This window comes from Callithrix jacchus, chromosome 3 (assembly GCF_049354715.1).
Source record: "Callithrix jacchus isolate 240 chromosome 3, calJac240_pri, whole genome shotgun sequence".
NCBI lineage: Eukaryota > Metazoa > Chordata > Mammalia > Primates > Cebidae > Callithrix > Callithrix jacchus.
Genome location: NC_133504.1, coordinates 186,804,506 through 186,945,265, shown reverse-complemented (window position 1 = coordinate 186,945,265; position 140,760 = coordinate 186,804,506). Strand labels below are relative to the sequence as shown.

Here is a 140,760-nt window from a genome sequence, read left to right as displayed (position 1 = left end):
GAGTGTTCTGAACCATTTTTGAGCCTTGCCTCTTAGGCAGAGCATTGTAGTGATGGGCTAATTGTCTTAACCCATGCTGTGAACCTAGAGACTTTTGTCTGTATTTCCTGTTTAACTTACACATTTCCCCTTAATTGAATGATGTATCAGTGGAATTGTAGCAACTTCGAAGTCATCTAGAAAATTTGGATTGGTGGCTGGGTGCGGTGGCTCACGCCTATAATCCCAGCACTTTGGGAGGCCGAAGTGGGTGGATCACGAGGTCAAGAGATCGAGACCATCCTGGTCAACGAGGTGAAACCCCGTCTCTACTAAAAATACAAAAATTAGCTGGGCATGGTGGCACGTGCCTGTAGTCCCAGCTACTCGGGGGGCTGAGGCAGGAGAATTGCTTGAACCCAGAAGGCAGAGGTTGCGGTGAGCTAAGATCGTGCCTGCACTCCAGTCTGGGTAACAAGAGTGAAACTCTGTCTCAAAAAAAAAAAAAAAAAATTGGATTGGTTTCTGTTAGTAGCTTTGAAAGTCATTGGTCTGTCATGTGTGCGCCAGTCGTGCCCAAACTCCCCTTGCTCTAAAATCTGAAATTCTATACCTTCTTGCAAAAGACTGGGCAAATTCTTTAAGCTTTACTTGCATCAGCTGGCTGGTGATGGCTGAGTTTTCAATAATGTTTTGTTTGATTACTTCATCCCAGAGTTTTGTTTTTTTCTGAAAATATTTTGAATGTCCAATATCCATATGGCTCACTATGCCACTTTTCTGGTTTCTGCTCAGACATTACAATACCAGAGAGGTCTTCCCATGCCACTCTTCAAAATAGCACTGCCATCCCCGATTACTCTGTCTTCTTTTTCTTTTCACTACCTGTTGTGTGATTATTTTCTGTGTATTTATTTATTTTTTATTTTTTCTCAGCAGAGGACTTTATTGGTGGCCACCTGTGGCACAGGTTGGAGGAGCCAGAGTGCTATTTGTGGTGGGGGGGACCACGAGCCCCAGCCCTGCCCTCTTGTTTACACAGGCTTCCTGCCTAGAAGTGCAGCCAGAACATGCCGCTACGGATCCGGCTGTAGCCTGTGAGCGGCTCGATGGGGCCATATCCAGCCACTGCTGGGCACTGGTCATAGAAGTACTTGGAGCAGATCTCACGCACCACACTGGCATCTACCTCCGCAATCCGGCTTTCCCATTCAGCCAGGGGAATGCGGCGGCCGTAGGTCAGGAGGCTGCGTCTGCTGTCCTCACACACAGCAGTAGTGCCGTCTAGCTGAGATACCAGGGCATTTCTGAGGATGTTTTTGCCCCGAGCCACTGCGCTGTCCATGGTACTGGTACGCAGGTGCGTCCACTGGCCTCGCAGCACATCGATCATGTCACCGATTTTCATTCAGTCACAGATAAAGTGTGCACCCAGCAAGCCTGTCTCTGCATAGCGGAGGTTGAAGGTCTGGAAACTGGCACAGCTTGTTGGCCGCGACGATTGAAGCCAGTGGCTGGACAGGTGCGCGCCACCACCATAAGTGCAGTCATAGTGGCTGATACTGGCATTGGCCACTTGCAAGGCCACACTGTCTGGGCTGGCTCAGCTAGGACCCTCTACTGCAGTGGCCATGTGGGCTAAAGGTAGAGCATCATCATGCTGGCGGATCTCACTGTCAGTGAAGCGGCATGGAGTAAAAGCAGGTACAGCATCCTCCGGCTGCTGCCAAGAGATGTCACCCAGGTGCTTCTGGGCAAGGTCTAACAGCTGCTGGTGCTCCACTCCTCCCGCCGCTGCCAGTACCATTTGAGGGGCCCTGTAATACCTGCTGGGGTACTCAGTCAAGTCTGCACGAGACAGCCTCCTGACACTCTCACTGGTCCCCTCCACAGCCTGGGCTGGAGACGTGCCCTGGAATGCTGTGGCATGTAGGTAGTCAAAGACCACGTCTCGCATGGAGGCATCATTCTCCTGCATCTCCTGCAGGATCACATCACGTTCCTTCTCGATCTCTGAGTCTGCCAGACTACAGGTCTGCACAGTGTCACCCAGGATCTCCCAGCTTTTGGCAGATCCTTGGACAGCGCCTGGATGTAGCAAGCTGTGTGCTCTGGGTGCTGCAGGCATTAAGATGCGCCCCTGTGCTCTCCACCTCCTTCTCCAGGGCACTGCCAGGCCGATTCTTTGTTCCCTTGAAAGCCAGATGCTCCACAAAGTAGCCTGCCCCATTGTTCTTCTCAGTCTCAAAACGGCTGCCAACATCAATCCACACTCCCACTGTGCAAGTGGGCTGGGAGGACTGCTCCGAGGCCACACGCAGGCCATTGTCCAGTTTGCTAACCTGCGTCTCCTGCACAAACTGGAGCGCCTGAGCGAAGGTTGCCGTACTCCGCAAGGCTGGGGTCCGCAGCAGCACTTGTGCCCCGGTGCTAGCGGCCCGGCAGACTACGGACGCCGCCATTTTCCAGCTCTAGTCGGCCCCAAACTCTGTGTATTTGTTTTTCTTTCCACTACTTGATGTATGTGTTTCTCTGACTTCTCTCTGTAGAATGTCTGTGCCCTTGAGGGCATAGACTTTATTCACTGCTGAAATCCTAGCACTTAGACCGGTGCCTGGCTGACACCTGGTTGGCACCTAATACTCATTGAACGAATAAGTGCCAATGAAGTATGTGAATTAACTTAATTGTGTCTGCTACCAATGCAGATAACTCAGGTGAATTTTCTGAGCCAGAACCTTCAGTGTCATTCTTGACACGCCCTCCTCAGCAATCCCCTCGTCATCCCTTCTAGCACTAGCATATTGGTTCTGCCCGGAATCACCTACCTTCCTTCCTGCTTCCTGCTGTCAGCCGTGTGACAGCCGTGTCCAGTAGTGTGACAGCCTACTAGCTGGCCTCCCAGCTTTCAGGGTTTTTTTTTTTGAGACAGTGTCTCACTCTCGCCCAGGCTGAAGTGCAGTGGTACGATCTTGGCTCACTGCAACCTCCGCCTCCTGGGTTCAAGTGATTCTGCTGCCTCAGCTTCCCGAGTAGCTGAGACTACAGGTGCGTGCCACTACACCCGACTAGTTTTTTATTTTTAGTAGAGATGGGGTTTGAATGTGTTGGCCAGGCTGGTCTTGAGCTCTAGACCTCAGGTGATCCGACTGCCTCAGCCTCCCAAAGTGCTGGGATTACAGGTGTGAGCCACCATGCCCAGCCCCAGCTTTCACTTTTATTCCAATCATCGGCCTTCACAAATCAGCTAGAGTGAATTAGGTTATGTCAATTCCCTGCTTGAAACTCGTAAAAAAATTTGTTTTTCTACAGATGTTTTAATTTTTTCATTAATATTAACTCAGCTCCTACTATATACCAGGCACTGTTCCAGGTGCTGAGAGGTACAGCACTGAGCAGACCGTCCAAAAGTTCTGCCCTCTGAGGTTCATCCTACCGGTGGAGAAACACAATGAGCAAGCTAAATCAAGTAAGTGCTAAGAATATTCCTGAATTCAGCATAGGTAGTACAATATATTCAAGAATTTCTGCCATCTCCAGAGCTGTCTCATCCTAGTTTTCCTCAGTCACCCTAAATTTAAATGCCCTCCCTGGTCCTCTCCCACATTTTCATCTTCAGAATGTTCCAGCTTTCCTGCCCACTGACTTGTCCTCCACCTCTTTGCAAACTTCCTCTAATACTTTCCTCCACCAAGGTCTGGCTGTCTCTGAACCCCAGTCTCCACAGCCTCCATGGGCAACTCCCTCAAACACTATCCACTTTCTGGGTGAAGCCACAAAGGATGTGGATACTGAGGTACACTCAGGGCTGCAGTTTGCTAGGCAGTTGCAATTTCTTTAAACTGGGCCCGTGTCATGCTTGTATTCAGTCAGTTCTCATGATACGCAGTAGTTATATAAAGTCGCCATAAACACCGAATTAGCAAATACTACTATACTTCACTACCCGTAAGGGAAACAGAGGATTAGGTTCCCACCAGCCCCTGGCTGCATTTTTCATCAGCTGATCAATACGTAACCTTAACCTTGTGTTTCTGTTTAAAGACACCTGAATTAACATATATTATTGATTCGCTAATTTTGAATTCAAAGCCAGCAGCACTGTAACTCACGCCTCAGTAAAGCTTGTCTAACATGTGTTTTCTCTGAGGCACATCACAGCCACCTTATGCTTAGGCACATTAGACAGTGCTTCAGCATGAGACTTGAGAGTCATTTTAAACAGCAAAATAACCAACAAAAAGTACCAAAATTAGAAAAATGTGGCACTGAGTAGACCGTAAAAAGGACACTTGTTTACAGCATGAGATCTGAAACAAGAAGGCAGAGTCACCTTGTTTCCCCTGACCTGGGAGTGTGGATGTCAGATGACTCAAATTTTGTGCTGCCCTGCACATGTCTACAAATGACTAGGAAAGTGCCAAGAGTATTGATTTTGGGGTTACAGAAGAATTTTAGGAAGTGGATGAATTTGCAAATACAAAGTTACAAATAATGAAGATTGACAGTATACATACACACAGAATGATGTAGGTGTCCTGGTTGGGGAGTGGGAAGCCATGGTGCCCAGATCAGGGCTTGGAGCTCAGGAAGGGTAGAGAAGGCATCCCCATGGTGGGAAGGAGGGGCTCAGAGCCTGGTGCGGGGGTCAGAGTCCTCTGAGCAGGGTGAAGAGGGTATCCACATGTGTATGGTTTTTCTTTTTTTGGCAGTGGATGGTCTCCAGTGTGGACAGACCAAATTTTAGCAGTGTGAGCAGGACATCCATGTGGGGGTGGGTTTAGGGGAAGGGAAATCTAGCCTGGGAAATCAGAGCCCAGGTAGGGTGAGGAGGGAGTTCCCGAGGGGGTATTCTGGGGTGCAAGAGCTCAGGTGGGATGGAGAGAGTGTGCACACATGTGGAGAGCTGGTGCAGCTTGAGCAAGGGGAGATGGGCATCTTTAGAGGCCAGTCCTTCATGTGACTCAGCCTGAGAGGCAAGGAGGGTGTCTGTGTCGGGGGTTCAGAACCTGAGCAGGGAAAAGATTTCTGCAGGAGACCAGGTACCAGTAGAGGGGGAGAAATGTAAAAAGAAAACTAGAATGGGCCCTGTGGTATTGTGTTGAAAATGGAAGTCTCTGTGTGAACTTGCGGTTGCACACACACACACACACACACACACACACATATTTTTTTTTTTTTTGAGACAGAGTCTTGCTCTTGTCACCCAAGGTGGAGTGTAGTGCCATGATCTTGGCTCACTGCAACCTCTGCCTCCCAGGTTCAAGGGATTCTCCTGTCTCAGCCTCCTGAGTAGCTGGGACTACAGGCATGCACCACTGCGCCCAGCTTATTTTTGTATTTTTGGTAGAGACAGGGTTTCACCATTTGGCCAGGATGGTCTTGCTTTCTTGACCTTGTGATTCACCTACCTCAGCCTCCCAAAGTGCTGGGATTACAGGCGTGAGCGTCCGTGCCCAGCTACACTCTTTAGATATCTATAAGATATAGAACTGTATGTGTAGCTATCTAAAGTTACGTATATACTTACAAATATTCCCTACTTTCCATTAAGAGAGGCTGGGAGCAGTGACACTTCAATAACATTGAGCACACCTAGCTTCTAGATCTTGGCTTCTAAATAGCATTTTCCACTAAAAGAAACTAGGGCTGCTTGGAGAAATGGCCAGTTCCAGAGCTAGGGCCAGCAAAGCGCAAGATGCGTCCAGAACATCTTGCAATGACAGAAGGCAAGGATGTGTTCAGAGAATGCTGGGAACATGTCAGAGGGTGATAGAAGCCAGCTGAAATGGGCTCCCATTGGTCAGATCAGTGACAATTTGAGCATTAGAACAAATAATGCTAGTAATAGGTACAACCCACTGAATAATATGGGAAACCAGGAGTTCACAAATATGAATATATGAATAAATCAAATGCTTGATGAGGAACAGAATATATACATAGTTCCAAAATTCTTCTCTAAAAATATTTATTAGAAAGTGGCCAGGCATGGTGGCTCAGCCTGTAGCACTTTGGGAGGCCGAGGCAGATAGATCACTTAAGGTCAGGAGTTTGAGACCAGCCTGGCCAACATAGTGAAACCCCGTCTCTACTAAGAATACAAAAATTAGCCGGGTGTGGTGGCGAGTGCCTGTAATCTCAGCTACTCAGGAGGCTGAGGCAGGAGAATTGCTTGAACCTGGGAAGTGGAGGTTGCAGTGAGCCAAGATTACACCATTGCACTCCAGCCTGAGCGACAGAGTGAGACTCCATCTCAAAAAAAAAAGAAGTATTATTAAAACGTGAACAAAATAACTCTGCAGTGGAGAAGGCTTTGATTTGACCGGTGGGAGCCCATTCAAGCTGACTGCTGTGTCTTTGACATGTTCCAGTTATTCTCTGAACACACCCTGGCTTTGTGTCACAGCCAGATGGATGTTCTGGATACATCTTGTACTTTCCTTGTCCCAGTTCTGGTATTGGCTATTTCTTCAAGCACCATCTTAAGTGATCAAAGCAAACATGACCAGCAATGGAACAAATGACAATTTCGCGACACCTGATGCGACACAGAGAGTAGAACACGGCGTCACTTCCAAGAGAGTTCTTGCCAAAGATACGTGAGCTGGGCCGAATCATGGGAAAACACCAGACAAATGTAAACTGAAGGAAATTCTACACAGTGGAAGCCTGTGATCTTCAGAAGTGCTAAGGTCATAAACGCCTGGGAAAGACTGAGGAATTGTACCTGATTAAAGAAGACCAAGGAGATTTGTCAACTAAATGCAAAAAATGATGCTTTTTTTTTTGTTTGCGATAAAAGTCTTCTTTTTGTTTAATAAAAGACATTATTAGAACAACTGGCGTGGCGGTGCTGTAATCCCAGCTACTTGGCAGTCTGAGGCAGGAGAATCGCTTGAACCAGGGAGGCGAGGTTGCAGTGAGCCAAGATCGTGCCACTGCTCTCTAGCCTGGGTGACAGATCGAGACTCGGTCTCAAAACACTAATAATAAAAAAACAAATAAATAAAAATTCTGGCGGCAACCCAACTGTCCGTCAACAGATGAATTAGCAATTAGCAAGTTTGGTGTATACACATACTGGACTGCCACTCAGCCTTACGAAGGAAGGGATTCTGACACATGCCACAGCACTGATCAACGTCAATGTCATGATGCTGACTGAAATAAGCCTGTCACAAAAGGACTAATCCTGTGGGATTGCAGTCATATGACGTTCCTAGAATCAAATTCATAGAAAGTAGAATAGTCGGGGCCAGTGGCCAGAGGAGGAGATGGAGAGAGGGAGTGTTTAATGGGGATAGAGTTTTGGTTCTGCAAGATGGCAAGGGTTCAGGAGAACGGCTGCACAGCAGTGTAAGTGTACTTAACACTGCTCAACTGTGCACTTGGAAATGGTTAGGATGGTAAATTTTATGTTGATGCCGCAATAAAAATTATCCTTTGATCCAGTAATCTGGGGTAAAAAGTGAAATTTGATTTTGAGAAATTATCTGAGCTTAAGACAAAGCTTTGGCCGGGCATAGTGGCTTACACCTGTAATCCCAACACTTTTGAGGCTAAGGCAAGAGTGTTACTTGAAGCCAGGAGTTTGAGACCAACCTGGGAAACACAGTAAGACCCCACCTTACAACAAAATCCCAAAAGACAAAGCTTTATACATGAAAATGTTGCAGCATACTTTCTAAAAACAAAAATAGGAACACACATTCTACAAAAATATGAAGAACAATATCTTTTTTTTTTTTTGAGATGAAGTCTCACTCTGTCGCCCAGGCTAGAGTGCAATAGCATGCTCTCAGCTCACCGCAACCTCTACCTCCTGGGTTCAAGCGATTCTCCTGCCTCAGCCTTCCAAGTATCTGGGATTACAGGTGTGTGCCACCACACCTGGCTAATTTTTGTATTTTTAAGTAGAGACGGGGTTTTACCATGTTGGTCAGGCTGGTCTCGAACCTCTGACCTCATGATCCGCCTCCCAAAGTGGTAGGATTACAGGCATAGCCACTGCACCTGGCTGAAGAACGGTATCTTTAACAATGAGCAAATGATGGTGGCCTCATTCCAATAAATTGCTTGCAACCATTAAAAAGTACTGTTCAGGGGCTGGGTGCATTGATTGACACCTGTAATCCCAGCACTTTGGGAAGCTCGAGGTGAGAGGATCGGTTGAGCTCAGGAACACCAGATCGGCCTGGGCTACAGAGTGAAATCCCTGTCTTTGCAAAAAAAATTTTTTTTAAATTAGCTGGGTGTGGTGACGCACCCCTGTAGTCCCAGCTACTCAGGAGACTGAGGTGGGAGGATCACTTGAGCCTGGGAGATCAAGACAACAGTGAGACCCTGTCTCAAAAACAAAACAAACAAACAAAACTACTGTTTGGACCTGGCTTTTGCTTCATGTGAAGCTGTATAAACTCCAGAGAAGTGACTGTGGACTTTATCTCTAGGAACAAGAATCTGCATCCTGCTCAGAAGACCCTGACCAGAACTAGAAGATGGAGCACTGTGGTAGGCTGGTCCCTCGGAGCAGGGAATTGGATTCCAAACCAGACGTAATCTCTCATTTGGAGGAGGGCAAGAAGCTAGGACGAGATGAAAGAAAGATTGAGGAGGGATGGGCCCTGTTGTCTTCATAAGGAGAGGTCAGGAAGTACCAAGACCCGTTAGAGATAACCTGGGAAGGACACCTGGAGGAAGTGGCACACTGTTTTTCTGCTCCAGTAGTCTGGGTTCTTAGTCACAAAGCACAGAAATCCAGGCTCGGTGACTGATTTACCAAAGACTTCTCTCCTTTAAGAATCCTGGAGGATGCGGTTCGTAGCTGTTTAGCCAGAAACCTCTCATGGCGCTGCTGCAAAACCCCTAAGAGGGTTACAGGTCCATGTCTGTTTGTGTCAATTGTCTGATTCCAAGCTGGGATGAGAATAGAGTCTGGGAGAGAGAGCCCTGGTCAGGTGCCTGCACCCCAGCTATGGGAGAGGTTGGGAAGCGAGGGCTCTGCCTCCCCGCAACACTGACAAGTTGGGTGATTTGTCATTTACGGGACGGTAGCTAATTTGGAAAAACAGTCTGGGTCAGTGGCTCATGCCTGTCATATCTACAGGCATAGATTTGGGAGGCTGAGGCGGGAGGATCGTTTGAGCCCTGGAGTTCGAGACCAGCCTCGGCAACATAGCAAAACTCTGTCTCTACAAAAAATTAGCCAGCCTTGCTGGTGTGTACTTGTGGTTCCAGCTGCTTGGGAGGCTGAGACAGGAAGATCGCTTAGCCCAGGAGTTCAAGATTGCAATGAGCATGATGGCACCACTGCATTCCAGTCTGGGTGACAGGGCAAGACCCCGTCTCAAAGGAAAAAGAGAAAAAGATTTCCCTTCTGGCAGTCCACCCTCATTTCCCCCATTATTAACTTGACTTCTTCCCCATTATTAGCTTTTATTTTATTTAAATGTGTGTATCTGCTCCCATCTAACCTAACGCAACTCTCTCTAGCCAAAACATTTGCAGTCTGCAATCCCCTCCCCAAAGAGGGTTGCACCAAAACCTCATATTATCGTGCCCACCTCCAAGTTCAGGATCTTTCGGTGATAGATATTCTCCAGTGAAAATGTCTTCAAACATAGGAAGAGGCTTTTTTTTTTTGGATGGAGTTTTGCTCTTGTTGCCCAGGCTGGAGTACAATGGCGGTGATCTTGGCTCACCGCCTCCTGGGTTCAAGTGATTCTCCTGCCTCAGCCTCCTGAGTAGCTGGGATTACAGGCATGGGCCACCACGCCCAGCTACTGTTTCATGTTTTTAGTAGAGATGGGGTTTCACCATGTTGGCCAGGCTGGTCTTGAACTCCTGACCTCAGGTGATCTGCCCACCTCAGCCTCCCAAAGTGCTGGGATTACACGTGTGAGCCACTGCACCCGGCTAGGAAGAGGCTTTAAATACTGGATATTCAAAAAATAATAGGAGCCCTAAAACCAGATGCAGTTTCCTACCTATCACCCAAGACCTCACTAGAGTCACTTTGGGTGCTCCCAACATTAGGTCGTAAAACAACACGGGTGACGTGAGCAGTGGTTAACTGATGATTCTAATGCTCTCTTGGAATTCATTTTTTCTCTGTTACAGTGTTTCCTGGTCTTTGTGGCAAAAATAGTATCGTATCATTAAAAGTATGTGATTGGCTGGGTTTGGTGGCTCACACCTGTAATCCCAGCACTTTGGGAGGCCGAGGTGGGCAGATCACCTGAGATCCGGAGTTTGAGACCAGCCTGGCCAACATGATAAAACCTTGCCTCTACTGAAAATACAAAAATTAGCTGGGCGTGGTGGCACGTGCCTGTCATCCCAGGTACTCGGGAAGCTGAGGCAGAACAATCACTTGAACCCAGGAGATGGAGTTTGCAATGAGCTGAGATTGCACCATTGCACTCCAGCCTGAGTGACAAGAGTGAGGCTCTGGCTCAAAAATAAACAAACAAACAAATAAACAAATAAATAAAGTATGTTACTTGAAAAAAGCATGCTGTTTGGAGAGACAGAGGGGCCCTTCAGTGAGGGGCTGCTGACTGACTGAATCACTAAGTAGATGAATACACGGATGTGCACACCTGAGCCTCCCTCAGGTACAGGACATGGTGGCATTCACACGACCGGGGTGGGACTGTGTCTCAGTGGGCACTCAGAAGACGGCCAGCAAATGGATTCTTATCGACCGCCCTGTCTTCGTCATCTGTCTCACCACTCTAGGCAGGCATTGAGTAATGAAATGACAAATTTAATTAGTGAATTCTGTTTTGTGGGGAGAGGACACTGAGGTTTTAAGGAAGTTGCCAGTTTCTCTGAGACCAGGATCATTTCGTGAGCATTTATTAATCAGAGGGACATAAGCAGGCTCCGCTGAGTGGAGTAATTGCCAACAAACCCTTTTGGGAAGCCTCTGCCAGGAATCTGCATCTCCAGGGCATCATTTGAGTCCTGCCTTTTCAAAGTACTTGTGACAGGCAGACGTGATTGCAGCCACGAACACGATGAACTCGCTGAAGTCCACCTGGGCATCTCCGTTGGCATCCAGGTCCCTGAGCAGTTTATCCACAGCATCCTTGTCCCTTCCGCTCTAGAGGAGAGAGAGGCCCAAGGTCAGCGGTGACGGCGTCTGTGCAGGGCCTCAGCCTCCACCAAGCACCGCTGCTGGGCAGGAGGAGGGCACCAGCATCTGTGCCACCTTTGCCGTCATGCAGGCTCAGGGCCAGGGCCAGCTGTGCATACCAGACACATGGCATTCCTGCTCTTGAGCTATCTGGCATGACAGGAACTATCCTGTAATGCTTTTAGACCAAATTTGAATTGTGTTGTGCTGTGCGGGAGGGAGTTTTATTTTGAATATTTGCAGGGTTTTGTCTTTGGATTTATAACGTGCTTTACAATGATGGTTGTTCTCAGGAAATGTGTCCACTCTCTGCTCTATTTTTTGTGCACTGCTAACTCCATGGGCATCCCATCTCGTGCAGGCACTGAACTAGCTGCTTACACAAACATGAACTCCTCACAACCTCCAGGCAAGGCAGAGACATTACCCTGTTATAGATGAAGATGGTAAGGCCCAGAGGGCCCAAGGGACCTGCCCCGAGGTCACACAGGGAGACAGGGAAAGCCGGGGTTGAGCCCCACATGTGGAGCGAGCACAGAGGCCCTTTATTCCTCTCTGCTTGGGCGCCCTGGCTTGGGGTCCCAGGCTCTCAGGTCTTCTTTGAGAAGGCCAGGCCGGCAGGTCTCTCTGAGAGCCCACCCATTTGATGGCAAAGCGTCCTCACTGTGGGAACAAGTGGGACCAGGATGCGGATCTGAACAGCAGCAGCAGGGGGTGCTGACAACCCAGCTCTGGGCCAGAGAGCTGTGTGTCCAGGTGGAAAAACACAATTAAAATCGGCAGAAACAGATCGTCTGAGCAAGACACAGCTGTGTACGTGGAGACCTTCACAACAGCATGGTTTGTAATAGCAAAAGCAAGGCAGGAAGTACAGATTCAGTAGCAAACAAATAGTGGTCTGGCCACGTCGCAATACCCCGCGGCCATTTCAAGTGATGTTTGCCAAGGCTGTAGCCAGAGAGTCACCTCGTCCGACTGTGCCGGGCGCTGGGCAGGGCCTGGAGCAGATAGAGCCACAAGGCCGGCCCAGCCCTACCCGCAGGCAGACATTGTTCTCTGACTCCAGCTTTGCTGGGCTTCAGCAAAGGGCTGAGATGAGCACCAGGGCCTCCCCCAGGTAATTGTAATGTAACACACGTTTGAGGATCCCAGCTTAGACATTGCTTCTCCAAATGTGTTCCCAGGACACCTGCACCTGCCCCTCCCCACACCCCAGTGTCTTGAATCAAAGTCCTGGGTTCAGTTCTAAAACTTCGATCATTTTCAGAGCACCCTGAGCCCCGAGCCGGAGTCCCCAGCCTGGGGCTGGGGTGTTCAATGACCATCAGAGTTTGAGAAGGGATGTTGTAAGTTAAGTTCAAAAAGAAATTAAATTGCATCTAAATCCCACTCACATGGGGAAAGGCTGAAAGGGAGGGAAGCGTCTGTGATCCAGGAGGGATTTCTTCCCTCCGTACTTACCTATTTTTACATTTTCTACCACAAACAGAACTTTATTTTTAAAAGATATCTTTACAGCATTTACATTTAGAAAATGCTAGGCCAGGCATCGGGGCTCATGCCTATAATCACAGCACTTTGAGATGCAAAGGCGGACGGATTGCTTGAGCCCAGGAGTTTGAGACCAGCCTGGGCAACATGATGAGATCTTGTCTCTAGAAAAAAATACAAAAATTAACCAGGCATGGTGACATGCACCTGTAGTCCCAGCTGCTCGGGAGGCTGAGGTGGGAGGATCACCTGAGGCCAGGAGGGTCAAGTCTGCAGCACGCCGTGATCCTGCCAGTGCACTGCAGCCTGGGTGACAGAGTGATACCTCATCTCAAAAAAACATCCAGTGCTCTGAAGCGCTTTGTGTCTTTGAAGCTCTCCTTTTTGATGATCAGCATGCATGTGGGTCGGCCTCTGAGAGGGCAGATAGGCAGAGCCTGCTGGGGCCCGAAGGAGAGGGAAAGGAAGGAAGACAGTGGGGGAGTGAGAAAGAAGTAGAGGATGGAGGTCAAAGAGAAGAGGGAGAGACGGAGAGGGGAGGGCCTCTGTTTGGCCTGGTTGGAGGCTGCCCCAGGCGTCGAAGGAAGCTGGTCCCAGCCTCCCTGAGGGGCCTTCTGTGAGGCTCAGGCCAGTGGCTCCTCCCTGGCAGGGAGCCCAAGGGAGGCCCCCAGCTCTGTGCAGACAGGTGCCAGGATGGAGCCTCCTCCTGTCCTTCGTGCCGCTCCCACTAATACCAGGCAACAAGGGGCCTGGGAATGGGAACAGGGAAGGCGGGCAAGTGGGAGGTGGGGCTGGGGCGTTTATGGCCAGCAGCCTCGGAGGACTCGGCCTCGGGGACAGTCCTGGATTGCATTCCTTCCCCACCCCCACCACAGGTTTGAGTCCTACTCTCCCACCAGGGCTGTCACTAATCCACTAAGGTCAACTCCATCTTTCAAGGATGAAGCTGACCACACCCTCTCCTTGCTCAGATGCTCCAGTGTCCCCCGCCTTGATGCCAAGGTGGGTTGGTTCCTTGGCTGGGCATCAAGGGTCCTTCAGGATCTGCCCCCCTTGCCGTTGACCCCACTGCAGCTGTCTGCCCTCTGCCTGCAATGCCTTCCCCTTCCCCCCAGCCCCTCCTGAGTCCCCAGCTGCCCGCCTGGGCTTACCTGCAGGAAGCCCGGGAGCTCCTTCTCCATCAGCGCCTTGAGCTCCACCTTGGTCAGGGTCTGCGTGCTGCCCTCGCTGCTCGAATAGCGGGAAAATACGTCTATGATCATGCCCATGGCTGTCTCCAGTTCCGTCATGGTGCCGGGTTCAGACCCACCTTCCTCCCGGGGGCTGGCAGGGCTGAGAAATGTCCCCCTGGCGGCCTCTTGGTGCTTTATAAGGCGGCCTCATATTGACACAGAGGGTGGGACAGCGGGGCTGGAACATTCAGGCAGTCCTGCCCCTCTGCATGCGTGTGCTCGGTTCTGATGAAATGCATCGCTGTGTTGCCCTTTCTGGAACCTTTCCCCCAGCCATGGCCCAGGGTGTGGGCCGCCTCTGGCATTTTACAGTGCTCCCGTGTCTTGGGGCCATCAGTGAGTCACAGTGGCCCTCCCTGGGTAAGTGGGCACAGGGTGAATGTGTGTGGAGTGAGTGGTGACCCTGTGTCCCTGTGTGTTGGTATCAGAGGCTGCTGGCACTCAGCCTGCAGACGGGAGGAGATGTCTGAGTGAATTCCTGCTGGGCATGTGTGTGAACACATTTCTGCTCCCGCCGCCCTTTCTCGGAACACCCTGTGTCCTTCAGCGGTGCAGCTTCCCCCTCAGTCTCACTCGCTCCTCCCCTGTGGAGCCGAACAGAAAGCTCCCCTTCATCCTCTGGGAGCTGGCTGAAAATCAGTGGGCAGAAGGCAGATTCAGAGAAAAGCACCAGAGACGTATCTGATCGTAGCTGATGTGGCACGGCAGCCTTCAGGATGAAGACCCAGGGATCTGGGGGAAACTGTCCATGGTTACGAACATAAACACAGCATGGAAATATGATCGCACAGGAAAGTCAGGTGGACACGCACAGACCAGGAGGAGAGCCCGGCCCGGCCTGTCGGGACAGATTCCTCTGCGCCTCTGAGCAGCTTTCTTTCCTTCTAGGTGTGGCCAGGACCCTCTCTGGAATTGAGGTCTTGTGACCTGCAGTCAGATAAAGCAGCCCAGAGTGTTTCTTTGTGGTTCGTTTCTGTGCAGAAAGGGAAGGGGGTGGAGAACTGGAGTTGTAGTTCTGGGTTTTATGGCTGGGTTTGGGGACAAGGGGTTCTGATTGTGACCCATCTTGGGGAAGCCTCTCAGGGGAGGAGGGGCTGGAGAAAGTTTTGCTTCTGAGGCATCCACGTTGGGGTGCTGTTTTTGAGCCTCAGCACTTACCAAACCAGAGCAGCCACAGGGCTTAGACGCACAAAGGCTCCCGTGACCTCTCTCAGGTCTCAGGCTCGTTGGAATCCCTCCTTATCTCTATAGCAAAGGCACTCAGAGGGTCTGTGCCTCTGGGAAGCTGAGAGAGCCCTGGAGAGCATGGAGGTGGGGGCCTGTGTTCACATCCTGCCCCAGTCAAAGCAGACCCACGCTCACAGGCTCTCTCTCGGTAGTGATCTTCCAGAACGTCAGCCTCCAGCAAGTGCCTAACCTCTCCCGACACAGCCTCCACCAGCTCATGGGCTGCACTGGGAGAGCCCCCGCCGGCTGTGGCTCAACACAGATGGGAGCCACCGGTCTTACAAGAGCTGGCTTTCTCAGGACACATTGCCTCTGTCCAGGTGTCCTGAAGTGGAGGCTCAGCCTGGCCACACTGGTAACCCTTTGGGAGCAGGGACAGATCTGTTCTGCTCACGCCTGAGCTGGGCAGTTCCCTCTTGGGATAAGGTTGCACAGGACAGACCATCGTTCTACCCACTCCGCCAGAGGAGTGGGGAAGAGAAGGAGGCTCCCTGCCTCAGAGGTAGTGCTCCTCAGGTGGGGCATACACTGTGTTTTATAAATATATATATATATATTTGAAATGAAGTCTTGCTCTGTTGCCCAGGCTGGAGTGCAGTGGCATGACCTTGGCTCATTGCAACTTCTGCCTCCCAGGTTCAAGCAATTCTCCGGCCTCAGCCTTACAAGACCTCAATTCCAGAGAGGGTCCTGGCCACACCTAGGTACAGGCGTGTGCCACCGTACCAGGCTACTTTTTTTTTTTTTTTTTTAGTAGAAATGGGGTTTCACCATGTTGGCCAGGCTGGTCTCAAACTCTTGAGCTCAAGTGATCTGCCCACCTCAGCCTCCCAAAGTGCTGGGATCACAGGCATGAGCCACTGCGCCCAACCTCATGTATTTATTTTTAGAGACAGCGTCTTGCTTTGTCACCCAGGCTGGAGTGCAGTGGCTTAATCACCGCTCACTGCAGCCTCCAACTCCTGGGCTCAAGTGATCCTCCCACCTCAGCCTCTCCAGTAGCTGGGACTACAGGGACGCTCCACCACGCCCGGCCATTCACTTTAATCTGTCACCACTGTGGGAGGAAGGATCAGGACATCAGGTGGAAACTGCTTGCGCCCCCTGCCCCCCCACCAGTTCAGGTCGCTGGAGTGGCATCAAACCACCCAGGCTGCCCCTGCTGGAGTAACTCACTGGGTAACTCTGAGGACAAGCCCCCTGGAGACACTTCTCAAGCACGGGGCCGCATTTTCCAAAGAAGAGTTCTACTCAGACCTCTGAGTCAGAGGACTGGTTAAAGAAAATTATTCTGACTTTATTCAGGAATGTTGCCGTAGGGGTCGTGACTATCACCTTGGGGGAGTCGCTCTTGAGGCGGCTGGAGGGCTCTGTGTGCCCTGGGAGGAAGGCAGCAGGGCTGGCGCACACAGGTGCTCTCACACCCACGTTTCCCACCTCTGCTAAAAAAGAACGCTTTCAGAACATTTAGTTATGAACACATGCTTTTTCAGAGTGATGATTTTAAATGTGGTACAGAAGTCAAAGTGGGCTCACACTCAGAGGCCTCTGTCTCCACAAAGATCTTAGCAGAGATTACAATCCAAGCAGTTGGCTCACATTGCTAGAGGCACACACAAGAGCACCTGGGCCAGGACCTCTGGGAGCCTGACATTTGTCAGCTGCGGGTGCCGTGTCGGGGAGGGACTACTCCCCAGTCATCACTCTATTCAAAATTTAATGAAATGGCATTTATCTAGAATGCTGGTTTCTTCCCAAAAGGAAACTGTGACTTGTATCATGCAAAAAAACCTTTCTGTCCCTGACCAGTTTGGGGTCTTTTTTCTTCCCACCTCTCAGACGTGGGCGCCCTGGGGTCTTCTTTACAGCAGGGGGTCCTGGGGTGACACGAAGCATTGGCAAGCCAGGAGGGCTGGGAGCTCAGCCTCTGGGCAGATTCTGTCATTCTGTGGTGCCTGCAGCAGCGTGGGAGCTGGGAGGGTGGCTCCTGCTGCCCCCAGGATGGCCTTTAGAACAGGGCGGATTTAGGAAAGGAAAGTTATTGTGCCCTCAGCCAAAACGCCCTCAGCTTAAGCTCCCCTGCAAACATCTAACAACTAGTGTTCCCACACAGAGCGGGAGCGGAGAAAGCAGGGGTTGGCCTCCCCTGGGCTGTGTGCCTGAGGAGGGTCCTGCCTTCCCCCACGAGCTCCCAGTTGATCGCCTGGCACTGTCAGTCAGGCTGGCCCAGGCATCCGGGCACTGGACTCCTCCCATGCTTAGCGTTAAGAGGCCAGATAAGGCTGGGCACAGTGGCTCACACCTGTAATCCCAGTACTTTTGGAGGCCGAGGCAGGCAGGTCACTTGAGGTCAGGAGTTCGAGACCACTCTGGCCAACAGGCAAACCCCTGTCTCTACTAAAAGTGCAAAATTTAGCCAGGAATGGTGGCACATGACTGTAATCCCAGCTACTGGGGAGACTGAGGCAGGAGGATCGCTTGAGCCTGGGAGGTGGAGGTTGCAGTGAGCCGAGATCATATCACTGCACTCCAGCCTGGGGGACAGTGAGACTCTGTCTCAAAGAAAGAAAGAAATAAAAAGAGGCCAAATGAAGAGCGAGCTCAAACCACAAGCTTCTACATGTTAACCAGGGTACAGAGCAACTGCTGACAGGAAGGGGCCCAGCTGTCAATCCCCGGGAGGGGCAGGATGTGGCCCTGTTTTGACAAGGCCTTGCTCTCACCAGGGGGATGGGCAGGCAGGTTTCAGGTGGGGGTCAGGAGGTTTCAGGAAAACACAAGTTACACGGTGGGGCAGGTAAGGCTCAGCCTGCCCAGCCTGTCCTGAGTGTCGTGGAAACAGCTCGGGAATTGACTCGTCTGTCCTCTGGAATCTGGACCAGATGAGGCCTTCTCCAGACGTCTGTGTTCAGCGGATGCCACAAAAGGCCCCTCGAGTTTGGCCCCAGGTCTAGCACTGGCCCAAGCAGGTGGGACTGAGCCTCCCAGTCCCTTCGCTGGGCTGGGGCATGCATGATGAGTGAGGCTGGGACCCTGGTGTCGGAGTCACCAGTCACAGAGGGCGCCTTGTGTTTGGAGGAGGGTGGGGAGGGAGAGGAGACTGGGGAAGGGAGAAGCAGAGAGGCCAGGACGGGAGCGGGGCCTGTGCTGGGGGGTCGGAGGGACCCAGGCCTAGGAAGGGCACTTGGAGAGTGCAGTGGGGTGGGGTGGGAGGTGGGCTTGGAGGAGCTGGAGCCTTGGGAGGTGGGACAGTGAAGAACATGGCACAAAGAACCGCCCTCCAGGGAATGAAGAAGTTAGAACGGGCAGTGGGGGTCCAGGGTGGAGATGGGCTGGAGCGGGGAGGGCACCACCAGAGAAGGTCCCCAGGCCGGCCTCATGGGGGCTTGATCCTGTAGTTCTGGGCCTCGCAGTGCCAGCCACACATTTGAGCTCTGGGGTGATTTTAAGAACTAGTTTTTGCTGGGCAGCACCCGGGCAGAGCTGCCCCTTTCAGTGCCTCCCAGGTGATCCTGTTGTGCCAGGTCAATGGTCTGGAGGGTTCTCAGCTGCAAGATACACTGTCAGGTTTGCCCTTTTGAGGCCCACATGTCCGCTGGCGTGAGAGGTGGATGTGCACGGTGAGGCAGTGAGGGGGCTGCAGAGTGAGGAGCCCCAGCCATGTGCGATTCAGGGTCCCTGCCGCAGCCGCCTGGGGACACTGGGAGCTGGTGGAGGCCTCAGCAGGAGCAGGAAACTGAAGGAGGACGAGGAGCCTCACTCAGCACCTGACGCGACCTCCACCCTTTGCAGAAGGGAAACTGAGGCTCAGAGCGAGGAGCTTGGTCGGCAAGCCCAGGCCCCTTCACCCTGCCCGCGTTTCCTGCATTGCACAAACACTTCCCGGACCAAACCGGTTTGATCCTTGATAATGTCACAGACAAATATTTAATGAGGGAGGAGGCTGAGGGAGGTGAGGAAGTCAGTTTCTCAGGGACAGGCTGGACACAGGGGTCACGCACTGGGTAGCTGTGAGGGCAGGGTGACGTCCCACCAGAGGGACACAGCTCCCGGGGAAGGCGGCAGAGACCCTGAGACATCTTGCAGGCCTCTTTCTCCAGGCTAGAACCCAATGACTCATCTCTCAGGCTCTCTGGCAGCTGGGGGGCCCACACAACCCAGTTCTGGTCAAATGTTTCACTGAAGGCTATGGAGCCTGCCTCCTTCCTGCATGAGTCCTGGGCGTGCTCTCCCTCAGCTGCGCAGCCACGTGGAGATGGCCACTGGGTTCTTGTTTGTGACTGAGTACTCCCAACTGGTCACATTTGTGTTTTAGGGGCTGTGGAACAAATCACCACAAACTAAAGGGCCAAAGACAGCAGCACTGTGCTCCCTCCTGGTTCTGGAGCTGAGAAGGAGGAAATCCAGGCTTCGTCAGGGCTAATTCCTTCTGGGGCCGCAGAGGGGGACTCTGCTCCCTGCCGTCCCCAGCTCTGGTGGCTGCCGGCATTACTCGGCCTGTGGCCCTGCTCTCCAATCTCTGCCTCTGTTGTCACGTGGCCCCCGTGTGTCTCTGTGTCTCAGGACACAGACATGACCCTGTCTTAGTACATTCGCAATAATCTGATTTGCAAAGAAGGCTGGATTCTGAGATCCCAGGAAGGACATGAGGTTTGGGGGGCTGCTGTTCCCCTCAGTGCACCCGTGCAGAGCTTGGTGACACCGCTTAGCTGCTTCACAGTGAACAGCCTGGCACTGTAGAAAGGCATAGGTTGACTTCAGCTTGGTCCCTGGCTTTGCCCTTTATTTGTTCTGTGACACCTTGGACAAGTTCTGTGACCAGAGTGTCAGTTTCCTAGGAATTAGTGACAATGATCATTACCCTCAGAGATAGTGGGGGAGTCAAGGGTAAGTAGAGCACAGGATGAACCGCAGGGGAGGGTGAGAGGCTCCTGGCAGGTGCTGGCTACCCAGCGGCGCTCGAAGAACCTGCTGCTCTCTCCTTCCTCGCTCCTGGCTGCCTTCTCTGCTGGGTGTTCTTTGGAGAGGAGCTGTGACTGGTTCATCCTGTCCCTTGAGGAGCTGCCAGTCCAGTCAAGGACACTGAGAAGCAGCAGGCAGTGACAGTGCAGTGTGACAGTGGTGTGCTGTGGCAGCCCTATGGAGCAGCTACCCAGGCAGGGAGGTCAGGGAGGCTTCCTGGAGGAGGTGGTGCTTCAGATGAGACTTGAAGGAGCAGAAGGTGTTGGCTAGACAAAGGGGCTTGCTTGGACAAGCGGTCTTCAGACCGTGGCCCCAGAATGTCAGTGTCAGCATCCCCTGAGCTAGAACACCCTGAGGCAGGGCACCGCTATAGGGGAGGCTGGGAGAGGGGCCAGACAAGCCTGTCAGGGGATTCCAATGCACGCCCCAGGAGCCTCAGGACGTTCCCAGCAAGGGCAACAGCCTGTGCCAAGGACTGGAGCTGGGACAGAGTGTGGCATATCTGCAGATACTGCAGCAGGGGCAGAAGCTGTGGGATGGGGAAGCGGCTCTAAGTGGTGGGAGTCAGGGGGATGTGGTTGGTGCGGGACAGAGAGCCGGGTGAGGAATGTTTCCTGAAGCTGGAAGTCAGTGATTCTGCGCCCCTGTGAGCTGCTGTAGAGTGACTTTGGTGATGGACATGAAATGTTAAACGCTGGCAAAGCGCCTCAACAGAAAGAAAAAGCCCACCTTCTCAAAGGAGACGCAGCAGGTTGCGTGGTGTCTTCCAACTGCCTTTTTTGGGCCAGGGTTTCATGTTTCATAGCCCCCCAGTTCTGGGGGTCCCCAATATTCCTAAGCTCTCCTCACTCAAGGCCCTCCTCAAGGCCACACCATCATCTCTGTTGAGTTGATTTCTTTTGTGAGTCAAGACTTACAGGTGACAGAGTACCAGAAAACCCATGACAATTTGGGGAGACTGAGTCCAAGTTCAGGACTGTCCATGGCGGAGAACACTGCGTTGAAGCACAGGGGACTCGGAGCACCTTCCCGAATGTGCTGACCCAGGCCATGCCCATCTAACGTGCTGACATTCTTCAGGTCAGTGCAGCGGCTCATGCCTGTAATCCCAACACTTTGGGATGCCGAGGCGGGAGGATGGCTTGAGCCTGGGAGATCAAGACCAGCCTGGGCAACATAGCAAGACCCCATCTCTACAAAAAATGCTTCAAATGTTTTTCCTCATCAGATCCCTCTGGGACAGACACAAATTCCTCCCTGTGACCTTCACTTTCAGTAGAAGCACAGGGATGTCTCAAGTGTCCAGTGGTGGCAGGAAAGGGGGCCCTGCCTGTGGGCACAGGACTGACTGGTAGAGGGTACCAGCCTCAGGTGAACAGCCTGCCCAGCCCTTGGGTCACTGACTTGCTGGGTGACACTGGGGCCAGTTCCTTCCTCAAGGGCCACTTTCTTCATCTGTAAACTGAGGGATTCAGATGAGGTCACCTCCAGGACTCTGAACCCATGGAGCCCACATTCTCACACCAAGGTGCCCAGATTCCTAGGTGTGCACAGTGCATGGGGGGTATATTAGAACACCAGGGGTTTTAAAACATTTCTTTTTAGACTAAGAAACTCACAAGGGGAGAAAACAGGAGCCCTGTGAAAACATGGGGTCTCCAGCTCCCAGATCCATCCAGCCGGTTCCTGGAGAGACAGTCTTCCCCACCCCCGAGCGGCCATGTGCACTGGAGGTCCTCACCCCAGTGAGTGAGTCTCCACAGTCAGCTCCCTTGGCTGGGTCTTGGGTACCCACAGAGGGAAGGCTTGTTGGAGAACCTGGAGGAGGAAGAGGGAGAGAGGCTGGGCCCTGCGGCCTGAGGGCGTCCTGTGAAGTCTGCAGTCAGTGCGTCCTACATTCGATGCCTCTGCCCTCTCTGCGAGTCTCCCAGTGCTGCCAAGGCCAACACGCTGTGGCGGGGGTGCAGGGCCGGGGCCTGGAGTAGAGGATGGATCCGAGTCTGGCTCTGCCATGTGCTGGCTGGGGACCTCTGAGCCCAGTTTTCTCATCTGTAAAATGGATGGGGTGCCCATGCTTCTGCCCCAAGGGTGGTTGTGAGGCTGGGCAGTGCCCATCCAGTGGTTGCCCACTGGCAGCTGCAACAGTGAATGTTATCATCCATCCACTCTGCTAGGCTATCGACCCTGTTGTTTGTTCAAACTCTCATCTAGATGCTGCTGTGAAGATATCTGTGGGTGTCATTACTATTTAATTAGCGAACTCTGAATAAAGCAGATGACCCTCCATAGTGTGGGTGGGCCTCATCTGACCCATTGAAACTGAGGTTTCCAGACGGAATTCTGCATCCAGACCACAATACAGAAAGCCTGACTCAGTTTCCAGCCTGCACCATTTGAACTCAAGTCTGTGACATCGGCTGTTCCCTGAGTCTCAGGCCCGCCAGCCTGTCCTAAGAGTTTGGACTTGTCAGTCCCCACAGTCACATGGGCCAACTGTTTAAAATCAATGAATCAATCATAGTGTTAAAATAAGTTACCAACGTTCAAAAATAAGGTTTCAGAGACACGCAAAAGAGGATTCCTAACATGGAAATCAGATGATCCGACCACACTGGGCATCCATTCCTGCCAGAGTGGGGCAGCCAGGCCCCCTGCTCCCCTTGCCTGAGGTTGGGCTGCCCTGGACGTGTGAGTTTTTCCAGGCTCCCATCTGGCTCTGTGTTCAGTTTAGCAAACGCTTAGTCAGAAACACTTCCGCTAGGTGCTGGGGATACTGGGGAGAGTCAGATCTGGCCCCTGCCCTGGAGGAGGTGCTGTGGCATCCTGTTGTGGGACCAACCCCCTGGCACACGGTGCAGGGAGAGAGGTGGGGCAGGGAGGAGGAGGGCGAAGGCTGGGATGTGCAAACTCCTTGCTGCCTCCTGCCCTTGGGAAGACCCCAGAGCCACAGCCTAGCTATCCTCTTCGTGGGAAAGCTGGGTTGGAGAAGCTGACTTGGGTCTGGGGCCAGAAGGAGGCTCATGTGTCCTACTCCCTGGAATTGTTCTGGGAGGTGCAGCCACCCCCCCACAGGGGCAGCCCTGTCAGCTAGGAAAGAGGGGCCGTTTCCCCAAATCACAGCCTGCTGTCTTCTGAAATGGCGGAGCGTGGGAGGGTCTCTTGTTCTCGTGAGTGGGGCAGTGGTTTGTTCTGGAACTGGGGGCCTGTAGGGGAGTCCGCGCAGAGCGACTCTGGCATCTGCCTCATGGGGAGCTATGAAGACCCTGAAAGAAGTGCACAAGGCGTTTTCCCTCAGCCACCACGGCGCCTATCCTGGAGGTGTGCGGACCGGGACTGCTGCTGAGCACCCCAGCCCAGCCCCTCTAACTTTAGCCTGGGAGCCCCGGGACTCCCGGAAATGAGACTAAAGTTGAAGCACCTGAATGCTTACATGTTTTGCCTTTAACCTTTATTTTTAAAAATTTGTATATTACTTTTTTTTAAAGAGACAGAGTCTCGCTCTGCTGCCCAGGCTGGAGTGCAGTGGCGCGATCATAGCTCACTGCAGCCTCGAACTCCTGGGCTCAAGCCATCCTCCTGCTTCAGCCTCCTGAGTAGTGGGGACTAATGTTTTAAAAATTCTTTTTGTATAGATGGGTCCTTGCTATGTTACCCAGGCTGGCCTTGAACTCCAGGGCTCAAGCAAGCCTCCCAAAACACTGGGATTACAGGTGAACCACCATGACCAGCCTAATGTTGCTTTCATTAGTTTTTTAAACACGGTGAAGTATAAATCACTCAACAAAAAAATGGAGCCTAAACTTGCTACTCAGATAAAATTTGTTGATATTAACAACTAAATAAATCGGCTCCCAAGCAAGCTTAGAAAATTCAAGCGAGATTCGAAGGGCACCTCATGAAATGGAAAACCCTCACCCTACTCAGCCCCAGCCCTCAGTCTGGGGCAACTAGTAACAGCTGCTGTGGTTTCTTCCAGAAGAACGTGCCCACACACCCCAGCTTCTAGGAGTCAGCGCTCCTAGAAGTCTGCGGCAGTGAGAAGGAGTACGTCTTCCTTCACAGGCTCACAGGCACCAGGGCCACGTCCTACTCTTGCCTTTCCACCCAAGCCCTCTCAGCACGCTTTCCACTCCGGTCCAGCAAGGCAGTCTTGTCCTCCTTGTCCTGGCCCCTTTGTCGAGGGCCTCCCTTGCTGCCAGCACTGGACCTGCCAGTGGCCTGGGAGCTCTGCAAAGGCCAAAGGTGGGTCCAACCCACTTCTGAGTGCCTAGAACCCAGCCCAGGGAAGGAGCACCTTTCCTGGAGCTGTGAGTGGTATGGGGGCAGGGCTCGGGGAGGAGAGACAGAGGGTGGAGGACTAGAGGGGTCCGGGTCAAGGTGAGAGCTGGTGTCCTGCCAAACTCTGCTGCCCACGACAGACCTGGGGTGCTCTCTGCAATGAGGTGAGGAGAGCTGGCTGGTGTGGCCGAAATTAAATGTTTCCCAGGGGCATGGGTGGTAAAGGTTTACTTAAAACCAACCAAATCTCTGCCCCGCTAACTCCCCGCCCCCAGCCCTCCTGCCCCAGCTGCAAGCACCCTGGCTGCCCTCACGTTAGACAGCATGGCTTCATTGTCCTCTGGCTTAAGGAGAATCTTCCATGCAGGTTTTAAGTGGACACGTTTATCCACCTAGTTCTAGTGTGTGAGAAGTTTTGAAATGAATGTTCACATACTGAATTGTGTGAAATGCCTTTTCTGTGCCTAACGAGACCTTCATATATTTTTCTTTCTCCACTAATCTGCCAGTGGGGTGAGTTATCTTACTGGACTTATTAAGGCTCAGCAGCACAGAAACATTATGGCATTTACATTTTTTTTTTGAGATGGAGCCTCCCTCTGTTGCCCCGGCTGGGTGCAGTGGTGCCATCTCAGCTCACCGCAACCTCCACCTCTTGGGTTCAAGCTATTCTCCTGCCTCAGCCTCCTGAGCAGCTAGCATTACAGGTGCCTGCCACCATGCCCAGCTAATTTTTGTATTTTTTACTAGAGATGAGGTTCACCATGTTGGCCATGGCTGGTCTTGAACTCCTGACCTCAGGTGATCCACCCGCTCTGGCCTCCCGAAGTGCTGGGATTACAGGCGTGAGCCACCATGCCCGGCCTTCTTAGGGCATTTACTATCTGGCTCCTTAGGGAAAAATTTAATCCCTAGTCTAGCACAAAGTTTTCTCCAGTCCTCCCAGAAGTTCTGGCAGGAATACAGGCAGGGAGTATCATGCTCATTTTATGGGCGGGGAGAGAGATCCAGAAAGGTCTGGTACCTTCCCCAGGGACGTACAGCTCACAGATGCAGAAGGCATGATGGGAACAATCTTCTGCTCACCTCCTCCCACCTGCACCAGGGCCAGAGCAAAGAAATGCCAAGAACACTGCCCAGCTCCCCCACCTCCCCTGGAGACTTGGTGAGGTGAGCTCTGGATGGCAGTGGGAAAAATCTTCTTTTCACAAGGGCTCCCCTCTTCCCGCCACAGTCATTGGACCTCTCAGGAGGGCTGGGCTGGAAGCATCCTGATAATGATGAGAAACTGAGAAACAATGCTCCTCAGATTCACCATTGACGAGACTGGTGCCTTCCTGGTGAAGTGGACATGCAGGATGAGTTCTCCAACAGGACCTTCGTGGAGCACAGCAAACATCCTCCCCAAAGGCTGTCCACCAGGTGCCCCCCAGACTGCACAGGGATAAGGGTTCTGAAGTCCCCTCTCTCATCATCTGCGCTTAGGCAGAGCCTTGAGAGGACCACTACCTGCATTCCAAGTGGGGTGCAAATGGATCCACAGTGAGGCTGGGCTTTTGTGAGCTTGACTAAGAAACAGCACAGGCCGGGCATGGTGGCACGCACCTGTAATTCCAGCACTTTGGGAGGCTGAAGTGGGCAGAACACCACGTCAGGAGATTGAGACCATCCTGGCCAACATGGTGAAACAGCGTCTCTACTAAAAATACAAAAATTAGCTGGGCGTGGTGGCGCATGCCTGTAATCCCAGCTACTCAGGACTCTGAAGCAGGAGAATCGCTTGAACCAGGGAGCCGGAGGTTGCAGTGAGCTGAGATTGTGTCACTGCACTCCAGCCTGGTGACAGAGCATGACCGTCTCCAAAAAAAGAAAGAAAGAAAAAGAAACAGCACAACTATTCTTTGGTCATGAACTGCACCACGCCTCAGGATACACACCTGCTGAATGCACTGGAGGCAGCCTTCTGAATGGCGGCGAGGCCTCTCAACCGTCAGTAGAGGGCTGCGCAGAGGCTGGGGGCAGCCAGCAGGACACTGACGCCACTAGACGAGGCATCCTCCTGCTTTTTGAGGAAGCTTTTTAGGCCACCTCCCCCTGGAGACCCTGAGAGAAAGGGCTCATAAACCATAATCATCCAACACAGAACTTTAGAACAAATTTGACTCCCCCAGGAGGGAGAGGCCACAAAAGGCTTGGTGGACTGAAGTATGGGACAAGCTGTGTGAGGGGAGCCTAAGCTGGCTGGGGTGCCCTCTGGGGGAAAGCAGGGGGAGGGCTGGGGGCTTGAGAGTGGCATTTGGGCCATGGTTGTAATGTTCCCAAAGGAAATGTTCTAGAAATGAAGTGTCAGTGAGGGTGCACCTCTTGTTGCTGGCTTCAGGGAATTAAGTTGGGGGCAGGGTTATGCAAACTGGCTGACCACCAGAGGAGGGACTCTGCAAGGAGCAGAGGGAGGCAGGGACCTGCAGGGGGAGCTGCAGGGACTACCTGCTGCCTGCAGCTGTGCCACCTGGATCCTGTCTATCAGTCAGTACCTCTGTCCACACCACACATGGTCACACACAAAAAAGACACCCTTCCTTCAGCTATCCCTGCGGTTACCCCATTTCTCTGCCATATCACAGCAGAACTTCTCCAAAGAATGCTTCATGTTTTCTCTGTCCACTTTTACCATGTTTCAGCTGGAGTAGTATCCCAGCCAGGGTATTCAACATAGGCAAAGGCCATGGGGCCACACCATGTTTGCCATGAACAGGAAACAGCAGAGCAGCCAGTGTGGCCAGAAGGAGTGAAGGAGCACTGAAGAAATGGACTGGGAGACCGCAAAAGCCTGCATGCTCTGCACTCTGTGGCCTGTGGCCCAGACTTCAATCCCATTCTAAAAGCCAAACACTGGAGTGACCGCTGAATTATCAATGACAGAAGCCAAAGTCAGTGAGATAATGTTAATGACACCAAGAGAAAATATTTGCCAACCTAAAATTATATACCCAGCAAAACTATCTTTCAAGAGAGGAAACAAAACTGAGGAAGATAATAGGACTGGTTTGTCAGACAGCAATGACTCAAGGGACCACATTAAGGAACTCTTCATTGTGCTGGGTCCCAGAGTATATGCGCAATCATGATTGTGGGAATTAAGAACCACAGAGAAATGTGTCTGACTTATAGTACACTGAACAAATAATAAGACTGATGGGTACACCCTGTCCCAAGTTTAGGATGCCTTTGAACAGCCAAGAATTATGTTGTATTATGACATAATCAAGGGAGGAGAAAGATCAAAGGTCAATTTCATTTGTTCATCAACCTTCTTCCAGTTGGAGAGGTCTCAGGGCACCTCTGGAATCTTCTGCTGGCTAATGAAACTCTTAGTCCAAATACAGGACCTACTTGGAAGTGCTAGTGTGGCTAGACCATACAATGAAATTCTAAAAATCTCTGAGAGGGCCTCAGACACACGTCTTCAAGGTGCTAAAAGGACAAGGCTAAAATTGTCAAAGAGGTGGCTGGTTACTTTATATGAACCTGAGTCAAATGGAATGTCAAGGCTCCAAGTTAACTCAGAGAAAAACACAGTGCAAATCTATCATTTTATGTTGGTCCCCAAAGAGATGGTCACGGGGTGAGTGATCGGCAGAGCCAGGAATGGAACTGCCCTCCAGACCCCAGCCCGTGCCTTGTGTGCTGTCTGCTGTCTGGTGTGCCTTCAGAAGGGTTAGGGCTCTTTCTCCCTCACTGGGTTCCTTTCCTCTAGGCTCAGACACAGGATATTGCCCTTGGCTCCTAAGATGGAAAGTTCACAGATGTAGTTGTTACCATAATGGCACCCAAGATCCTAACCGCTTTTATCAAACGAGTGAGGCAGGATAAACCAATGTGCACGTGTAGAGGGCTGGGCCTTGGCTGTTCTCTGCTGAGAGAATGGGGTCAGTCTGACTAGAACCTTCTACACACCCTCCCTTCCCCTGCCCACATTCCCACACAGTTTCAATCATGTAACATATGATCAGCAACCCCTCAGGGAAGGAGCCTTGTCTACTCCCTCGCTGGGCAGATACCACCCACTCTGGGCTTTGCTCATGCTCAGCACTTCTCACCCACAGGCAGGGGCTGCTAAATGGCTATCTCACCCACTAGGGTGCAAACCCTCTGAAGGCAGCAACTGTGTACAGAGTATGGCTGTCATGTCTACTCCAGGCCTGGCATGTGTTAAGTCTTCAGTACCTATTCAAAAAACATTTGAACAAATGAATCAATGACTCCATTGCCACTGGTGTCCCAAGGGCCTAGTACATTGCCAGCAAAACGTACTGAATGAATACATCAACAGGTAAGTGAATCCATCCTATGACATCCACTGGTTGGTGTCCAAAAGACATCTGGACACGGGACATGAGCGGAGGGTGGGATGCCTGCATTCAGGCCTCCAAATCTCACTCAGCCTGAGGGTTGCCTCGCACCTCTTGTCAGAGAGGGTTTGTCTTGGAACATTCTATGAGGCTGGAAACTCAGTCCTGTGCTTGCTGCTGCAGCCCTTTCTAGAATGGTCAGCATTCTGAACCATTGTTTCAAAAACCATCACGACTTGATTGCTGGGCGTGAGGAAGTAGAAGGTATATGAGAAGCTACTGATGCTTTGAAACGGCTTTGGCATCAATTGAATTCTTCCAGGCAAGGTTCTGAGGGTTGTTTTCTGCTGAAGTTTTCTCACCTGAGTAATGGGGATAATAAAATGATCTCTGATATTTGTGAAAATTAGATAAGTATGTTAAATGCCTAAAGCCAAGTGGATTCTTGTAATAGAGCTTTTTGTTTTCTCACCCTCACATCCTCAGTGTCCTGACACTGGCGGGAGCTTTGGGAATTGGACTGGGAGATAACACAGGAAACAGGCCAGTGCAAGCTGTTTTCCTCTTTGCCCCTTTGTGTGGTCTTAGGATCCAACCTACTCCATCCATCCCACCGACATCCTATAGAATGAGGTTCCTCTTTATGAGTTTGCTAAAGCAAATTTAACAATCCCAGAGATCTTTTTTTTTTTAAAAAAGAAGACGTATTTCTTTTAACTGTAAGTGTGCTTGCCTTACCTGAGATACAAGACTCAAAGACAGGTCTCCTGAAGGACTTCCCCCCACCCCCCGCCATACCCCTGATTCCTCCCTGCCCCATTTCTACCCGCTGGTGGCCTCTGCAGGCCATTCTGGGCCCCTGACCTGTTCTGCGTTCCCTGTGCTTGGGATGCTGTTTGTGTGGCTGTGCCCAAGCTTCCGGCTAAGAGCAAGTCAGTGGGTCTGAAGGGACTCCTCCCTAAGTCCTCCCCCCAAACACAGTGTAAGCACCTCTTTGCCTGTGAAAGTCCTTGTTTACATCTGTAGTCCCAGAGGTATTTCTATTAATAGAAACTTTCACTTTCGAAAGTGGCCCAGTTTGACAAATGGTATGAAATAGGTGCTCAGGTCCCAAGCCTCAGAACCACTGCTGAATCCTCTCATGTCCGCATGCAGGCCCTTGGCACCTTTCCAACGCAGTCCTCACCCATCACCACCCACACAGCACGTGGTTCACTCTCCATGCTCCCACTCTTGTCCTTGTCCCCCACTGTCAGGCCTCAACACAGCAGCCGCCTCTTCACAGATGGTCAGCTCCTGTCATCCTCTGCTGGCAACCCCACCAGCTTCACATCCAGCCACTGCTCCCTCTGACCTCAATGCCTGCTACTTCCTCCCTTCCCACTGGGGTTTCATGCTGTTCCTCACCTTTTTACCCTGGTTGATCCCCCTGCCTAGAAGACTCTTTCCCTAGACACCCATGTATATTCCACACATAGGCCTTCAGGCAGATGTCACATCAGACACATCACCTGACCATACAAATAAACTAGAAACTCCACACCCTATCCCCCAAGGCTGTTTGGTTTTTCTCCACAGAACTTGCCACTATTTAATATGGGTACATATCACTTTTTTCCTGCTTCCCTCATTTAGGGGTTATCTATCTAACAAATACTTATACAGCACTTACGATGGCCAGACACAGTTCTAAGCATCTTATAAATACCAGATCCAACTTTTTTCTCTTTCTTTTAGAGACAGGGTCTCACCATGTTGCTCAGGCTGATCTCAAACTCCTGGCCTTCAGATCCAATTTTACAAGCACTTTGTTCATTCAGGTAGCAGCATCATCATCAAAGACCAGCACTGCAGGCACTGACCTGTAATTATGTTTTCAGACCTGTCTCAACCCACTAGATCGTCTAAGAAATTCCTAGTGCCTAGCCTATAGTGGAGCTCTGTGGTCACAGTGAATACTGGCTGCCTGAATGAACTTCAGCTCTCCTAAGGCTGGGACCAGACCACATGGCTTCACGAGGCACCTCCCCCCTCCTCTAAGGTCTGTTTCCTTCCCCTTCTGCAGCTCAAACCCCACCCTGGGTCACAGGCTTTGCACAACTCCTGAATCAGAAGCAATTCATCTCCATGTGACAGTGACGACTCTCAAGGAGAAACTCATTTTGAGAAATGTTTATTCATCTTACTTTTTCCTGGCCAACTGCTCTGGTCATCTGCACAAAGATTCTAAAAATTGGCTTTCAGCATGTGTTTTTCCAAGCAAATGAACTTCTTCATCCCAAGGCAGAGCTCTGATTTTAGTCCCTGTGGAGTCTGGGCTCTGATGACACAGGCTAGTCATGATCTAAGCCTGGAATGACTGTTTGGGACCCTCATGGCCAGCTTGAAGCTTTCCTTCCTCAGCCACTCTGGGCTCTTGAAAAGGTCACATGCATTTGTGGCAGAGACTATCATAATGAAGTTTACCCCAAAGTCAGCAAACACATGTACCTAGAACTCATCCCAATTGTAGAATGCTCACCAGACAGGTTACACGATGTGCATCAGTTAACATGCCATAGGAAAATTACATTCCAGGAAAAAACAAAATGCTATAAAAACAAAGAAACAAAACAGCACAACAGCTCTCCTCTTTTGATCTGATGGTCTGCAGAGGTCCTCAAATCCACACACCGCCACTCTTCCAGACCAACCGTCCACTGGGGCCTTCTCAGTCTCACCCAAAGTCGCATTCACAATGTTGACTGGGGCTTGGATTCTTGATTGTGGCAGCTGCAACCACATAGTGTCTTCTCACTTGCAGAACTCTTAACTTCCAGTCTCTCAAGAGTCCAAATTCCAAGAAGCATAAAAAAATAGCAAAGAACAAGGGTATACTTCCAAACTTTGAAAACAGAATAAAATCACAGGAACAAATGTGACCACACAGCAGCGTACATACTGTACAGGCCCTTTTCCTTTACGTGGGACATGAATGAAAAGCTGTCTCTTCCAAACTGAATGCACTTATTAACCAAAAAATACACATGACCATCTAATGCTGAAGTCATCCACCAGGATGGTACTGGAAATTTAGTGGCTAATGTGGAGAAAACGCAGGCAGAAAAACAGGGGAGACGAAACGAAAGGCTCTCCTGGTATCAGCCTGTCCGAGCAGCGACGACTCCTTACCAGGTGAACACAGTTCATCAGTTGGCAACCTAAGGTACAAGTAGGGGAAATTCATCATCATCACAACATAAATGTTGAGCTTGAGATTCTCATATCTGGAGTCACACAAACCCAACCACCTGTGCACGATACTACCACCTGCAGGAAGGTCATCGCGCAAACGCTCCAATCTCATTCACATGTTCCAAACATTCACGTTTCCAGCAAGTACCTTCACTTCACACTTTTCTCTCCACCCAATGACCGAGCAGGTCTACGTCTTGCAAATACTTTAAGTGGTCATGACTCTTTACAACAACATATCAAATTAGTTCCTCTAATTACCTAGAAAAAAAGAGTGAAACCAACTTGGCGGAGAGCGTGGCACGGGACTGCGCTCCCCTCCCTGGCTGCCCAGCGCCTTCCACGCGGGACACTCCCCGCCGCGCTCCGCTCCAGCCCCGCGCGGCCCCGCCGGCTCAGCAGCACTCGCAGCCGGCAATCCGCTGGTGCAGCTCCACGATCCTCCTGCCCATCCGCGCCGCCTCCGCGGCCTTCCTCTCCGCCTCGGCGCACAGCCTGGCCACCCGCTCCTCCGCCTCCGTGCGCGGGCTGGGTACAGGGGCCCGGGCGCCCCGCTCCTCCGCCTCCACCTCGCTCTTGATGGCGTCTAGCAAGCTCTGGATCTCCAGCAGCTTCCTGCGGGCCCGCCAGTGCGCCCGGGCGCGCTCGCGCTCCAGGGAGGCCAGGTCCTCACGGCCGGCGTGGGACGCGGGGCTCAGCGGGCTGCCCGGGTCTTCCCGGGGCTCCCGCGCCTCGTCCGCGTCCATGGGCCGCATCCCGCCGCCGGCCCTTCCCGCCCGCGGGCCACTCCGAGGCCGCCCACCAGCAGCGCGCGCGGAAGCCTCGCTGTCACCAGCGACCGGACTAGCAACAGGTGGCACCGGTATTCGCAGCGAGGACGGCGTCCAAAATGGGTTACCAGCCGTCGGCCAGGGCGCTACCACTGCGGCCCTTTTACGACACCCGGACTCCTTTACCGCCACGCAGCGAGCTAACACCGCATTCGGGGCTCCCGCTTCGGCGACCCTGCGCGCGCATGCGCACTAGGGAACCCGCGCACGCATGCGCACCCCAAGTCCCCGCCAGCTCTGGCGCCGCGACTCCCAGGGGATTCTAGGGCGTAGCCCCTCACACTGCTTGAAGGTTAAGGTCGACTTCAGCTAGTTTAAAGGAACAAGCCGACGCTGATAACCGTGTCCCAAGCACTGCTCTACGTTCCCAACATTCCAAATTATAAACACCCAGGCCGGGCGTGGAAGGCTGAGGTGGGAGGATCGCTTGAGCTCAGGAGCTCCCACAGCAGCCCGGGCAGCAAAGGGAAGAACCCCACCAAAAATAAAAAATAAAATACAAGAAATGAGCCGAGCGTGGTGGCGCGCGCCAGCTACTTGGTCGTCCCAGCTATTTGCGAGGCTGAGGTGGGAGGATTGCTTGAGCCAGGAGGTCGAGACTGCAGTGAGCTCTGAACGCCTGATCGCGCCACTGCACCCAGCCCAATGACAGTGTGAGACGCTGTTTCAGAATAAATAGTAACCTAATTTCGTGGTCCCGTTAGAATAGTCCAGGCTCCGAGAAGCCAGGTGCTCACAGCTGGGATTTTCCCCCAGCCAGGGCCTCTGCTCCCTCCTGCCTCAGACAGATGCTCCTGAACCCAGAGCTGCGGGCTCCGTGCGATGCTGACGGCTGTGACCCAGCCTTCCCCTACTTTTTCCGTAAGAGTATAAGCTTCGGCCGGGCGCGGTGGCTCACGCCTGTAATCCCAGCACTTTGGGAGGCCGAGGCGGGTGGATCACGAGGTCAAGAGATCGAGACCATCCTGGTCAACATGGTGAAACCCCGTCTCTACTAAAAAAAAAAAAAATATATATATATATATATATACAAAAAATTAGCTGGGCATGGTGGCGCGTGCCTGTAATCCCAGGTACTCGGGAGGCTGAGGCAGAAGAATTGCCTGAGCCCAGGAGGCGGAGGTCGCGGTGAGCCGAGATCGCGCCATTGCACTCCAGCCTGGGTAATAAGAGCGAAACTCCGTCTCAAAAAAAAAAAAAAAAAAAAGAGTATAAGCTTCACTCCGCCTGGGGCTTTGACCATAAGTCAGAGTCTGGCTTTACCCACCCTGAGCACCCCAAGGCCAAGGTGGGTCTGATTCTGCAATGTTTCCTCAGCCCTGCCAGGCTCTGAAAATGTCCTTAGGAATAATTCTGAAAGAATTATTCTTAGGAATAATTCTGAAAGACTATATAAGTGCCTCTGTGAGAAAACAGACCTTGGTCAATTTAGTAATCTGTTTCCTCACAGCTTGAGATGGGCTTGGCATACAGCAGGAGCTCAATAAATGCTGATTTAACACTCATTTCTCAAGATATCTTTATTAAGCACCCAGTGCATGTCATTGTGTCTAGGCTCATTTACTGTGTACCTCTAGCAGAAAATTAAAGCGAGCCTCCACGCTTGATGGCCAGGGGTCACTCTCAGCTCCTACAGGTCACCCTCTGGTCCTTACGCCTGGCCCTCTCCATCTTCAAACCCAGTAAGAGTGTGTCAGATCCGTCCTATCCTTCCAGGCTCTCTGACATCCCCTTCTGCTCTGAGGTGGAGAAAACTCTGCATTTAAGGGGCTCACTGTGGTTCAAATATGAGTCTCCCCAAAATTCATATGTTGCAAAGTAATCCTCAGTGTAATCATATTAGGAGGTGGGGTCTTGGGGAGGTGATTAGCACCCTCATAAAGAAAACCCCAGAGGGCCACCTTACCCCTTCTGCCAAGTGAGGTTACAGCAAAAAGATGGACTTCTATGAATGAGAAGTGGGCCCTCACCAGACACCAAACCTGCTGGCACCATGAGCTTTTACTGCTCAGCCTTCAGAGTTCAGAGAAATACATTTCTGGTATCCAGAAGACACTCAGTGTGGGAAATACAAGTTGGAAGTAGATGTCACAAAGAAAAGTTAGTACTGGGGTGACATGTTTAGATGCCATCGGAGCTCCTCGTGGAGTACCAGAAAAGTTTAAAGCCAGGAATCAAAGAACTGCAGGGTTTGAGTCAACGTCGTTTTGATGTGTAACAACTAATAAAAATGCAGATTGGATAAACTACATTTATTACAACCAGCAGCGATTTGTTAACTATTCCAAAGGTGCGTTTAAGGGAATAACTGAAGAGTTAAGATCCACTAGTCAAATGGCCTGGGAGAATAGAATAGCTTTAGATATGATATGAGCAGAAAAAGGTGGTGTTTGTGTTAGGATCGAAACTCAGTGTTGCAGCTTTCTCCCAAACAACAGTGCTCCCCATGGAAGCATAACAAAAGCCCTCCAAGGGCTTACTGCCTATCAAGTGAGTTAGCAAAAAATTCCAGCATTAACAACCCTATTTCAAATGGGCTCGAGAGATGGTTCGGTCAATGGAAAGAGAGCATAGCCTCAATTCTTACTTCTCTCGCAACCGTAATAAGTATCCTCCTTCTTCTTGGGTGCTGCATCCGAAGGCTAGTACAAAGACTAGTAAACACAGCACTTACTAAAATCTCCTGGAACCCACCCCCACCTGATTCAGAAAAGCTACTTCTCGTAGAAAGTCAAGCAGAGCAGTCAAGACATGTTAAACAAGTTTGAAGCGGAACCATAAAGTGAGAGGAGGAAAACTGTGGAAAGCAGAACAGTTCCTCTTCAAAGTTTCCTTTCGTAAGAAAAATTCGTGTTAGAAATAATAGTTTGTTTTAAACACTTTCTTTAAAAGCTGTCTTTCCTTTTTGCTAGAAGTCATATACGATGTAGCTGTTAGACACGCCGTGCTCACAGGCACGGAGCACATTCTGTGTCCTTGTACTGTAACCAAGATATCTGTGCGTGTCCCAGCTCGCAGCCTGTGCCCCTTCCTTATTTGGACTTCCCTCTTTTGCTCTCCATTCCTTTTACCTGTGTAGAAAAGTTTCAAGTTATTAGCCAATCGGGTTTTAGTTTAGATTGTGAGGTCCGGCTCCAGCCGAAGGAGATCAGATGCATCAGTAAGGACAACCCCAAATGGGTCAGAAGTATTTACATATTTATGTCTGCTTTCCTCTGTCCCTTGTACCACCGTGGCAAGATTGCTAGTGGGAGTACCCTTTCTGCAGGAAGTAAAAAGAATTGCTTTGCTGAGAAATCCTTTGTCCCAGTGCTAATTTTTCTTTTTGGCATTGAGCATCTGTTTCCAACTTCTATTTCCAACACTCAGTTTCTGGTATTTTGTTAGTGCAGCCTGAACAGACTAAGATAGGGCTCATGTGATTGTGTAACAGCATGGATTCCATAGTAAAGAAAAATTTTACTTGCTCAATTATAATTACTGCTTTGCTTAAGTTTGTAGACTATGCTAAAAACAGCCTTGGGAAGAGGAGCTTCAGCACTGACCAACAATCCTGGGTGTGGGCTGACCGACAGTTTCCACCCAGAGAGTGAAGATCATGGAGGAGCCATCTTAAATTCTGCCCACCACAGGCTCCCAGGAATCCTAATATCACGATCTCACTGCAGCCAGTGTGACTAACGCAGCAGTAATGAAGTCTGGAGAGCTAAACGCATCTCAGAAAGAATTGTCTCTTGGTATGAGTGGCATGGGGTAAAATACATGGAAATCTACAAAAGTTTTGAGGTGAACACATTAGCAAAAATGCTCCTGACTGGATGGAAAGAGACTGCGACTGTTAGAACATCAAAGGACTTCTGGACTCCCAATCTTTCCACCGGCAGAAAGCAGGCTCAGTAGCCCACACTGGCGCATTCAAAAATGTCGTTTTCAGAAGTGTGAGGGAGAAAGAAGGACGTGTCCGCACAGGCCAGAGTGTGGGGAACAGTGGCAAACTACAGCCCCTGAGCTAAGAGAGACTCTCATCTTTTAAAAAGAAAAGGAGGGATAGGAATATGTGCCAGACACTATGTGGCCCACAAAGCCTAACATATTTACTGTTTAGATCTTTACAGAAAATGTTTGCCGACAACCTGCGCTACTGAGCCACTTCTAGGTTCCTGAACCAAAGCCTTACATTCCCTAGCTTTAAAGTAGAGGACCTGGCAATGTTTGCCCCATGGAGTTTCAAAATGGCTATGTGACTGTCGTGTCACCCATTCATTCTTCCCTTAACAATGGGCCTTATCCCGTCCTTTTCTCATCACTGTATGCTGGGTCTAAACGGACAATTACTTGTCTTTTCAAAAAGTTCATAAGCTTCTAGACTAAGGAAAGCCATATTATGACCTGATGTGCCTCACAAGGCGCTAGACTTCTTGCCTGAGGCATGATTGGAAGAAATTAGGAGCAGGGTCTTTAGATGGGGGTGAGCAAACTTTACATGAAGAATTGGGGCAGTGGGCACAGATCATGGTGGAGAGTATAAATGACCCCAATTCCCCACCCCTTCTTACATCCATGTTCTTTGCCTTGTGTCTTGCTTTTGCCAATGAGAAGTTCACAGGACACAAGCACAGGTTTGAAACAGGCTTTTACATTGGGCTCACTTTCCTCCGTGTCTGCCTTTGCTATGAGAGAAGCAGGCTGGGTCACCTCACTGGTCTGGGGAGGATGGTGAGAGAAACACAGAACCAAGCTGTTCTGGACAGGCCTAGCCCTGACCAGGCAGCCCACAGACTGGAGCCCACTACTGAGCCCAGCCTGGATCACCCAGCTCCCAGCCAAACTGCAGACCATGAGGAATGTTTATTGTTGTCACTGAGGTTTAGAGTGGCTCATGTAGCAAAAGCCGATTGATGCCCACAGGTGGGATTATAATCCCAGATCCATTAAAATGCCGATGTCTTCCTTCTCCCAGATCTTCATTTGCTCAGTCTCAGGTGAAGGGGTCTTGCTCAGATGCCCAGAAGTTCAGGATTTTCTCTTTAGAAACTGTGGCTGGTAGTATCCTTGTCAGGAAACAGTATTTCCTCCTTTTGTATCTTCAAAACTCTTCCCACCGCTTTTGCAATCCAAACCCAAGTTTCTTCTGTGTCCTATTTTTCTTTTTCTGAGACAGTCTCGCTCTGTTGCCCAGGCTGGAATGCAGTTGTGCAATCACGGCTCACTGCAGCCTCAACCTACCTGGCTTAGGTGATCCTCCCAACTCAGCCTCCTGAGTAGCTGGGACTACAGGTACACACCACCATACCTGGCTAATTTTTTGTATTTTTTTTAGAGGTGTGTTTCCCAGGCTGGTCTTGAACTCCTGAGCTGAAGCAATCCACCTGCCTCGGCCTCCCAAAGTGCTGGGATCACAGGCATGAGCCACCTTGCCTGGCCTACTGTGTGTCCAATTTGCTTGATGTCACAGCACTAGATTCACAAATTTTAGAAAATATAAACCAACTATCACTAGAGTCACCTTTAATATAATCACTCCATGCAAAAATGATGTTCCCCAGTAGCTTGTACATTTTCTTTTTTTTTTTTTTGAGATGAAATCTCACTCTGTCACCTAGGAGTACAGTGGCGGGATCTCAGCTCACTGCAACCTCCATCTCCTGGGTGCAAGCTATTCTCCTGCCTCAGCCTCTCGAGTAGCCGGGACTACAGGTGTGTGCCACCAGGCCCAGCTAAGTTTTCGTATTTTCAGTGGAGACGGTGTTTCACTGTGTTAGCTAAGATGGTCTCGATTTCCTGACCTCGTGATCCACCTGCCTTGGCCTCCCAAAGTGCTGGGATTACAGGTGTGAGCCACTGAGTCTGGACAGCTTGTGTATTTTACAATCAAGATTACAAGGCTATTGCCAGCTGTAGCTACATCAGGCTCTGAGAAGAGGGGATCTTGGCAGAGGTAACCAGGGCAAAAGGAAAACACAAATCTTAATTTCAGCTTTTCCAATGCCGTTTAGTTCATGCGGATCATCTGTAATTCCCATCTGTGAACTTCCAGCCCATTCAGGAGAAGTCTTCCCTCCAGTGCTTACTTCATGGCATAGGAGGGTCTCTTTTTTTTTTTTTTTCTTCGCCTAACTCCTCTGTCTTCTCCTGGAAGTCGAAAGTACTCTCCCCCACTTCTCTTAAAGTCACCCATATCCCCAAAGTGGAAGAATAACCCTATATAATCCTAACACACCTTTCACTTACGCATCTTTTCCCTAACACCACTATTTAATGTAGTCGCCCCTACTGCTTAAACCACACCTCAGAAAGTCTCTGTCTCTATTATTTTACATGCCTGCTCTTGTTTACATCGCTAGTATACACTTTTCCTCCAAGCTATTACAGCTGACATTTCATGGTTTTTAAGAAGAAAAGTGTATATATATATATACTTTTATATTTAAGTATAATATATATACATAAATGTTTTATATTTAACTAGAATATATGTATATATTCTATATTCTAGTTAAATGAAGAAGTAGGTGTAGAGACAAGACAATATAAATCTCTGTAACTGGTCGTGATGAATTAGTTGTAAACACCACTGAACTCAGATCAGCCAAATTTTTCTTCCTTTTTTTTTTCCATCAAGACAGGATCTTGCTTTGTTGCCCAGGCTGGTCCAGAACTCCAGGTGTCTTTTTTTTTTCTTCAAGGTTTTTTATTTATTATTTTTTTTTTAAGAAGGAAAGAAAAAAGGAGTGAAGGAGAGGAAGAAAGAGGAAGAAAAAGAGGGAGAGAGAATGGAAATGTCGCTTTATTCTAAAAATGGATATTAATAACGGCTGATCAATATTTCATTTAAACCTATGAGTAGGCGTGATGTGGTATTGACAAGAATGTGTATTTTGTATATTTAAAGTGGAGAGCTCTATTAATATTTATTAAGTTTACTTGTTCCGGATCTGAGTTCGAGTCCTGGATATCCTTGTTAATTTCTGTCTGGTTGAGTCTAAATCTCTTTATGAGTCTTATGTATCTGGGTGTTAGGATCATTAGCTCTTATTGTTGCATTGATCCTTTTACCACTATGTGTTTGTTGCTTTAAAATCTATTTTATCAGATGCGAGAATTGCAACTCCTGCTTTTTATTTATTTATTTATTTTTTCTCTCCATTTAGTTGGTAAATCTTTCTCCATCCCTTTGTTTTGAGTGTTTGTGTATCCTTGCATGTGAAATGGGTCTGGATGTAGCATACCGTTGGGTTTTGGCTGTATCTTTTGATTGGGGGATTTAGTTGATTTAAATTTAGGGTTACTGCCATTTGATGTTAACTGGCTGTTTTGTCCATTTGTTGATGTAAATTCTTCTTTATGTTGATGCTCTTTACTTTTTGGTATATTTTTAGAAAGGCTAATACTGGTTGTTTCTTTCTATGTGTAATGCTTCTTTCAGAAGCTCTTGTAAAGCAGGCCTGGTGGTAATAAAATCTCTGAGTACTTGCTTGTTCATAAAAGATTTTATTTTTCCTTCAGTTGTGAAGCTTAGTTTGGCTGGATATGAAATTCTCGGCTGAAAGTTCTGTTCTTTAAGGATGTTGGATATTGGCCCCCACTCTCTTCTGGCTTGTAGGGTTTCTGCTGAGAGATCTGCTGTAAGTCTGATGGGCTTCCCTTTGTGGGTAGCCTGACCTTTCTCTCTGGCTACCCTTAGCATTTTCTCCTTCGCTTCAACCCTGGTGAATCTAACGATTATGTGCCTTGGGGTTGCTCTTCTTGAGGAATATCTTTGTGGTGTTCTCTGTATTACCTGGGGTTGAATATTGTCCTGCTTTGCTGGGTTGGGAAAGTTCTCCTGAATAATGTCCTGAAAAGTATTTTCCAGCTTGGATTCATTCTTTCCGTCGCATTCAGGTACACCTATCAAACGTAAATTAGGTCTTTTCACATAGACTCATATTTCTTGGAGACTTTGCTCATTCCTTTTTATCATTTTTTCTCGATTCTTGTCTTCTCATTTTATTTCATTAAGTTGGTCTTCGACCTCTGATATCCTTTCTTCTGCTTGATCAATTCGAGTGTTTAAACCTGTGCATACTTCTCGGAGTTCCCATATTGTATTCTTCAGTTCCATTAATTCGCTTATATTCCTCTCTAAATTGTCTATTCTCGTTAGGATTTCATCAAATCTTTTTTTCAAAGTTCTTAGTTTCTTTACATTGGGCTACAACATGTTCTTTTAACTCACAGAAGTTTCTTATTATCCACCTTCTGAAGCCTGATTCTGTTAATGGGATGCACTCGTTCTCCATCAAGCCTTGTTCCCTTGTTGATGAGGAACTGTGATCCTCTTTAGGGGGAAGAGGCATTCTGATTTTGAGTATTCTCAGCCTTTTTACGCTGGTTTCTTCCCATCATTGTAAATTTATCCACCTGTCATCTTTGTAATTACCAACTTTCAAATTAGGTCTCTGAGTGGACGTCCAAGTTGTTAATTCCCCGGGCCGAAATATGAGCAACCCACTGCACCAGCCAAAACAGCAGCGTTAAGACTGATGGTGCTTTTCTGTCCAGAGTCTCCAGTCTGGCTTCCTTCTTGAGTCCGTAATAGGCGACTCTGCCTTCCCGGAGCTCCAAACGTGGGTCAGAAGGGGAACCAGTCCCGTTTACTCTGCACCAAGAGCTGCCACGCCGAGGTGCCAGCAAAACTGCTGCGCCGGCCACAAGAGTCGCGCTGGCGACCCATGGGGCTCCTCCACTGGGAATCTTCTGGTCCGTGAGCGACAAAAATTTGTCTGACAGTGTGGCATCCTCTCGTTCTCTGCGCTTTCACTGGGAGCTGCAATCCCGAGATGTTAGCGATCGGCCATCTTAGATCGTTCTCCAGGAGGGTCTCTTTTACGAAACAGTGCAAAGACATATAAAGCAGACTCTTTCTTTCTATCAGAGTTAATGGAGAAAATCTGGGTAAGCTCCACACTCCATTTAACACTCATTACACATAATAACTGGTTAGACCACACTGTGTATTACTTAAGCCAGAGTACCTGAATGGTCTCGGAATAATAAAAGAATTTACCATTTATTTATCTGAAAAAATGTTGATTCTGTGCTTGGTAAGATTCTGGGCTGGAGAGAATTCTGAGCTATGCTAAATTCTTCCACCAAAGGCAGCAACCGTAATGGAGTATCCAGTACTGAAAGAGCAAGGCATTGGAGTGCAGGACGCATTACAGCCACGACGACAAAGCTGCCTCCATGTCCCCTACTAGCTGGGTGGGGCAGTAAAACGTGCTGTCTGGCAGGCTGTATTTTCAAGAAACGACCACAATGCAGTTACTGACAGTTGCACCTGTTCTTCCAGAAGCTTGCCACTCTCCATCAAGAGCTGGAGTCTGCATCTCCTCCCCTTGAGCCTGGCGGGACTTTGTGAAGGTGATAAGGCAGAGAGATGCTATGGGACTTCTGACGCTTACTCTCTTGGGTTTTGTACATGTGGACGCCAAAGCCACCATATACAAAGTCTGGCTCCCCTGAAATTGCCATGGTGCCAAGACGATGTAAAGAGATCCCTGGCTGGGGGCGGTGGCTCACACCTGAAATCCCAGCACTTTGGGAGGCTGAGGTGGGCGGATCACCTGAGGTCAGGAGTTCAAGACCAGCCTAGCCAATGTCTTGAACCACCATCTCTACTAAAAATACAAAAATTAGCCTGGCGTGGTGGCAGGTGCCTGTTATTCTAGTTACTTGGGAGGCTGAGGAGGGAGAAGTGCTTGAACTCGGGAGGCGGAAGTTGCAGTGAGCTGCACTGCACTCCAGCCTGGACTCCGGGAGCAAAACTCTGTCTCAAAAAATAAATAAATAAATAAAAAGAGAGAGAGAGAGAGATCCATTGGAGCACAGAGATACATAACTGAGAGTCCCAGCCGTTTCCACCCCTAGCTTCTCAAGTCTTCCTAGCAGGGGGCCAGGTATGCGAGTGGAAAATCCTTCCAGATGAGTCCAGGCACCGTCTGACTGCAGCTCCATAGCAGATTTGAGCCTGCAATGCTCTGCTAAGCCACTCCCAAATTTCTTACCCACAGAACAAGGGAGAAATAAATGCTGGTGGTTTTAAGCCACTGTTTTAAACATATTTTATGATTTTCTGCATAAAGATAACCAGCTGGGCCTGGTGGCTCAGACCTGTAATCCCAGCACTTTTGGAAGCTGAGGGAGGTGGATCACCTGAGGTTGAGAGTTCAAGACCAGCCTGACCCCATCTCTACCAAAAATACAAAATTAGCCTGGCGTGGTGGCACATGCCTGTAATCCCTGCTACTCGGGAGGCTGAGGCAGGAGAATCGCTTGAACCCAGGAGGCAGAGGTTGCAGTGAGCTGAGATCACACCATTGCACTCCAGCCTGGGCAACAAGAGCAAAACTCCATCTCAAAAAATAAAAAAATAACCGAAAAAGGTATCTGTATCTGGATATGGAGTGCTGCGGACAGGAAGCCTGTTGGCCTTGAGAAGGCTCAGTGGAGACCCAAAGAACATCGAGGCATCTGGAGGTGCTGCCGCCCACCAGGCTGCTGCGACAGAATGGCACAGCATGGGTGGGGCTTGAAACAAAGGTTGCTCATAGTGCTGGAGGCTGGCGGGTTCAGTGTTTGGGGAGGCAGGGCCCTTTCGCTGCATTTTCACATGGCAGTGGGGCGAGGAAGCTCTCTGGGGTCCCTTTGATAAGGGCACTAATCCCATGCATGAGGGCTCCACCCTCATGACCTTACCACCCCCAAGAGCCCCCTCCTAACTCCATCACATTGGGGATAGGATTGCAACATGGATTTTGAGGGGACACGGTCAATAACAGGAGGAAGGGGTCTCTCAATGCGGAGGAGAGAGCACGTACCTCTGAACTGGATTCCAGGCACTGCTGAAGGGTTGCCTGACCTCTGGTTGCTTAGAGTAAAATGCAAGCGGAGCTCTGAACTCTGAAGGATCTGGGGCTTCCGGGTTTGTAATCACCACTGTTCCACCCTCCCAGCCTCTCAGGATGGCAAAGAATGCTAACGTTAGGAAATGGTTTCTGGACAGAGGTAATAAGCCTAGGGTGCTGTCAGGAAAACATGGTTTAAAAATGCGACCACAGGCATGACCACAGATCCCTGTCTTCACCCCGGCTGGCTGCTTCTCCTTCACTTCAGTGCATTTAAAAGTGCACGCTGAGAGATAAGATTTTCTCATCCCCTCATCCAATCCGTTTTCCCCTTTGGTGGAAGAGGGCGAGTTTGTTAAGACATTGTGGGGGAACTGAGGCTTCCAAAGGTTGGGGCCTGAGGTGACGAGTGGGGCCGGGACCTGAAGGAAGAGTGAGGTGCAGAAGAGTCAAGGAGCCAACATAGGGACAGACCGGGGTGGGCAACGGAGAGAGGGACTCACAATGCCCTCTGGGGTGGACTCACAGAAGAGCAGATTTGCAGCATCCCTGACCTCACGAAGGTTGCAGAGCGAGGCTGCGCTCTGGGGGTTGGCTACTCCTACTCACCCACGCTGAACTCTCAGTGCACACCCTAGGGGCGGGCTGCACCTACCCACCCACGCTGAACTCTCAGTGCACACCCTGGGGGCGGGCTGCACCTACCCACCCACGCTGAACTCTCAGTGCACACCCTAGGGGCGGGCTGCACCTACCCACCCACGCTGAACTCTCAGTGCACACCCTGGGGGCGGGCTGCACCTACCCACCCACGCTGAACTCTCAGTGCACACCCTAGGGGCGGGCTGCACCTACCCACCCACGCTGAACTCTCAGTGCACACCCTAGGGGCGGGCTGCACCTACCCACCCACGCTGAACTCTCAGTGCACACCCTAGGGGCGGGCTGCACCTACCCACCCACGCTGAACTCTCAGTGCACACCCTAGGGGCGGGCTGCACCTACCCACCCACGCTGAACTCTCAGTGCACACCCTAGGGGCGGGCTGCACCTACCCACCCACGCTGAACCCTCTGGGGCACCGGCAGCTGCGCAGGCAGGGGTCACAGCCTGGGATTGTGGGGTTGAGTTGCAATTAAGTGGCTGGGATTTCTGAACTGTGATAAAAGCACTGTGCAGAGTGGGAAGGAGGCCGGGGAGGAGTCTGCGCTCTCAGCCAGTGAGTGTGAATGTGCGTGTGAGCATGAGTGGTGTGTATGTGTATGCATACGTGTGTATGAATGAGCATGAGTGCACGTGTGTGAGCACGTGTGAGTGGTGTGGGTGGGTATGTGAGAACATGAGTAAGTGTAAGCGTGTATGAGTTAGCGTGTGAGCATGTGTGAGCAAGTGCGAATATATGTATATGTGGAAGTGAGCATGTATATGAGTATTATGAGCCTGTAGGAGTGTGAGCGTGAGTGCACATGTGTGTAAACGTGTGCACATGTGTGAGCGTATGTATATGGGTGTGAATGTGAGCAGCTGTGAACATGTGTGAACGTGCATGCGTAAGCATGGGAGTGTGCATAAGTGCATATGTGTGTAAGATGTGTATGTGAGCGTGTGAGCATTTATTTATGTGAGCATGAGTGTGACCATGCACGTGCACATGAGTGCATACGTTCATGAGCATGTGAACGGGGGTATGAATGTGAGCGTGAGTCCATGAACATGCACATGTGAGGATGAGTAGGTGTGAGCATCAGTGTGAGCATATGTAGGTGTGTGAGCACGTGAGCATGTGTGTAGGTGTGAGTGCACGTATGAGCATGAGTATGAGCGTGAGCATATGAGCGTGAGCATGAGTGACGATATGTGTGTGGTGTGAGTGCGTGTGCATGTGTATAGGTGAGTGCATGTGAGCATGAGTAAGCGTGAGCATGTGTGTAGGTGTGTGCGTGTGAGCATGTGTGTAGGTGTGAGTGCGTGTGAGCATGTGTGTAGGTGTGTGCGTGTGAGCATGTGTGTAGGTGTGAGTGCGTGTGAGAATGTGTGTGTAGGCGAGTGCGTGTGAGAATGTGTGTGTAGGTGTGAGTGCGTGTGAGCATGAGTGTGTGTGGTGGGCATGATGACCGTGCGCGGCCTGCCGGAGCCGCTGGGGGTACGGAGCCTGAGGCTGGGAGGCGCTACAGGCCGAGGCGCTCTCCTCGGGAGCGGTTCCGTGTCCCAGGCGGCGCGGGAAGCTCTCGGTGCGCCGCGGCTCCTAAAGCCGCACCACCCATAAAGAATTTTAAAGAAAGGTAGCATCCGCCCGGGAGAAGCACAGGGGGAGGCCCGCAGAGACCTGGGAGCCAGGAGGCGGCAGAGCTCCCCGAGCCCTGGCTTTACCAGGTCAGGGCCCCCTGTCACCAGGCGCGCGCCCTCAGGAGGCGACAGGGCGCGATCCCCCCTATGGCTTCAGGGCCCCACCCGGCTCTGGGCGAGCGCGGCGCGCAAGACCCGGAACCCAGGGTCCCGGGCGCACCCGCCTCGCGGCCCGGTGCCCGCCTCCCCTCCCGCAGGTGCGCACCCTCTTGCTCCAGGCCCAGGGTCCGCCAGGAGGGAGCCCGGGCCGGCTCAGGAAGGCGCGGGGCTGGGGACAGACAGCACCGTGAGGCCCGGTGCCTAGCGACCGTCTCACGCTCGGCTGCTTTCCGAGATCCCCGCCCCGCCTGGGCGCCCACACCCACCCCTCCGAGTCTGAGCAGCCGCAGCCCGGTTCCCAGCCAGCCCGGGGATGGAAAGAGGCAAGCGTTAAAGAGCCGAGATCCGGGGTTCTCTCTCCATGAAGAGGCTGCACTTTAGAATAAAACAGGACCTCAGAGTTCAGGGCCTGTTTTCCAAGATTCTGCTCATTTCCACTGTGGGCAGTTCAGCAGACCATTAATTCAACTGATATTCTGTTCCCTGGAGATAAAAAAGACTCTCCCCTTGAAAACTACGCTAGTAATGATTACAATTTTAAGGTAAAGATCTGTTTAGATGCACTGCTGAGCTGGAAGAAAAAATTATGGAATCTTGAGATGCCAAACATGAAAAAGAATAAGCAGGCAACCCTCGCATAGCAGCGTTCAAGCCCGCCTTGGCCCTAAAGTCATCTCCAAACCGTGGTGAACGTGAGCAGGGGACAGTCTAGAGTCTCAGAACGTTGCAGCTGCAGTGGACGCATGACCCAGATTGCCCTTCAGGAATGAGGGTCTTATTCCAGCTGCTGAGATGGCTCCAAGCCAGCAGCGGTCTTCAGAGATTGTCACCGCGTCCTTCCCCGGGCAGCCGCATTTGGTGATTGATCCCCGCAGAGACAGAAAGCCCAGTGCTCTCACTCCAACGTGGGGAGAGTTCTGAAGGGCCATCACACTGTCCTAGTTATCCATTGCTGCATAACAAATTTTCGCAAGACTTAAAAGCTTAAAACAAACATTTATTACTCACAGTTTCCATGGGTCAGGGAGCTGTGCAGGGCTTGGCCGAGTGCCTCTGACTCAAGGTCTCTCAAGGTTGCAATCAAGATGTTGGCTGGGCTACCGTAGTCTGAAAAGCTCAACTGGGGTGGCACCTGGCTCCCAGGTCTCCTCGCCAAGCCTCGCAGCTGAGGTCTGTGAAGGGGAGATCTGCTTCCAAGATCAAGCCTGTGACTGTTGTCAGGCCTTGGTCCCAAATGGCAGAACCTTTACACCGGGTTCCTTCACAACATGGTGTCTGCTCACAATGGTGAGAGGGCGAAAGGGTGTGCACAGTAGAAGCCACGACATCCCATCGCTTCTGCAGAATTCTGTCCACTAGAAGCAAGTCCGTAACTCTGGCCCATGCTCCAAACGGAGATTCTACAAAGGCCTCAATGCCAGGTGGCAGGGATTGCTGAGGGCCATCTTAGAGGGTGCCTGTCACGCTGTCTTCAGAACCTCCTAGAGGGTTGGGTAAGGCTTCTGCTGAGCCTTCACCACAGCTCAACTTCTCCCTCGCCCCATCCTGCTTCTTTTCCTTCCCTCTGGCAGGGTGGATCCCAAGAGCAGTCACTAATAACCCTCCTGCTAACTGTATGACATTTCAGAGAATGCTTTGTTTCAGCAGAGGCCACCCAGGGATCAGCCAACTGCGGCCCACCCCTTGGGCCAAATTCAGCTCATTTGACATAGTATCAACTCATTTATTTTCACGATATCCCTATGAGGTAGTACTCTTAAGTATACCCATTTTACAGAGGGGGTAAAGTGAGGTGAAGAGACTTGTGAAACATTACAAAGTCAGTCAGTCGGCAGTGGACCACTGCATCCTCACTCCACCATCATTCTCCATCTTACGTCTACCAGCAGCACAGCGCATTTTGTTACCCACCAAACACATCACCACAGGAGATACTGATATGTTTTCTGAACGTTCCCTGCTCCAAAATGTAAGCTTCGTCAGCGCAGTTAACACTGTTCTATTTCAGAACAATACCTGGTATGTGAGATGCCCCTGAGTAGAGTTACTGCCTGCACATGTGGACCTGGCACACCATCTCTGAATTCTTTTGTCTTCACTACCAGGTCTCATGTCTATATTCCTCCTCCAGGGTCTGGGGTGCATTGCATAGCCAATGCTTTTGAACACAGGTACCTAGGGCTGGAAGTGTGCCTGCTTCTCTCTCACTCCTCCTCACTTCCATGCCTGGGGATTTCCTGTCCTTCCAATTGCAGCTTCACACGATGTGTTACAACCTGCAGTTTACTGCATTTGATGACGATGAGGCAGACACTGCCATCTTCAGAAACGGGTTTCATTCTCTTTTTCCTGGTGACATTTAAGGCTTTTAGTTCATTTGGATAAATATATATAATATATAGGTTTTGGAGGAGAAGAGGGAACATGGCGCTGTAGGACCAACTCAGGATTGCAGCTCCCAGTGAATCCACAGAGAAGGAGTGCACGCCGCATTTTCATACGGATCTTTGTTGTCCACAGATGAGGAGATTCCCAGGTGCAAGAGCCCCACGGGCTGCCAGCGCGGCAGTTTGGGCCGGCACGGCTGTTTGGGCCAAGGCCGCAGTGCAGCGACACTCTATACAAAATACACTGGTTTGGTTGCCGTGTTAAACCGGCAATTGGAGATTTCGGAAGGCAGAGTAGCACATTCATCTGATTAAACAGAAAGCCAGGCCAGGAGATTCCCGGGCAGCAACATGGTTTGAGCCAGCACAGTGGGTCGCAGCACGGGAAATCACACAGATCCCAGCACCCTTTCAGCAGGCGACTGGAACACCTAGGAGAGAGTCAACCGTTCAACTTAAAAAAAAAAAAAGGGCTCTGAGGCAGGGAGCCAGGTGATCAGGCTTGGCGGGTCCCACCCCCACAAAAACAAACAAAACAGCAATTGGAAACGCTCGGGGTTGAGAGTTTTACAGCAAGCACAGCTGAACCCAGGACAGTGCAGCTCAGTGGGGGAGGGGTGTCCGCCACTACCGAGGCATGTGACCCCTATGGAGGTACTCAGCCATTGCTGATGCAGCCTGCTGTTGCCGAGGCAAACCACCATAACAGAGAGAGTCCGCCACTACAGAGGCAGGCCACCATCGCCACTGCAGTTCTAACCACACCCATATAAACAGGGCTACAGGGAATTACACATGGCAGCAGGGCAGAGCCCACGACAGCAGGGCGGAGCCAACGGCAGCTCATCATAGCCACTACAGGCAGGCAGTGACTAGACTGCCTCCTCACTAGGCAGGAAAGTGCAATGGATACTCATAAATAAAGCCCTAACTCCTTGGGACAGAGCACCTGAGGGGAAAAAAAGGGGCTTTATGAGTTCTCCTGCAGCAGACTTAAACATACCTGCCTAGCAGCCCTGAATGAACAACGGAGCTCACAGCTCAGCACTAGAGCTCCTATAAAGTACAGACTGTCTCCTCAAGCAGCTCCTTGACCCCCGTATATCCAAAGAGTCACCTTGCAAAGGACTGATTGGACTGACATTTGGTGGGCATCATTCAGGGACAAAGATAGCAGAAGAAGAGTCTAGTAGCAACCCTCATTGTTCCCCAGCTGCTATAGGAGTTCCCCAGGCAAGCAGGGCCTGGAGTGGACCTCAGCAGTCCTACAGCAGTGGGGCCAGACTGTTAGAAGGAAAACTAAGAAACAGAAATACTTCATCATCAACAATCTGGACGTCCACTCAGAGACCCAGTCGGAAAATCAGCAACCACTCAGAAGACAGGTGGATAAATCCACAAAGATGGGAAGAAACCAGTGCAAAAAGGAGGAAAACACCCGAAACCAGAACACCTCGCCTCCTACAAAGGACCAAAACTCCTCACCAGCAAGGGAACAAAGCTGGACAGAGAATGAGTGTGATGAAATGACAGAATCAGACTTCAAAAGGTGGGTAATGAGAAACTTCCGTGGGCTAAAAGAACATGTTCTAAATCAATGCAAAGAAACTAAGAACCTTGAAAGAAGATTTGAGGAAATGATAACAAGAATGGACAACTTAGAGAGAAATATGAGTGAATTGAAGGAGCTGAAAAACACAACACGAGAACTTCGTGAAGCATGCACAAGTTTCAACAGCCAAATTGACCAAGCAGAAGAAAGGATATCAGAAGTCAAAGATCAATTCAATGAAATAAAACGAGAAGCCAAGATTAGAGAAAAAAGCACAAAAAGGAATAAACAAAGTCTCCAAGAAATGTGGGACTATGTGAAGAGACCTAATCTATATTTGATAGGTGTACCTGAATGTGATGAAGAGAATGAATCCAAGCTGGAAAATACTCTTCAGGATATTATCCAGGAAAATTTCCCCAACCTAGCAAGGCAGGCCAATATTCAAGTCCAGGAAATACAGAGAACAACACAAAGATATTCCGAAAGAAGAGCAACCCCAAGGCACATAATCACCAGATTCACCAGGGTTGAAATGAAGGAGAAAATGCTAAGGGCAGCCAGAGAGAAAGGTCGGGTCACCCATAAAGGGAAGCCCATCAGACTCACAGCAGATCTCTCGGTAGAAACCCTACAAGCCAGAAGAGAGTGGGGGCCAATATTCAACATCCTTAAAGAAAAGAACTTTCAATCCAGAATTTCATATCCAGTCAAATTGAGCTTCATAAGTGAAGGAAAAATAAAATCCTTTGCGAACAAGCAAGTACTCAGAGATTTTGTCACCACCAGGCCTGCTTTACAAGAGCTCCTGAAAGAGGCACTACACATAGAAAGGAACAACCAGTACCAGCCGTTCCAAAAACATACCAAATGCTAAAGAGCATCAACAAAATGAAGAATCTGCATCAACTAACGGGCAAAACAGCCAGCTAGCATCAAAATGGCAGTATCAAATTCACACATAACAATATTAACCCTAAATGTTAATGGGCTAAACGCATCAATCAAAAGACACAGACTGGCAAATTGGATAAAAAGCCAAAACCCAATGGTGTGCTGTATCCAGGAAACCCATCTCACATGCAAGGATACACAAAGGCTCAAAATAAAGGGATGGAGGAAGATACACCAAGCAAATGGAGAGCAAAAAACAGCAGGAGTTGCAATTCTCGTCTCTGATAAAATAGACTTTAAAGCAACAAAGATCAAAGGAGACAAAGAAGGACATTACATAATGGTAAAAGGATCGATACAACAAGAAGAGCTAATGATCCTAAATATATATGGACCCAATACAGGAGCACCCAGATATATAAGGCAAGTTCTTAACAACTTACAAAGAGACTTAGACTCCCACACAATAATAGTGGGAGACTTTAACACTCCACTGTCAATATTAGACAGATCAACCAGACAGAAAATTAACAAGGATATCCAGGGCTTGAACTCGGACCTGGAACAAGCAAACCGGATAGACATTTACAGAACTCTCCACCCAAGTCCACAAAATATACATTCTTCTCAGCACCACATCACACCTACTCTAAAATTGACCACATAATTGGAAGTAAAGAACTCCTCAGCAAATGCAAAACAACTGAAATCATAACAAACAGTCTCTCAGACCATAGTGCAATCAAGTTAGAACTCAGAATCCAGAAACCAACTCAGAACCACACAGCTTCATGGAAACTGAACAACTGGCTCTTGAATGTTGATTGGATAAACAATGAAATGAAGGCAGAAATCAAGAAGTTCTTTGAAACCAACGAGAATGAAGACACAACATACCAGAATCTCTGGGACACTTTTAAAACAGTCTCTAGAGGAAAATATATAGCAATAAGTGCCCACATGAGAAGAGTGGAGAGATCCAAAATTGATACCCTATCATCAAAATGGAAAGAGCTAGAGGAGCAAGATCAAAAAAACTCAAAACCTAGCAGAAGACAAGAAATAACTAAGATCAGAGCAGAACTAAAGGAGATAGAGACACAAAAAACCCTTCAAAAATCAATAAATCCGAGAGCTGGTTTTTTTTAAAAGATCAACAAAATAGACCACTAGCCAGACTGATAAAAAAGAAAAGAGAGAATAACGAAATAGATACAATAAAAAAAGATAAAGGGGAAATCACCACAGATTCCACAGAAATTCAAACTATCATCAGAGAATATTACAAACAACTCTATGCACATAAACTAGTAAACCTGGAAGAAATGGATAAATTCCTGGACTCCTGTGTCCTCCCAAGCGTAAACCAGGAGGAAGCTGAAACTATGAATAGACCAATAACAAGGTCTGAAGTCGAGGCAGCAATTAAGAGCCTACCACACAAAAAAAGCCCAGGTCCAGATGGGTTCACAGCCGAATTCTACCAGACACACAAAGAGGAACTGTTACCATTCCTTCTGAAACTATTCCAAATAATCCAAAAAGAGGGAATCCTTCCCAAATTATTTTATGAGACCAACATCACCCTGATACCAAAACCTGGCAGAGACTCAACAACAAAAGAAAACTTCAGGCCAATATCCATGGTGAACATAGACACAAAAATCTTCAATAAAATACTGGCAAGCCGATTGCAACAGCACATCAAAAAGCTTATTCACCATGATCAAGTAGGATTCATCCTGGGGATGCAAGGCTGGTTCAACATATGCAAGTCTATAAACGTAATTCATCACATAAACAGAACCAAAAACAAAATCCACATGATTATCTCAGTTGATGCAGAGAAGGCCTTTGAAAAAATTCAACAGCCCTTTATGCTAAAAATCCTCAATAAACTCGGTATTGATGGAACATATCTCAAAATAATAAAAGCTATTTACGACAAACTAACAGCCAATATCATACTGAATGGGCAAAACCTGGAAGCATTCCCTTTGATATCTGGCACTAGACAAGGATGCCCTCTCTCACCACTCCTATTCAATATAGTACTGGAAGTTCTAGCCAGAGCAATCAGGCAAGAAAAAGAAATAAAAGGTATTCAAATAGGAAAGGAGGAGGCCAAATTGTCTCTATTTGCAGACGACATGATAGTATATCTAGAAGACCCCATCATCTCAGCCCAAAAACTCCTGAAACTGATAAGCAACTTCAGCGAAGTCTCAGGATATAAAATCAATGTGCAAAAATCACAAGCATTCCTATACATCAATAACAGACTTAAAGAGAGCCAAATCAAGAACGAACTGCTATTCACAATTGCTACAAAGAGAATAAAATACCTAGGAATACAACTAACATGGAATGTAAGGGACCACTTCAAGGAGAACTACAAACCACTCCTCAATGAAATAAGAGAGGACACAAACAGATGGAGAAACATTCCATGTTCATGGTTAGGAAGAATCAATATCGTGAAAATGGCCATACTGCCCAAAGTAATTTACAGACTCAACGCTATCCCCATCAAGCTACCATTGACTTTCTTTACAGAACTGGAAAAAACTATCTTGAACTTCATATGGAACCAAAAGAGAGCCTGCATAGCCAAGTCAACTCTAAGCACAAAGAACACAGCAGGAGGCATCACACTACCGGACTTCTAACTATACTACAAGGCTACAGTAATCAAAACAGCATGGTACTGGTACCAAAACAGCGATATAGACCAATGGAACAGAATAGAGGCATCAGAGGCAACATAACATATCTACAACCATACAATCTTTGATAAACCTGACAAAAACAAGCAATGGGGAAAGGATTCCCTGTTTAATAAATGGTGTTGGGAAAACTGGCTAGCCATGTGCAGAAAGCAGAAACTGGACCCTTTCCCGACACCTTACACTAAAATTAACTCCAGATGGATTAAAGACTTAAATATAAGACCTGGCACCATAAAAACCCTAGAAGAAAATCTAGGCAAAACCATTCAGGACATATGAGAAGGCAAGGACTTCATGACCAAAACACCAAAAGCATTGGCAACAAAAGCCAAAATAGACAAATGGGACCTAATTAAACTCCACAGCTTCTGCACGGCAAAAGAAACAGTCACTAGAGTGAATCGGCAACCAACAGTATGGGAAAAAATTTTTGCAGTTTACCCATCTGACAAAGGGCTGATATCCAGAATTTGCAAAGAACTCAAACAGATTTACAGGAAAAAAACAAACAAGCCCATTCAAAAGTGGGCAAAGGATATGAACAGACACTTTACAAAAGAAGACATACATGAGGCCAACAAACATATGAAAAAATGCTCATCATCTCTGGTCATTAGAGAGATGCAAATCAAAACCACATTGAGATACCATCTCACGCCAGTTAGAATGGCGATCATTAAAAAATCTGGAACAACAGATGCTGGAGAGGATGTGGAGAAATAGGAACACTTTTACACTGCTGGTGGGAGTGTAAATTAGTTCAACCATTGTGGAAGACAGTGTGGCGATTCCTCAAGGACCTAGAAATAGAAATTCCATTTGACTCAGCAATCCCATTACTGGGTATATATCCAAAGGACTATAATCATTCTAGTATAAGGACATATGCACACGAATGTTCATTGCAGCACTGTTTACAATAGCAAAGACCTGGAACCAACCCAAATGCCCATCGATGATAGACTGGACTGGGAAAATGTGGCACATATACACCGTGGAATATTATGCAGCAATCAAAAATGATGAGTTCGTGTCCTTTGTAGGGACATGGATGAATCTGGAGAACATAATCCTCAGCAAACTGACATAAGAACAGAAAATGAAATACCGCATATTCTCACTCATAGGTGGGTGATGAACAATGAGAACACATGGACACAGGGGAGGGAGCATTACACACTGGGGTCTAGTGGGGGGAATAGGGGAGGGACAGCGGGGGGGGGGAGCTGGGGAGGGATAGCCTGGGGAGAAATGCCAAATGTGGGGGAAGGGGAGGAAGGCAGCAAAACACACTGCCACATGTGTACCTATGCAACTATCTTGCATGTTCTGCACATGTACCCCAAAACCTAAAATGCAATAAAAAAATGAAATAAAATGAAATAAAAATAACATATAGGTTTTTAGGTTTTATATTTTGACAAGCAACAACCATTATTACATGTGGGTGTGGTGTTCTTGTTTTTGTTTTCTGAGACAAGGTCTTGCTCTGTCACCCAGGATGGAGTGCAGTGACATGATCTCAGCTCATTGCAGCCTCAACCTCCCGTGCTCAAGTGATCCTCCTGCCTCAGCCTCCTGAGTAGCTGGGATGATAGGTGCCACCATGCCTGGCTAATTTTTTATTTTTATTTTTATTTTATTTTATTTTATTTGTAGGGGAAAGGTTTCCCAGGCTGGTCTTAAACTTCTGGCCTCAAGCAATCCTCCGACTTTGGCCTCCTAAAGTACTGGGATTACAGGCATGAGCCACCACACCCAGCCACATACAGTATTTTAACCTCAAATCCCTGTCAGGTCCATTCAAATGGGCTGAAGCAGGTAAGTTACAACCCTATGAAGGAAAGCAAAGCACCAGCACCACGATTCCTTCTGAGACCTTCAAGCCCTTTTCAGGCTTCTCTTCTTTTATGCCCCAAAGGGCCTGAAATGCATGAGGGAGGTTTGTCAATGAAGCTGACCCCTAAATCAAACCACAAACAAAATACAAGAAGAAGTCAATCATATTTCGGTTTCAAGTCAAATTAGACCTAGTTAGGTTGTCCAAACTCACCTGAGAAATCACACAATGTCCATCAAATGACATAATTAAATGATTCAACTTCAGAGGAAAAATCTCATTTGCTCTCACAGAGAAAGTTCTAACCTGCATACAAAGCTGTATTCCACCTCATTTCCCACAGGCCTCTTTCAATGGAACAGGTAGAGCTCCTTCGACAACTCTAGTTTGAGAACTGATACAAGTTTCCTGCTTGTCCCAAAGTTTCCAGCAGTGATTGGGTCCCATGTGACACAGCAAAATGCACAGAAGCAGGAAAAATTAAAACTAGTTAGAAATTCCAAAAACGAAAAATATGATCAATGGTCTCATCAATGGACAATCGTGATTAAAATTTCTTCTCCTTTCTTCCTTCGTTCTTCCTTTCCTCCCCCTCCCCCTCCCCCCCTCCCCCTTCTCCTCTTCTTTATTTTTTTTGAGACAGAGTCTCACTCAGTCACTGGGCTGGAGTACAGTGGTGTGATCACAGTTCACTGCAGCCTCAACCTCCTGGGATCAAGCGATCCTCCAGCCTCAGCCTCCTGAATAGCTGGGACTACAGACATGAGCCACCATGTTACTGGTGGAGAGTCTTGACTATGAGTTGACTAGGTTCTTGGAGTTTTGAACAAAGAATTGGACAAAATGCACAAACAAAGCAGCAAAAGAAGGAAGCAACAAAAGCACAGTATTGAAACTAAAATCCATTCCACAAAGTGGAAGCAGGTTGGAGCAAGGGCTCAACAGCCCTGGTTACAGCATTTTCTGGGGTTTAAACCTCTATCTAGAGGTTTCCCATTGGTTACTTAGTTACATCCTATGTAAATGAAGACTTGGCCCACAACCAACCTGATTGGTTGCATGAGGCAGCCAATCAGAGGCTGAAGTGAAGTTACAAAGTGACACCCTTTGCAAATGAAGACTTGCCTCTTGACCAGTCATTTTGGTCTCCTCCAAATTCCATTTTTCATCTGTGAGGCAGTGGAAGGAGTGGGAGGGTGTAAACAAGTAGCCTCTGATCCTTTTGTTACTTGGCTGTGGAGAGGTGAGGTTTCCCTTTGAGTCCGTGTAGGAAGTCAGTACAACAGCCTTAGGTTCCCTGGGTCTCTTGCCTTAACCATACATGGCTAATTTTTTTTTTGAGACTGGGTATCACTATGTTGCCCAGCCTCGAATTTCTTTGAGAGTCATTCCCGAACAAAGGTTTTTTCCAGAACATGTAACGGTCACCACACAGATCACACAAGGACTTAGTGTTACACTAAGGACTTAGTGGAAGGGACATGTCCAGAAAAACAGAAGAGTGAAAACAAAACGTTTCTCATTCCAGTTTTTCCAGGTGTCAGCTGACCAAAGTTCACTGGCGAACCTAATGGACAACTGCAGGAAATGTATCATCAAGAGGTTATTAGCATCGTGGGAACTGCAAAAGGACGCTCAGCCGTGGGGACTCTGTCCAAACTCTGACACTAAGAGTCTTGACCAAACTCTAGCATGGTCTCTAGCAGCTTAAGGCAGCATCCCTAAGACAACTCCAGCCCCCGCCCAGTGCCTGCCTGAGAAAGCTGCCAGGCAAATTGTGTTCCAGCCAAAACTTGCTGAAGGGGAGATAGGCTCCGGGACCCTCTCTTGGACAGTTGCTTTAGAAAGCCTGCAATTGCAGGTCGGGCGGTGGCTCACGCCTGTAGTCCCAGCACTTTGGGAGGCTGAGGTGAGTGGATTGCTTGAGGCCAAGAGTTTGAGAACAGCCTGGCCAACATGCTGAAACCCCGTCTCTACTAAAACAAATCAACAAACAAAAATTAGCTAGGCGTGGTGGTGCATGCCTGTAATCCTAGCCACTTGGGAGGCCGAGGCATGTGAATTGCTTGAACCTGGGAAGTGGAGGTTGCAATGAGTCACTACACTCCAGCCTGGGTGACAGAGGGAAACACTGTCTCGAAAAAAAGAAAAAAGAAAAAAGCCTGCAATTGCAAATCCTTCTCCTGCCCATTGAGATGAATCTTCTACTTCTACTCCCCAGGACTGCCTAGGCAAGGGTCTGACAGCAGATTCCTTGAAATTCAAACATGTAAGGAGATAACCTCCTTCTTCCTCCCAGTCTCAGTGGGAGGGTAAGGACCCAACATCAGCGAAAGGCTTGCTCCAACTCACCACTACTCCCGTCGTAAAGGAAGAACTTTTTCTCCCTGGATAAGCACTAACTAGCAAACCCAGATGGACTAGCAGGCGGATCAAATCTCTTGTCCTGCCCTTCAGTGCTTTTTCCCCTAGCACACTCCAACCTTGAAAAAGTCTGCCTTTTGCTTCGGCAAAGCTGAGTTTAGTTCACGCTGGACTCTCTGCCCTGTTACAAGTCATTACTGAATAAAACCTGTCCTTGACATTGTGACTAGTGTCCTGGCTTTGCTTGTCGTTGACACTGTGAGTCAGAACTCACTGTCCTGGGGTGAAAACTGCAATTCCGCCAGCGGGATGCCACCTCTAGCAGAAAAGGTCAAGCAAAACACTCCAAATGCCTTATGTTCAACGGCCTTACGTTTCACACATCTTTTTTTTTTTTTTTTTTTTTTGAGACAGAGTCGCACTCTGTCACCCAGGCTGGAGTGCACTAGCACAATCTCTGCCCACTGCAGCCTCCATCTTCTGGGTTCAAGCAATTCTCCTGCCTCAGCCTCCTGAGTGGCTGGGACTACAGGCACCTGCCACCACGCCTAGCTAATTTTTGTATTTTTAGTAGAGATGAGTTTTCTCCATGTTGGCCAAGCTGGTCTCGAACTCCTGATCTCGTGATCCGCCCATCTCAGCTTCCCAAAGTGCTGTGGTTACAGGCGTGAGCCACCGTGCTTGGGCTGTATTTTGTTTTTTAAATTACAGAGGGTGAGTCGATCTATTACCCAGGCTGGAGTGCAGCGATCTGAACAGGGCTCTCTGAAGCTTTGACTTCCCCGGGCTCCAGCAATCCTCCTGCCTCAGCCTCCCGAGAATCTGGGACCACAGGTGTATGCCATCACACCCAGGTAATTGTTTTTTAATTTTTTGTAGAGAGAGGTCTCACTATGTTGTCAAGGTTGGTGTGGAACTCCTGAGCTCAAGTGATCCTCCCACCTCAGCCTCCCAAAGTGCTGGGATTACAAGCATGAGACACAGCACCCGATTCACACACTTTTAAATTTTGTTCCCCGCCTGATATTTAGCTAATCCCCTTAGCGACATGGAAGCTCTATGTCCTTTATTGTTCTACTTACTACTAAAGGTCTTTGGGTTTCTTTTTCTCCTTTTTTTCTCTTTTTTTTTTTAAGAAATGAAATTATTTTCTTTTACCTACCTAAAAAGAGAATTGGAGGAGAGCCTGGCACATTTCTGCGCTCCCCACCCTGGCTGCCCAGCGCCTTCCACGCGGGACACTCCCCGCCGCGCTCGGCTCCACCCCGCGCGGGCCCACGGGCTCAGCAGTACCCGAAGCCGAAGCCTGTGATCCGCTCGCTGCTGCAGCTCCACCATCCTCCTGCCCATCCGCGCCGCCTCCGCAGCCTTCCTCTCAGCCTTGGCGCACAGCCGGGCCACGCGCTCCGTCGCCTCCCTCGCTCTTGATGGCGTCCAACAGGCTCTGGATCTCCAGCAGCTTCCTGCGGCCCGCCAGTGCGCCAGGGCGCTCGCGCTCCAGGGAGGCCAGGTCTTCGTCCCCGCCCAACGCGGGGCGCGGGGCCACCTGGGTCCTTGCGGTGCTCCTGGCTGGTCTGCGTCCACGTGAGGCAGAATAAGGGTCTTGGCGCCAGGAGCTTAAAGCCTATTCCTCCTGACTTCCTAAAGGGAAAACACCAAGGTCTGGGGAGAGAGCATCTGAAGCCGATCAAAACGCAAGCTTCCTAAACAAAGAGGAAAAACCCCATCTCCCCTTGCCGAGTAGCGAATGATCAGAGGCTCCTCTTCCTACAGCCTCACTCCAGATGGAAAGGGAGAGTGCCTTGGAGTGGCCGCGAGCCACGCAGGGACCATCCCTTCATCCACACCTCAGCCTTTCATTAGCCACAGACCAAAACCTTCATCCAGGTAAGAGGTAGTCAAGCAGAACCTCAAATGGGGTACCTAAAGCCCCAAAAACGTTGTACCTGGGCCCTGGGGCTGCTCACTCGTGCCCACGCCCACCCTGTGGGTGCTTTCTCGCTTTAAGAAATTCCTGCTTTCCCTGCTTCTGTTCCTGCGCTTCATTCCTTTGTTACTTTGTGCAAAAGGCCAAGGACCTGGACAACCCACTCAAGGCCCTCCTCCCGGTAACACAGGGCCACAGCGCCGCCGCCTCTTCCTGCCCCGGGCCGGCTGGGCCTCCCACCAACCACGCGCGGACGCCTCGCTGTCACCTGCGACAGACAGGTTCTTGAAACTCCGTTTTTACTTTTAATAAAATGTTACTCTAAAATTTTCTGTCCTAAAACAGTGAAGGCCACACCCAAATGGCCTTCCCGCTGCCGGCCGCTGGGGGCCCTCCTCGAAGCCCCTTTGACGGCAGCCCCGAGTGGTCACGGGCGGGGTCCTGGATTGTGCAGGCGCCGTGGCGCGCTCGTCCCCCTTCCCCTCCGCGCCCTCGCCTGCCCAGGCTATGGGGTGGAATCCGAGAGGGATTCCAGGGCTTGCGAGTGATTTTTGCACCGGAAACGGAGGGTTGCACTGAATGCGGTGACCCAAGGCCACGAAACCCACGGCTGCACCGCAGGCCGGCCCTGCCTTGCCAGGGAACCCCCGAGGTTGGCTTCATCAGTAGGAATAGGCCAGGCGAGGATTTTTCGAAACAAAACCGTTACCAAACGGTGGCCTGTGCCAGGATAGCTCTTGGAGGGTAGAATGTCCACACATTTCCACCAGGGCTGGCTGTCCAGCAGGGGCTAGGTACATTTAGTTTACCCGAAGGTGTCCGGAGGGGGTGGGAAGATATGTTAAGGACGGGCGCGGTGACTCACCCCTGTAATCTGGCCAACATGGTGAAACCCCATCTCTACTAAATAAGCCTGATGTGGTGGCACACGCCTGTATCCCAGCTAGTCGGGATGCCGAGGCAGGAGAATCGTTTGAACCCGGGAGGCAGAGGTTGCAGTGAGCTGAGATCGTGCCACTGCACTCCAGCCTGGGCAACAGAGTGAGACTTTGTCTAAAAAAAAAAAAAAAAATGTGTTCATCTTCCTGGCCTGTGTGTAGCCCACAAACACGCTAATGGTAAAGACTGGGGAGACCCCGCTGGCACAAGTGCCCCAGCTTGAAAACTCAGTTCTCTAGGCGTGAAATGGAGCTGGTAGGCCCCTGTGACTGTTAGGGAAGTGAGGAAAGAGGCATGACAGTGCATTCATTGTACACTGGCTGAAGCACCAGGCCGGGGCAAGTGGCACTGCTAGTGTGACAGTCATTGACAGTCATTAGACTGCACAGTACATTGAGAGGAGTGTTGGGACCAGATCCAAGGTTTGACCCTGGCTTCACCCCCTGCTGGCTGGGAGACCGAGGGCCGATCAGCCTAGCTCTCCTGGCCCGACCCACCACCTGAGTTTAGTGGAGCTGGGTACCGTTACCTCTAGGGAGGTGTGGTAGGCAGACGGCCCCCACAGAGGTCCACATCCGAATCCCTCGAACCTGTGATTGTATTATAAATTACATGATGTATTGTCTAATTATGAGTATATCATAAGACCTGGCAAAATGGATTTTGCAGATGTAAAGTTAAGGGTTTTAAAATGAGGAGAATAGCCTGGATTGTCCAGGTAGGCCCAGCCTAATCCTGAGTCCTTCAAAGTGAAAAACACTCTTGGGCTGGAGTTAGAGGGAGGAAAGGAAGGCAGAGGAGAGACTTGGCAGATGACAGGCCCTGCCTGTGCTGACTCTGAGATGTAGGGGTTTGGACACTAGCTGCACAGCTTTTTGGCTGCGGGGTGGGGGTGGACAAGTAGGAGGATTCGACAAACCATTGCTGGTTCTGAGACACAGGTGGCCACATGCAAGGACTGGAGAGAGGCCTCTAGGAGCTAATGGTGGCCCCCAGCAGAGGCCCAGCCTGCAGCCGCAAGGAACTGGATTCTGCCAGCAACCTGAATGCACTCGGACACAGTTTCTCCCTGGAGCCTCCTGATTGGAGCCCAGCCAGCCAACGCCTTGAATTCGGCCTTGTGAGGCCCGGAGCGGAGAAACCTTCTACGCCAATGGTGACTTCTGACCTTCAGGACTGTGATGATAAATGTGTGCTGTTTTGAGCTGTTAATTTGTGATGATTTATTGCAGCAGCAGTTGAAAACTTGAAGGTTAGTCTGCAGAAAGTCTAAGCATGGGTAAAAGTGAACCAAGACCCTCAAAGACTTCCCCTGCCTTATTCTCCCCTGGGTTCTCCTAACCCTAACCCTTACCGTAACCCTAACTCTAACCCTAACCTTAACCCTATCTTTTTATACATTTTGGATTCTCCAGAGTGTGTGTTGCAAATATCTTCTTCCAATTGAAACTTGATCATTTTCTTTTAAATTGACTTTATTTTTTTTAGAAGTTTTAGGTTTATAGAAAAATCAAGAAGACAGAACAGAATGAAGCTCAACTTTTCACTTTGATGATGGTTCCTTTGATTAGCACCATATTTTAGCTTAAAAATTGATTGCAAAAAAGTAAAATAAATTTATTATAGTAAAATGTGCATAACAGATTTACCATTTAACTAAGGGTACAGTTCAACGGCAGTAAGTCCATTCAAATTGTGCAACCATTGTCTGGGTGCGGTGGCTCGCACCTGTAATCCCAACACTTTTGGAGGCTGAGGTGGGCGGATCACGAGATCAAGAGATTGAGACCATCCTGACCAACATGGTGAAACTCCGTCTCTAACAAAAATACAAAAATTAGCTGGGCGTGGTGGTGTGCACCTGTAGTCACAGATACTCAGGAGGCTGAGGCAAGAGAATCACTTGAACCCAGGAGGCGGAGGTTGCAGTGAACTCAGATCATGCCACTGCACTCCAGCCTGGCGACAGAACAAGACTCCATCTCAAAAAAGAAAATTGTGCAGCCCTCACCACCATCCATCTCCAGAGCTTTTTCATCTTCCTGAACTGAAACTCTGTCCTCATTAAACACTCACTCCCCAATCCTCCTCCCGCACTCCCTGCCATCCACCATTCTACTTTCTGTCTCTGTAAATTGGACTGCTCTAGCTTCTTTAATAATTGAGGTGAAATCCATGTAACATATAATTAGCCACTTAAACGTGTACAATTAAGTGGTATTTAGTGTATTCACAATGTCATGTAACCACCAGCTCTCTCTCGTTTCAAAAGGTTTCCATCATCCTCTAAAAATAACCAGTACTCATATACTAATCACTCCACATCCTGCCTCCCCTCACCCGCTGGCCAACACTCATCTCCTTTCTGTCTCTGTGGGTCTATCTGTCTTTACGTATCATATGTGCTAGTCTGCTGTGGCTGCCATAGCAGAATACCACAGAGCGGGTGTTTAAGACAACAAAAGCTTACTTTCTCATGATTCTGGAGCCTGAAAGTCCAAGATCATGGTGGCTTCTCCTGAGGCCTCTCTCCCTGGCTTGAAGATGGCCTTTTCTTTCTTCTTTTTTTTTTTTTTTTGAGACAAAGTCTCTCTTTGTCACCCAGGCTGGAGTGCAGTGGTGCAATCTTGGCTCACTGCAACCTCCACCACCCAGGTTCACGCAATTCTCATGCCTCAGCCTCCTGAGTAGCTGGGACTACAGGCATGCATCACCATATCCGGCTAATTTTTGTGTTTTAAGTAGAGACGGGGTTTCACCATGTTGGCCAGGCTGGTCTCGAACTCCTGACCTCAAGTTATCCGCCCCTCTTGGCCTCCCAAAGTCCTGGGATTACAGGCATGAGCCACTGTGCCTGGACACACTTTGTTCATTTTTCTGGCTGAATAGTATTTCATTGTATGGCCATTCCACAGTTTATGAATGAATGTTTATCCATTCATTGGTTGATTCCATTGGTGACCGTTTGGGTTGTTGTCTGTCTTTTGGCTACTATGTGCTGCCATCAGCATTCATGTACAAATTAAGATTTTAGTTTTGGTGAGGACAAAATGTCAGTCTTGTCTTTTCTGATTTTTGCTTTTTGTCTTGTTAAGAAAGGTGAGGCACAGTGGCTTATGCCTGTAACCCCAGCACTTTGCGAGGCCGAGACGGGTGGATCACAAGGTCAGGAGTTTCTGACCAGCCTGGCCAACATAGTGAAACCCCATCTCTATTAAAAATACAAAAATTAGCTGGGTGTGGTGGTGCGCACCTATAGTCCCAGCTACTCATGAGGCTGATGCAGGAGAGTCGTTTGAAACCAGGAGGCTGAAGTTGCAGTGAGCCGAGATCACGCCAGACTGGGCGACAGAGAGAGACTCGGTCTCAAATAAATAAATAAATAAACAAACAAACAAACAAATAAATAAAAAGAAAGCCTTTCATGCTCTGAAGCCATACAAATTTTTCTTTCCATTCTCTAAAATATTTAGCTTATTAATTAGTTTTGTATATTTATAGATTACTCCATCTGAAAAGAGTTTTTTGTAATGTTTGAGGCAGGGGTCTAATTGCAGTTTCCCCACATGTGTAGCCATTTGTCCTAGCCCTACGTGCTGACCGCTTTGTCCATTCCTTGTGGTTTGCTGTGTAACGTGTGTCAGGTAGCACCTGTTCACATTTCTGCTCATGTCTGCATCTGGGCTCTATACTCTGTTCATTAGTCTTTATCTGTCTCTGGGCCATTATTGCATTGACGTAATGACCACTAGCTTTATAATAAATATTAATATTTGGTAAAGTATCGCCAGTCCTCCCATCTGGTTCCACTGCAGGAATGTCCTGGCTTTCTGCTTGTCCACCTAATTTCAAATTTGTGAGCTCCCTGCATTCCTCCCCGCACCTGCCGGGCTCAAGTGATTTCCTGCCTCAGCCTCCAGCGTAGCTGAAACTACACGTGTTTGCCACCACACCCAGCTAATTTTTAAATTTTTAGTAGAGACTGGGTTTTGCCATGTTGCCCAGGCTGATCTTGAACTCCTGGGCTCAAGTGATCTGCCCGCTTCTGCCTCCCAAAGTGCTGGAACTACAAGTGTGAGCCACTATGTTCGGCCAAATTCATGGCTTTTATTATTTTTATTTTAGTTTTAGAGAGAGGACCTTGCTTCATTGCCCAGGCTGGAGTGCAGTAGTGCGATCGTGGCTCACTACAGCCTTGAACTCCCGGGCTCAAGCAGTCCTCCTGCCTCAGCCTCCTGAGTAGCTGGACTACAGGCATGCACCACCATACCCAGCTATTTTTTTTTTTTAATAGAGATGGGGTCTCACTATGCTGCCCAGGCTGGGTTTCAACTTTTGGCCTCAAGTGATCTTCCCACCTTGGCCTCCCAAAATGCTTGGATTATAGGCATGAGCCACTGTATTCAGTCCTCAAATTAGTTTCTTGTAAATTCCACCTAAACAATCAAAACAGACCCACCTGAAGAGATTTCTATTGGGACTGCCTTGATTCTTGGACCAGTGTGGAGAATAATTACAATACTAATTTTGTTCATCTATTTTGTTGTTCTTTAATGTATTTCAGCATAATTTTATGCATAATGTCTCTCATGTATTAAAAATTTAATATATATTAATATGTCTTTTCCTAGTGACCATTTGTACTGGGTTGAATAATGTTCCCGCAAAATTTGTCTGGCCAGAACCTTAGAATGTGACTTATTGAAAATAGGTTTTTTGTAGACCTAGTTAGTTAAGAGGAGGCCAGACTGGATGAGCGTGGGCTCTAGATGCGATGACTGGCATCCTTTCGTGAAGACATAGGGAAGAAAGCCATGTGAAAATGGAGTAGACTGCACTGACACAGCCACAAGCCATGGAATGCCAAGAATTGCAAACAATTACCAGAAGCAGGGAGAGGCAAGGGATGGTTCTTGCCCAGATGGTTCAGAGAGCACACGACCCTGCTGCCACCTTAATTCTAGATTCCTGGCCTCCAGAACTATGAAAAAATAAATTCCTGTTTTAAACCACTTAGTGTGTGGCAGTTTGTTATGGTATCCCTAGGAAGCAAATACACCATTAGAAAAAAGTTTTTGGGGTCTATGATAAGTGGTATCTTTCAGAAAATATATTTCTGCTTTGTTCCTAGTAAAGAGAAACACTTCTGACTACTATCGATTTTTGTGTCTAGAAATCTTGAAACTCTAGATACTAATGGCAATTTAGATTCTTTTGAATCTATGATGTCTCAGAGACATCACATCATCAGAATATAACTGATGCAGGACAAACTGAGGCTTAGCCCAGGACAGTTCTTCGCTTCATCCAGGAAAGAATTCAAAAGTGAGCCAGTGTGTTCGACAGCAAGTGTTATTGACACAGCAGTGCACAGTAGTGGCACAGGTGGTGTGCCCATGGGCAGTGAGCCCAGAGTGGCAGCTCAGGGCAGTTCTGATTACATGCAAATTATGGGGTAGATGCTGGGCACAGTGGTGCATGCCTGTAATTCCAGCTACTAGGGAGGCTGAGGCAGGAGAATTGCTTGAATCCAGGAGGTGGAGGTTGCAGTGAGCCTAGATCATGCCACTACACTCCAGCTTGGGTGACAGAGACTCCAACTCAAAAAAATAAATAAATAAATAAAATTCAAAAAGTAATGGGTAGATTCTGCAGAAAGTTCTAGAAAAAGGGTGTTAGCTTCTGTATCATTGAGTCATTGTCATGGAAAGGGGAGGTAACTTCTGGGTGTTGCCATGGCAATTGTAAACTGACATGACACTGGTGGGCATGTCTCATGGAGCGGTGCTTTCACCTCTTCCTTTTTTCAGCTAGTCGTCAATCTGGTCCGGAGTCCAAGCCCCACCTCCAGAGTTGAGTCCTTCCCCGAACCTCATAATGACAATAGATGTGGTGGTTTTAAAAATATGTCCACATGATAAAAAGGAATTTGAAAAGATCAAAAAAATACGTTCACAGCCTCCTTGCTACTCACCTCTTCAGTAGATGGAGCATAATTATTCTCTCCTGGAGCTGAATTTGGGAGGGCTTGCTTCTAACAAATAGAAGAGGGAGGAAAAGGGACGAACGTGAAATACATGGTGCCTGTGGCCTATGGGCGTCATCACACGTCTTGCTCTCTAGAAGAAACTACTTTGCCTCCTTCCCTCTGGGTCCCCGGCTTCTGCCTCAGGGAGACTCCTTCTTATATCATCTTCCCAGGCCACGTATGAAATGTGCCTCAGAAGGTGCCCCCTGCCAGGGCTCTGCAGCTTCTGGAGCCCTCTTCCCGCTGGTGCAGGTGCCGGGACTCACCACTTCCTTCAGGGGCTGAACAACCCCGAGTTTTAGCAGACTCATCTTGGAATTTCTTAGGCCATATATTTTCCTCAAAACCCTCATATACCTTTGGGAGACGAAGGCAGGAGGATTGCATGAGGCCAGGAGTTTAAGACCGGCCTGGGCAACATAGGGAGACCCTGTCTCTATAAAAAATAAAAATAAAAATAAATTAGCCAGGTGTGGTGGTACATGCCTGTGGTCCCAGCTAACGGAGAGGCTGAGGCAGGAGGATCACTTGAGCCTGGGAGGTCGAGGCTGCAGTGAGCTGTGATCACACCACTGCACTCCAGCCTGGGGGAAGCAAGATCCCGTGTGGCAAAAACAAAACAAAAAATACTACAAACAAAACCCCCTCAGGTGCTTCCTGCCTGATTGCTGTGAGCAGCCCAAACTCGAGGGCAGCCACAGTCCGAATCTCATGAAGATGCTGGCGTCGCCCTTACTGTGCTCTGTCCTTCCCTGCTCTCCCAGTGGTGTCCCTGTGGAGTCAGTGACCTTGATAGGAAGGTGACAGTCATCATCTGGTGCTTGCCCACGTGGCTGACACCCACTCTCTGGGGAAGGACCTTTACTAAAGATGCTTGAGACAGGCTCAGGGCCTCAGTCCCATTCCCTGCGAGGAGGCTTCTTTTGGAGCCCTCTGGCACCGTTTCGGGTTTGGGATGTAGAACCCCTGCCTGTGTGCCCCACGTGGCCAGCAGTGGTGCCTCTGTGCGTTCATCCATAGGAGCTACTACAGGAAGCACCGTCCGTGACAACCTCCAACTGCCACATCTTTGCCTCTCCATAGCGGTCACACCAAGGCCATGCCTGTCCCCCCTCCAAGAGACCAAGTTCAGGACTAAACTTACTAACCTGTCACTATGATTTCTCCCATTGGTGAACCAAGTAGAACTGTCTAGGACAAGTTTTCAATAACGTTCTCCAATCCTCTTTACCCCCAAACCTGTTCCCGGGCCTCCAGCCTGTGCCTGACTTCTTGGAGGTCCCCGCCCTCCCCCATCTTATTCCTGAGAATAGTGCTATTTCATCCCCAGGCCTGTGAGGGAAAAGCCACTCATTTCTATGTCCTTCATGTGTCAATCAGAATGTGGGGGCAGTGTTCTCCCAGGCCACATCCATATCCTCCTTCCCCTCCCTCTTGTCAAAAATGGTGCCCCTTGGGAGCACTCCCTGGTCGTGTGACTGCCCTCTCCTTCCTCTCACCTCTGGCATCCTCCAATCTCTTCCCACCCCATCATTCACTGCACACCTGGGAACCTGGCTCCTGGCCTTCCCCCTCCACCCCAAGCCCTGCCATCGTCCTGAGTAGTGAGTTCCACGTTCACATAGGCACCAGCCCCACTCCTGGGCCCTCATATCCAAGGAGCTCCTCCACCCTGCTTGGCCATTCACTCACAAGGGTGACTTGGGGCTTGCTATCTCAAACCCGTCCTACTTAATATCTCTGTGCCTCATTGATAAGATAAGACTAATTTTAATCATGGCATCTGCCCCACTGAGAGGTCTCGAGGGGCTTTTGAGGAATTATAGGTAACTGCTACATAGTAAATGCTTCAGAGATGTTAAAATAAGCGTTGATCTGAGGCCTCAGAAGTATGTGGCTCACAGGATGTCACCCACAGATTCATTTTACTTGGCAATCATAGTAGTTTATTATTTTTATTATTTGAAATGGAGTCTTGCTCTGTCGCCCAGGCTGGAATGCAGTGGCATGATCCCAGCTCACTGCAGCCTCCACCTCCCAGGTTCAAGCAATTCTTTGCCTCAGCCTCCCCAGTAGCTGGGATTATAGGTGCCTGCAACCACACCTGACTAATTTTTGTATTTTTAGGAGAGACAGGGTTTTACCATCTTGGCCAGGCTGGTCTTGATCTCCTGACCTCATGATCCACCCACCTTGGCCTCCCAAAGTGCTGGAATTACAGGCATGAGCCACCGTGTCCAGCCCGTCGTAGTTTTTAATATGATCAGTTGCCTTCCAGTATCGGCCCTCCTATTTTCTGGCTGCATCCCATCCTCCAGGTGACACTTCCACCGCAGTCACTAACTGCTTCACTTTACCAGCCACTTTCACCCATTGATCTCCTGCTCTTCAGCTCCCTACCTCCCACTCAGAGTACATCACTATTGTTGCAATGATGTCTTTGTCAAAACCCTAAGCTCTTTTTTCCTTTCTTTACTCCTCTCCGGCAAAGATGCAGTCCTGATGCATCTGCCACAGGCAGTGGGTGAGTGCTGTGAGGAACTCTCACCAGCAAGGCTGCAGGAAAGCCCGGGGCTTGGGGGAAGTCTAGTTTCAGCTGTTAAGAGTTGTTGGTAAAGAAATGTTATTTGAAGAGGCAAAGAAGAATATGAATTTGGGAATAATGGAATGCAGGATTTTGTGAACCATGGAATAGAGTTTGAAGGAGGAAGGAATGGGGATATAAATCAGGAAATAGGAACCACAGAGCATTATGGAAATCAGAGAACGGGAAAAGAGAATTGACTCGGGGAGGGTCTAACATATGCTGGGCAGTGTATTGGTCAGTTCTCATGCTGCTGTGAAGAAATACCCGAGACTAGATAATTTATAAAGGAAAGAGGTTTAACTGACTCCCAGTTCCACGTGGCTGAGGGGGCCTCAGGAAACTTACAATCATGGCAGAAGGGGAAGCAAAGCTGTCCTTCTTTATATGGCGGCAGGAAGGAGAAGTGCCGAGCCAAGGGGGAAAAGCCCCTTATAAAAACTGTCAGATCTCGTGAGAACTCACTCACTGTCACAAGAACAATCGCCCCATGATTCAGTCACCTCCCACCAAGTCCCTCCCAGGACAAGATAAGATTTGGGTAGGGACACAACCAAACCATATCAGGCAGTGACTGAAGCAGGCCCTAGATGGATTTTGTAGATTTACCTGGGCACAGTATTAACCAGGGTAACAAATCCTCATTCATCTCTGGAAGATGCTGGAAACTCAGGCTGCCCCATGTTTATCTGCTGCCTGGAAGCGGGGAGAATGGCCAGGAGCAGGAGTTTGAATGTGTATTTTCTTTCACCTTGAAGTCATTAGAAGGCATAGGAAAATCAAGAGAAACACGTGAAGAAGACCAGAGATGGGAGATCACCTGTTGGACAACGCGTGGGCTAGCGGGAGGGATGTGACCAGCGGGCCTCAGGTGGAAGGGAGAGCAACGCTTCCATCAGAACACTAGAAATGGCAGGAATCATGAGCATCTGGAGCAGTCATCTAAGTTGTTATTGTAATAAACAATCCCCAAACCTCAGTGGCTTAAAACAACCAAGGTTTTTCCTTGTTTGTGGTACGTGCTCACGATAGATTGGCAGGGAACTATGCTTATTAAGGAAATGCAGACCGACCATCAGCCACCATCTGGAATGTTGCTGGTTCCTGTGCCAGAGGGACGAAAGGGCTCTGCAGGGTGTCACTTTGGAGGTTCTGGCTTGGATGCAACAGATGTCACTTTCCTTTGTAACTGGTTGGCCAGAATTAATCACATGGCCCCACCCAACCCCAAGGGGGCCAGGAAGTGCCATCTTACTCTGTGCCTAGAAGGCAGAACATTGAAATTTATTTGGTGAACAGCACTAATGAATTTTATATTTCAACCTAGAAAAGCATTAGCGCTAGAAGTCACACAGAATGGCAGGGTGGAAAGAACCTGAGAGAGAGGCCGGTGTTAGTTCAGGATCAGCAAGGGCAGCCTGCAGAATGACGTGAAGCCGGGTCCCTGTCTCCCTGCCCCTGCACTCCGTGGCAGCCTCGCATGCCCTGAGGTTTCATCTTCAGCAGGATTGAGAACTCTTTGGAATGTCTTCCCTACAATGGGTCAGACATCTGTTCGCTTGTTTTTTGTCCCCTCAAAGTGTTGATTGTGTCTTTGGCTGGTCCTAGTTCTACGTGATGTCCATCAGAATTAAGTTTGTGGTTCCAAGGCATCTCAGCTGGTGGAAGACGCAGATGCAGAGTTCTCTGCAGTACTTTTTTTTTGAGACAGAGTCTTGCTCTGTTGCCCAGGCTGGAGTGCAGTGGCTCGGTCTCAGCTCACTGCAATCTCTGCTTTCCGTGTTCAAGTGATTCTCCTGTTTTAGCCTCCTGAGTAGCTGTGATTAAAGGCTCCTGCCACCACATCTGGCTAATTTTTTGTATTTTTAGTAGAGATGGGGTTTCACCATGTTGGCCAGGCTGGTCTCGAACTCCTGACCTCGTGATCTGTCCACCTCAGCCTCCCAAAGTGCTGAGATTACAGGTGTGAGCCACCGCGCCCGGCCGCCTCTGCAGTACTTTGTGGTCTCTTCAGCCCGATTCTGACCAAGATGGGACCAGCAGTTTCCGAGCATTCTCCATGCTTCGCCCTCATTCCTCCTCAGAGCTTGTTACACACCTCTCCCATCTCCTGCCTTTTCTGACCTCCCAGGTTGGGGTAGGTGATGCCTCTGTGCTCCCTCCCACAGCCCCCATGCTTCCTTCTGTAATAGCACTTTGATGAGGACACTTGTCCCACCTGAAACACCTCCTTAATACTGAGCAAAGATGGGTGACCTCTGCAGTGTCAGGAACCCATACCCCAAGAGACCTTTCTGCACGATGGTTTATGACCTGACTCTGGAGGACTGCCAGGAAAGGGACAGTGAGCTCATGAGACACATATGAATCTATAATAAAAAATGATGGGCCGGGTGCCATGGCTCATGCCTGTAATCCCAGCACTTTGGGAGGCTGAGGTCAGCAGATCACTTGAGACCAGGAGTTTGGGACCAGCCTGGGCAATATGGCGAAATCACATCTCCACTAAAAACACAAAAACTAGCTGGGAGTGGTAGTGCGTGCTTATAGTCTTAGCTACTCAGGAGGCTGAGGTGGGAGGATCGCTTGAACCCAGGAGGTGGAGGTGGCAGTGAGCCGAGATTGTCCCACCACACTCCAGCCTGGGAGACAGAGTGAGACTCTCAAAAAAAAAAAAAAAAAAAAAAAAGCTGGGCCAGGTGCGGTGGCTGCCTCCTGTAATACCAGCACTTTGGGAAGCCAAGGCAGGTGGATCACTTAAGGCTAGGAGTTCAAGACCAGCCTGGCCAACATAGTGAAACCCTGTCTCTACCAAAAATTCCAAAAGTTAACGGGGCATAGTGGCACACCCAGCTACTCAGGAGGCTGACGCAGGAGAAATGCTTGAGCCCTGGGAGGTAGAGGTTGCAGTGAGCCGAGATCGTGGCACTGCACTCCAGCCTGGGCCACAGAGTGAGACCCTGTCTCAAAAAAAAAAATTACGGCAATTCCAGCCAGAAAATTTAATGACTGTATGGCCACATAAGACTCTCAGAATGGCTTCTTGTCACATTCTTTGCTGAGAAAATGCAAGATTTCATTGCTCCTCCAATTGCTAGCAAGCCAGGTGTATGAAATTCAGGGGCTGAGGCAATTGGGAATTAGCGGCTACATTGCGACCGTGACCAGAATCATAAAAAACAAGGAACTAAGGAGTACTGGAAAGATTTTAGGACAATAGTTTTCAAACTCTGGCATAAGAATGGACACTACGCAACCTTTTAAAAAAAGAATGCAGATTTAGATGTTAGATAGGAAAAAATTCCCAAATAAACAGACAAGTGAAGGACATGAGCAGATTATACAGTGTGCTACCATGGGTGTAAAAAACAAAACAGGTGGACTGGGTGTGGTGGCTCGTGCTTGGAGTGCTAGCACTTCGGGAGGCAGAGGCAGGCGGATGGCTTGAGCTCAGGAATTCGAGACCAGCCTGGCCAAGATGGTGAAAACCTGTCTCTACAAAAAATACAAAAATGAGTCGGGGTGGTGGCAAGGCTGTATGTGCAAAGTAGAGAGGTTCCTTTTTAAAGTTCTCTTTCTTGTTAAAGAGTAAATATGCTAATAACTCTTTGTTTAGCCCCACCCTATGTAGCCGTGAGACATGATGTGCTTACAGGCGTGTAGTACCTTCTATGTCCTTGTACTTTAACCAAGATATCTGTGCTGGACGTGCTCAGTCATGTCCCAGCTCTCCATTGCTTTTACGTGTTTAGAAAAGTTTTAAGTTATTAGCCAACTGGGTTTTAACTGTGAGGTCTGGCTCCAGTCAATGGAGATCAGACACAGCAGTAAGGACGACCCCAAATGTGTAAGAGATAAATGTGCGTGTTTTCCTTTGTTCATTGCACTCTTGTGGCAAGATGGCTAGTGAGGGACCCCCTCCTGCAGCTCAGGAAGTAAAAACTGCGTCGCTGAAAGATCCTTTGTCTTAGTGCTGATGCTTCTTTGCGGCACCAAGCATCTATTTCTAACACTGTAGGTCCAGTTACTAGGGAGGCTGTGGTGATCACTTGAGCCCAGGAGTTCAAGACTAGCCTGGGCAACATGTGAAACCCCACCTCCACAAAGAAATACAAAAATTAGCCAGATGTGGTGGCATATGCCTGGTCCCTGCTACCCAGGAGGCTGAGATAGAAGGATCATCTGACACCAGGGGGTCAAGGCTGCAGTGAGTGACCACAACACTGCACTCCAGCCTGCGAGACACAGAGACCCTATCTCAACAAAAATAGTGGAAAGCGTTTTATATGTACGTTCAAATGTTAGTATTTGTGAGGATATACGAGAAACTTGTAGTTTCCTGGGAGGGCAACTGAGAAGCTGGGGAGTGAGAAAGGATCACTTTTGTTATTTATAAATATTACTCCTTAAAAGAATCAACTACCCAATGCAATGTGGTACCCCAGAACAGAAAAAGGGCCTTAGTGGGGAATTGGTGAAATCAGAGTAAAGTCGAGTTAGTAGTGCTGTACCAATGTTAAATTTGCTTTGGCAAACCTATGAAACGTAGCTTTGGTGGCTCTCGGTTCATAACTCCATCTCACACATTTCCCCCTCCTCTGTGGGAAACGCACACAGAAAACCTTGAACGTCTTCCATTTTGTTTGCTGTGCCTAGCGTGCCTCTCATGTTCTTCCTGACCTTGGAAGCTGTACTATTTCAAGGCCAAGCTCACCAGTTGCTGGCTCTGGGAAGCTTCCCTAGACCTCCCTCTCAGTGTTCTCCTGGGACACGCTATCTTTATTAGCGCTTGGGACACATGGTTTTGTTTTTCTACCAACTAGGTTCCCCAGAAAGTGGACTCCAAGATGAAAACTACACGCACATTTTTTAGGGATTCGCACTTGTGGAAGAGAAGGAATGCAAAACTGGGAAGAGGGAGGAGATGGGCTGTGTGATGCAGTCCTAACTAAAGCCTCAGCAGACTCCACAAGGAGCTCGGAAGCCATGTCCCTCAAAATGGTCCCAAATTGGGTAAGACAAACAGAGACCTGAGATTTCCAGCCCATTAGTCACTAGATGTAGGTTACTCAGGAGAAAGGGCATTAACTTTGGCTAAAGCAGCTCTCCTCTGAAAAGGCACTGCCCAGAGGGCCAACCAGCTGAAGGGTGTCTTGTCAGCAACACTTGCAGCAGCTGGGGGATAAATGCTTCATTCTGGAAGGAGGGTGGCCCATCACCCCTCACCCTACAATTTTAATCGCTATATTCCCAGTCCAAGGACTAGAAAACAAAGTACTTTGGCTCTCTGAAGGCACAGGCCTGGACTACAGGATTACACGTGGTTACTTCCTACACTAAGAACCAAGTGTGCTTTCCCCTCACCCAGTTCCCAACAGCAGGCAGAGATAACGCTTCCCTTTGATTAGAGCTTGAGAGCCTCAGAAACCTAAGACATTCACACTCCATGTGACAGAACAATCTGGAAGAAAGCAGATTTCATTCTTAAAGGAATAACTTTTCTTAATAACCTTTGAGGTCTTTTGTCTTTTCAAGCAACTGAATACTTTTATTAACATGGTAAGTTTTTTTTTTTTTTTTTTTTTAAACATGGTAGGGTTTTGACCTCAAATATTTGTTAGGTCTGCTACTGAAATGAACTTACAGCTGGACAACGTATGAACCTTTACGACGCCTGTTTCAGTCCAGTTTAGGGTCCAATGCAGACGTTCCACACTCCCATCCCCCAGCCCCTCAAGGGCCTTTGCAAATCTTTCATTTTATGCCAAGTCCCCTAACACGCATCAGGGTATTACATCAACTTGTACAGAATATCAAGATCTCATCCTGTATTTTAGGTTCCATGTCAAATAAAGCTGAGATAGGTTACATCAGATAGTGTACCACACAAAACTGAAATTTTGAACAAAATACATCTCTCCTCCTTTGGTCTCACACAGAAATTAAAGTCTCCAAATACAGACAATACTATCCGTTCTCCAGCTCTTCTCCAGTCCCAGCCAGGTCGGCCCATCTGCACTCCCCGTCGAAGTCTGGTCCTTTCCTCAGCAGCTGCTGCATGGAGTCGTCTTCCACTCCTTCAGCACCTCCAGAGCTGGAGAACTCCAACTGTGAGTCTCATGCGCCACACACAGACCCAAAGTTCCAGGGAGCTATCAGGTCACACAAGAAAGAGCAAAGCACCTCAAAAATTTAGAAATAACCAAAGCCCGGGAACAAATGTGACTGCAAGAGCTTACAATCTAGGCCCTAATTCCTGCATGTGAGAGCATTTTCCAAACAAAATTACTTCCCAAACGAAAACACTGAACAATCAAAACTCATATTGAGGTCATTAACCACAGACCATAGCAGAAAACGTAGTGTTAAGTGAGACAGAGCGTAGACAGAGGAAAAAAGGGAAAACAAAAGGCTCTCTGGTTTCAGCTTCTCCGGGGTGTCAGCCAATCTCCACCAGTTGACCAGAATCCATTGGCTGCAAACCTAAAAGCACAATGGGAAGAAATTCATCATCGAGAGGTTAATCCCGGGCACAGCGACCCCCAACCCTCACCAACGCCCCCGTGCACGACGCCGCCTCTCCGAAAACCCTCTAACTCCGCCCCGCCCCTTGCCGGACCGTCCGTTTTCGTTTCCTTGGCGACTCTGAGATTGACGACCCTCCCCTTGAACACGCATCACGCCCAAACCCCGCCACTCTGATTATCCCACGCCGCCACCGGCAGAAAACCAGACACGCAGACGCGGCCGGCCCCGCCCTGCCCCGCGCGCGCCGTTACTCCCCCGCCCACCCCGGACCCCGGGGCCTCCGGGAACCGTCGCCCTCCGCTCCGCGGCCCCGCGCGGGTGCCCGACTCACCGCCGGCCGCGCTCACGACGACTCGCTCTTCTCTATCCGCCGGACCAGCTCCACCAGCATCTCTGCCATCTTCGCGATCTCCTTGGCCTTCTCCTCCGCCTTCTCGCACCTCCGGGCCGCCCGGGCCTCGGCCGCGTCGCCCGGGCTCTGGAGGTGGTTGAGGGCGCTCTCCTCCGAGGCCTCCACCTGCGTCTTGATCTGGATGAGCATATTGTCCATCTCCCACAGCTTGCTGCGGTTCCGCAGGTGCGCCCGCCCGTGCTCGCGCGTCAGCGACGCGATGTCCTCGCGCATCTCGTTGATGACCGGCAGCAGGAACTGCTCGAAATCCTCCTCGGGCTCCAGCACCTCCACCTCCTCCGGTTCCGCCAGCTCGACGATGTCCAGGGGCCGCATCTCCTCCCGCTGCCTCGGAACCCAAGTCGCGATGTCTGCTGGAGAGAGAAAACCGACACTCGCTATGCTTAGCCACAGAAAGCCCGAATATCACTGGAAACTTTTATACCCCTTTTCAACTTTTCTCCTCGGAGAAGCCACGGAGAAGCGACTTACGAGCAGAATAGCGGCGAACAAAATGGAGTCCCGGCCGTCAACCAGCGCTCTGCGCGTTGCGGCTCCTTTCACGACACAGCCGAGCCTCTTTACGGTCAGGCGGCGAGTTGCGGGCGCGCGCACGTCGAGAAAGGGCGGTGCCCGGGGAGCCGTCACGGCCGCACGGACGCGCACTCTGGCACCCGCGAGCAGGAGCGCGCACGGTCTCGCTCATCCCGGTGTTCCCGTTACCTCCGTGCGTCACCCTGGTTCTACCCTGTTTTTGGAAGGTGGCTTCTTCCGGGTGTTCCCCTCCTAGAGGGCGTTTCGGGCCCGCGAGTTTGCAGTTTTAGAAAAGGCTTCCCACAGTTGCCGGGCGTGGTGTCTCTCACACCTGTTGGGACTCCGAGGCAGGTGGATCTCTTGAGGTCAGGAGTTCCAGGCCAGCCTGGCCAACATGGCGAGACCCCGTCTCTCCTAAAAATATAAAAATTGGCCGGGCGTGGTGTTGCACGCCTGTAATCCCAGCTACTTGGGAGGCTGAGGTTGCAGTGAGCCCAGATCGCGCTGGTGCGCTCCATCGTGTGTAACAGAGCGAGACTCTGTCTCAATACAAATACATAAAATAGAAAATAAAATATAAATAAAAATTAAAAACGGCTTTCCCCACCGGAAGAGAAGGGGCCTACGTGATAATGCGGCAACCCCAGGTTGTCCCTTAGAGCCCCTTCCCCTCAAGCAGGACGACCTAAGCCCCCTCAGCCGTTTTGTTGACTTGCTATTATTTTAAAAGATTTTTTTTGAGGAAGGGTCTCGCTCTGTCGCCCAGGCTGGAGTGCAGTGGCGGGATCATGGCTCGCTGCAGCCGTCAACTCCTGGCCTCCAGTGACCCTTCCACTCCCGGCCTCCCAAAGTGCAGGGATTACAGGCATGAGCAGTCGTGCCTGGCCCTCTCTGCCTTTTTAAAGAGTAGTTTTCCTCTTTCCTTGGATGACAGAAGGGCCTGGGTGTCTCTTCACCAAGCCGACCTCCCCACATCCCAAGGTGGAGCCTGGCTGCTCCGTCGTGAGGCCCCAGCTGACCCAAGTCCAGTGTCCACAGCCTCTGCGCCTTCCACTGGATCCAGGGCTCTTGCGGGTCTAACGCCCGGGCCGAGCTTGGCACATAGTGGTAATTTTGCCTTAACAGCCACTCAACACAGAATGAGGAGAGAGACGCCAATTTCCTAGCTTGTTGTCCCATTCCCAAACACCAATCTACTTGTCAGAAACCCAGTTCGCATAAGTGCCATCTATTTTCCAGTTAAAGGGACACATCACAGTTTTGAATATAGCAGAATTAAGGATTCAGAGAAACGAAAGTATATGCTTTGTTTAGACTTTTCTCAGGTTCTTAATATTTTGGTTGTCCTTACGAAAACCCAACTTCTGGGCTTACTTACGTCAAAGGAAAATAAGTTTTGGGATCCTAAAATCACTAAGCCAAAGGGTAAAGTCAAGCTGGGAACTGCTGAGGGCCAACCTGCCCCCCGATCTATTCCTGAAAGAGATGGCTACTAAGATTAAAAAGCTGCTTATTCTCCCTCACAATTCATCCACAAGGAAATTCCTTGCGGACAAAGGACAGACAGAACTCAGTCATCCTTCTGCTCACTGAGATAAATGCGTATCTGCCCGCTTCCTGTGGAAGGGCCAATCAGAAACTCAAAAGAATCTCTTACCTACCTATTAACTGGAAGCCGGTGCCCTGCTTCAAGTTGTCTGGCCTTTCCGGACCAAACCAATGTTCATCTTACATATATTGATTGATGTCTCATGTCTTCCTAAAATGTAAAAAGCAAGCTTCGCCCCAGCCACCTTAGGCACATGTTGTTAGGGCCTCCTGAGGCTATGTCACGGGCGTGTGTTCTTAACTTTGGCAAAATGAACTTTCTATTTTTTAATTTTTATGATGGAGTCTCACTCTGTTGCCAGGCTGGAGTGCAGTGGTGCGATCTTGGCTCACTGCAACCTCTGCCTCCTGAATTCAAGCGATTCTCCTTCCCCAGCCTCCCGAGTAGCTGGGACTATAGGCATATGCCACCATGCCGAGCTAATATTTGTGTTTTTAGTAGATTTGGCGTTTCACCATGTTGGCCAGGATAATCTCATTCTCTTGACTTCGAGATCCGCCCGCCTCAGTCTCCCCAAATGCTGAGATTACAGGCGTGAGCCACCACGCCCAGCCAAAATCAACCTTCTTAATTGACTAATGCCTATCTTAGATATTTGGGGTTCACACTTGCTGTATCAGAGACAACTAGCTCATACATTTTTTATATGAATAAAAATAAGTGACTCAAACAAAAATGAGATACTACTAAGCACCTGTTAGAATAGTCAAATCCAGACTACAGCATCAGAACAAAAATCCACCTGCAACACCAGGTGCTGCTGAGGATGTGGGTCAACAGGAACTTTGGCTCCTTGCTCGTGGGAATGCAAAATTATGCTGCCGTTTTGGAAGGCAGTTGGTAGTTTCTTACAAAACTAAACCATATTCTTACAATAGGACCTAGCAATCATACTCCTTGGTATTTATCCAAGTGAGTTGGAAACTTACGCTCACACAAAAGCCTGCATTTGGGTGTTTCTACCGGCTTCAGTTGTAGGTGTCAAAACTTGGAATCCATCAAGATGTCCTTCCATAGGTGAATGGATGCAGAAACTGGAACATGCAGACAGTGGAATATTAGTTAGCATTCAAAAGAAATGTGCCCTCAAGCCATGAAAAGCCATGGAGGAAACGTAAATGCATATTATTTAAGTGAAAGAAGTCAATCTGAAAAGACTCCATCTTGTATAATTCCAACTGTATGACATGCTAGGAAAGGTAAAACTTCGGAGATGGTCAAAAGATCAGTAGTCAGGTGGATTGGGGGGGGGGATAAATAGGTGGGGCACAGGATTTTTAGGGCAGTGAAATTCCTCTGTATGATATCATAGTGATGGATACATCATTTATATGTTCATCTAAACCCATAGAATGTACAGCAGCGAGAGTGAGCCCTTATGTAAACTAAGGCCTTTAGGTGATTAAGATTCCTTAATGTGGTTGCATCAGTTGCAACAAAGTTACCACTGTGTGGGAACCGCCGATGGGAAGCGGGAGGGTTTGCAGGTTGCGGGACAGGAGTTGTATGGGAGCTCTCTGTACTTTCTGCTGAACCCAAAACTGCTTTAAACATTAAAGTCTACTTAAATGGGAGGAAATAAGCCCACCAGAAAACCAAATGGCTCCCAAAAGGTGGATGAGTTCAAAAGCAGCGCCTCTGCCCTGGGATGAGGCTGGATTGGGCCCCACTCCTCCTGGTGTTTTTGTGCAGGGAAGAAATGCAGGGTGCGCAGCATACATTCAGGGTCTGAGCGCGTGTTTGTTTTCTCTTTTATTTACTTCTTCTGAATTTCTTTTTCTTTTTTGTTTTTTTTGAGATGGAGTCTTGCTTTGTTGCCGGGCTAGAGTGCAGTGGCATGATCTTGGCTTACCACAACCTCTGCCTTCTGGGTTCAAGCAATTCTCCTGCCTCAGCCTCCTGAGTAGCTGGGACTAAAGGCACTCATCACCATGCCTGGCTAATTTTTTGTGTTTTCAGTAGAGACGCGGTTTCACTATGTTGGCTAGGCTGGTTTCGAACTCCTGACCTTGTGATCCGTCCGCCTCAGCCTCCCAGAGTGCTGCGATTACAGGCCTGAGCCACTTTGTCCGGCCTTTTTTTTTTTTTTTTTTTTTTTTTTGAGATGGAGTTTCTCTCTGTCACACAGGCTGGAGTGCAGTGGTGTGTGATCTTGGCTCACTGCAACCTCTACCTCCCGGCTTCAAGCAGTTCTCCTGCTTCGGCCTCCTGTAGCTGACATTACAGGCACCCACCACTACCACTGGTTAATTTTTGTGGTTTTAGTAGAGATGGGGTTTTGCCATGTTGGCCGGGCTGGTCTTGTACCACTGACATCAAGCAATCTGCCCACCTCGGCCTTCCCAAGTGTTGGGATTGCAGGCGTAGGCCACCACACCCAGCCTCTTTTATTAATTTCTGTTCTTATCTTTATTATCTCCTTTCTGCTTTCTTTGATTTATTCTGTGTTCTTTTACATTGTTAGGTGAAACCCAACTCATGGTTTCTTTTTTCTAAATGTAGCATTTAAGATCTTAAATTCCCATCAAGCATGACTTTAGCTGCACTACACAACTTTTGATATTTGTATTTTCATTATTTAGTTCTAAGTGTACTTTTATTCCAATTATGATTTTTTGATCCATAAATTATTAGAACTGTGTTTTGACAAGGCACAGAGGCTCACATCCGTAATCTCACACTTTGGGAGGCTGAGGCGGGCAGATCACAGGTGTTTGAGACCAGCTTGGCCAATATGGCGAAACCCCATCTCTACTAAAAATACAAAAATTAGCTGAGCGTGGCGATGGGCACCTGTAATCCCAGCTATTTGGGAGGCTGAGGCAGGAGAAATGCTTGAACCCAGGAGACAAAGGTTGCAGTGAGCTGAGATTGTGCCACTGCACTCCAGCCTGGGCAATGGAGTGAGATTCCTTCCTCAAAACAAAACCAAACCAAAAACTGTGTTTTAAACAGTTCAACCACATTAGAGCCGTTTATGCTCTTCTATTACTGATCTCTAACTTAATTACATTCTTCTTAAAGATGAAGTTCGGTTTGATAGTAACTCTCCGAGATCTGTAAAAATTGCGGCCACTAGCACGCTTTGCTAGTGTGCTGAAGAGGGAGCATTCTGTCCTGGCTGGGAGCAGGCCTTTGTGCACGTCCGTCCGTCACCTCCCACCTCCAATGCTGCAGTCGCTTCCTGTTTTTGCCTCATTCCTCTGAAGTCTAATCTCTACATAGATTCCATTTCTTTGGTGCATTGCAGAGTTTGTCTGGATTCATTTTTCTTTCTCTCGAATAAGTTATTTGGAAATTTAGAAATTCTTTAGAAATCGTTGAAGCCAAAGATGCAGTTTTTCAAACCAGTTTGTGGGCAGCCCCAGGGAATCCTTAGCTGTAGCCTGAGAACAAACACAGATGCAAACAAAACCAGGCCGCTTCAGCTGATAAATGCTGCCATGAGGCAGAACTTGCTTTCACCGGGCTGGAAACTGGTGAACAGTTTGTCCTGAACCAAGTGAGGCAAGGCAGGGCCACATCGGGGAAGAATTGGAACGCCCAGTCCTAGGGCTCACCTGTAAATCTTGCAGAGTGGAGCAGCAAAGGGATTGTTTTGTTCTCTCTTGGGAGGGGTCGTGATGCTGAGGGCCTAGTGTGAGAGGCTTGGGGCACAGAGCGGCCTGTGATGATCTGTAGAGACAGCACAGCCCCTGGACAGCTGAGAGGCCTCTGGAGAAGGATTGAAGCTGCTTGCACACCTGTGGTCCTAGTGAGGAGGCAGGAGGTGGGACTCTGGAGACAGGGCTTGGACATCAGACCAGAATGACGACTAGCTATAACGGGGAAGAGGTAAAACCACCTCTCCAGAACATGTACCCACCAGTGTGTCATGCCAGTTTACCATTGCCATGACAACACCCGGATTACTGCCATTTTCCATGGCAACAGCCTTGTGACCCAGAAGTTACCACCCTATTTCTAGAAATTTCTGCATAATCTGCTCCTTAATTTGCACATAATTAAAAGTGGGTGTAGGCCAGGCATGGTGGTTCACATCTGTAATTCCAGCACTTTGGGAGGCCCAGGAGGGCTGATAACCTGAGGTCAGGAATTGGAGACCAGCCTGGCCAACATGGTGAAACTTCATCTCTATTAAAAATACAAAAATTAGCTGGTGTGGTGGCACATGCCTGTAATGCCAGCTATTGGGGAGGCCGAGGCAGGAGAATCACTTGAACCCAGGAGGTGGAGGTTGCAGTGAGCTGAGATCACATCACTATACTCCAGCCTGGGTGACAGAGCAAGATTCTGCCTTAAAAAAAAAAAGTGTGTATAAATATGACTGTACAACTACCTCTGAGCTGATTCTCTGGGCACAGTGTGTATGGGGCAGCCTCACTCTGCAAAGAAGCAGTGCCTCTGTTGCTGCTCTACTCTGCCACTTCAATAAAAGTTGCTGACACCGTCGGCTTGCCCTGAAATTCTTTTCTGGGTGAAGCCAAGAACCCTCCTGGGCTCAGCCCCAGTTTTGGGACTCACTTGTCCAGCATCACTAGGGGCGCCTGTTCAGCATTGCCCCTAGTGATGCTGGACAAGTGAGTCCCAAAATTCTGGGAGCAGATACAGAGGCTGAGTTGCACCTCCACCCAAGGTGGGGAAAAGCCTGGTGCTATGGACTGAACGTTTGTGTCCCCTGCAAGGTCTTATGTTGAGATCCTAGCCACCAATGAGATGGTATTTGGAGATGAGGCCTTTGGGTGGGGACTAGGGTTAGATTTGTTCATGAGGGTGGGGCGCCCATCGCAAGATTAGCGCCCTTCAAGAAAAGATGCAGGAGCTTTCACACTCTACTTTCTGCCATGTGAGGCTATGACAAGAAGGCTGTGACTGGCCAGGTCCAGGTCTGTTCTGCCTGTGAGCAGTAAATTAATCACTGTGACATGGGTTCTGCAAAAGAAAAGAGATTTATTCTCAAGGGCACCAGGTGAGGATGTGGGAAAACAGCTCTCAAATCCGCTTCTCTGAAAATAAGGCTTAGGGATATTTATGGGTTACAGAAGTGGGTGGTTTAAAGCTCGGGGAAAGGTGATGGGCAGTGGGGGAAAGTGAAGTAACAAGTTCATTTTGCACAAGTGTAGTCAGGGTTCATGACATTGCATAGGGCATGTGTACAGAAAATGGTGGTGTTAGCATGATCTCAGGGTGGACTATTCAGCCCTCTGATGTCAAAAGGCCACCTCTCAGACACTCGTGCAGCCTCAGTTGAAGAGCTGGTGGTCTCAGCTGGCTGGAACTGGACAGGAGCTGGTCCAAGTTTCTGAAAAATAACTGAAGCAACCATTACCACGGTGACCTACAAATCTTATCTCTGAAGAAGTCAGGGAGGCTAGGCGCAGCGGCTCGTGCCCGGAATCCCAGCCCTTCGGGGGACTAAGGAGATAGGATTGCTTGAGCTCAGGAGTTTGAGGCGTTAGTGAACTATGATCATACTGCTGCACTCCAGCTTAGGCAACAAAGTGAGATCCCTTTTCTTAAAAAGTAAAATAAAAAATAGTCACTGAAGGTTGAAGTTTTAGCATTCAGTGATGCATACTTCTGCTACTGTGGCCTTCAGCTTCATGGAAGAAGGGAGAAAAAAATAACAAAAAGCAAGTGACCCAAAGCAAGCAGGGTAGGCAGACCCGATCAAATGAACCACGCGGCTTAAAGATGGCTGTCTGCAAACCAGGAAAACAGCCCGCAGCAGCCTCCATATCTTCCTGGACCTTGCCCTTGGACTGTCTGGGCTCGAGAACTATGAGAAATGAATGTGTGGGGAGGCCGAGGCGGGTGGATCACGAGGTCAAGAGATCGAGACCATCCTGGTCAACAAGGTGAAACCCCGTCTCTACTAAAAATACAAAAAATTAGCTGGGCATGGTGGCGCGTGCCTGTAATCCCAGCTACTCAGGAGGCTGAGGCAGGAGAATTGCCTGAACCCAGGAGGCGGAGGTTGCGGTGAGCTGAGAGCGCGCCATTGCACTCCAGCCTGGGTAACAAGAGCAAAACTCCGTCTCAAAAAAAAGAAAAAAAAATGTGTGTTGTCTAAGCCACCCTGTCTGGGGTAATTTGCAATATCAGCCTGAAGAACCCTAGGGAAGTCATAAGCAGGCCGGTTTCCTCTCCAGAGACTTGAACAGCTTGACAAAACCAGAGCCTAAAGTTGTAAATGGATGGGAAGAGTGGGAATGTGGTCCAAAGGTTGGATCTTGCTATGGGAGAAAGAGGAAGGAGAGTGGGCAACAAAGTCATCTTTGTGGTGCTGAAGGATAATGATTTTTATTTTGTTATTCCAGAAAGGATAAATAGGCTTATTTATAATTATTATGCCAAAAAGAATCCAGAATGAAACTACTAGAAAAACTGAAAAGACTAGTAGAACTTTCAAAGTAATGAGGAGAAAACAGAAAATAAAATAGGGCTCTGGGAATTGAAAATAAAAGGTAAAATGACGAGAGAAAACAATGAAGGAAAATGCACTTTAAATAGAAAACAGAAGAAATATTTAATGAAATCCCATCCTAGCCGGGCACGGCAGCTCATGCCTGTAATCCCAGCACTTTGGGAGGCTGAGGTGGGCAAATTACGTGAGGCCAGGTCTACTAAAACTACAAAAAGCTAACTGGGTGTGGCGGCACATGCCTGTAATCCCAGCTATTTAGGAGGCTGAGGCAGGAGAATCTTGGGAGGTGGAAGCGGAATCACGGGATGAACCCGGGAGGTGGAGGTTGCAGTGAGCCAAGATGGCAAGATGGTGCCACTGCACTCCAGCCTGGGTGACAGAGTAAGACCCTGTATCAAGAAATAAAATAAAATAAAATCCAATCAGTGAGCGTACTAATTTTTATTAAAAGATAGCAACTGGCAGTTGGAGTTAAAACATTAAAATCAAGGTATGTGTTATATACGAGAAACACACCTATCATGAAGTGGCAAGGAATGTATAAAAATTAAGGAATAAAGCAGTATTTAAGGTTAAAATATGGAAACAAAGAAGAGGAACATCGCGTAATGATAAATATGACTTACAAAGAAGTTATATATGTCAGTTATCTAGTGTTGTGTCCATGATACCTCAAATCTTTTTTGTCTTGAGACAGGGTCTCGGTCTGTTGCACAGGCTGGAATGCAGTGACACGATCATGGCTCACTACAGCCTTGACCTCCCAGGCTCAAGTGATCCTCCCACCTCAGCAGACTGAGCATCGGGGAGTACAGGTGTGCATCATCATGCCTAATTTTTTTTTTTTTTTAAGAGACAAGGTCTTGCTATGTTGTCCAGGCTGGTCTTGAACTCCTGGGCTCAAGCAATCCTCCAGCTTAGCCTCCCTAAGTGTTGGGATTACAGGTGTGAGCCACCACACCTGGTCCAAATCTTATGGGACTCACTTAGCACCATAACAATCGTTTGCCACAATTCTGTGAGTAGGAGTTTGGGCAGGGCTCAGCTGGTTGCTTCTTCTGCCTCAGTATAGTTTATCACCTAGAGACACTCACTCTGCTGTGTTGAGCGGCTAGCTGGAATGGTTGAAAGATCCAAAAGGTCTCACTCACATGTCTGGGGTCTTAGCTGGGGTGTTGGAATGGTATTCTCTTTCATTACCTTGGTCAGAAGGATTCATATGCTCCCTTTGGATATAAGGAAAGCTGAGAAATGTGGGCCCTGTCTGGGAAGCCACTTCTCAGCTAAAACTGTCAATTTATATCATGGAGGGAAGAATGGATGCTAGCAGAAAGCTAACAAATCCTACCAGAACCAAATACATCTTCATATTGTTTAATCCAGTTTGAGCTAAGTACAATCTGGATTACATAAAAAGCTGTTAGGTATAAGGTGTGAAATTGAACTTATCTTTTTTTCATTTATATATTTCACATTTTTGCATTTTTTTCTTTTAAAAATTTTAAGTTTTTTTTGGTGAAAATAACATTTATGTAACATTATTCATACTCTCATATATACATGTGCATTTACTATGCATATCATATGTGTGAGAGAATATGAGTAGTAACATTATATATACGTGTATATAACATAGTTTCACCTATGAATATTAAAGGAAACTCACATGTTAACAATCAACTAAGTCAGGAAATAAAACCAGGCCACACCTAGAAATCCCGGTGTGTTCCTTCTTAACCCAGGGCTCCCTCTCTCCATTGGAGGTAACCCCTCTTGTGACTTCTAGTTAGCCATTTCTTTCTTTTTTCTTTTTTTTTTTTGAGACAGGGTCTTTCTCTGTCACCCAGGCTGGAGCGCAGTGGCATGATCTTAGCTCACTGCAGCCTCAACCTCCCAGGCTCAAACAGTCCTCCTGCTTCAGCCTTCTGAGTAGCTGGTACTACAGGTGTGTGCCACCACGACCTGTTAGTTGTCTTTTTCTTTTGGCAGAGATGGGGTTTTGCCATGTTGCCTAGGATGGTCTTGAACTCTTGGGCTCAAGTGATCTGCCACCTTAGCTTCCCAAAATGCTAAAATTACAGGGCAGAGCCACTGTACCTAGAGTTTCTGATTTATTTCATCTGGAATAAGACCTGAGACTTTGTATTTCTAACAACTCCCCAGGTGATGCTAGTGGCATGGGGGCCACACTTTGAGACCTGCTGCCCTGTAGTATTCTCTTGTACAAATAAACCACCCTCTATTTATCCAAGCACTGATGAGGGACCTATGAATGGCTTCCAATTTACAGCTATCATGAACAATGCCACTGAACAATCTTACATATTCTTGTGCACATGAACATGATTCTTTTCTTTTCCTTTTTTTTTTTTTGAGATGGAGTCTCACTCTGTTGCCCCCGATGGAGGGCAGTGGTGCCATCTCGGCTTACCATAACCTCGACCTCCCGGGTTGCAGCGATTCTCCTACCTCAGCCTCCCGAGTAGCTGGGACTACAGGTAAGCATCGCTATACCTGGCCAGTGTTTTTTTCTTTGAGAGACGGGGTTTCACCATGTTGGCCCAGGCTGGTCTTAAACTCCTGACTTCAAGTGATCTGCCCACCTTGGCCTCCCAAAGTGCTGGGATTACAGGCATAAGCCACCGTGCCTGATGAACATAGTTTTTTCTAGGTTACATGCCTGGAGCAGAATTCCTGGGCCTAGAGCTTTTGCATCTTTAACTTTAGAAGATACCATGGAAGTATTTTCTTAGGTTTGCTCCTTCTGTTTACTCTCACATTAGAAGTCCAAGAGGGTTTCCACGATTGGCCACTAAAAATTGCCCATATTTTTAATCTTTCAAATAGAAAACATGGCAGAGGTGAAACGGTGTCTTACTGTGAGTTTCATTTGCACTGACCTGACTACTGATGAGTTGACCATCCTGTCAGGTGCATGTGGACACCTGGGGTTTCAGCTGGGGGCTGGCTGTGTATGACGCAAGGGACGGTCAAGTTTTTGTTCCAGGTGAGCAGGTGGTTGTCACAGCACCTCTGCCATGTGACCATTCCTCCCCGCCATGAGGCACCCCTTCTCTCCTGTATTGGCTTCCACGTGTGTGGTTCAGCTTCTGGGCTCTTTGTTTGCTCCGGTCTGAATGTTTTTGTCCCCCTAAATTCATATGCTGAACCCGAATCCCCAAGGTGATGGTATTAGGAGGTGGGGATGCTGGGAGGTGATTCGATCCTGAGGATTAGTGTGACTGAACTCGGGTTCAGGCCACTCACCGCTTGAAAGCTGATATGCGACAGACAAGTTTTGGTAACAGGAAAGTTAGCTTTATTCAGGAAGCCAGCAACTCGGGAGGCGGGAGGGGGGCAGTGGATGCGTGTGTTCAAAGATCACCGTTGTGTCTCCAGATGGATGTTTTTAAGGGGAATCTGGGGATGTGCGAATGAGGATCAAAGCGTTCTTGTGGAACAGCAGCTGTGCGCAGTTGCAGGCAGGCAGTTACCACTGCTGGCCTGGTGGGCGTCTTGTGGCCTGCAGGTGCAGCCTTTTTTTTTTTTTTTTTTTTTTTTTTGAGACAGGGTTTCACTCTGTTGCCCAGGCTGGAGTGCAGCGGCGTGATCACGGCTCATGGCAGCCCTGACTTCCCCAGGCTCTAGAGTAGCTGGAACTACAGGCACCGAATCATGCCTGGCTAATTTTTGTATTTTTTTCAGAGATCAGGTTTACCATTTTGCCCAGGCTGGTCTCCAACTCCTGGGCTCAAGTGATCTGCCCCCATCAGCCTCCCAATCTGCCGGCTGCACCAGGCCAACCAGACTATTCTTAATTGTTTTTCGTTTTGACAGTCTCGCTCTGCTGCCCAGGGATGGCTCATTGCAGCCTTGACTTCCGGGGCTCAGGGACTCCTTCTGCCTCAGCCTTCTCCTGAGTAGCTGGGCTTACAGGCATGTGCCGCACCCAGTTACTTTCTGTTACTATTTGTAGAGGTGAGGTCTCCCTATTTTGCCCAGGCTGGTCTCAAACTTTTGGGCTTACGTGATCCTCCTGCCTCGACCTCAGCCCAACTATTCTCATCTGGTGGGTGGAAACCCGAGGCCAGCCCGCTCCCAGGATTGCTGGTCAGTGCACTTCTCTCTTACCTCTGCTGAAGGTCCTCTTTCCCTGAGGCTGTTTTTAATGAGTAGTCTGTAAACCGAGGCAAAGCAGTAATTATACTCAAGCAAACAAAATTTTTCTTTACCGAAGACTCAGTACTGCTACATTAGCACCCTTCTAGCAACAGAGCCCAGAGAGCTGCCTTGCTCCTTCTGCCACATGAGGATGGAGCAAGACAGCACCATCTAGAAACTAGGAAACAGGCCCTCCACAGACACTGAACCTGCTGGCACCTCCATCTTGAACTCCAAGCATCAAGAATTGGAAGAAATAAATTCCCATTGTCGCTAAGCCACTCAGTGTATGGTATTCCGTGATAGCCCCAAACGGATGAAGACATGCACTTTCTTTTTTTTTGTTTGTTTTTTTGAGATGTAGTTTTGCTCTTGTTGCCCAGGCTGGAGTGCAATGGTGCCATCTTGGCTCACTGCAAACTCCGCCTCCCGGATTCAAGTGATTCTTCCGCCTCCCGGGTTCAAGTGATTCTCCTGCCTCAGCCTCCTGAGTAGCTGGGATTACAGGCATGTGCTACCACACCTGGCTAATTTTGTGTTTTTAGTAGAGATGGGGTTTCTCCATGTTGACCAGGCTGGTCTCGAACTCCTGGCCTCCAGTGAGCCACCCACCTTGGTCTCCCAAAGTGCTGGGATTACAGGCGCGAACCACTGCGACAGCCCCGATGCACTTTAGAATCAACCTGTCAAGTTACACAATAAACCTGCTGGGATTTGTATTGGGATTATGACTATCAGTGAGCAGCATAGTTTATTGGGAGTTTGTTTGTTAAAAAAAAAAACAAACAAACCAGGGCATGGTGGCCTGAGCCTATCATTGCAGCACGTTGGGAGGCCTAGGTGGGAGGAATTGCTTGAGCTCAGGAGTTCAAGACCAGCCTGGGCAACATAGTTGAGACTGCGTTTCCACAAAAAATTTAAAAATTAGTTGGGTGTGGTGACTCATGCTTGTAGTCCCAGCTACTCAGGAGGGTGGGATGGGAGGACTGCTTGAGCCCAAAAGTTAAGAGGTGACAGTGAGCTATGATAGTGCCACTGCACTCCTGCCTGGGTGACAGAGCAAGACCTTGTCTCTAATAAAATAATAACAAACAAAACAACAAATGGATATTAGATTTTAGCCAATATCTGCCTACTGTGGGTGGGATTTCCCCTGTCCTCTGTATTCTTCTCCTTCTTCCCAGTTGAGGGTGCTGGGTGCTGGAGGGCCTGCAAGAAGGAAGTGACTGTGCCGCTGTTTCTGTTCTGAATGGGGATGGTCAGCATGGGTGATGGTACTTTCAGCGCACATGATTTTTCTACAGCCTGGCAGGCCTGGGGATGACATTTCCATAGTCTTATTTTTTTCTGAGACAAAGTCTTGCTCTATCACCCTGCTTGGAGTTAGTGGAATGATCATGGCTCACTGAAGCCTCAACCTCCTGGGCACAAGTGATTCTCCCACCTCTGCCCCCAGAGTTGCTGGGACCACAGGTGCATGCCACCATGCTCATCTAAGAAAACAGTTTTTGTAGAGATGGGATCTCACTATATTGCCTAGGCTGGTCTTGAACACCTGGGCTCAAGTGATCCTCCCACCTAGGGCTCCCAAAGTGTTAGGATTTCAGGCATGAGCCACCACGCCTGGCCTCCATAGTCTTCTTTATGTTTTTTTTTTTTTTTTTTTTGAGACAGTCTTGCTCTTGTCACCCAGGCTGGAGTGCAGTGGCTCAATCTCGGCTCACCGGAACCTCTGCCTCCCAGGTTCAAGCCATTGATTCTCCTGCCTTATAGCCTTCCAAGTAGCTGGGACTACAGATGCGTGCCACCACTCCCAACTAACTTTGTATTTTTAGTAGAGATGGCATTTCACCATGTTGGCCAGCCTGGTCTTGAACTCCTGACCTCAAATGACTCGCCTGCTTCAGCCTCCCAAAGTGCTGGGATTACAGGCATGAACCACTGTGTCCAGCTTCCAGTCTTCTTGACATAGAAACCAAGCACCATGCAGCCCATGTGCTCTAAAGGGCTCCTCCCTCACCCATTGCGCCCCAAGTTCCCACTGCACATCCAAGTCACTGGTGACTGGTCACATGACCCCACAGGGGTGGTCTATTGCTTGGTCAGCAACTCCAGCCCAGCTCCTGCCTGGCCAAATCAGCGACTGTCTGCCGTCTGGTGGCCAAACTGCACCTTCTCCAAAGAGGTCTGAATCCTTCCAAATTGGTCCTTTCTGGGTACTTTTCTTCGGCCCTTGAGTACTGTATAATTTCTTTACATCTCATAGTTTATGCTTTAAAAGAGTTTTGGCCAGGCACGATGGCTCACGCCTGTAATCCCAGCACTGTGGGAGGCTGAGGCGGGTGGATTACCTGAGGTCTGGTGTTCAACCTGCCTGGCCAACATGGTGAAACCCTGTCTCTGCTAAAAATACAAAAATTAGCTGAATGTAATGGCGCACCTGAAGTCCTGGCTACTTGGGAGGCAGACGCTGGAGAGCTGCTTAAACCCGGGAGGCGCAAGTTGCAGTGAGCTGAGATCATGACACTGCACCCCAGCCTGGGCGACAGATCAAGACTCCACCTTGGGGGAAAAAAGTTTTAAAATGGAGATATAATTCACAGACCACAAAATTCATCTTTCAAAGTTAACCGTTCAGTGGTTTCTAGTATATTCACAAAGTTGCAAAGCTGTCATTGTTAATTCCACAACGATTTCACCATCTTCCAAAGAAACCCCATCCCTGTTAGCTGTCATGCCTCTTCTCTCTTCCTCCAGTCCCTGGCAACCACCAATCTGCTTTCTCTCTTATAATTTCACATAAACAGAATCACACAATATGTGGTCTTTTGTATCTGGCTTCTTTCACGTAATGTTTGCAGGGTTCACCCAGGCTGTGGCGTGTGTCAGAATTTCCTTCATTTTTATGGCCAAATAATATTCCATTGTACAGAGAGAACACATTTCACTTCTTCATTTGTCTGCGGCTGGACGTTTGGGTTGCTTCTACAGTTTGACTTTTGAGTAATCCTTCTGTGAACGCGGGAGCACAGGTTAGGGTGAAAAGAGGTTTTTCAATTCTCTTGGGCATAGACCTGGGAAGGTTACACTTTTATTTGTCTCAATAGTTCTGATACTGGACATCCTTGAGGTGTGGTTTCATCTCTTCATGGACTTGGACCACTGCTGTGCTTTCCCTGCTCGATGGGCAGTGCCCTCGAGCTCGATGGGGTATAGGTGGGTGTCTGGGGCTGGAACTCTGGCTGGGTGCTACAGCTGCCTCTCCTGCCCTGTGGCAGAGCCAAGCCCCTTGCAGGACTGTCGCCAGTATGAGATGAGCCTATGAAAGCACAGGGCACACAGTAGGTCCACAGTTACCACTGGCAGCCTGGGTAAGCCTGGCAGGGTCCAGATGGCAGATATGTTTTGGCGCTGCTGTGGGTCTTGTGCTCTGCCTTAGGCAGAACGTCCTGAGTTTGTCTTTTGTGAATGAATGATGCATGAGCATGCCAAATATCCTTTACATGAGAGAAGAGGAGAGGGCTGGCTTGATTGAGTGTGGGAGGGGAAGAACCTGGGATCTTGTAATTTTTATTTAAGAAAATTAGGGATAAAACCCCAAATATGACCATTTGCTGCCATTAGCCTGACAGATGAGCTGCTGACTGCCCAGTCCTGTCCCTCTGCACTGCTTTTGCATGTCCTGGGTCTGTTCTGTTACATGGAATTCCTGGGGGCAGCCCTACAGCCAGGGGTACCTGCCCAGGGCTCACTGCTGTTGAAAGTGAATGAAGAATGTCCGGATTTCCTTTGGGTGGATGGTGATGATGGGGCCTCCTGGTGGCCTCGAGGGAGAGACGGTGTCACCTAGGGGAACAGAGGTGATCTGTCCAGTGTGGCCCTGGATGCCTCCTCCCAGCCTCCCTCTCACCACACTGCACCTGCACCTGTCTATAGTCTGCTGTGGCTCCCACTGTGGCAATGGCCTGTAGCCACCCCCTTCTCCCAGGACTCCTGTGGGTCCCTTGCATTGCTGCCCACCCCAAGGACAATTCCTAGGTTGGTCCTGGCCCCAGTGGCCTCACTTCCCCTGGGTGTTACACTCAAAGCCCCAGAGGTTTCTGGGACTATATGATGAGTCTGCCGTTGCCTCACCAGGCTCCCCTGAAGGTATGTATGGCCTGGGCTTGGGCTCCAGCCTTGGGAGGGAGCCATTCACTGATCTATCACTCATCCATCTTCCATCCTTCTTTCCAACCAATGATCGTCTTCCGTCCCTCCCTCCCTTCCTCCCATCACTAATGGAGTGTGCACCATGCACCAGGCACCATGCTGTGTGCAGTGGACAGCAGGAGCTGCACAGGACAGAAGAAACCCCTGGAGCCAGGAGAACGGAGGAGGCACCTGGCCTGGCTGGGGACTCTGGGGAGGTCTCCTGGGGAGCTTGAGCAGCTGCTGGCCACAATAAATGGAACCTGTGCATTCCAGGCAGAGGGCATGGTGTGGACACGGACTGGAGGCTGGAAGCTGCCTGTAGCGCAGGAGCTCGCAGTGGTGCATGCTGTGTGAGGCATGGACTGGCTGATGGGCTGAGGTAAGCAGGGCCAAGGTGGGCAGAAGCCCCTGGGTCCCTCACAAGTCTGGGGCTCTCACCCAGGGCACAGGCAAGGTGTGCGGTCTGTGTGTACATACGCGCATGTGCACACACACACCTGTGGAGCCCTGGCAGGCGGACCCTAACCCAAAGCCTTTCTTAACCGACTGTGGCAGATGTGGGAGGGCTGCAGGAAAAAGAGCGGGAAAGCAGCCCCACATGGTCACACAGGCCAGAACAGGCAGAGGGTTGGATGTGCACCAGGTCTGACTAGCTCCCAAGCCTGGCTGGGAATCCTAGGTGGGGGCTGAAGCAGGTGTCCCCAAACCTCTGCGGTGGCCGGACTCCGTCCTCCAGCTCCAGCGGCGCAGCGTGCTCACATCCCAGGTACCTGTGAGTGAGCGCTCCTCCACTGCCACCACGGACCCCAGCGCCCGCAGCACGGCCTGCAGGGAGAGGAGCAGAGGGAGGGTGAGCTGCACCAAGTCCCAGATCTGAGCAGAGAACCAAGACAGCAGCAGGGCGGACACACCAGGAACTCTGTACTTGGGGCCCAGGCCCTGCCCGGGACCTGACACAGCTCCCTGACCTGCTTCTCACAGCACACCTGTGAGGATGGGACTGGCCCTGTTCTTTACGGATGAGAACACTGAGGCGGGAGGTGTGTGCTTCAGGTGACCGAGCCCGAGGAGGTGTGGCATTTTGAACTGCCAGCCCCACGTGGAGTCCTCCTCTCCCCACATTGCTCAGGTGGCCCCATGCCCAGTCCAGGGAGGAAGCCAGCCAGAGTTACCCCATCCCCCCTTCCCAACAGGCATTGCCCCAGCCTCCCTTACAGCTAGGGGAGGCAGGAGACCCTTAGGGTTCTGGAAAATTCTGTGGAGCAGGAGCGGTGGGGACGGTTCTTAGAGCAGTTACCATGTGCTGATGGATAGAGAGAGAGCCACTCTTGGGCAAGGCCCTTCTGGCCACTACCGCCCAGCCCCATCCATGCCTTGACATTTGCTCATGAGGGAGGCCTGCGCCATGTCTTGACTGCAAACAAGCAGCCAGCAAAGGACAAAGAGCCAGTGTGCCAGTGACGGTGGGAAGATGAGTGACTGGGCCACAGTGACGGTGCTGGGACCTACCTGGACATTCTGGTTAGGTGAGAAAACACTCTGTCCCCGTTCCAAACCCGTGTTAGGAACCAACTACACTCCTAACTGTCCACACTCTTCCCGCCCTGCCACGGTCCACATGGGAAGGGGGCCATGACGTCCATCCCTCTCAGGGCCTTGCTGCTTCCATCTGTGAAACCCAGGAGCCTAAGATGACCAGCTTCCAGGTCCCACACTGGCCTCCTTGCTCCCCAGGGCAGGCTGGCCCTGCGCTGGGCACTGGAACCCCCCTCAATGGCCTGGACCTGCTCTCAGGCAGGCCAGGGACTGTGAGGAAAGGGACAGCCGCTCCTCCGTGGTGAGGACCATGAAAGAGGAGGTGGGGGGGCCCAGGAACGCATAGCGGTGAGAGGGGACAGCGTTTCTCTGTGTCCCCTGAAGACTCAGATGTCAAACGAGGCCAAGCAAGAAACACAGAGATTCACAGTGATTCTCCATGAGAGTAAATGGAATAGAAGGGACACAAGCTGGGGAAGAAAGGAGGCGGCTCAGGTCCCACCTGCTGGGAGGGAGCATGCGCAGGCCGGGTGGCGGACGCCTCACCTGACAGTGGGGCTCAGAGGGCAACATCAGCCAAGAGGGAACCGGAAAGGCCACCAGGCCTGGGGGCCCCAACACTGCACAAGGCCCCATGGTGCCAGGGCCTCTTAGTGGCCTTCTGGGCAAAGAACTCTCACCTCTCCCCATTTTATAGGGGAGGGGAAACTGAGGCCTAGAGGCATGGGGTGCCTGAGATGCCCCTGTAGACGGACCTGGGTGTGGACCCCGGATTGTCTAAGTCACCTTTCAAAGCGACTCCACAGAGAATCTGTCTTGTTTTCTGATGATACAGATGACGGCTGTGCTGTTTTAAAAGTTTTACTACAAGAATAAATATGAAATGAATAAAAAATAGGCCACTCACCTCTGTAATCCCAGCACTTTAGGAGGCTGAGGCAGGCAGATTGCTTGAGCTCAGGAGTTCGAGACCAGCCTGGGCAACACAGCAAGACTCTGTCTCTACTAAAAATAGAAATATTAGCTGGGCATGGTGGTGCATCTCTGTGGTCCTGGCTACTTGGGAGGTTGAGGTGGGAGGATCACTTGAGCCCAGGAGACAGGGGTTGCAGTGAGCTGAGCTTGTGCCGCTGCACTCCAGACTGGGCAAGAGAGTGAGATCCTGTCTCTCTCACACAAAAAACCCTTAAAATACAGGCCAGTTGCAATACCTGACAAACCCAGAAGACTGAAGAAGGGAGGGGCGGGGCCCATACCAGCGTCCATTTGGGAGGGTGCCCTGGTGGGTCTCTTTGTCAAGGCAGTTTCTTGGGGCATCATCTAGGGTTTGCTTCCTTGGCTCTGAAGGTGAAGTGGGGGTGGGGAAGTTCACCTCCAGATTCACCGTCACTGGCTGTGACAGGACCGGGTCCTCGTCCACTTCATACAGGTGGTAGAGCCGCAGCAGGACACGGCAGAGGTCAGCCTGTGCTTCCCCTTGATGGCCTTTAGGGACAGAGGAAGGTGACAGTGAAGGCTCTCATCAACCAACCCCATGCCCATAGTCCATAACCAGTGCTTTACACACTCGGCTCCATTTCCTATTTTTAACCTCCCTGATATGATTTGGCTGTGTCCCCACCCAAATCTCATCTTGAAGTATAGCTCTCATAATGTCCATGTGTTGTGGGAGGGACAATTAGGAGGTAACTGAATCATGGGGTGGGGCTTTGTGCTGTTCTCCTGACAGTGAATATGAGATCTGATGATTTAGTAAAGGGCAGTTCCCCTGTACATGCTCTCTTGCCTGCCGCCATGTAAGACGTGCCTTTGCTCCTCATTTGCCTTCCACCATGGTTGTGAGGCGACCCCCAGCCATGTGGAACTGAGTCCATTAAACCTTTTTTCTTCATACATTACCCAGACTCGGGGATGTCTTTATTAGCAGCATGAGAACAGACTAATACACTCCCTGTGAGACGGCTGATGCAGCCCCCACTCGACAAGGCAACCAAGGCTCAGAGAGGGGCCTGAGGCACACGTCTGGTGCACAGCAGAGCGAGGATTTGCACCCAGGTCTAGCCGACTCTAAGGCTGCCCACCATGAGACCAGCTGCAGTGCCTCCATCCTTGTCCACTGTTGTAGGCATGATGGCGTATGTCCTCGTATACTCCAGGGTCTCCTTCCCTGCCTCCTTTGAAGTCAGGGGAGGTTGCGTGGCTTCTGTGGCCAATGCAAAATGAGCTGAAGTGATGCAGTACCTTCTGGCAGAGGCTTTTTCCTGCCTTGGTGAGTGAGGAAGCGCATGCTACAATACAGCCTCCATCAGCGGGGGGCCTGGTGGCCACAGCAAGAAAACCCTTCCTGCTAACACCACTGGATGCACAGCATGGGGGAGAAATGAATGTATACTGTTAAGGCTGTGGGCATTTGGGGCTCTTTGTTACTGCAGCATACACCAGCCACCCTGACTGATACAATGCTGTCATTTAGCACGTGATGTATGTGATCTCCTGTCCTGTCCCTGACTCTCCCACTCAGAAAGGATCATTGCCATTGCTCCTGTTTTACAGATGGGAAGACCAGGGCTCAAAGGAAAGCTCTGAGTTCAAGGTCCCGGAGAGACGGCCTGGTTAACACAGGTGTTTCCTAAACCCTGGCTGGTAGAACCTCACCTTTCCGGAGATTCTGCGTGTGTTCCGTGTGGTTGGAGCTGTAGCGCCAGCCGGGGAGGCTCAGGATCTGCAGGTGAAGATTTGGGGGCAGGGTCACGGCCTCTTGCTGCTGAGGTCCTGGGGGCTTAGAGGCAGTCCCTGCAAGGCAGATGGACAGAGTGAGGATAGGGTTTGGGGCTCAACTCTTCCTCCTGGCACTCACAGCTCTGCACATTACGTGTCTCTGCCCTGCCAGTCACTTCCCACACATCCTTGTGGGCAGCCTACCGCACACCAGCCCGAAGTGCCTGTGTTCCCAGTGCCCTGGGCTTCAGCTTCCCTGCCTTTTCTCAGACCATAGACTTTAGAGCTGGGAGGACCTGGGAGGACCTGGGAGGACCCTGACTCTCCTCAGCCTAGCCATTTCGAACTACAGACCAGGAAAAGAAAGCCCAGAGGGCACAAAGCTTATTCTAGATACGTTGGTGCAGAGCCTGCCTGCCTGCCCTCCCTCCTCCTTCCCTCCCTTCCTTCCCTCTTTTCCTCCCTCCCTCTCTCCCTCCCTCCCTCCCTCTCTCTCTCTCTCTTTTGTTCTTTCTCTCTTTTCCCTCCCTCCCTCCCTTTCTCTTTTTTTTTTGAGATAGGGACTTGCTGCGTGACACAGGCTGGAGTGCAGTGGTGCCGTCACAGCTCCCTGCAGTCTCAGACTCCTGAGTTAAAGCTATCCTCCCACCTCAGCCTCCCAAATAGCTGGGACTACAGGTACATGCCACCACCCTGGCCAATTTTTACATTTTTTTTCATAAAGACAGGATCTCACAGGCTGGTCTTAAACTCGTGGGCTTAAGTGATCCTCCCGCCTCGGCCTCCTAAAGTGCTAGGATTACAGGCGTGAGCCACTGCGTCGGCCAGAGCCCCGTTTTCTACTCAAGGTCTGGGATGCCAGTTCCACCCGTTCTGTCATCTACTCGTCTCTCTGCTCAGAAGGCACCTCGGCCCTCACTCCTTCCAAGTCTAGATGTTCAGCTGGAGCTACCATCTTCTTACAATATCTGACCTCCTCCCAGCTTGTGGTCTCATGCTCCTCCTCACCCACGAAACACCAGGCGCTCTATAGCACGGCTCCCTCTCAACCCTGGATCCTGGCTCTAGGCGAGCATGCCTCCCTGTCTAGCAGCCCATGGAAACTCTCTGGGGCCAGTGGCTGCTTTCTGCCTCTCTGGCGTACGGCACAGGCATACTGCCACTGCTCAGTATATGCTGGCTGCACGGGTGAGTGACAGCCTGCCTGCTTGCTACTGCCCTGGAAAGGTTCTGGCTCTAAACCCAAAGCAGGGAGAACCATAAAAGCACATGCCAATCAAAACCTCCGCAGGTGGGTAGAAAAAGGAAAGAGTTTAAGGATTAGTGAGAGTGGCACCAAACTGTATCTAGGTCTTGGAGTTTTTAAAGGCCGCTCCAAAATACCATCTTTAACTGTAACCATCGTTAATATTTCTCATGTTCTGCTACTTCAACAGAGACACAGAATGACAAGGTTGTTGACCTACAGCAGCCTCAGTGGAGGTACAGAATGAAGTCCTTCAGATTAGACTAGAAACACCCCACCTGGTGCCAGCACACCTAGATTCAGACCAAACTCGTCTTTATTTTTGAGACAGAGTCTCGCTCTTGTCACCCAGGCTGGAGTGCAATGGTGCGATCCTGGCTCCCTGCAACCTCTGCCTCCCAGGTTCAAGCGATTCTCCTGCCTCAGCCTCTGGGGTAGCTGGGATTACAGGCATACGCCAAGACACCCAGCTAACAAACCAGTCTCTTAAATGCTGAGCCTCCAGACCTAAAGTAACGTAGTGACATAATATCATATTAAGAAAGGAAAAGATTCATCAGAGAAGAAAATGGAGAGGACCCAGGGAAGAGGCATATAGTGGGAGGGGTGAGCCCCAGTTCTGTACCTACCTACTAGTTGTATGATGTTAAGTGAGCCTCTGTTTGCCCTCGATTTGCCCATCTGTTAAATGAGGGGCTTGGGCTAGAGGTCCCTGAGGTCCCTTCCTGCCCCACAAGCCCCTTGCAAGGCCCGCCCTACCAGGCTGGTGCTGGGGCAGTGACGACGTGGACTCTGGAGGGGCACCCCTTTACCGGGCAGCTCTCCGAATAGCACTACGGGCCTGTGCTGCAGTGCCAATGCACTCCTCTGGCGCAGAGCCGCGGTGAGGGGCCAGGGTCCCAGCAGAAGCCACAGCACTGGGTGGACAATGGAGGTGTCGTTCAGTGTCAGGTTGTAGCCCAGGTCCCAGTCGAAGTTGTTCCACAGCCGCCGGTGGAGCATGACCTGCGGGAAGGAGGTGTCCGAGGGGCGTGGCCTGCACCTGGGCAGGTGTATTGGGGCCGTGAGGGGCTGCAGTGGAAGACCATGCCTCCTACCTCCACCTGCCCATTCCCTTGGCTGGAGATGCCATGAGCCCGCTCCGACAGCAGCACGAGCCTGCTTTCATCATCCTCCATGAAGGCCGACTGAACCATGGGGTAGTAATTCTGCAGACAGAAACATCCCCAAGGGGGTGATTGGGGTGGAGGGCAAGGTAGGTCAGGCATCGCCCTCTGGCCACCCCAGCTAGTGCTCCCCATAGGCATGGCAGCCGCATGGGGCCGGGACCCTGACTTTGGAGACAGATTGGGGTTGGGACACCAGCTCTGTGGCTTCCGAGCATACGGCCCAGCTGATGTAGGTGCAGGCCCTGGCCAAGTATTTGCCATGGTCACCCCATGAATCCTCAGCATGAGAAAGGAAACTGAGGCACAAACCATTCTCGTTTGTGGTTGCACCAGAATTCAGACAGCAGTCACTCACAGCCTGCACTCTCAAGCCCTGAACAGCAGGCTTCAAAAGAATTCTCGCTGGAGGCCAGGTGCAGCGCATCATGCCTGTAATCCCAGCACTTAGGGAGGCAGAGGCAGGCAGATCATCTGAGGTCAGGAGTTCGAGACCAGCCTGGCCAATGTGGTGAAACCCCGTCTTTACTAACAATGCAAAAATTAGCTGGGCATGGCGGCATGTGCCTGTAATCCCAGCTCCTCAGGAGGCTGAGGGAAGAGAATTGCTTGAACCCAGGAGGCAGAGGTTGCAGTGGGCTGAGACTGCTCCATTGCACTCCAGCCTGGGGGCCAGAGCGAGATTCCATCAATAACAGAAACAAAAAAAAAAAAACCCCAAAAAACAAAAGAATTCTCACTGGAGGCATCTACTCTACAAGTTCACGCTTGGCGGGTCCAGGAAAGGCGCCCACGGGAGCGCGGCTTGTGGGCATCGCAGGGCATACCCGGGCAACGCTGTTATTCACATAGGGAAGGTACGGCCTCCGCTGCATCTGGTAGCCGTTGTTGTCCGAGTAGATGACCTGCTGGCTGTTGATGTCGGTGCTGGTCCTCAGGACAGCCTCGCGGTTAAGCTCCAGGGGGCCGGCCCGGTACTCCTGCTCTATGCGGTGGCAGAGCAGCTCCCCGTCATAGTCCTGCGGCACGTGGATGAGCCGGGAGCGGATCGCATATGTGTAATCCCGGGCCGTCATGTTCCTGCAGGAGACGAGCCCATCAGTAAGTAAAGCTCCAGGAACCTTCTAGATGCTTCCTTTTTCCTTCCCTTCCTTCACATGGGTAGGGTGGGCAGGGCAAGGTAGGGCCAGCAGGCAGGGAGCCTTCTTGGGCCATGTGGACAATGGCACCACCCAGGACCCCGAGCAGCTGGGAGCAGCCTGGTTCCCTGACACCACAGGTCTGCCATGCTGGGCCTGCCTTACATCTGCTCTGATTGTGGAAGAACAGGTGCTCTGTGGCCACAGGGTCTGTGGGTCTCTCTCCCAGCTCTGAACTTAGCTCCTGACCAGTGAGACACAGCACATGTAAACACAGCCAGCACGCAGACACCAGAGCAATTCATATCTTCATCAAACCCCATGTCAAGCACACCCCAGACGCTGGGGTTCCGAGCAAAGATGGACCCTCACTCAGCTGCCTGCCCGCGTGTGCTGACCATGCCAGGCTGTGGGGTCACCCCAAGGGGAGGCACCTGTAGAAGTACTGCCGGATCTCAGTCACAAGCTGTCCCACCACGAGCTCCATTCCCACAGCTTCCCACGCGGGCACCGCGGCCTTGCCCGGTGTGAACAGGTAGTTATCGGAAATGGGGCCCTGTTTCACATCACCGTTGACGTGGTACTCCAGGAACTCCTGGGTCATGCGCACTGTTCGGTTGCCCTGTCTGCAGAGGCAGGAGAGAGAGGACATCAATCATTCTTGCCCTGCACAAGCTCTCACAGACACAGGCTGGCAAGCCCCTCTCTCCAGATGCCATCTGAGTGGCCTGCGTAGCACTCACGAGGCCACGAGACCCGGCTCATCTAGAAGCCCTAAGACCCCACCCACAGCCAGCGTGGCCTGAGACTCCATCTTGTCCCAGGGCAGGTCACAAAGGAGGAGTGGGACAGAGCCTGCAGACAGGGGCCGTGAGCTGTCAGCACAGGGCACCCCCAGAGGTCTGTGGTCTGCAAGTGAAATCAGTGCAGAAATGGGCTTCGGTCACGCTGACCTGGAGCTGTCCAGCAGGACACCAGTGTGTATAAACCCCATGTTACAGGCGAGGGCCTTCACTGACTTCACCTCTTTAAATTCTCCCAACCCCCACGGGCAGGGACTATGAACCCCTCCCATTCCTGAGGACCTCCAGGCTGGAAGGTGAGACATCATGCACCTGAGATGACAAATCTAGGTTGTGTACAAGCCAGGACTCCAGTTCAGCCCGACTCCCAATTCCGTGCTCCCTCCCTTCCGTTAGGATGTTTGTGTTAGCACAGAGGACGGGAAAAGAGTAGGGGGGGGTCAAGTATTTTTTATTTTATTTTTTGAGACCATGTCTCACTCTATCACCCAGGTTGGAGTGCAATGGCATGATTTCAGCTCACTGCAAGTTCCACCACCCGGATTCAAGCGATGCTCCTGCCTCAGCCTCCTGAGTAGCTGGGATTACAGGCACGTGCCACCACACCCGGATAATTTTTGTATTTTCAGTGGAGACAGGATTTCACCATGTTAGTCGGGCTGGTCTCAAACTCATGACCTCAGGGGATCCACCTGACTTGGCCTCCCAAGGTGCTGAATTACAGGCATGAGCCATTGCACCCAGTCCAAGTATTTTAGTTGTAAAATGCAATGGTTGGCTGAAGCAAGTGCACAAGTGACGTATTTGTATTTGAGTCTGGCCTGGCTGTGGGTGGACAATGAGGTGGATGGCCTCCGCACCCACTTCTCCGTGGGAACGTGGTCAGGGTGGGGAAGGAGAGGGAGGCAGGTCGAGGAGGGCTCTACTGAGTGCCTGTGGAAGAGGAGAAAGAGAAGAATTGGGGCTCTGGCCCTGGACCCCTTGCCTCTAGCATCCTTTTAAAAAACTCCCCTGGGGCCATCAAAAGAGTAAAAAGACAAGCTACAGAATGGGAGGAGGGATTTGCAAATCACAAATCCGACAAGGGACTTGTAGCTAGAATACATAAAGAACTCTTACAACTCAATAATAAAAGACAAGCCAATTTAAAAAAAGCAAAGGATCTGAAGACACATTTAACCACAGCAGACATGTCAGTGGCCAGTAAGAACATGAAGAGAAGCTCACCATCATTAGTTAGCAGGGAAATGCAAATCAAAGCCACCATGAGATGCCACTTCTCGCCCACGAGAACGGCTATAATTGAAAAGACAGAAAATAACAAGTGTAGGCGAGGATGTGAAGAAATCGGAACCCTCATCCGCTGCTGGGAGGAACAGAAAATGGTGCAGCCGCTTTGGAAAACGCTCTGGCAGTTCCTCAAAGAGTTAAACATAGTTAGCTTATGACCGAGTAATTCTACTCCTGGCTAGGTACCCAGGAGAAACAAAAATGTATGTCCACACAAAAAGTTGTACATGAATGCTCAGAGCAGCTAACAAGTAGAAACAACCCCAATGTCCATTAACTAAAGAATGGAAAACAAAATGTGGTACCTACATGTGGTGGAATAGTATTCAGCCATGAAAAGGGATGAGGTACTGACACATGCTTCGGTACCGATGAACCTTGAAAACATGCTAAGTGGGCTGGGCATGGTGGCTCACACCTGTAATCCCGGCACTTTGAGAGGCCGAGGCAGGCGATCCCTTGAGCTCAGGAGTTTAAGATTGGCCTGGGCAACATGAAGAAACACCGTCTCTACAAAACATACAAGAATTAGCTGGGTGTGGTGGTACGCACATGTAGTCCCTGCTACTCAGGAGGCTGAGGTGGGAGGATCACTTGAGCTCTGGAGGAGGTTGAGGCTTCAGTGAACCATGATTGTGCAACTGCACTCCCGCCTAGATGACAGAGTGAGACTCTCTCCAAAAAAAAAAAAGAAAAAAAGAAAAAAATATGCAAAGTGAAAGAAGTGAGTTGCAAAAGGACCACATCTCGTATGAACAGGCACATCCATACAGACAGAAATAGACTAGGATGGCCAGGGCCCATGGGGGAGCGGAAGATGGGGAGTGGTTGCTAAATGGCATGAGGTTTCTTTCTGGAGTAATGGAAATGTTCTGAAATTGACTGTGGCGACGGCTCCACAACTCTGTGAACACACCAGAAACCACTGACTCGCCCACTTGAGATGGGTGGATTGTGTGGTACGTGAGGTACATCTGTCAAGCTGTTACGTAAGGAAGAAAAGTGCTCCCCTCAATCCAAACTTCCCCCAGGGCTGGTGTCTGCACACCTGGCTTCCCACCCCAGGCCTCTGCACAGGCGGTCTCCTTCCTATGGAACAACCGCCTCCAGGTCCGGGGCACCCCACCCATGCCCTTCAAGGTCTGAGACGTGGCCCTAGGTGTTGTCTCTAGATGGCCCCCGCTCTGAATTCCAACAGCTCCTTTCTGCCCAGGTGGCAGGCACGTGTTTTGCAAGGCTAACCCCTGCTGGGGTTTTGGGAGCCTAATAAGAACTCCTTTGTCCTCACTGGAGTTCAAAAGGAGGAGAGACACAGGGCCACAAACAGGACAGGGTGGCCTGAGCTCCAGCACTGGAAATGACAGGGGGACCTTGGCTTAGGCATGTGGCGTCCATGGGCTGCCCTAAGGGGCATTTACAGCTGGGGCAGGGGCCTGAGTGAGGAAGGGGCAGGGCACACACTGCCCCTCCTGGCCTAACCTGGCAGGCTGAGACTATGCTGTGGTTTCCCCCATTTCTGCAGCTCCTCTGCCCAAGTCCCCCCTTGCCAGCCACCCACACTGGCTGCTGTCGCTCCTGCACCTGCCCCCGTCTCCCTCAGGAGCCACTGGGGGAACATGAGGACAGACTTGACTGGGGCCCCATTTCAAGAGAAGTCCTGGAGCTCTGTGGGTGGAGAACTGCTGGCAGTGACCTTGAGCTCTTCCCTGACACCCATCTCAGCATGAATACCCTCTCCCTTCCTCTCTCCCTCCTCTTCTTCTGTCTCCGCCTCCCATTTCCTGTCCCCTAACTTTCTGCCATGTACTCCTCTAGGTTAGGAGGTCACATCAGGAGACAATGTGGGTGTTCTGGCAGAGGCAGCTAGGCCTGATGAGGACTGCACCGATGTGGCCTGAGGAAAAACAAACCAGCCACGATGCCTTTCCTGGGAGGTCAGCTGCCCGCTCTGATGTCCACAAATAGCTGCTGAATGAATGAATGAATGAATGGTTGGTTGGGTGAGTGGAGGGACGGATAAATCGGTAGGTACATAGGTGGGTGGGTAGATGGATGAATGATGAATGGGTGGGTAGGCAGACGGATAGGTAAGTGGATGGATGAGTGGGTGGATAATTGGGTGGATGGCTAGATGGCTAGATGGCTGGGTGGGTAGATAAGGAGGTGGGTAGACAGGTGGGTGGGTGGGACTAGATGATTTTGAAAGTCTCTTCCTGTTTTAAAGACAGTATCACTATTTACTGAATAGAGATTTTATGTTTCTCTAAATAAAAAACAAAGTGGATAACAATAATTTTTTTTTTCCCAGAGTGAGTACCTCAATGCTCATTTTTTTCTATGGATCAACAGCCCTGGAATGGAAAAGTGTAAGAGAGCCTTTCCTGCATTGGCCCAGGCTCATACTTCTAGAATTAAAGATCATAATAGCAGGAAGGGGCTTCACCACCATCTGTCCTTCCCTGAGGCAAGTGAGCAAATGGAGAATCCAGGTAGGGGCCTGACACTCCCAGGCTCCAGGCATGCCTGTGCCTCATAGACAGCAATGGCTGCACCTTACCTCTCCCAGATGCTGTGCATCAGGTTGGTATCCTTGTCGAGCAGCACAATGTAGCAGTCGTTTGCCACAGGCACCAAGCGCCTGCCCGCATGGCTGGTGCGCCTCCTCAGCCTGCGGCCAAATTGAAGGGTGCTGGCCACAGTGGCAGCTGGCTCCTGGGTGCCCTCCTGGGCCCCTGCAGCAGGTCTGATGCTATAGTGCCGGTAACTGAGGCCTGGGATTGTGGTCAGGATAAGCAGGTCGTATGCAGATGGGGTCTCTGTTGAGTTCTGGATCTGCAAGGCCAGAAGGATGGGACTTGTAAGTGTCAGCTCACACACCTGGACTGGGGTGTTCATGACCTGCTGAGGCAGCAGTGTCTTTCCATCTCTCAGACTGTGCTGAGTTCCCCTCCCTACCCCCAGTTCTGGCTTTCTCCTCTTGGACCCTCACAAATCACACTGGTCCTGGGAAAACCTTTCAGCGACCTGAAGATGGCTGGTTCTTGGGGTCCCCAAAGCTTCTCTTACTCCCAGCTCCTGAAATGGGAGCTCCTGAACACCCCCAGCTTCTTTAGTCATCCTTCATCAACCAAAAGTGATGACCCCCAAATCTAAACCCAAATCCACTGACCTCTTCTGGAACCTGAGACCCATGCATATAGCTTCTTTCTTGATGCCTCCACCTGGATGTCCACAGCTGACCTCACCAGCTACCCCATCCCACCTGCACCTGCTCTCCCCAGCAACCCCATCCAGTGATGGCCCTTCCAGCACCTACCCTGCACCTTCCATTCCCTGCTGTCCAGCCTTCTCTACCCCCAACCCCTAGTCATCCCATCCTTCAGTCACTCCCCTTCCCCATCTCCCAGGCACCTATCCCCCACCTTCCTGCTACCCCCATCCTCCACCAAGGCCCCCCCCCACTGTCTTCCTGAAGCCTCTGATCTCCCTTCCCTGTGACCCCTCCCTAGATAACTGTCCAGCATCCTTACTGCTGTCCCCACCACCCATCCACCGCAGCAATCAGTAAGCTTTTTGAGACCTTTGTCTGCTGCAATCGGGGAAGGAAGCCTCCTCTGGGACCCAGCCTCCTCCCCAGGGCCACCTCGTTCTCTCCTCTGGCCCCTGGGGCTCTGGCATCACCAACCTTCCTATCTGACACTCCTGCCCTTTCCTGCTTCTGAGCCTGTGCCATGCTGTGCCCTCCACCTGGACTGCCTTCTCCTGGGAGGGGCCGTCCCCCCATCCTCTCATCCCCATATGGAGGGACTTTTCCAGGTTACCCCTCCTGGCCTCCACTCACCACTGAGGTGTCTCATTTGGGGAGGGAGGCTGGAGGAGCGCAGCAGGCCCACTCAGTTCCTGTGCCCCTGTGGAGAGGCCTTTTTGGGGGACCCAATTAGCAAGCCCAATAATGGTGTACACGCCCCCCCAACCCAGCCTTTATCCCAAATACAGCAGACACCTGTTCCATCTGCCCGATCCCGCATTGACACGGCCTGGCCCGCCTATTTAAAATGTGTCCCCAGCCCTTGCAACTTGCTCTAGTGACTGTCCTCCGCACGGTGATCATCATCTATCACGGTCCATACTTTTCTTATTTTATTTATCACCTGTCTCTCTCCCTGGAAGAGACGCCCCAGGCAGTGGGATTTGTGGTTAGTACACTGCCCCAGGCAGTGGGATTTGTGAATGTGGTTAGTATACTCATTCACTCCGCAAAGCCCCCAAATGCCCATCCTGGGCCCCAGGAGTGATGTTAGCCCCTCCTCCGCCTCCCCAAGAAGGGTCAGCTGGGTGGCGTGTCTGGCACTCTCTGGAACTGGAGTCGGCCTGACTCATGCGGGGTGTCTGGGTGGCGTGGGGAGAGGCAATCCAGCCCCACCCCTAACATCAGCACCTCCATTAAAGCACTCCGTTAAGACTCCTGAAGACTTTCCCACATGCCAGGGTGGAAATTCATATTAGATCACAAACATCCCCAAAGGCAGGGGAGTGAGGGAAAGCTTCCCACACGTGAGGCCCTTCTAGGGATCGGCCCATACAAGGGGGCCCAGTGAACAGGGGTGTGAACAGGCCAGGTGCAGGGGTTCACCTCATATTTTGGGAGGCCGAGGTGGGAGGATTACTTGAGGTCAGGAGTTTGAGAACAGCCTGGGCAACACAGTGAGACCCTGTCTCTACCAAAAATTAGCTGTGTGTGGTGGTGTGTACCTGGGGTCCCATCTACTTGGGAGGCTGAGGCGGGAGAATTGCTTGAGCCTGGGGGGTCAAGGCTGCAGTGAGCTGTGATTGTGCCACTTAACTCCAGCCTGCATGACAGAGTGAGACTTTGCCTCAAAAAAAAAAGGAAAATTGACACTAAAATTTTTTTTAAAAAGTGCAGTCAGGGTACAACAGTCAAACAGCTGATGGTACCTCCTAAGTCCCCCTTGGCATGAGTGATGCCATGGATTGAATCTCTGTGTCCCTACAAATGGCTGACATCCGGATTCCAAGTCATCACTTAGGAGGTGGGGCCTTGAGGAAGTGATTAGGTCAGAAGGGTGTGGCCTTCAAGATTGGGATCAGTGCCCTTGTAAAGACCTCAGAGAGCTCCCTCGGCCTCTTGTGAGGAGGACACACAGGAAGATGGCAACCAGGAAGAGGCCCTCACCAGAACCCGGCCACGCTGGCACCTCGATCTTAGACTGCAGCCCCAAGAACTGTGAGGGATAAATGTCTGTTGTTTAAGCCATGCAGCCTATGATCCTTTCCATAGCAGCCAAGGCAGCACTAATGTGACCGCCTTAGTGCCGGGCACGGTGCCCGGCCTGGGTGCAGGGGAAGGCTCAGCTCACAGCTGGTAGGGCCTGAATGTGGAGCCCCCCCCACCTCTCCCTCACTGGGGGACTCTGACCACTCCCTTAGTCTCAGCAGCCTCTGAGTCCTCGAGCGGATGGCAGGGATGAGGACACAGATGGCCCTCCACTTCTGGCCGCATTGGCTGCCCAAGCCCAGCATCAGTCCGCTGGGTAGATGCAAGCGCCCTCAATGGCTGTGTGTTCCTGGGTGGTGTCTTCCTACAAGAGCGGGCTGTCACACTTTCACTCTACCATGGATTTTGATCCACCAAGGTTTGGAGGTTGGGAGTTTGTCACCTCCCAGCTGTGTGACCTTGGGGACTCTATGGTACAATAAACATTACAGATTGGGCCTTTGTCTCCAGTTCTTGCCACAGAGCTCCTAAACCCACTGAACTTCCTGAGTGGCAGGAGTGTCTTCCAAAGTTCCTAACAAGCCCCTTCCAAACTCATCTGAGCCTATGCTGTTGAGGTGCCTTTGGGCAGGGCCCATAGGTGGCTTCAGGATGGGGCTGCTCCCAAGGCAGTAAGCCCGGGTTAGAGGGTTGGGACGCTTGGCCCTCCCTGCCTCACCTTGCCAGTGCTCCCCACAGCTGTCCCTGAGTTGTACCCTTTCTTTTTTTTTTTGAGATGGAGTCTCAATTTGTCACCTAGGCTGGAGTACAGTGGCACGATCTCGGCGCACTGCAACCTCCGCCTTCCAGGTTCAAGTGATTCTCCTGCCTCAGCCTCCCAAGCAGCTGGGATTATCAGTGTGCACCACCATGCCTGGCTAATTTTTGTATGTTTAGTTACAGACAGGATTTCACCATGTTGCCCAGGCTGGTCTTGAACTCCTGACCTCAGGTGATCTACCTGCCTCAGCCTCCCAAAGTACTGGGATTACAGGCGTGAGTCACTGCAACTGGCCAGTGTACCCTTTCTAATGAGACTGTCGCGGTAAGTATGGTGCTCGCCTGAGTTCTGAGTCACTCTAGTGAATTATTGGGGGGTGTGTGTATCATGTCACCCCCCAGTGAATCCAGTCATCAGGACACAAGTGTGGTAGCCTGGGAACCCCATTTGTGTCTGTGTCTGAAATGAGGGGTCTTGTGAGACTGAGCCCCTCACTTGTGAGGCCTGGGCTCTCTCCAGGTACTTAGTTTACAAATGAATTGGTTTCAGGACACTCAGTTGGTGTCAGAAAAGTGGAGGACTGGGTGGTGCTGGGAAAAAAACCCTGTGCTTCTCGGAGCCTCAGTTTCCTCTTCTGTAAAACAGAGGCGGTAAGGCCTCCTTGAAGGGTCAGAAGAGACAACGTACCCGGCCCAGAGCGGGTTCAGCAGCAGCCACCGCCCCTCCACAGGATTTTGTGTCCATACCTGTGCGGGCACCGGGTGGCCCGCCTCGTCTGTGACCTGGACTCCAGGGAAACCAACAGTCAGGGTGACGATGGTGGTGACCGTCCAGGCCAGCGGGTTGTAGACCGACGCAAAGTGTCCGGTAGGCCCTGCACCTGCACACAGAGAAGAGACTTTGCGCCACGTGACTCATATGACATCCCTAGGTGCCCCCAGTACGAGGGAAACTGAGGCAGGTGAGACACAGCCCTCCAGAACTCCAGGGGAGCCGGGTAGGGGGCAGGTAAGCAGGTGGTTCCTACACACACAGCATGGGCTACATTCTGCTGTTCTGCTCAGGGCTGCAGTCTGGGTTCCAGGGCAGGACAGGCGGGGAGGCTTGGAACATAAGGTGTCCTTGTCACTCTGGAGAACTGAGGTTCTATTTGTTCCTCACACATCTCTATCAGCTCATTTTACTGGTAAGAAAACAGGTCCAGAGGTCCAGAGAAGTCCAGCCACCTGCCCAAGGTGACCCAGCTTCTAAGGCCTGGCTCCAAATCTTTGAGTGCTGGGCCCTGTGAGCCACCAGATAATTCTCTGGAGCCCAGAGGGTCAAGTCCATTACCTACCCTGGCCTTTGAGGCCCCTGTGATGAGCACCTGGCCTCTGTTCCATCCTACCATCCCATGTGGGTGCGCTCCAGCCACACCTGAGAACTCCTGGATCCCTGAACCCAGCACATACTTCCAGCCTCCCTGCCTCTGCCTGTGCTGTTCCCTCTGCCGGGGACACCTTTCCTGGGACACCTTTCTTCGTCTTCTCTACCTAGTCACAGCTTAGGGAAGCCTCCCCTGAGTGTTCACTGGAGTGATAGCTCTTCAATGGCCCCACCTGGTAGTGAAACCAGACCCCAGCTGAGAGCTCCCTTTCTGCCACTGTCTCTTCCACCTGGCTGGTGTTCCTGAGGCCAGGGGGCCTTCCAGGGCCTGCAGGTTGGATAGGATTACACACAGACAGAAATGGGAGGGGAGGACACACCGGGGGCTAGGGCAGTGGGCAGGCCAGAGCTGGGACACTAAGAGCACAAGACGGCCAGGCGTAGTGGCTCATGCCTGTGATCCCAGCATTTTGAGAGACCAAGCTGGGATGACTGCTTGAGTCCAGGAGTTAGAGACCATCCTGGCAACATGGCGAGAACCCGTCTCTCCAAAAATAAAAATAAAAACAAAACAATGAGCCAGGCGTGGTGGTAGATGCCTGTAGTCCAGCTCCTTGGGAGGCTGCGGTGGGAGGATCGCTTAAGCCCAGGAGTTTAAGGCAGCAGTGACCCAGGATTGGCATCACTGCACTCCAGCATGGGTGACAGAGCAAGACCCTATCTCAACAAATGAAAGGAAGCGAGTGCAAGATGACCAAGTGCAGGCCATGGGTGGGACCTGGGGGCCTATGCACAATCCCACGTGGGCGGAGGGCCACCAACCTGTCCTCATCTGCCCAGGATCTTCCCACTTTTGAAACCCCTCAGTCCCAGGCACACTGGCATGTGATCAGTCAGTCACTCTACACACGGAAAACCCCACAGTCAAAGAGGCTGGTCCCACAGCTGCCCTGCTGTGATCTCCGCAAAGCGGCGTTCGGGAGGGAACGCCGGGAGCCAGGAAGGGACTGGACCCCTGAGGACACTGGAGTCTTCTCTGCAAGGCTGGGCAGCACCGGGTTCAGGTTCAATCCCTGCTCTGCTCCTTCCTGCCTGAGTGGCCCTGGGCTAGCTCATAGCTGGAGTCTGTTTCCTCTGCTGTAAAATGAGGACAGTAACCGTTCCTATTTTGTACAGATTTTGTGAGGCATTAAATTCAATACTGCATGAAGGGTATTTTGAGCTTAGTAAACGCTCAAAACATGTTAGCTGTTATTTCTGGCTCTTCTAACATCCCCAACCCTTCCTCACTGCACTGATGAGCAAAGAGAGGCTGGGAGGACGGAAGCCACCTGTCCAAGCTCTCACCATGGGGTAGGGCGACCTGGGAGACATGGACTCAGAGCCTGAAACTGGGGTCGTTGACCCCCTCCCTTAACCCTCCCAGGCTCTCCCTTCACAAAGGGGCCACAGCCTCCCCGCAGGACCTGGCTCACCGGAGCTGGCCGCCGTGGCTTCCCGGGGCCGGAGCTTGTCCAGGACGATGGACGCCATCAGCTTGCGCATGCCCAGCATCCCCGAGGCCAGGTGCGCCACGTACATGTCTCTCACCTTGGGGGACTCAGTCCCAGTGATGGCATCGTGGTGCTGGACCTGTGGCAACCCCAGGGGAGGAGGAAGAACAGGATTAGGACCTGACTCTGCGAGGCACCCACAAGGCACCTACTAGGTGCTGGCTCTCGTTCTGGCTTGCCAGGTGCCAATGGAGAAGTGGGGAGTCCCCACCATTTTACAGAAGAGGGAACTGAAGCCAGAGAAGCTGATGGGCTTGACCAACTTTTCCTCCCCATGTGGGAACCCCTGCCCTCCATCTCTGGACCCCCTGCTCTGACAGATCCTAAAGTCACCTCATTTCTCCCACAACACAATGACATATTCTGCCAGCAATTCCCCTTAGGGAACTGTTCCAGTGTCATGGCTGGCATGACGCTGTTTTGGATGGGTGACTGAGGACAAGGCTGTCTTGGGTCTCAGCTTTCTGTACAGTAGGGAATGGGTGGAGACAGAAGCTCATGAACTGGCTATTTGCCAGCCACTGCGCCAAGCAGGCTGTGCACATCAGCACATCCAACTGCCCCACCGTCCTCCTGGGCAAGCTTGTCGTTCTCATTGTACAGGAGGGAATTAGGTCTCGGGTGGGCGTTGAGTCACATGCCTGACATCACATCGCTGAGTCAAGATTTGGAAGCAGGCAGGGCTGTCAGACACAAATGCCACGCTACCTTGTCCTTTATCCCTCTTGATAATCTGCTACAAAACTTAATGAGGCCACCAGCTGGATGGATCAGGCTGTCGTCCCAGCCTTGGCCTGGGTTCACCATGTGCCGGCCTTGTAACCAAAGGAAACCTCAGTTTCCCCTCCGTAAACTGTGGCCTCTAGTGCCTCAGGGCTGGGAGGCTCTGCTAGGACAAGGGAGGGGCGGTGCACAGCATGGGAGGTTCTAGTCGTGACACTGTGGCTAAGCGTGGTGTTACCTCGGAGACGGCCCAGCGAAGCTGCTGGAGCTGCTGCAGGGCCCAGGCAGGGTCCAGATGCCCGTGGGGGGCCGGCCACATGTAGCGCGTGAACATGGACTCGCCGGCATACAACAAGGCGCTGGCTCGCCGGGCCAGCCCCTTCAGTGCACTGCGGGACGTGTAGAAGCCCGTCCAGGCCTGGAAAGGTTCTGGGAGACAAGGGAAGACAGTGAGCTTGAGACAGCCTGGCCCAGAAGTCCACTAAGCTCCAGCCCTGGAAGAGCTGAGAAGCCGGGGCCACAGAGGTGGCCTCTACCAGGGTCACCCAAGGAGGCAGTCTGGGCAAGCAGTGATCCCAGGGCGTGCAGCTCCCAGTTCAGGGCTTCTCCCACAGCCAGACCAGGAACTGGCCAGAAAGCCCTGGACAGGGCCTGCGCAGGGTGGGAGAGGCAGGCTGCATTGGGGCAGGTGGCGCAGATAGGGCAGGTGGGATGCTGACAGATGGTGATTGGAGGCAAGCCCGGCGTGCCCAGGAAACCCAGGACAGAGGAAAATAAGTGTCTCTGACTCACAAGTGTAAAGGCTGGAAGTCCAAGGTGGAGAGCTTGTGTCTAGAGAGGACCTGGGAGACCCAGGGAGGGAAGAGGAGGAGCAAGGTGGGTGGGAGCCCACTGAGAAGGGCCTTGACCGTGCAGAGGCCTTTGTGTGTGACGTGGGCATGGGAAGGCCAGACAAGGCATGGATTCTCTGGCCGTCCAGGGAGGATGGATGGTAGGGGAGGCAAGGGCTCAGAGACCCTCAGGGAGCCACTGTCCTGATGCAAGACAGAGATGAAGATGCCCAGGGCCCATGCAGGACGCAGGGGGCTGAACCTTCCCGGGAGTGGCCATCTGTCCCAGAAGGTGACTTCCTATTGTTTCTGCTTTCCTGCTCCTCGGGGTCTGTGATGTGCCTAGATTTGCCTTGATTCCCTGTTCTTCCCCCACTGGTCCTGCACCAGACTGGGAGGGGTGGTCACGTGGCCCAGGGGATAGGCCACAGCCTGTGGGTCAGATGGGTCCTCCATGGCTTTGCAGCCATGTTGAGGGTGGGTGGTGGGGCCCAATTCCATCCAGTCTGGCAGGGCCTCCACAGGGTGAGCTGTCATCATGACACCATGCCCACCTGGACACCACGCCCACATGGACACCACACCCACATGGACAGAGCCACAGCCAACCTGACTTGGGTATATTCCTACCCACTCACCACTCCACCCTCCTCACCAGCAGCCACGTCTGCATTAAGCTACCCCTCCTGCCTTGACCACAACCATGCCCACATCCACACGCATCCCCCAACTCCTGTGTGTCGCCCCACCTGCCTCCAACCTGGTGTCAACAGCAGGGGCCTGCGACTATGCAGCCCCAGAGGCTGGGGCCCAGAGAGGCAGGACTAGCTCAGGTCATGGGTGAGTCAAGGCAGTGCCCAGGCCAGAATGAGCCCTGTGGCTGGAGTCCATCAGTGGCATCTCTTTGGAGGCAAAATGCTAAGGTTTGAAAGCTCCTCCAAAATCCATGTTAAAATGTAATTGCTGTTGTGACTGCATTAAGAGGTGGGACGCTTAAGAAGCGATTAGGCCCTGAAGGCTCTGCCCTCGTGATCAGATTATTGTCATTGTCGCAGGACTGGGATTGTTAGAAAAGTGAGTTCAGCCCCCTTGTCCGGCTGTTCTTTTGCACTCTGCCTTCAGCCACGGGTGGTGCAACAGGAAGGTCCTCTCTAGACACCAGCTCTCCTCCTTAGACTTTCCGCCTCCACACCTGTGAGTCAAAGACACTGCTTTTCCTCATCAGTGACCCATTCTGTGGCATTCTGTGACAGCAGCACGCAGAGAGCTAGCACCCCTGCTGAGTCCTGCCTCTGTGCTGGGCAGGAAGCTAAAAGCACTTCCTCTCATTGAATTTTCACAGCAACCCATCTATGGACAAGGCACCACAAATGTCCCCCTTTGGGGGCAGGGTGGTTTTGTGACTTGCACACGGCCAGGGAGTAGAGGCTCCTCCCAGCCAGCCCTCTTAGCTCTCAGGCTGTGCTGCTGGTGGCCAGCCCAGTTCTGGCCTGAGGACACAGGCACGAGGCACAGGAGCTGCCCAGTAATGACTGCGATGGCTGTGTAGTGAAAGGAAGCCTGAGTCAGCCTCAGCCTCAGGAAGGGCCTCCTGGAGGAGGTGTATGTGGAACTCAGGCAGGAAGAGAAGGTGGCGGAGGCCGCTCCCAGCAGGAGGTACCACCTGCGCAAAGGCCAGAGGCAGGAAGCGGCATGCGTGGGCACCGGTGAGAGGCTGAACCCCGTGGGAACCAAGCAGTACATGTGGCAGCCAGGATGTCCGGGTGGAGCGAGCAGGTGGGGGGCCAGTCTCTGCCCCTACACCCCACACAGCGCCTGCCTGGCACTCCTTGAGGGCTTGGAGAGCAGTGCTGAGCAGACAATGTGGTGGGCAGAGGGTACATGGACTGTCCCCTCCCTGCCACCAAATTACCACCCCAGCCCCTGGAAGGCTGTACCTGTGGAATAGGGCAGGAAGTCATGGTGATCGCGGACACGCCAGGTGACATTGAGAGCGTGCAGGGCACGGAAGTAGTCGCTCAGCGTGGCATACTGCACTGAGACGCCGAGCTTGGCAGCGTGGCTGTTGATGTGGTCCAGCAGCGGGTCCATATTGGCGAACTGCACCGAGGCATTGAAGAACTGCTTGTCACATCCCTGCGGGGACACAGGAGAAACACCCTGTGCTGCGGGAGCAGAGCGCTCACCCGGGGGAGGTGGGGAAAGGGGGCTCACCACCATCCCCCTGCTGGCTGACTTCCCACTGTCCAAGGTGGCCACGAGGGATCCCAAACTGGCTCCCATAGCAGAATCTCCTGGGCATCTTTTTTTTTTCACTCTGTCGTCTAGGCTGGCATGCAGTGGCTTGATCTCAGCTTATGCAATCTCCACTTTCTGGGTTCAAACAATTCTCCTGCCTCAGCCTCCCTGAGTAGCTGGAATAACAGGCCTGTACCAACATGCCTAATTTTTATATTTTTAGTAGAGACAGAGTTTTACCAGGTTGGCCAGGCTGGTCTTGAACTCCCAACCTCAGGTGATCTGCTTGCTCTGGCCTCCCAAAGTGCTGAGATTACAGGTGTGAATCACTGCCCCTGGTCCTGGGCATCTCTTAAGGTCCATCAGTGTTACTACTTATCCAAATCATTATAATTAATTATTATAATTAATATAATTATCAATAACAATGATAATAACCATGAGTCACTCACTGACCTTAAGCTTGCCTTCAAAAGGGCAGTCATGAATGAAGAAGGCTGGCTGTGGGGCCTGCCCAACTGGGTCTGAACACAAATTCCACCCCTTCCTAGACACCCTGCTAAGGAACTCTGTGGCCTCAGGAAAATTCCTTAACCTCTGTGGGCTTGGTTCCCTCAACTGTGAAATGGGTTACCAGCCTGCTTCCTAGGCCCAGTGGTGCAAATTAGATGGATGAGACAAACATATCCCATGGAGCAGTGCCCAGCACACAGTAGGTGCTCACTAAAGGTGCATCACTGTGATGATGGCAATGACATGCCAGGCACTGGCTTCCCGGGAACCCTTCGACTCTCATCAAGCTTGCTGCCACCATCCCCACTTTATAGCAGAGGCAAATGAGGCTCAGCATGCTCTAAGGAACGCAGTGCCCCAGCAGGGAGCCAGGCTTCTGGCCCACGCAGGGAGGAGAGCTGAGGGGGAGCTGGAGAAGCCAGCTTGGGTGAGGGTGCTTTTCCAGGTGGGAGAGGGGCTGGCAGAGTGGGAGAGGCCCAGGGGTCTGCAGGGAAGCCACTGGGCTGAGCACGGCTGTCTGGCCGGGTCTGAATAGGGTGGCCTTGGGTGCAGGGGCCAGGCCTTGCATAGTACTCCCTGGGCTGTGTTGAGGACATAGGGCCTGGGACTCTGCCTTACCCAGGGCCAGAGGACGTGGGGTATCCGGAACCAGGCAGCTCTCTGCTTCACGTTGGCCACCAGGGCCTCAGCGTAGAGGTTGATGTTGGCTGGGGTGACGGGCTCACTCATGTTGGGGTACACCCCATCTGGGGGTGGCTTGGGAAAGACGGCCACGCCATTCCAGTAAAATCCTGACCTGTGCGAGAGCAGAAGGTTAAGGGAGAATTGGCCACCAGGGCCTCAGCGTAGAGGTTGATGTTGGCTGGGGTGACGGGCTCACTCATGTTGGGGTACACCCCATCTGGGAGTGGCTTGGGAAAGACGGCCACGCCATTCCAGTAAAATCCTGACCTGTGCGAGAGCAGAAGGTTAAGGGAGAATACAGGAACTCTGTGGACAGCCAGAACTCACAGCCAAATGCCACGTGCTCCCAGGCTTGGGACCTCAGTGCATTTCACCCCGAGCCTGAATCCTCTCACTCCACGACCGACGGTGGGTCAGAGATTTGTTTGCTCATTCACACAGGCCACCTCCTCGCCCGTCAGACCGGGGCCCCGGTGAGGCAAGTGAGACCCTGGCCTAGAGCACAAAATTGATGGGGGTGCCTCAAATCTCAGTAACTGAGATAAATGATATTTTAATGTAGTACTTAAAAAAATTAAAAGTAATGCCAAAAACTCATGATGAAGAAAACGCCGGAGTTTGAAATAAACACAGGTTCAGTATTTTAACGCCCCCCTTTTGCCTTAGGCTTGGGGTGTGGAGAACCCCAGTTAAGTGCCTTCCTTGCTCACCCTGTGCAGCCTCAGGGTAACACCCGTGGGATCCTCGTCTGGAGCACGCCATCCTGGGCAGCCCCTGCCAGCACTCCCACCTCTGTTTCCTTTACAGACAGGGTCTCTCTGTGGCCCAGGCTGGACTGTGGGGATAGGATCCCAGCTCACTGCAGCCTCGCAATCCTGGGCTCAAGCCATCTTCCTGCCTCAGCCTCCCCAGGAGCTGGGACTACCATGCCTGACTTATTTGTAAACTTTGTGTGGAGATGACAGCTTGCTCTGTTGCCCAGGCTGATCTGGAATTAATTCCTGGGCTCAAGCAATCCTCCCACCTTGGCCTCCCAAAGCGCTGGGATAGCAGGCATCAGCCACCAGCGCTGCCACCTCTAACCTCACCAAGCTTCGGTCTCCCTGGTGTAGTGAGGGGAAATGAACGTCATTTATGGAAAGGAGGTAGAAATAGTGCTGGGCGCAGAAGAGGGCTGACAAATGGCAGTGACCGCTAATGAACCCCGCCCAGCATTCTTCACCCGCCGCCTCTGCCTTGCCTGTTGTCTTTTCTGTTCCAAGTGAGGCTAAGGACCTGGCCAGGGCCTCACAGACACAAAGGGGAGAGCATGGATTTGAACCCAGGGCCACCTGACTGCATGGAGACCGAGGCTGGCTGCTGCCACCATGTGGAGGCTGTGGAGCCGATGGCCAGAATGCAACGCCGGCTCCACCACTTCTGCCAGCTGTGGGACCTGGCGTGGGCAGCTATGCCTCAGTTTCTCCTTCTGTAAGATGGAGCATTCACAGCATCTCTGTCGGGGCTGCTGCGAGGCTCTGTGAGTTATCACAGGGAGAATGCTTGGAACATGGCCTGGCTCATGAGGAGTGCCAGACACATGCACGTGGGCTCACTACTGTCCCTCTCTGCCCATGGGGGTCCTGGTCCATGGCTGCACATTCCTGGTCCCCACTGAGTCCTCACCCAAACCCTTCTGGGGAAGGTGTACGGTGAGGCTAAAATCCCATATGCTTCTTGACATCTGAGACTTGAAGACCCCCAGCGGTCTAGGAGTCCCCTGCTGCCACCTGATAGCCCCCACCAGCGGGAATGTCCCCTTGTCTAGCTCTTTCACTAGCAGTAGGACCAGCTGCACGCCACCTTGTCCTCCACCTAACAGTTTCCACGTCCCTGCCACTGGTGAAATTATTCACACCGGCCACTCACGTCCTCTGCTGGAGCTGGAGGGCACCCTTCCCCTTGCTGCTACGCGGCTGCCCCTGTGTGTTCAGTCCGCTCTGCCGTGCACCCCCACGGGGCCTTGGCGAGCGTGGTGTGAGTTGTGAGTGTACGTGACATATAGAAACTGCAGCGGATGTCACCTGTGCTGGGTAGGGTGGTGTGTGTTCAACCATCTACTATTTAGGGTGAGGACCCCTCCCTCACCACGGGGTAAAGAGAAGGCGAACAGACAAGAGGCGGCTCTACAAGATGAGGATGAGCAATGATTTATTCCTGAGACTCCCAGGCCCCTTCCCTTCCCACTCCTTCAGCCTTTTTTTTTTTTTTTTTTTTGAGATGGAGTCTCATTCTGTTGCCCAGACTGGAGTGCAGTGGCACCATCTTGGCTCACTGCAACCTCCACCTTGTGGGTTCAAGTGATTCTCCTGTCTCAGCCTCCCAAGTAGCTGAGATTACAGGCACCTGTCACCACATCTGGATAATTTTTATTTTTAGTAGAGTTGGAGTTTCACCAGGTTGGCCAGACTGGTCTCAAACTCCTGACCTCAAGTGATCCACCCACCTCAGCCTCCAAAAGGCTGGGACTGCAGGCGTGAGCCATTGCGTCCTGCCTCCTCCAGCCTTCTTCAGTGTGATTCCTGACAGGGACAAGGGCATGGAGGGGAAAGGGTGGGTGGGGACGAACCCTTATGCCAAATCCCCAACAACAAAGCCAGGCCATGTCAGGAACAGGTGGGGAAACATCTGTGCCCAGGGAGGGGACCTTCCCTCCAGCACCTGCAGCCTGGAACCCAGCTCACTCTCCAGGCCCAGGCGGGATGTTGGCAGGGAGGTCACTGTGGTTGAGGGCAGGTGAGCTTGGGGGGTGTTAAGGAGTTGCTGGACAGTGTCCTGGGGGGCTATGGATGGGATGGGGGGTGATGGATGGCTCTGGGAAGTCAGCACATTCAACTTCCTCACCTTGCAGATAGGAACAGCTGAGGCCAGAGCAGAAGAGGACCTGTCATGGCCAGGAAGGAGGTTCTTGGGAACACTGATGTAAAGACCTTATCGTTTTAATTAATTAATTTTTATTTATTTGTTTTTGAGACAGAGTCTTGCTGTGTTGCCCAGGCTGGAGTGCAGTGGTACCACCTCAGCTTACTGCGAACTCTGCCTCCTGGATACAAGTGATTCTCCAACCTCAGCCTCCCAAGTAGGTGGGATTATAGGCATGTGCCACCACCATGCCCTGCTAATTTTTTTTTTTTTGTATTTTTAGTAGAGACAGGGTTTTGCCTATTTTGGCCAGGCTGGTCTGAAACTCCTGACCTCAAGTGATCCACCCACCTTGGCTTCCCAAAGTGCTGGGATTACAGACATGAAGTACCATACCCAGCCAAGACCTCATCCTTTAAACACTCCTCTGTTGAGACAGGGACTCATGACAAGAAGCAATTTGGAGTCACGCAGAACTAGAGTCAAATCCCGTCTCCCCTGCTTACCAGCTGGGTGACCCTGATCTGGTCACTTATTCTCTCTAAGCCTCAGTTTCCTCATCTGTAAAACGGGGTTGATAAGCCCACCCACTCTCCTGGGGAAGCTCAAGCATGGGAAACCATGTGTGGAAATGCTCAAGGAGCTCTCATCAAAAACAGCAGAACAGGGCCAGGCGCGGCGGCTCAAGCCTGTAATCCCAGCACTTTGGGAGGCCGAGGTTGGGTGGATCACCTGAGGTCAGGAGTTTGAGACCAGCCTGGCTGACATGGTGAAACCCTGACTCTACTAAAAATACAAAAATTAGCTGGACGTGGTGGTGGGCACCTGTAATCCCAGCTACCAGGGAGACTGAGGCAGGAGAATCGCCTGAACTCAAAAGGTAGAGGTTGCAGTGAACTGAGATCGCTCCACTGCACTCCAGCCAGGGCAACAGGGCAGAAATTCTTGTCTTAAACAAACAAACCAAAACAAAGCTGCAGAACAGCTGCAGGGGCTGGGCCAATCCTGCTGTCTCAGACCCCAAAGGCACTGCGGAAGGGCACGCACCTGTTGGAGAAAGGGATGTGGGACGGGGTGCAGTAGCTGTACTGGTCCATGATGTGCGTGAAGATCTCCTGCTGCTCTGAGAGGGATCGGGACCCTCGCCACACGAACTGCAGCCCCTGAAACCAAGAGGGAGCAGAGTGAGGCTGGAGGGGCCCAGTGGCTGCCCCGGCTCCACTTCCCTCAGCCCCATCTGGGTGTCTCCTGCCTGCCCTCACTTGAGCCCTCCCTCAATGGTTCAAGGATGAGATCTCCCCTGCCGTTTCCTCTGTAAGACTGGTTGTGGGATTTCCCTCTGGAAAGTGTGCTCATTCACCCCACCCACTCCTCAATGCAGGCTTTTCTTTGCCAAAGCCTGTAGGATCAGCACATTCTACCTCTGTTTGAATGCCCTCGGGTACAGGGAGCTCATTACTTCTCATCAAGTGTGCAGTTTACTATTTTTTTAATTTTTATCTATCTATTATTATTATACTTTAAGTTCTGGGGTACATGTGCAGAACATGAAGGTTTGTTACATAGGTATACAAGTGTCAAGGTGGTTTGCTGCATCCACCAACCCGTCATCTACATTAGGTATTTCTAATGCTATCCCTCTCCTAGTCCCCAACCCCCCAACAGGCCCCAATGTGTGATGTTCCCCTGTGTCCATGAGTTATCATAGTTCGACTCCCACTTATGGGTGAGAACATGTGGTGTTTAGTTTTCTGCTCCTGTGTTAGTTTGCTGAGAATGAAGGTTTCCAGCTTCGTCCAGGTCCCTGCAAAGAACCTGAACTCATTCATGTTTATGGCTGCATAGTATTCCATGGTGTATATATGCCACATTTTCTTTATCCAGTCTATCATTGATGAACATCTGGGTTGGCTCCAAGTCTTCGCTATTGTGAATAGGGCAGCAGTGAACATATATGTGCATGTGTCTTTATAGCAGAATGACTTATAATCCTTTGAATATACACCCAGTCATGGGATTGCTGGGTCAAATGGTATTTCTGGTTCTAGATCATTGAGGACCAGTTTATTTTTAATAGTTCTGATGGTTAGAAAGTGCTCAGGGTTTACAAAGCAGGAAAAATAGTCCTAGTTCTATAAGTCCTGGCTCTGTGACTCGGTTTCTGCATGAAAAATGGGAAGGCCCACACCCAGCACACAGGGCCATCTGCAGGTAACGTGGGGCTGACCCAGGAAGTATGTGCTCAGGATACTGTGCGTTCAGGAGGCACTAAAGAGCCCCCACTCACAATAAAAACGTGACCTCTCCTGCCCACCTAGAGCCTATGTCTACTTTTGTGTAACTCCCGCTGGCCAGGCCGACCACTGCCCTCCAGAACTGTTACCACAGCAATCCTGGAAAGGATACATAACTTTTTGGGTCTTAGTTTCCTCATGTGTAAAATGGGTATGATTATAACCTTATCCATCTGTTATGGGAATTGAGCCTCCCTCAAAAAATATATTGCAGTCCTAACCCCCAGACCCCAGTACCCCAGAATGTGACCTTATTTGGAAATCAGGTATTTTTTTTTTTTTGAGACAGAGTCTCACTCTGTTGCCCAGGCTGGAGTGCAGTGGTGTGATCTAGACTCACTGCAACCTCTACCTCCCGGGTTCAAGCGATTGCCTTGCCTCAGCCTCCCAAGTAGCTGGGATTACAGGCACCCGAAACCACGCCTGGCTAATTTTTGTATTGTTAGTAGAGACAGGGTTTCGTCATGTTGGCCAGGCTGGTCTTGAACTCCCGACATCAGGTGATCCATCTGCCTCGGCCTCCCAAAGGGCTGGGATTACAGGCGTGAGCCACCATGCCCAGCCAGAAATGGGATCTTTACAGAAGTAATCAAGTTAAAATGAGGTCATTAGGGTGGGCCTGAGTATAATAAAACAGGTGTCCTTGGAAAAAGGGAAATTGAGACACAGACACGCACAGAGGGAGGATGATACGAGGGCAGTGGGAGAAGCGGGACCTCCACAAGCCAAGGAGAGAGGCCTGGGGTAGCCCTTCCCTTGCACCTCAGAGGGGGCATGGCCCTGCCGACACCTTGACCCTGGACTTCCAGCCTACAGAGCCGTGGGACAATGTTTCTGCTTAAGTTACCAGTCTGTGGTGCTTTGTTACGGCAGCGCCAGGAAACTAAGACACCATCCCATAAGGTTGCTGTGAGGGTTAAAAGAAATGCAAGATGGAGCCGGGCACCGTGGCTCCCGCCTGTCATCCCAGCACTTTGGGAGGCTGAGGTGGGTGGATCTCTTGAGGCCAGGAGTTTGAGACCAGCCTGGCCAACACAGTGAAACCCTGTCTCTACAAAAAATAAAAAAAAAATTTATCTGGGGTTTGTGGGGCACACCTGTAATCCCAGCTACTTGAGAGGCTGAGGCACGAGAATCGCTGGAACCTGGGAGGTAGAGTTCACCGTGAGCCGAGATTGTGCACTCTAGCCCGGCGACACAGGCAGACCCCGTCTTCAAAAAAAGAAAAAGAGATGAAGGATGAGTAGGGCAAGGGCACGATGGAAGGCAGCGTCGACCATGACTGTGGCTGCTATTTAAATCTTGTCATAATAGTTGCCCACACCCCTGAAGAGTCACGGCGTAGCTGCTAACTCTTCTCCCAGCTGCACACGCCCTGCCATTCCTCTGGCCGTCAGCCCCTGCTTACTGAGTGCCATTCTGCTGTCGTCCCTGCTGGGGGCCCACAGAAGGAATCAGCCCACCTCTGGGCGAGCTGAAGCGGATAGGTGTGGGTAACACCCCCCATGAGCACCAAGGAAGGAGAACTTCAGGCACAATTAGTGCCTGAAGAATATCTTAGTTATAGTGTTGTTACTCAGCTGATTCCTTTATGTAATCCTTTGTATATAATCATATATTAGTTTATAGAATTAGCGCCTGAAGCATAACTCACTGCTTATATATATCTAGCTTATCTAATCATACTTAGTACTTATATCTAGCATACTTAGTTCTATATAATCTTTCTATATAATCATATAGGTATTGTAGTCGGAGCTGTACTCACACATTTAGTGCTGATTTACAGAATCTTTCCATATAACCATATAGTAGTTTGTAGTAGGAGGAATGCCTAGAGCAGTCACAGAACAGAAGCAGTACATGGGAAAACAGCCAGACCAGGATGAGAACCAAAGACCCCGGCGGCGGCGGCCCTGCCTGAAAGGGCATACGCTGTATGGCAGGCTTGGAGCAACAGCCTCTCCTCCTGAGAAAGGAGCTGTAGCACCTTGCATCCTGTTCCTGTGGAAAGTCGGCCTCAGGCCTGAGATCCTGGAAATAACTGAGGGAGAAGAACCCCTCTGGTGTGAGAACCCCTCTGGCTGACTGGTGTACAGCCAGTCACAGTGGCTGTACACCCTGTCATTCTTTTCTTGCTTCTGAGCTAGCTCAAAGAATCCTCCCATAAATATTTTAAGAGAAGAGCACAAGTCTGTCAGCTCCCACTGCACTGGCTTACAGTATCCTTCTATTAGAAATCCTTTGAAGTCTCTAGCCCCCAGATAAGAAGTGTTGCGCACGACACCTGCTGCACACAGCTCACCTCCTTGCCTCAGTGACATAATGGGGGTGGACCCCTTTTCTGTGCACGACCCTGTACTACTGCACACGGCACGGCCCCCTACTGTGCATGGCCCACCTCTCTGCCCAGGTGTCATAATGGGGTGGCCCCTCGCTTGTGACTCACGTGATTATGTATGTCCTATTACTAAGCCTATAGATGATGACCTCACTCACGACTCTGCCCCCTGCTTGTACCTAATAAATACACATGCTTCTGGGCATTTGGGGCTCTCGCTGATCTCTGCTTATAGGTGGTGTGTCTCTTTAATTCCCAGATCCTGCACCTCAGCACAGCATAAGGGACACCCCACGACCCTGTGGGGCCCAACAGCCCTACAGATAGGGGTCTGGAAGCGGGAGACACCCAAGCTGTGCCTGCAGCTCTGTGAGCAGCTGAGCATACAGGGAAGGGGGGCCTCCTGGTGGAGGAGGCAGCGAGAACAAAGGCTAGGGGACAGCCCTGTGGTCTATGTGGCTGCCAACAATTCCCGAACACGCCGGCATAGAGCAGCAGCTTTCCACCATGCTCTGACCCACAGAGGGAAGGAAGGCGCGGTGGTGGGGCAGCAGCAGTCGCGGCACACACTCACCTGGGTCTCCTGCATGGCTGCCTTCAGGTCGTAGTCGATCCGGGAGCCGAGGTGGGCATTGAACCCTGCCAGCGCGAATAGGGTGGGGGTCGTGGCAGAGGCGCCAAACGGGTCAACGTGCCAGGAGAACTGTGGCCGGATCCCAAACGTCTCATAGAGAAACCCGTGTCCTTCTGCAAAGACAGCACCGCCCACTGGTGTCTGGAGGGTGGGCCTGTGCCTCCTGCCCCCACGTTCACCCCAGGGGACCCTCCCTGCCCAGTGGGCTGCAGTAGCAGGCAGGGCCATGCAGCACTGCAGAGGTGAGGATGTTAATGATTACCTTTTAATCGTGGTGAAGTACACGTAACATACAATCATTTCCAAGTATATAGCTGAGCAGTGTGTTAGTACATTCACACTGTTACACAACCACCCCCCACTTTCCAGAACTTTCTGCCTTTCCCAAACTGAAACTCCGGTCCTCATTAAACACTAACTCCCCATGCCCCTCCCCCAGCCCCGGCACCCCCATTCTACCCCCAACTCTGTGAATTTGATGATCCTAGATACTGTGTAGGGGACTTACACAGTATTGTGACTGATTTCACTCTCCACAACGTCCTCAAGGTTCCTGCATGTTATAACGGGCAGGGGTGAGGATTTTTGTGTGAACTTGGATAGAGCATGGAGTTTGATGATGCTATGGAGGTCTTGGACATCACCAACAATAAAAGGTTAAAAGTTAACTTAAAACCTAAGCATGTGGTGGTTCAAAAGGCGTCCAAGACCAGCAAGGTAGCTCACGCCTGTAATCCCAGCACTTTGGGAGGCTGAGGTGGGAGGATTGCTTGAACCCAGGAGTTTGAGACCAGCCTGGGCAATAGAGTGAGACCTTGTCTCTACACATGCACACAAAGTAAAAAAAAATTAGCCAGATGCGGTGGCGGATGCCTGTATTCCCAGGTAGTTAGGCTGGGAGGAGGCTGAGGCAGGAGGATCACTTGAGCTCCAGAGGTTGAGGCTGCAGTGAGCTGTGATCCTGCCACTGGGCTTCAGCCTGGGAGAGAGTGAGACTGTGTCTCAAAAAAGAAAAAAAAAAAAAAAAGACATCCATAAACTATCGCTCTTTCTTCAAGAGGTGAGGCTTAGGGCCTAGAGGGTGGCCAGATGCAGTGACTCCCTTCTAACAGACACAATGAGGCAGAAGTGCCTGTGTGCCCCTCAGGCGAGATGAAGGGCATGCAGCCTCCACTGTGGCAGCTCTCACCTGCTCTCCTGGGTCACTGCACTGGGGAACCAGCTGCTGTGCCATGAGTAGTCACACGGTGAGGAACTGAGGCCTCCCTTACAGCTGTGGGAGCCAGACTGGAGCAGATCCTCTAGCCCCAGTCCAGCCTTCAGATGACACCGCCCCACCTGACTCCCAGATGGGAACTTCTCAAGAGGTCCTGAGGCAGAACCTCCTGGCTACTTCTGAGCTCCTCACCCACAGGAGCTGTGGATATGAAATGTCTGTTCTTGGAAGTCCCTGAATTTTGAGGCAATTTGCCACATGGAAATAGATCACAAATACAGACAGCTCCATGCCAGAATCACCCAGCCGTTCATTTACTTATTACTGAAGAGTCACCATAGTGAACCAGATATTGGGTTCAGTGCTGCAGGGAGAAAGAAAACCCCATAGTTGTATAAGCCACTGATTAACGTTCCCCAAGTCTTTCTCCCAAATATAATCTTTCTAATACTTTGAGAGATGGGTGTCATCATCTGCACTTTAAGATTGGTGAACAAAGACTCAGAGAACTCTCATAACTGATCTAGAGTCAAACTGCCTTTCACTGACGAACTTGCAGTCCTAGGGACCCTGGCTGAGGTTCAGATGAGGCCTGGGATGCTGGGACCCAGCAGTGGTCAGACCCATAAGCAAGGCTAAGACAGGGCAGGGGGGTGACTGTGGGAGGTGAGGGGTGGGGTTGGTGTCAGAGGATCAGGAGGGAGCACGGACTAGGAGTATGGGCTGTGCGAATATAAGCAGAGATGATGGAGAAGGAGCAGCCAGAGGGTAGGGGGAGCACAGGGGGAGTGCCAGGCACAGGGTGAAGGAGGGAGTGGGCAACGGCGCAGCATTAAGAGGGGGCAGGAGCTCTGGAGGGTACGGCCTTGCACCAGACAGGGCAGCCGATGGGGGAAGGCTGACCACTGCCACGTCGGCACCCCTTCGTCACTCGCAGAACCTTCCCTCTGTTCAGGGGTACCATGCCCAGCCTCAAGGGATGAATCACAGTTGATCTAAGCCAAATGTGGCATGACTCCCTCCTGTCAGATATTCATTCTCTCAGCCTGTGTGGCAGCCGGAAGGGCATTAAGAAATGAACTGGGAGGCCACCAGGCTGAGCTGGCTCCAGGCCTCAGATTCCTCCATCAGCGAACACAAATCCAACTCACGGTAAACAGGAAAACAGAACTTAAGCTTGATCCATCAGAAGCTGCCAACAACCTCTAGGGACTGTTCACTGTACGCAAATGTCTTCCGTCTTGCTCCCAGGAGCACCTTATAGAAGTTTTCCCTCGTCTTCCCTTAGTGGAGCCCTGAACTGCTCACAGCGGGAATCGCTGTTTGTTCAAATAAATGCTAACATTTCAGCGTGTCTAAGTTTATCCAACAGAATAGACTATGGGTATAGAAACCCCCCCTCTTCCTTTTACTGCCTTGAATGTGGTGTCTGGTAACATGATGCCTGGAGCTATGGCAGCCATGCTGTGACCATGAGGGTAAGGACATGAGAATCACAGATATCAAGGAACCGTAGAACCAGTCCCAAACTATCCCCATCTTGTTAGGTAAACAGTAAATGTTCTTAAGACTCAAGTCGCTTTGTTACAGGTAGTTAGATAATCATGAGTGGGGCACAGGAGGGCTCTCCCCCACCCACTAGGAATGTTGGGTGATAGTTTGGCAATGATCTCATTGACTTTCTAAAAGTGATAAATTGGCAACTGGGCTAGGGAGAGACCATTTCCTGATGGTCCACACCTGTTGTGCTCATGTGTTAAAGGAATGCAGGTGCCAGGGAGATGCAACTTCCTGGGCAGGTGCCTTAAGAGCCAAAACGGTGGAGTTTGACCTTCCAGGGGCACTCTACTGGAAAAGGGAAGAAAGAGTCAGATAGGCATGCGTGCAACTTCCTAAACACGCTGCACGTGCTCACCTCCCAAGGGTAAGGAGGGCACTGTGCGTGGGGGTGGCCCACCCTAAGAGAAGAATCATGGGAAAAGGGACCAGCCTATAAACTCCTAGGATCAAGGACCCACACACCACTTGACCTTCACATGCCCACTTGGGACTCTTCCAAGCACACTTTCCTTTCTTTCTTTTTTCTAAAGCCTTTTAAAATAAACGTCCACTTCTGCTCTAAAACATGCCTCAGTCTTTTTCTGCCTTATGCCCTTCAGTTCGAATTCTTTCTTCTGAGGAGGCAAGAATTGAGGTTGCTGCAGACCCGTATGGATTAGCTGCTGGTAACTTGGATACCTTCAACCAGTAACAGCTTTACTCAGGTTTTCTGGCCCTCCAGCAGAAAGCATTCCTGAGACTTCAAGGTGATTCATGGCTGAAAACTGCTACTTGACCTCTGATATACACCCTATCCTTCTTCCTTTTAGTAACAGAACCACCGGCTCCTTCTTGGTTTTAGCAGGGCACGTGGACTCCAAGCCAGAGAATACATTCCCCAGCCTCCTTTACAGCTGGTAGAGGTCACATGACACCACTTTGGCCAATGGGCTGTGAGCAAACTAATAAACTCTTTCCCAGCACTCCCTGCAGTTGAGGGAGGCCATGTGACAAAGTTCTGGTCAATTGGGAATGTGAGGAGTGATGTGGGTAGGTTCGGGGTCACCTTTTACAAGGAAGCTGCCTGCCCTGGCTCCACTATTCCCTATCCCCTAGCTGCTGGAAGGACAATAGAGGGGGGTGAGCCAGCCTCGACTACAACTTAGGCAGGCAACACCGTAGGGGATAGCTGAGCATCAAGATAGAAGAAACATGGATCCCTGGGTCACATCATGGAGCAGAGCCACCCAGTTACCACAGTGGCCTGCACTGCAGACTCTTCCATAGGAAAGAAACACACCTTCCCTCCTTCCTGTTGGAGTCACTTGGTCTCTGTTCCAGCTGCTGAACCAGTATCCTCAGCAGTATGATGACCAGGTCACGAGGAAGCTAGCCAGCATGTGGAGGGCAGAGGCCAGGCTGCAGAGGGCTAAGGGTTAAGTAGTGGGAGGTGCTGGGGGGGTGAGAATAAATATTGCTCCAGCCTTAGCTGGAGAAGCTTACTTTATGATTATGTTGAGGACAGGAGTTCAGGACCAGCCTGGGCAAAACAGTGGACCCCATCTTAAAATAAATAAATAAATAAATTTAAAAAGAGACGATTTAAGTGTGTTTTTAATACTGCTGGGGGCTGGGCTTGGTGGCTCACGTATGTAATCCTAGCACTTTGGGAGGCCAAGGTGGGTGGATCAGTTGAAGTCAGGAGTTTGAGACCATCCTGGTCAACATGGCGAAACCTCTGTCTTTACTAAAAATATGAAAATTAGCTGTGCGTGGTGGTGCATGCCTGTAGTCTCAGCTACTCGGGGGGCTGAGGCATGAGAATGGCTTGAACCCAGGAGGCAGAGATTGCAGTGAGCCAAGATCGCGACACTGAGTGACAGACTGAGTGACAGACTGAGACTCTGTTTCACAACAACAACAACCACAAATAAATACTGCTGGGAAGAGTCAGAGAGACAAGAGAAGGGAGAGGAGAGTCCATGACACAGGAGAAAAGGGTCGCTGACTGAGTGGGAGGGGAGTGGGGTTGGGGGCCAAGAGCTTGGGTTTGAATGGCCAGGACAACAGCGGTCATCCAGGACGGCCCAAGGTGTCTCTCTGGCTCTCATCTGGACCCTTTGAGGCCTGAGCTGGACTCTCTCCCCTCAGGATAGGGGTAAGAGGGTCTTTCCCTCCGGCACCTGCCACTCCACCAGGCCTCTGCTAAGCATCCTGGCTGGGAAGCTGTCCCCTCAGGGAGGGGCATGAAAGCTCTTACCCCCGGGGGCCGCTGCCCACACCCAGTTTTTCCCTGTAACTGCGGTGCTGGGAACAAATACTTTTCCCCTCACTAGAAATGTCACATCTAAAATTAAGGTGGTGTTGGCGTGCCTGCCGGGAGCAGGAGTTGGGGAGGTAAAGGCTGGAATGGTGAGCTCACAGGCAGGCCTGGCAGCCCCCGTCCCGGCGGGCAGTCAGGGGTGGTTCTTGGTTGAGGAGATGGTGTGGCACCCCAGCTACCCCAAGCAGAAGGTCAGAGGTCTAGAGGCTGTGCCAGCCTGCTCCTGTCTTCCTTTGCTGTCCAGGGCCTGCCTTGAGGCAGGGATTCTACCAAGGTGAGTTGGAGGACAAAGGGCCCAGAAGCAGTGAGGGGTGACCCAGCCCCTCTCACCCCAACACATCTGAGAAAACCAGCCCACTGTGGACATAATTCACAGCCAGAATGCCTGGGACATCTGAGATGGGTGGTCTGAAAGGCCACCCAGAGAGTCCAATGCACATGCTCTTCCCCACCCCCGAGGGACTATGAGTTAGAGGAGGAGGCTTGGCCAGGCACACGTGGTTTGAGCGCCAGTTCTGTTACCTACTGCATACAAATCCTGTACCTCTCTGTGCCTCAGTTTCTTCCGCTGTCAAATGGGGCAGTGAACAGTACCACCTGCTACCAGGCTGTTCTGAGGCAACTAGGAGTTGGCAGATGGGAAAGGGCTTGGCTCAGCCACCAGGGAGAGGGGTCAGCAACAAGTAACCTTACTGACTCGGCCAGGCTGGGGTCAGATCGGGGACCCGTCACTTAGCAGGTGGTGGGCACGCTTTGAAAGCATTTGAACCTCAAACTTCTCTACAAATAAACATTTGTAAGATTACCCATCTACCAGATTGCCCTGAGGACTGAAAAAAATATGTGTACATCTTGTACCTAGAACAAGGGGGTTGTCATGTGTCTGTCCCCAGAGGGTCCCATAAGCTTGGACAGGTCTGGAAATGGGGCCTCCCAACACCGACTCTCTCTAGTGTCTCTGGTGGCTCTTCCTGCTCCGAGCAACACAGCCTCAGGTTCCCTGGGGCTTCCAGTTGCCAAGTCAGACCTGCAGGGCCAGCACTGGGGTATGAACACTTAGGCACGGTGGGCTGAGGCCAGAGGCGAGGTACCCCAGTGGTCGGCACCCCCAGGGCAGGGCAGTTCAGTGCTCACCCCCTGCCTGGCCTTGCCCAGTAAGCACTGGTCTGGGCCAGACCCTATGCTGGGCGCTGAGATGAGTCAGCTGGGGGTTCCTGCCAGGGGCATCTTGAGTTTGGCGGGGGAAGTGGGGAGGTGATACTGAACTGCAGGGACTCAGAGATTCCTGCGGGAGGGGCTTCTCAGCAGCGTCTTGAGGAGGAGGTGGAGAATGAGGGGGAGCATCGCGTGAAATGGCACAGGTGAGATGTGGTGCCGGATCCTCCTCGCTGGCGCAGGGGGCAGGAGGCAGGTGGGGGACATGCCTACAGTGCCACACGTGCCCTGGCAGTGGGCTTGTGAGGGGTGTAGGGGAGGCCTGTTGGGATGGATCCCTTGCCCACACTTCACACGGGGGAGTGAAAGAGCAGGGGCTGTGGAGTCAGGGAGCCACAGCCGGTGGCTGAGGGCCAGCTGCTCACTCTCCCAGCCCAAGCCTTGCTCTCTTCCCCCGTTACCTCTGGGCCTGTGAGGATGCAGGGGACAAGCATGGGCTGAGCTCCTGGCCACAGGGCTGCATCCATCATGCCTCCTTCTCATGGAAGGGCAAGTCTAGGGTTTGAGCAAAGTCCAGACGTAAGGCAGTAGAAAACTGAGATGGGGAAGATTCCAAATTACACACGGGAAAAGGGAGAGAGTGCCAAAAACGCCTGCCAACAACATCGCACTCCACCTGGATGCTTGACAAGTGGGGAAATCAGGGCCCGTGCTGAGTGACCGTGGACTTGGAGCTTCAGTCCCTAGGCCTGGACTCAAGTCCTTGTCATCTGTCCTGGAGACAGTCACTTCATTTCTTTGGGTCTCAGTTTCTACACCCGCAAAGTGAGACAGGGCATCACCCTGCCTCACCATCAGCCTGCCATTAGGACTGGCTGGGGTGAGAGCCTCAGGGCACTCCACTCACCGTTTAGCAATCATGAGGATGTGCTGAGGACAGTGGACACGGTGGTGAGGAAGATGGTTGTGGTGGTGGTGGTGATGATGATGATGATTGTAGAGGTGATGGTAGTGATGGATGTGGTGATGGTGGTAGTGACGGTGATGGGTGATGATGGTGGTGATTGTGACGGTGAAGGGTGGTGGTGGTGATAGTAGTGATAGTCACTGTGATGGTGAAGGGTGGAGATGGTGATGATGGTGGTGATTGTGACGGTGAAGGGTGGTGGTGGTGATAGTAGTGATAGTCACTGTGGTGGTGAAGGGTGGAGATGGTGATGGTGGTGATTGTGACAGTGAAGGGTGGTGGTGGTGATAGTAGTGATAGTCACTTTGGTGGTGAAGGGTGGAGATGGTGATGGTGGTGATTGTGACGGTGAAGGGTGGCGGTGGTGATTGTGACAGTGAAGGGTGGCGGTGGTGATAGCAGTGATGGTGACTGTGGTGGTGAAGGATGGTGGTAGTAATGATGGTGGTGATGGTGATGGTCACTGTGGTGCTGAAGGTGGTGGTGGTAGTAATGATGGTGGTGATGGTGATGGTCACTGTGGTGCTGAAGGTGGTGGTGGTAGTAATGATGGTGGTGGTGGTGATGGTGATGGTCACTGTGGTGCTGAAGGTGGTGGTGGTAGTAATGATGGTGGTGATGGTGATGGTCACTGTGGTGCTGAAGGTGGTGGTGGTAGTAATGATGGTGGTGATGGTGATGGTCACTGTGGTGCTGAAGGTGGTGGTGGTAGTAATGATGGTGGTGGTGGTGATGGTGATGGTCACTGTGGTGCTGAAGGTGGTGGTGGTAGTAATGATGGTGGTGGTGATGGTGATGGTCACTGTGGTGCTGAAGGTGGTAATGGTAGTAATGATGGTGGTGATGGTGATGGTCACTGTGGTGCTGAAGGTGGTGGTGGTAGTAATGATGGTGGTGATGGTGATGGTCACTGTGGTGCTGAAGGTGGTGGTGGTAGTAATGATGGTGGTGGTGGTGATGGTGATGGTCACTGTGGTGCTGAAGGTGGTGGTGGTAGTAATGATGGTGGTGGTGGTGATGGTGATGGTCACTGTGGTGCTGAAGGTGGTGGTGGTAGTAATGATGGTGGTGATGGTGATGGTCACTGTGGTGCTGAAGGTGGTGGTGGTAGTAATGATGGTGGTGATGGTGATGGTCACTGTGGTGCTGAAGGTGGTGGTGGTAGTAATGATGGTGGTGGTGGTGATGGTGATGGTCACTGTGGTGCTGAAGGTGGTGGTGGTAGTAATGATGGTGGTGGTGGTGATGGTGATGGTCACTGTGGTGCTGAAGGTGGTAATGGTAGTAATGATGGTGGTGATGGTGATGGTCACTGTGGTGCTGAAGGTGGTGGTGGTAGTAATGATGGTGGTGATGGTGATGGTGATGGTCACTGCGGTGCTGAAGGTGGTGGTGGTGATGGTGATAGTCACTGTGGTGCTGAAGGTGGTGGTGGTGATGATGATGGTCACTGTGGTGCTGAAGGTGGTGGTGGTGATGGTGATGGTCACTGTGCTGCTGAAGGTGGTGGTGGTAGTAATGATGGTGGTGATGGTGATGGTCACTGTGGTGCTGAAGGTGGTGGTGGTGATGGTGATGGTCACTGTGGTGCTGAAGGTGGTGGTGGTAGTAATGATGGCGGTGACGGTGAAGGTGAAGGCAGCAAACATTTACCGTGCATTTCCTAGGGAACCCACATCCTACTAAAGTGCTTTATTGAATGATCGATTTAATAGTCACAGCAACTCTCTGAGGTAGGTATTACCATCAGACTCATTTTATCTATGAGGAAACTAAAGTTACATTCCTTTCCAGGGTCACAGAGCTGGGAGTCGGCAAAGCCAGGACACATTGAGCCCGTCTCACTCCAGCATGCATGCTCTTAACCCCTACGTTTAACTTCCTTGGTGACACATGAAGAGGGCACTAGCAAATCACTGCTTTCACTGGTTAAGGTCTCCCCGCCCCACTAAGAGGGGAAGAAAGAGCTCAGAACCTGGGGCTCCAGATACTGAGTCCCAGTCCCCTGGAGGTCCTGAGGGACCATGGGCGCAGGGAAGGGTGCCCAAACCTGTGAGCTGCAGGATCTGGTCATCAAGGTGTGTCACAGCCTCGTCATGCATGACCTGGCCTCCAAGGACAAACTCCAGGCGTCCTTCCTCCAGGAGCTGGCGGACCTTGACATGGGAAGGCAGAGAGAAAAAAGCCGGTTACAACTCCTGAGTGTGGCTGAGTCTGTGGGGCACACACCTGCCACACACATGTAAAACTCCCCACCCTTGCTTCCTCTGCAGAGGCAGGACACTGTCTGTCCTGGTCCACATTGTGCTCCCACCACCAAATCATGCGGCCCCCAGGTGGCATTTGAGATATATATTTGTATATATAAGATTTTCTTAAGTCTTATGTTATTAAATAATTGTAAACTTTATCAGAGTTTCAGGAATAGAACAAAGAGCTCCCGTATCCTCTCCTGAGGTTCACTCATCTCTACCATTTGTAACCGATTTGCTTAACTCCCCATCTCTACACACAAACGGCCTTTGTTCCAAACCACTGAAAGTAATTGGCAAAAGTGTGCCCTTGCCTCTCCACACCTCGATGCACACACAGCTGTTTACAACTTTGTTTCTTAAGGTGAGTTACCTCTAGATCACTCGCTCAACCAATATTAAGGGAGCACCTAATTCCTGCCCGAGGGAGCCCGGACACAGGTTTCCTGCTCAGGTCTTTCCTGGGCCATGCGGGCCATGCTTGTCTTCGAGGGCTAGGAGACAGACGCTGGCTCTGGTAGGGTCCGCCTAAAGCAGCAGGGGCCGCCCACAGGACACCTGGAAAGGCCTGCCTCAAGTCAGGCATGCCTGGCCCAGAATCCCAGCTTACAAGCTGTGTGACCACAGGCCAGTGGCCTGCCCTCTCTGAACCAGCAATGTCTCCTCAACTCGAGGTAACAACCCACTATCTGGCAGCAGCAAGTGACCACTGGATGTCCGACTCATTCCTGTGACTCTGGCGGGACCTGGTGGACTCCCTGCTCTCCCTTCTTGGCTTCACTCCCTTGAGCAAGTTGATTGGCGGCTCTGAACTTTATGATCAGCAACTGTTCTGAAGGCAGGTGGACGCCGGGAAGAAAACCAAGAGCCCGAGTATCGTCTTGGGCGCTCGGGCCAGGGCCTGATTCTTGGCATGACCTCTCTGCAATCAGGAGGTCACCTCCACTTAATAGAAGTGGAATCTGAGGTTCACAGGGGCTAGCCTTATCCCCTGGTGCGGGGGCAGGATGGGACCCAGGTTGTCTTGCTGTACAGCAGGGATTCTGACTCTCCAAGCTGAAGCAATCTGCTGCCTGCCCTCAAACCACAGGCACCACTGCACCCTCATCCAGGGTCACCAGACCTGGCTCAGGACACCTGGGACGCCTGGTGTCAGGAGGTACCGCTGAGAGCTGGCAGTTTTTTCAAGAGTAGCCAGAAATTCAGTATTAAATTGAAATCAATCTATTCCAGGCATGAAACTCACTGTAAACCTTGATCTAAACAAGGCTTGTGAACAGCCCAGCGGGATTTTGGTCCCGTGGTTTATGCCAGCCTGACCCTGGCTGTGGCTAGAACTGCTCCCTTGAGTTTTCTGCCTAGGTCTTTGCCAGGCCAGCGGGCCCGCTGTGTCACCTGGTGACCTCATTACCTGGTGTTTCTGCTGGTCTGAGGCAACGCCGTCCCACCACAGCCGGAAAAACTCTTGTTCCACGGCGATGAAGCGACGCTGTTGCCCACGGGTCAGCTCTTCCACCACTGACGTGTAGACATTGGCGGCATATGCCTGCATGCTTTCCTGGGGAAGGGACAGCATCACGCCACACCCAGTCCAACAAGACCAACTGTCCCTGGGGCTCCTGCCATTCGCCAGCGCATCTGCACAAAGTTGGGGGTTCTGCCCTTCCTTCCCTGCTCTCACCCAGCACACAGCTATTAGGCACCCGCTCTGCACCAGGCTCTCCCCACCGGATGGGATCATGCTCTCCTGGGGGAGAGGGAGGGAAACCTCCCTACATGGGCAGAGACACGTGCCCACCCAGCCCAGGGGTCAGGGTCACCTTCCCAGAGGAGCAAGCAAGCTGAGCCCAGAGTGTGCAATTGGGAGGCAGCACAGGAGTGTCCTGGGGTCCAGCAGGGGTATGGTCCAGTGACCCCAAAGGGGCCTGCTGGGGCTGAAGTGATGAAAACTGGTGCTGAGAGGAGCACCCTAGCTGTCCCCGGGGTCTAGTTGTCTGCCTTCCCTAGGCTGGGAGTGCCAAGGGCCAGAGCTGTAGTGTGTTCCCATCCAAGTCCCCAGGGCCCCGCACACAGGGGTGCCTGCAGAGTGCTTCAATGAATGGAAGGAGCATAGAACAGGGAGTCCAGGGGCATGGGAGTTATTCCCGAGCGACCTTGGGCAAGGCACCGACCCTCTCTGGGCCTCGGTTGCCTCCTCTGGAAACCAGCTGTGGTGGACATGCCTCTCCTACCCTTAAGCCGTCTCCCATCTTTGGGTGGTTCACTCCCCACCCCAGGCTGCCACATGCTCCCTAGGACGGGACCTAACCCTGGACATCAAACCCTCTTCCCGTGACTTTTGCTCTCTCTTTAAAATGTTGCCCCTCTCTTAGTAATGTCCTCTGTGAAGCCATTATATCCAAATTCACAAAAGGTTTCTGTTCACTTATGTAGGTATTTCCTTTCTCACTCCACAATGCCCAGTCATCCACCCCAGAAACTGAAGAAAATCCAGGCTTTCCCCTCATTTTCTTTTTGCACCTCATATCATTCATTCATTCAACAAATGTTTGCAGAGTACCTAGTCTGTCAGGCCTGGTAAGGACAGATGAGTGAACAAAACGCACACAGCCCCTGCCCCGTGGAGCTTCCATTCCAGGGGAAAAGTTAGCAACAAGGCAATAAAGCAAGTCTATGGAGAAAACCTACAGGACGGATGAGGAAGGGAGCAGAGGTGTAGATGGGGTTGCAGCGAAGGTCTCCCCAAAAAACTGACTTTGGAACAACCACCTGAAGGAAGGGAGGGACTGAGTCTGGCAGACACTGGGGAGGAACGCCTTTTGGGCAGGGCACAGCCAGGGCAAAGGCCCTGAGGCAGCAGTGGTCTTGGAGGTGTAGGGAGTAAGGATAGAGACCAGCACGGCTGGGGAAAAGTGAGGTGGGGGCCAGACCTGCTCCCTTCAGAATTGTGGGGAACAGCCAATCCCTGTATGGTTCTGGCAGGCTGGGGGCCACTGAGCATTTACACAGATGAAGGAAATGGGAACCTCCCTTCAGGACTACGGTGAAAGCAGCATTGGTGGCTGGCTTCTGGCCACCTGGGGAACCCAGGTCTGCACCGGGTCAGACCAGGTCTTAAGTTTCGGCAGCCTGGCTGTGTTAGGAATCTGACACATGCCACTCCCGGAGCACCCAGGCTCCCTGGATGTACCGTAGGGATTACTGTTCTCCCTTTACAGATGGGGAAACTGAGGCTCAGGGAGCAAAGCCCCTAGCCCAAGGTCCTGAGTAGAACCAGGAGGTGACCACAGGTCCACCTTCACCACTGTCCTCGGTGGCGGAGGACGCTGAGTTGGTCTCCAACATTCAGCCCCGCGGGGGACCAGCCCCGCCCTTTCCCAGCAAGCACCTGACATCCACCTGCTCTGAAGCCAGCCTCACCCTCTCCTGCTTCAGGCCTCCCTGGGAAATGGGTTACCGCTGTCAATCCCCACGCCCCTCCCCTGCCGGGAATGCAGGGGCCCCTCCATTCTGCACCACCCTCAGAAGGGGAAATTGGGGTTCAGAGGCAGGAAGTGACCGGCCCGAAGTCAGTGACGCAACCAGTCAATAGCAGCGTGGGGTCCTGAACCCAGTGAGCCTCCTGCGCCGGCATCTGGTCCCGGGACGCAAACCCACGCTCGGATCCCGCGGGAATAGGAAAGCTGCAGCCTCGGGGGCGGGCGTGGCGTCATCGGCACCTACCTGCACCGTGTAGACCCAGCCCACGTCCATGTGGCTGTGGGGCACCACGAAGGCCCGAATGGGGCCGGCGGACCGGACTCCCGGCGGTCGCAGCAGCAGCAGCGGCGCCAGAAGCTGCAGCCAGCGTAGCAGCTCCATCCCTGCAGTCGGCGGGGAAGGTGCCCGGCCCACTTCCGGGATCGCAGGGGGCGGGGCGGCCGCACGGGCGGGGACGCCGCCCATTGGCTGCAGGCGGGGGCGGGGCACATTGCCTGCCGGCTGGGGCGCCCACCACCGGGAGGCGCGGGAAGGGGGAGCTGGAGGCGCAGGGCCCGCGGGGGGGCAGGGTGCCTGTTCTTCGCGGTTTAGCTCTCCACCCCCGTCTCCTGTTTTTTGGCCTTCCCTCCCGTCCATCCTTTCAGCCCCATCCTCCCCAAGCCTGCTAGATCTCCCCCAACCAGAGGAGACCCCTCCTCGCCCAAAGCCCACGCTCTGGTGGTGCCTCTTCGCAATACCTGCATCCGGCGCTCTGGACTCCGCTACGGGATTCAAAGGCTGCGGTGCAAAAATCAGCCCAGCATGGACTCTGGGAGGTCTGCCACCAGGAACCTTCCCTGACGACCCTGTTCCCTTTTCTCCCTCGCGTCGAAACCCCATCTGGGCGGCGCCATGGGGGGCTTGTTATGGGACTTTTTTCTCACTTTTTTTGTTTTTGTTTTTTTTTTTTTTGGACAGGGTGTCACTCTGTCTCCCAGGCCAGAGTGCAATGGCATGATCAGGGCTCACTGCAGTCTTGACCTCCCGGGCTCAGGTGATCCTCCCACCTCAGCCTCCTGAGTAGCTGGGACCACAGGCGCATGCCACCAGCTAATTAAAAACAAAATTTTTTAGAGACGGGGTCTCACTATGTTGCCGGGCTGGTCCCAAACTCTTGCGCTCAAGGGATCCTCTTCCCTCGGCCTCCCAAAGTGCTGAGATTACAGGCATGAACCACTGCGCCTGGCTAGACTTTCTCCATTTTAAGAATAGGCTTTCACAGATAGTACCTGACTTGTCTGAGATCACGCAGTTAGCGGAGGAGCCAAGACAAGCTTTCTGGGTTACTGGATGGTGACCTGGGGCGTGGTGGGTAACCTCACTGAGCCTCAGTGAAATGGGGCAGATAGAAGAGCTGTGAACAAAGTGAGGATACACCCAGGCTGACAGCGTGAGCACAGCACCTCTTGCCTGTGTTCGGGGGAGGTGCCGTCACATTGCTACAGCCTGTTGGGGACTGCTGCCTGGAGCCAGCCCTGTCCACTACTCCCTGTTGAAAAAACATGCACTTTGAATGAAGAGACATTCCAAAGAGGCTTTGTGTGAGCAGTATGGCTGTTGATTCACCTGGGTGCAGGTGGGCTAAGGCCAAAAAGGGCACTAGCAAAGGGCAGTGGGATAGGAGTTGGTTTTATAGGTTTGGGTAGTTTTTTAGGGGGTGGGGGTGTTGCAGAGTACGTTCGGTTACAGTGGTGGGGGGTAGGGGCAAGGAGTATACAAGTTCAGTGACAATGGCAGGGTTGGGTGAGATTATTTACATTATCTTAAGAACAGTTTCAGATGGCAGGGTTGGGTGAGGGGCTTGTAGGGGAGCGATCAGGGACAATGGGGAACGCAGGCAGGGCGTGGGAGACATCAGATCAGGGACAAAGGGGAACGCAGGCAGGGCGTGGGAGACAGCAGCCGGGGCAGGCAGGACTTCAGACTTTCAGGCTCCAGGCTTGCATATGGAGACCTGACACTCCCTGCCCCAGAAAGCAAGGGTCTGTGGCTTGGGCTGTACTGTCTGGGAACCACACAGCTGTGCCCCTGTCTGGCATTTTCTAGTGGGGCCAGAGCTGCAGCTCTGAGCAAAAGTGCTGGTCCTCTTGCCCATTGGTTTAGCAAATGGAACCTGAGAACAGGTTCTCCAGCTAGTCTGCGTCCTGCTTAAGTCCTATCCACCCCTTCAGAACCCCTGCATCCCCATGGCCTCAGGTCAGATGCTCTGAGCCTGTGTGGACAGTACTCACTAACACATGCCCCCACAGTCAGCCAGGCTCACAGCTGGACTCCACTCTCCAGCCTCTGCATCCAAGTGCGGCCACAGGGCTGAGTGCTAGCCAATGAGATGGTGAGGGGAAGGCACTGTGCTCCTCTTCCAGGCTGGCCCCTGACAACCTCCTGTGGGTGAGCCCTGCTCTCTTCCCCACCCACTGACCCAGTGGAGAGCACTCTGAGGACCACAGGGAGGTCAGAGCCACCAATGGAGGCTTTGAAGAACCACATGGAACCATGAGGAACCCAAAGAGCTGTGACAAGAGGGGAAAATAAGCTATAATTGTGTTAAGCCACTGAGTTTATCTGATTGGGCAGTGCCACAGTCTTGGGCAGACTGCATTTGCCAAGATGGCCTTCACATATCACCCACCTCATGAGCTGTTTATAGGATTTGGTTGATGGGAAAAACC

The 140,760-nt window shown here is 50.9% G+C and overlaps 4 protein-coding genes, 1 long non-coding RNA gene and 1 pseudogene across 10 annotated transcripts; all 6 read right to left on the bottom strand.

The window, feature by feature from the left end:
- Window positions 1-889: 889 nt before the first annotated feature.
- On the bottom strand, window positions 890-2,456 carry LOC100391309 (cytochrome b-c1 complex subunit 1, mitochondrial pseudogene; annotated as a pseudogene). The gene has a single exon (XR_001910773.4). The product of XR_001910773.4 is annotated as a cytochrome b-c1 complex subunit 1, mitochondrial pseudogene (transcript).
- Window positions 2,457-10,826: 8,370 nt separating this feature from the next.
- Window positions 10,827-13,956, bottom strand: S100P (S100 calcium binding protein P). The gene is made up of 2 exons (XM_002746012.6): window positions 13,765-13,956; window positions 10,827-11,089 (listed from the first exon to the last, which is right to left on the bottom strand). Exons 1-2 carry the CDS (start codon window positions 13,900-13,902, stop codon window positions 10,940-10,942), a joined length of 288 nt encoding a protein of 95 aa, XP_002746058.1. The 5' UTR covers window positions 13,903-13,956; the 3' UTR covers window positions 10,827-10,939.
- A 16,865-nt stretch (window positions 13,957-30,821) lies between these two features.
- Window positions 30,822-32,824, bottom strand: MRFAP1L2 (Morf4 family associated protein 1 like 2). The gene is made up of 2 exons (XM_008993624.5): window positions 32,160-32,824; window positions 30,822-31,864 (listed from the first exon to the last, which is right to left on the bottom strand). The coding sequence occupies exon 1, from the start codon at window positions 32,651-32,653 to the stop codon at window positions 32,294-32,296; it is 360 nt and encodes a 119-aa protein (XP_008991872.1). The 5' UTR covers window positions 32,654-32,824; the 3' UTR covers window positions 30,822-31,864; window positions 32,160-32,293.
- Window positions 32,825-47,041: 14,217 nt separating this feature from the next.
- Window positions 47,042-59,350, bottom strand: LOC144581844 (uncharacterized). The gene is made up of 2 exons (XR_013533210.1): window positions 58,991-59,350; window positions 47,042-48,880 (listed from the first exon to the last, which is right to left on the bottom strand). It is a non-coding gene; the product is annotated as an uncharacterized LOC144581844 (long non-coding RNA).
- Window positions 59,351-74,826: 15,476 nt separating this feature from the next.
- Window positions 74,827-76,760, bottom strand: MRFAP1 (Morf4 family associated protein 1). Of its 2 annotated transcripts, XM_008993623.5 has the most exons (3): window positions 76,718-76,760; window positions 76,166-76,599; window positions 74,827-75,789 (listed from the first exon to the last, which is right to left on the bottom strand). In XM_008993623.5, exon 2 carries the CDS (start codon window positions 76,559-76,561, stop codon window positions 76,178-76,180), a length of 384 nt encoding a protein of 127 aa, XP_008991871.1. In that variant the 5' UTR covers window positions 76,562-76,599; window positions 76,718-76,760; the 3' UTR covers window positions 74,827-75,789; window positions 76,166-76,177. The 2 variants fall into 2 exon arrangements, with proteins under 2 accessions (XP_008991871.1, XP_008991870.1); XM_008993622.5 differs by having other exon boundaries at window positions 76,166-76,741.
- Window positions 76,761-91,574: 14,814 nt separating this feature from the next.
- On the bottom strand, window positions 91,575-138,459 carry MAN2B2 (mannosidase alpha class 2B member 2). Of its 4 annotated transcripts, none has more exons than XM_035294124.3 (20): window positions 138,296-138,459; window positions 135,984-136,130; window positions 134,371-134,476; window positions 125,061-125,233; window positions 120,899-121,014; window positions 116,885-117,062; window positions 115,453-115,651; window positions 112,924-113,114; window positions 111,876-112,041; window positions 109,791-109,924; window positions 105,606-105,880; window positions 101,390-101,581; window positions 100,644-100,896; window positions 99,748-99,858; window positions 99,463-99,655; window positions 97,342-97,479; window positions 96,059-96,171; window positions 93,858-93,975; window positions 92,694-92,802; window positions 91,575-92,275 (listed from the first exon to the last, which is right to left on the bottom strand). In XM_035294124.3, exons 1-19 carry the CDS (start codon window positions 138,431-138,433, stop codon window positions 92,705-92,707), a joined length of 3,039 nt encoding a protein of 1,012 aa, XP_035150015.3. In that variant the 5' UTR covers window positions 138,434-138,459; the 3' UTR covers window positions 91,575-92,275; window positions 92,694-92,704. The 4 variants fall into 4 exon arrangements, with proteins under 4 accessions (XP_035150015.3, XP_035150017.3, XP_035150014.3 ...); XM_035294126.3 differs by having other exon boundaries at window positions 111,885-112,041; XM_035294123.3 differs by having other exon boundaries at window positions 91,575-92,802.
- Between the last annotated feature and the right edge of the window lie 2,301 nt (window positions 138,460-140,760).

Coding starts and splice junctions, on each gene's coding strand:
- S100P (XM_002746012.6), bottom strand. CDS start 13,902: ATGACGGAACTGGAGACAGCCATGGGCATGATCATAGACGTATTTTCC. Junction 11,090..13,764: donor AGCTCCCGGGCTTCCTGCAG/GTAAGCCCAGGC, acceptor TCTCTCCTCTAG/AGCGGAAGGGACAAGGATGC.
- MRFAP1L2 (XM_008993624.5), bottom strand. CDS start 32,653: ATGCGGCCCATGGACGCGGACGAGGCGCGGGAGCCCCGGGAAGACCCG.
- MRFAP1 (XM_008993623.5), bottom strand. CDS start 76,561: ATGCGGCCCCTGGACATCGTCGAGCTGGCGGAACCGGAGGAGGTGGAG.
- MAN2B2 (XM_035294123.3), bottom strand. CDS start 138,433: ATGGAGCTGCTACGCTGGCTGCAGCTTCTGGCGCCGCTGCTGCTGCTG. Junction 109,925..111,875: donor GGCCAGCTCCGGTGAGCCAG/GTCCTGCGGGGA, acceptor CTCTGTGTGCAG/GTGCAGGGCCTACCGGACAC. Junction 101,582..105,605: donor ATGCACAGCATCTGGGAGAG/GTAAGGTGCAGC, acceptor CTGCCTCTGCAG/ACAGGGCAACCGAACAGTGC.